A 144,179-nucleotide genomic window follows, 5' to 3' on the forward strand; every position below is an offset into this window, starting at 1 on the left:
GGAGGCATGCTAACGTATGGGTACAAAGCAGCAGACAAGAGTGTTTGTTTGTGGAGGACTCACTTACTTTGGGGCATGAATGGTATTGTAAACACACACAGATTAGTAACTCACACTCTCTTTGCAGCATTGAACTGCTCCTGTTACCGGACCTGAGAGTGCGCCGGCAGGAGGCCAGCACTCACCCCAGAGATAAGTCTCTCTTTGGCTTGCATTTGACTCATTTGGTACAATGTGCATGATGAACATGTTTTGTCTGATTGAGTATATGTTATTGTCAATAGTTGTTTTTTTTCCATTTTACCTACTTTCCCTTGACAATCCTACTCCCCTCTCCTGCCACTCTTTCTGGTTATCCTGAATACCAATGCCTGTCCGAACAACATATCCCTGACCCTCCTTCACCGCCGGGGTCTCAGAGGCCTGTGTAAATTTGACCTTGCAGGCGCCCAGACCACGGAGGGGGTGGTTGGTTTGTGCCACTCCTGCAGCTGGACACCGGAGCTGTGACACTACCCATCAGTTGTTGCATCATCATTGTATATTATGTACCGAACATGGTACCCATCCTGTTGGAGCATTGTTGAACTGTGCTACTTTGGTTGTTCTATCATTGTGCTTGGACATGGGCTTGGACATTTTCTTCTACTTCAAGTCATCTACTGGAGACTCTTGCAGGGTTTTATGGTGCCTACAGGCTTTTTCCCTGGTTTGTGGGTTTGGCACCTTGGAGTTCTCTGCGATTTGGTATTTTTACCAGTCAAGGTGGCCTCTGAGGGGGCTGGACCCTATTTACACACAAGGTGGAACATGGAAACCAAGGGGTAGGGTGATACTGTAGCCAGGTAGACTTAAAGGAAGAAGGCTACATACCCCAGACATAGTTGTTCAGTAGGTCATGGTGATGTGTAAATGAGGGAGGGCCTTTTGTTGTTGGACAGTGGCTTGGGCTACAGTGTTGTGGGCAATCTGACATTGTAATTGTGGGGTACTATGTACATGATGTGTTCTGCTGGTCAATGCCTGTTCCTGTGTTGTCTTTTACTTTTCAGGTGTCAGGGGATTGGTGTGGTTTGACATGCTGGGGTGTACACATGGGCAATGTTCACATGTGATGTGTACAGGACACTGAGGGTCACTTGATTTCACATGCATGTATTGAGTGCATGTCCCTACTAACACACACAGTTGCACAATGTTCCACCACATGTACAACCACCCTTCCATGGCCACAGGTGCACACAGATTGCCTTCTGGGGCCCGCTGTGTTCCTGCAGCGCATGATCTATGACCATTTGGGGATCCTGTACATGGGTCAATTGGTTATTTATTTAATTAGTCCTTTTCATGTGATGCTCAAGGTGTATCTGCAACACAATGGCTGCTCACTGTGCTGTGTGCTGAGCAGGAGACACACAGGGGTGGGAGTTTAGGTGAAAAATGCGGCCACAAGCTGGGTCAGAGCTGCCTTGCCACATGCCCTATCCCCTCCAATGGTCAGCGCCTGTGCCTGTAGTTGGGGATGTGGGGGCACCACCATGTCCACTGGTACACCCTGCCGTGTTGCAACATTGTGCAGGACACATGCTGCCACAATGATCCTGCACACTACTGGGGGTGCATATAGTAGCTGTTCGCCAGAGTGGTCAAGGGAACGGAAGCGTGACTTGAGCATTCCGAATGTGCGCTCCACTATGCCCCTGGTTGCAATATGGGCAGCATTGTATCTTACCTGGGGTGGTGTGGTGGGGTTCCGGATTGGCGTCATCATGTGGTTGCTCAGAGTGTAGGCACTGTCCCCTGGGGAGGTGATAATGGTTGTGATTATTGGGGTTTGTGTATTTGTCTGTGTGTGACATGCATGCATGTGCACAGGCATTTGTACTCACCTAGGAGCCATGTGTCACCATGCTGCCCAGCTTCCATGGCCCGGCTCAGGGCAGAGATTCTGTATATGAAACTGTCATGGGTGGAGCCAGGGTAGTTTGCATAGACCGAGGTGATGATTCCCTGTGCATCGCATACGACCTGCACATTGATGGAATGCCAGTGCTTGCGGTTTCGATAGATGTGCTCAGTGGCCCTAGGTAGACGTAGGGCCACATGGGTGCAATCTATGGCACTGAGCACTTGGGGAAGTGTGCCACCCTGTAAAAGTCCTGGACCATGGCCTGCCTTTCTGCGGGTGTTCTGGGCATGTATATGTGCCTGCAGACTGAGGGGCGCACAGTCATGATTGCCAACACATGGTGTAGGCAGAGTGACTGCGTGGCCTGTGAGACCCCCCCCACTATGGCAGTTGTCCGCTGAAATTACCCAGTGGCCAGAAAATGCAGGACATTGAGCTCCTTCTCCAAGGGGCTCAATGCTTGGGAGCACAGGGTGGGGGATGTAAGGTCATCTTCCCACTCCCTGACCAGGTCTAGGATGACACAAGGCGGAAACCTATACCTGCCATAGACCTGGTCATCAGGCATCCCAAAAAGGCTAGTCCGGGGGAAAAAATGCAGGCTCTGGCTATTCTCCTCCTCCTCCTGCGGTGTCCAACGATCAGTGCTGCGACAAATGGGGCATTCATCGTAGCTGTATCTACGTGTTTGTTGTTTGCGCACACTTTTATATTGTGCACGGGGACGCTTCCGCTTGCCTTCATGTGTTGGACGTTTTGATGCCTATGCGTGTCTTTTAGCATGCGTGGGTTTCCCGTATTTGATTCCAGTAATACGTGTTGTTCGCGTGCGTGTGGGCGTTCTGTGTATTTCGCTGCAGTACTTCCCCAGTTACACCTTCTTTTTCACACGTTGTTCCCCATTCCGTGTGTTACGCACCGTGTCCCGCCCCCTTTTTGGTGTGTGCACCGATGTTGTGTGCTTTCCCTGTGCGCGTTGTGCACGGCGTTCGGGATGTTGCAATGACGTGTGCGCCCGTGTGCGCCGCGCACAGGTTTGGCGCACATCCAGGGGCAAACACGCGCAGGCCCTTCCTTGAATCACACGCGTGCGCTTGCTTTTTCACGCTTGCGCCAGCTTGCGCCAAGATTTTCGGTGCACATTTGTTCCATGAATCGCCACCTAAGAGTCTTCTTTGGTTTCCCATTTACATATCTAGAAAACAGCAAAAAATAGTACTCACATACTTCTCTAAGAACTGAAAGATTTGTATTCGCCAATCCTAAATAACTCCTTCCATTAGTAACTATTTATGCTGGCTTACCTTCCTCATAGATGATCCACCGGGTCTTGATAAACTCCTGTTTCCTGTGTTTGCTTCAACCCAGGTACCATTTTTGACTCCCTCTTATAGGTATATTCCATCCTCATAGAAAAGGGACTCTGTTTCATCTCCCCTTCAACCTATATCCTTTGCCCAAAATGGTGAGCCCATCTTGGAATTCTTTTGTTTGTACTGTCACGGTTTATTACACGGCACACGTAAGCCAGGGAACTCCTTCCCCTGCAATGAATGTTGCGCAAAATAAAACACTTTTTATTTCTTTAGTATGCTACGGATTCTTTTTGAGTAGGCCTCCAACCCATCTCACACCCAACCTCCACAAACACCCCATGTCACAATGGACTAAGAACCATCCGGTGTGTATCAATAAGATATTCATTCATTTATTAATGTATTGTCAAAAGGAAAATCAACCAATTACCACAGCCACCAATGTTGAAGCAACACAAAATGCAATAATCTCTACAAAGCAACCAGGTTAAGATATACTGTCTCAGTTAATTCCTTTTTTTAATGGCAGAACAGAAAAATAACAATTTACCACACTATGATAGCACTAGCATTAAGCCCTCCCCCTGCAACACTCAAACCCCAAACATAAATCGGACTTGATTCCTTTGAATGGAAGGCAGTTGCAGGGAGTAATAATACGAGGGGAAAATCGGTTTTGGTGTGGTGCCCACAGAAACAAGAGGAAGAGCCAGCAAAGCAGGGGAAAATCCATTTAAAAAATGTAAAAAGGAAGAATGTTTTTTTAATTATTTCTCACAACTGCTAGGGGAAAGAGATGGAAAACAGGGAATTTAATTGCTTATGTTTGGAAAGACAGGCAGAGCTTTTAGGGAATACTAAGCAGCACATAAGGAGAACATCAGTTTTTAGAATGTGCAACACATGAGCAATGGAAAGGGAATGCAAATGAAAAATCGTTTTTACTGAGGCTGCAATGGCTGGCAAGCTCTGAGCAATGGGAAACTCACAATAGGAGCATTGTTTTTTAGTTAAGATGACAGGTAAATAGCAGGTAGGCTGTAGGCAAAAGAACAGCTCACACAGGGAAAATCGGTGTTTAGTTAAAATGACAAGTAAATAACAGGTAGGCCCTCGGGAAAGGAATAGCTTACAAAAGGAAAATCGGTTTTAGGATTAGGATGGCAGAGCAAAGGGAATGACAGTGGCATATGGCATTTGTTTAGCAGTGCACAATTTAAACACAGGGACAAATTTGTTTCTCAGATTACCATGGGGTTATTTCTTGTGGGCAACACTTTATAACTATAAAAATTAACAAAAATGTGGGGAAAAGATTGGGGTTTCGAATTCCACTAATCCCGATCCCATGGAATTCAATGGGGGAATTAATTGATTTACTTACAAAAATACTAAGGATTTACACTGACAAATGAAGGGTTGCTCAATGGGAAATTGCTAATATGCACTGGCAAACAAGAGATTCTTCAAGGGGGAGAGGACTGAAATGCACTGGCAATTGGGGTTTTCCATTGGGAATTTTCAATGGGGAAATATTGGATGCACTGCTACAAGAATGAAGGGCTTATGCAATTTAGGGTTGGGGCTATTGGTACTTACATAGCAAGCCTTTGTTTAAGATTCAGGAAAACCAGCTACAGGGGTCTGGTCACTCCACTCTCAAAGATAGTAAGTTTCAGCAGCCTTTTTTCCGTCCTCCTTTCCCTGTCTTCCCTGGTGTTTGTGTGTCCTGAGTCCTAGTACAGTCTCCCTTATATAGCAGAAATGACATCACAAATTTTGCAATGTAGGGGAAGTACCCTGCAATAATCCCTGCTGCTAGGATTGGACAGATACACTCTCTCTGCCCCCAGTCAGGATCTGTCTTTTCCCATTCATCAATATCCTTTGTTCTCCTTTCAACATTTTGGCAAAATTAGTAATGTATCACAACTTCATAATTGTGCTAGCCACTGCGATATGAAACATATTTTCTGTTTTAGCTGATCTTGGGGAATTAGATAAGCCGACCGCCAAATCTGTACAATGTAGCATGGCCATGTGTCACATTTTTGTTGTTTTCATAAAATGTACAACAGTTATGAATATGTATGTTATCAAGCATATTCCTAATTTCATTTTCCAACTTTTCACCCCCTCTCCTTTTTGTAACATGTTCAGATCAGACAGGAAACTAGTCTGACTGGTCATTACAGTTCCCATAGTCACAGGTAGATGCATTTTATACCCCCAAACTGCCTGGAAATTACATGAAAAAGGGTGTACAAATGAAATCAATCCACATTATGGTTGTGGCGCAAAAGGCCTAAAATGAAATAGTATTTTAAATGAATGGCGAATGTTCCTGTGTAACAAAGGTTAGGGCTGCTCCATCCCACAGAGCCATCTGTCCCCATGGGCCAGCCTGGGACCAGAGGGTTTATGAGTCTCGTTGAAGTTAGTGTGTGCTCTTTTGAAGTGGGTGTAACAAGGAATCACACCTTTTAGTCATGCTCCAGCCAAGGATGGCTTTTTCTTGAAGTCCCTGCTTTCCAAGTCAGCAAGTCTGGAGCATACAGTTTAGCAGCACCAAATTAGATGGGAGATGTGACATCCAGCTGGAAGTGGAGTTTTCCTTTGTGAAGTTTTTGCCCTCAGCCAGAACAGGTTTTTCCTGAAGACTAAGGGCCTCATTGTGAGTTTGGAGGCAGCAATGCCCTTAATAGGGTCAGGGTCCGTGGTCCCTGAATGGGGAAATACCGGGCCATTCTGACTTTGGAGGGCCCGGTATTTCCCCATTCAGGGAACCCAGACCCGGACCATCCCCATTCCCAAAGGGCTCAATGGGAATGGGGAGCTTGCTAACAACGGGCCCATTAATAATGGGCCTGTTCTTAGCATGCTGGTCCCTTCCGCCGGCGCCCACAAAGGACGTCTGGTCTGACCAGACGTCGAGAGCCGGTCCCGCAAGGGAACCTCGTAATGAGGCGGTACGGGGTTAAGGGCACAGCACCTTTACCGGTGCCATTAACCCCTTACCGCCTCACTTGTAATGAGGCCCTAAGTGTCTCTTCACCTGTCACTGGAAATTTGGTAGGTAAAACATAATATACATTGCTTTGGTCATCCCACAGATCATGTTTTGCTTTCCTGACATTTTTCTGTGAGCAGTGATATCTTTTCCGTTGAGGCTTTGTTTTTTACAGCTGTTTTTATTTGCAAACCCATGTGCAGGCTGTTTTTGCTTTCAATGTTGAATAATCCTGTTTTCCATCTTACAAGATTCTTTGATTCCTCTTTCTTTTGTTAATCAAACAGCTGCTTGTCCATTGATAATGATAGGTAGGCCCCTTTCTACATGGCTCTTTAACTTTACATGAAACAAAAGCAAACCCAGGCTATTTTTGTTGCAGTGTTTAAATGCCAGCCATTCATGTGAAAATAAAAGCAAAGTCAGGCTGTTTTTGTTGCAGCGTTAAAATGCCTGCCATTCAGGTGAAAGGGAATTCTCTTTGTTACCTTTAAATGCACCCCACATGTCCATCCATTGTCCATCCATGACTCTTTGTTGGGGAAGAGCAAGGCAGATTGGGGTTTCCTTGGGCATAATTTTCCTTCTTCTGGGAGTGGGCACTCCAGCCTCCCCTTCCATCTTTGGGTTGGAGGGTGTGGTACAGCAACCCCTTTCTTCCTTCCCTTCTCAGTCCCTGGGGTTCCATTGTGCTCTGCTATCAACTCCAGGGTGGAATTTAAGGAGGTTAGTTCTCCCGGAGAGTTGTGTGCCAACCTCGAAGTCAACACTTACGTTCTCACAAAACTTGCCACAGCCGAATTTGAAATTAAAAAATTCTTCTTTATTGTTTACAAATGTTAAAAAGTCCATGTGGAAACCTCCAGCCCTCAAATCCCAAATCCCACGACGATGCCATAAATATGTATATTGATATTTGCTTCTGATTTTTCATCCTTCCTTTTCATTCTTCAGATGGTTCCTCTGCTTGACTTCCATTTGGCTCATTAATCAGTCGCAAAGCGTCTCTGGGATGACAACTTTTCAACTGATTGATGTGGACCCATTTTTCTTCTGTCAGTTCTCCTTTAGGGATGCGGATCTTATGGGCGACAGGTGAGATTTTATCTACTATTTCAAAGCCGCTGAGCAAGGAGGGGAGGGATTTCCTCTCATTGGTCTGGTTCCTTTGAAAATTGTGGTCTTTAAATGGTAGTGGGTTTTCATCCCCTCTGCCGATTTTTTCAGATTTCGTTGTGAGCGTACACAAAAGCATGCTGAATGTGTTTTAGCAAATTCTCAATATATTCATGTGTCACGGACGCGTTGATCAGGGTCTGCTCTTGAGTTCTGTAGAGCAGATGCTGAGGTAGCACAATTTTTTCATCCAGTCATTAGCTCAAATGGAGAAATGTTTGTCGCAGCAAATGGTGTAGAATAGATGGCTATCAGGACAAGCGGTAGTCGGATGTCCCAACTGGGCCCAGATCCACCACAAAAGTCTTTAGGATGCTCACAGTCATTTTATTGTACCTCTCAACTCCCCCACTAGAGGCTAGGTGGTAGGCAATGTGGTGTTTTCTCTTTACCCAAAGTATCTCCTACATCTTTGTCATCACCTTGCTGGTGAAGTGATTTCCTCGGTCTGACTCAATCTTTGGGGAAGGCCGATACACGAGAAGATATGATTGATCATCAGGGCAGCTGCTGTTTCTGCCTTGCAATTTGGGGCCAGGAAACATTCCACCACTTGGTAAACAAGCATGTCACAGTCAACATGTACTTGTTTCCTCTAGAGGAGTGAATCGCGGGCCGGATGAAACCTACTTGCAAATCTGACCAAGGCAATGTCATCCCCCTTTTCTGTAGGAGAGGTTGGTGTGTGATGGAACTTGGCTTTTTGATTATCAGATTCTTACCAAACATTTGACCACAGCTGCATCATTCTCTCCAAATGCCGCTAGTTGGAATCCAATCCTTTCTCTCGAACAGAACAACAAGGGTCTTTGCACCTGCAGTGTCTGCTGATCCAGTACCTATCTACTGTGGAGTCCCTCAGGGTTCTTGTGTTCCTCCCATGCTTTACAACATTTTCACAAAGCTCCTTTTTGATCATCTTGATAGCTTGGATGTCACCTACACAAATTATGCAGATGACACCCAAGTCCTCATTATGCTAACAGGCTGCTATGACAAAGACTCAAAAATGTTAATGAAATCTACCTCGAAATTCAGGTGTGGATGGCCGCCCAGCGCCTTTGTTTAAATGACAACAAGACTGAGCTTCTGATCATTGGATCTCAAGCTCGTCTAAACACACTTGATACATAATACAAGACTTTCAACATTGATGGGAACATCATTAAAGTTGCCAAGGAGGTCAAAACTCTAGGCGTATACTTAAACTCCACTCTCTCGCTCAAACAAAAAGTCAATACTACAGCTTCAACTACAGCATACACCAAAAAACTAATCAATGCCTGCAAACCTTACTTGTCTACCAACAGCTGCCTTATGCTCACCAGGGCATTGATTTTATCTAAGCTGGAATACTGCAAAACATTATTCTTAGGCTCTACTGAACGCAATCAGAATAAATTACAAGTTCTTCAGAACAATGCTCTCAGATCTGCTTTAAATATCCCATGCTCTAAACGCATCTCTGCCACTAGACGGGATACACACTGCCGACCAGTGATGTGTCAGAATCTCGCTGTGCACGCTAGTCATCACGCATAAATGCCTTTGAAACACAGACCCTAAATATTTGGCTGAAAAATTCACCAGGAACCAACTTTCCAGACACACAAGATCCTTCTACTCACACTGTCTCAACATCCCTAATTACAAACTGAAAACTGCACGTGGGTCCAACTTCCCAGTGCTAGCTGCAAAGTGCTGGAACTCCCTCCCTACAGCCATCAGGGCTGAACCTTCTTTTTGGAACTTTAGATCTAAAGTGAAAGCTTGGCTCCTTGCCCAGCAACATTAAACTTAACTCTTACCGCTTCCACCACTTATATTCGCCACCTACTCTTCCTCTGCTGTGCTGATCTTACTACTTTTATTTATAAGGCCTGTGTTAGGCTAGTGTGTGTGTTTCCAAGTCTGGCTTTTGTCCTAATACTGTGGTATCCCCCGTTATGTAGGTTGGTTGACTATTTTGTAACCATTGTTGATCATTACGTATCTGGGATCTACGGCCAACTGTGACCAATTTGAAACCCATGTCAACAATCCATTTGTCAACTGTCTCTATGTGTATGTACTTGTAAAAAATACTGATGCTTAAGTGTCCAGATACGTCAGGGTTAGGTGCACTCTACAAAAAATACACTAAACTAAACTAAACAAAACACCCCTTCAAGTATTGTTCAAGGTCCTCGCCCATGTGTAGCCAGTATGCAACTGCTCACAATATTTCCAAAGTTCTATGAAACCCCCATGACCGGCTGTGGCCGTGTCATGGGTGTGACTTAACATCAGGCTTCGGAATGAGGTAGGTACCACCCACTGGTCAAATCCAGAGATGGATCTCCGTATCAACAAACCGTTTTGGATTCAGAACATTTTGGAAAACTTCATCAACACCTGGAGATCCTCTATCCCGATGCAATTGGATTCGGTCAGAGGAACATTCCCGGGGTCTTCAATGTGTTGATGAAATTCCCAAATAATCGGATCCCCTTTTTGTGCCATAATTAAATCAGCATCTGGGGTTTCCGTACTCCACTGGGCAGTTGAGAGTTCATTTTGGGCAAGTGTTTGGGACCTGGTGACAGCAGCGACCTGGATTTCCCCCAACAGGGACTCAATCTCTATGAGATCCCTGTGGAAGGCTCTGGTTTTGGCCAACTGGTCAGCCAAGTAATTCCCAGTTTTGTCTGGTCCCTCTATTCTGGAATGACCCATGATTTTTTTCCAGTAGATGCTCATCTCCTTAGCGGTGACCAGACAATCAATGGCTTGTATTCGTTTCCCATGTTTGAGTGGTTTGCTGTTTGCACAAAGCATGCCTCAGCTTTTCCAATTTATAAGGTGCGCCACGAACCCATTCCGTGCATAATATGAATCAGTAATTATGGCCAGTTCGTGGAGCTGGTGTTGCACGGCAGTGAGGATGGCTTAATGTACTGCCATCAATTCGGCCACACGACTGTTTCAGGGACCGATCTTGTACCCAGCATAGGACTCCGGGCATCATTCACACAGGCATTCCAATGCCAGCCACTAGTTCTTTTTCCCCATTGTTGGCAACATGGTTTGAGCACCCATACACATAAACTGTGAGTACCCCCTGGCATGTGTCTTCCTCAGTGACTTTGTGCGTGGAAGTAAGGTATGCCTACATGTTGTCTTTGATTTTTAGACTTTCGCCCTCAAGACAGTTTTCTTAAGCACAATCATGCAATTCAGCCAAACCTTACGCGAGGGGACTCTTCTTGTTTTGGCCATATCTGACCTCCTCAGGACAGCCTTGCATGGATAGAATCCAGGAAGTAATTCTGGAATTACTCACATTCCCTGCCCCGATTCAGTCACTTTGGAGATCTTGCAAAGGCTGGTAAGAAGTCTCGACAATGATATGCTCCCCCTGGATGAACGGGAGGTAATTTTTCATTGCCAACATCGTTGCCAGGTGTGCCTTTCACAATTGTTGCATTTTTCTTCTACTGAGGACAAATTCTTATTCGCATACGAGATGACTTTGTTGACCTTGTCATGCTTCTGGTATAATACCGCTGTTAAGCAAGCATTTGAGAAGCCTGTCTCCAAGAAGAACTACTTGTTTTTGATGGGATAAACCAAACAAGGTGATTGTGAAAGGCTTCTCTTGAGTAGTTGTTTTACTTCCTTGGCTTGCTCTGGATCCCACTCCCACTTGACCCCGGCCTTTAGTAAATGGACCACGGGTCTTGTGACCTCTGTGTAGTCCTCTATGAACTTTCTACTATAATCGGTAAGTCCAAGAAAGCTTCTTAGTTCACGCAGAGTCGTGGGGTGTTTTAATTTTAATAAGGCTTCCAATTTTTGGCCTGAGGACTGAGACCCTCAGGGGTGAATTCATGCCCTAGGAAGTTCACGTGGGTCTTACACCACTGCACCTTCTGGAAGGACAGTTTTGCTCCCACCTCCTTCAACTGGGTTAGAACATAGCATATTTCAGCTATGTGTACCTCCACAGTTGAGCTTTTATTAGATAATCAACTACATAGGCCAGGTTGCCCCTTTCACCCAAGTCGGGCATGGCCTTGTGCAAAAAGATGTTAAATTCTTTGCCAGAGTTTATGTATCCAAAGGGGGTTCGGTCCACGTGTACTGCTGTCCCCGAAGGTAAAGGCTAGCTTGTACTGGTCTTCCCTACTCTCAGGTACTGTCCAGTAACCATTGGTCAGGTCAATGGTGGTATACACCTTTGACCCTTGGATCTGGGGCAGTCCCTGATTGATGTAGGGAAGAGGCCATTGGTACATGTCTGTGCAAAGCCTCCATTGGCCAATGGGTTTTAGTATCCCCAGCACTGTTATTAAAGTTGCAGTGGACTGGACGAATTATACCACAGGTTTCTAAGTTCTTTATTATCTCTGTGAGTGACTCCATAGATGCAAGGGGCAACTGGTTTTGCTTCACGAATACGGGGGCCATCCCAGGGTCTGTTGGTATGTAGGTGGAGTGTATCTCGGTGCAACCACAGTCATACATGTCCACTGCAAAAATCTCTTGAAAATCTAAAAACACCTGTTCCTACTTCTGCTTTTGCTCCTCAGTCTCACAGGCATCAGCGAGGTTGATTTGTTCCTGAACCATCTGCCTGAAGCCTGGAAATACCTCTTGTTTTGCCATTTCTGCGGTATCCTGCAGTTCTGTGGAGAGATCCCTTGTTATGGTGATGGCCCGGACATGAGGTTTCAAGGATGGGAGGCAGTCACTGTTGACTTGAAATACCACCTCATCTTTCCTGATGTCGCAGTTTACCTCTTCCCCCCCATAAGGGCAGGAAGAGGACACCAATAAGTTTCCCCCTTGCAGGGTGAAAATCTTTTCAGGAGGTATGTCGTCATCACAGAGGTAACAATCATTTGGAATCTGTCCCGTGATCTCATTTCCTAAGTCAATGGAAAAATGCTGGGCATCAACCGCCATTCCAATAAAGGTGACTGCACCCAGAGTGATACCCCTAGAGTCGCTGTTATCCACCAATATTCAAATGATGTTGTGTTCTAAGTCAACTAGTAGTGTCGGGTTCAAATACAAACCTTGCTGTTGAAGGTGATAGTAAAAATATATATAAGCATCTGGGTTTTGGAGGTTCTGTCCTTGCTTAATTTATAGGGGAACAGTGATTGTCGGACCAGTCCTGCGATGGTGACCTCTTCACCATTTGAACTTCAACTGCATACAGCAGAAATTGGGATGACCGAAATGCTTTCTCAGGATTGTCAAAGCCCATGGGTGTATCCCCCCAGTTGAGACCAGACTTTTTAATTAATTAGGTCTAAATTAATTGCAAATCGATTGAGAATGTCACTGCCTAAGTAAAATGCAAAGGGGACATCTCTCACAACCCAACAATCATGATCTATGCCTTTGTCACCAATGGACATATTTAGCATGCACCTGCTAGGCAGGAGATGTTTGGAATTTGGAATTTCCCGGCCCACTTCCAGGCTCATCAATCAACCTAAATGTGGGAATGGTCTGATCTTTGGGAGTTTCCTGAATAACACTTCGCTGATGAAGCTATTTCCGTTATTCAGGCATACTTTGGCGAGAACCGGGCTCCCCCTCTCATTTACCTGAAAGGGGAGAAACAGCTCTGAGCTGGTGTTTCATCATCTTTTGTCATGGGATTTAGGTTCTCTTCAAATTCTGGATCAGTAAACAATGTCAGGGTATTTCCCTTGAGTGTGGAATGCCACTTGAAACTGGAAGGAAGGTTGATTTTCAAAAATGGAGAATGGTTCCCATCACCAGTATGTTCTCCTACCGAGATGACAGTGATGTAGGGACCTGATTGTTCCTAAAGTGGAATTCGATTTAGTCAGACCCTATTGAATCTTATGGCATGTGCCATTTAGACTTATGTAGTTTGTGCTCTGTTTTAGTTTTATTGGCCGGTTAGTCTGTGTCCAGAGGACCTTGATCACACGATCGATCAGGGGAGACAACCTCCAGAGGAGGTAATTCCTTTGGAGACAAGGTGTGCCCTCTGGAGTGACGACTATTACCGGGTATTTCACCCTATGTCACCCAATTTTTATCTCCAGATCTGCAGTCCCCTCGATGGAAATGTCATTTCCATCAAAGTTTTGGAGTTGTCCAGGAAGAGGCGTGAGGGAAATTTGGTGACTCTCTCCCCTTCCGGAATTAATTTGGTCGAAGGCCTTTTTGGACAGAAGGGTAGCTTGGGAACCATTATCCACCCGCGTGAAAAATGCACCTTTGCCCTGGACTTTGACGGAGGCATAAAACCTGCCTTCTCTCTCCTCAAGCGGACAAAGGAAATTAGCATTTCGGGCCAATCTGACAGTTTATTTCTTTATTTTTAACTCCAACACTGTGATCTTGGGGCGTTTTCTGTGTCGAAGTCCAGAAATCTGTAAAAAACATTTGTCACCCAGATATTTGTGGGATTTGGGAATCCCCTTTTTCCCCCTGATTTTTTGCTGTCCCCCTTTTCCTGGAGACACTCACTGGAACCGGTTTGGGGGATAATCCCTCATTGAGTGCAGAGTCATCTGGGTGACATGTTTCGGGTTCAGAAATTGGTGGTTCTATGTCAGTCCCCACAATTACCCAGTCTAAGTCAGAGTCTTTTGGACCCATTTTTCCTTGGGAGGAATCCCCCCATCTCTGAAAGATAAAATGTTCTTCCCTGAATCCTCCGGGGATTCTTCCCTTTCAAACTGGATGAGGCAGACTTCCTCCATGAAATGGGTTTTCTTTGTCCCTTGGCTTCTCCAACTTACCTTCTGTTCCTTAGGTTGCAGCTTTTTGGGGATCGGAGATTTAGGTTCAGGTTCAGAGGTTTCTAAGAGTTTTTCACAAGCGATAAAGGAAGCTTCTTCTTGGGCTTTGCATCTCCATTCCCCCCGGGCCTCCTCCTCTGGAACCTGTTGGTTGTCAGGGTTTTCCCCCCATCATTGCTCTGAGATACCAAACCCTGGGTTTGAGCTATTTTGGGCAGCCATGTTCATTTGAGGGCTCTGTTGAGTCCTCAACATGCGACTCAAGTCTTGGGTCAGACTTTGGACCTGGCGCTCCAGTTGGGACATCCTCTCTGGTTGGTAGGAGGGTCTAGAGTCATTCCTTTGCTGCTCTTGGGAAGGGTAGCTGTCCCTTCCCCCAGAGTAGATCGGGTATCGAGGGTTTCCCTGGTAGCCCTCCATACTTGGTCTCCCTTCTCCCTGATATGGGGGTCTAGAATCCTGAATGCGGGGAGAGAGAGAGGAGGATTATTCTGAAGGCTAGTCTTTGGAGGGTACCTGGGGACGAAACTTAAATTGGAGGATGGAATATTTTTTTCTTCCAGAGGGAAGTTCTTTGGGACGGTACTTGCCTGATTGGACCTTCCCTCTTGTGCCAGGGGAGATCATATATAACCCAAGATGGGTTATGTAGGTGGCAGGTGACGCATTTGTGGGATACCCTGCCTGGCTACCACCTGCTTGGGACTGATCATAGGGTCTCCTCTGCCTCTCATTTGGTTTATTAGAGGGAGGAGTATTTTTAGGCCCCCCATTTCTAGGTCCAAAATGGGGGTATTCTTCACCTCTGCCACCTTGGCAGTAGCGGGGTTGTTGGATGGTTAGGGATTTTTTTGAGTATTTTTGCTTTCGACTGGCTTGCACTTCATAGATCCGGGTAGCTTGTTCTATTACCCAATCCAGGGTCCTTTGATTGTGGAAGTCCCAAACCAGTTGTGCCATCATGTACTTAGGGAGGGCATGAAAATAAGTATTGATAACCTCCCTACTATTTGTGCGCACCCGTTTAGAGGTCTGGGCAAATGCCTGCTTTAATTTTTGCACAAACTCCCTAGGTGCCTGATCCTCTCCGCATTGCAGGTTGTAGGCCGTCTTGCGAGCCTCACGAGGGTTCCTGTGCACAGCGAAGTGCTTCTAGATGGCCGTCTTTAAGTACTCCATCTTGAATTACTTTGATCCTCCAGCCCTGCGAAGAAGCTGGAGTATTCTGGGGAGAATGTCCACTTGACAAACCCCATGGAATTATGGCAATTTTTTATGCCAAATGACATCATCATCTGGTCATACAGCTCCAGATGCTCCCACACTGGGAACTTGGCATTTATGTGGTAGGGAGTCATGAAGCTTCTGATGGCTTTTGTTTGCAGAATTGGGTCTTTTACAAGAATTATCTTTTGTTTGGCAGCCTTCTTTTTCCATTGCACCTGAGTCCATTCGTCCTCAGACTTGCTGCTACGATGTACTCCCTTATTCTTTGAGACTGGGAGTCACTCCCAGAATGATGGGGTCTAGTCTCTTCTCCCCTGCTGTACTGTGGGCACTCTAGGTCACTTCCCTTGGGCTCCCCCTTTCGCACAGGGGAGTACTCATCTTGCTCCTCCTTTCTTCCGGTTGTGGTGGAGAACTCCCCCCACCTCCCTGAATGGGTGCAGGTTTTCCAGATGCTCTTTTGAGGCCTGAACTCTGATTCTTTATTATCTGCAAAGTGGACCAGATGGTCCCTTTGTAACCTGTGTTTCTGCCGGTCTAACTTCCTGATTTTCTTATCATAGGAGTCCTCCTGGTCAGATGTATTTGCCAAAATATTTTTAAACCTAATTAATTATGCATGCCCATAATATCTGCTAAGGACTGCCCTTTCCAACCCAGTTGTACTGGGCCTAATTGAGTCCAGCTGCCTCATGGTTCCCGGTATTTGTGAACTGGTAGATTTGACATTTGCAGCGCCTTGCGCACATAATGTGTGATTTGGCTTGAGGCCCATGGTAAAGAGGGCATCCCACCGTGGTCAGGGGTTGCCCATCCGTATCCTAACTGTTCTGGGTTTCTCAAGGCCTGATTGAGTCTAGCTATTTCCTTCTTCAATCGCTCTGCTTTATCGTTCTCAGCCCATATCTCTTGGTGGTAGAGAGAGGCCTGTGGTTTGAGCTCTGCTACCAGAGCTTTATTAGCTTCTATGACCTTGCTTTGTGCCATTACTTGGCCATGGAGTCCCTTGTTCTCCTCAAAAAGGGCCTCATTTTCTTTCTGTGAATCTTGTATTATCTGGGAATACTCAGACCTCTTCCAATGTAGGAGACTAATCTCCTCACTATGTGCACCTTTGGTCTGTGTGGTCTGCTCTAGATCAAATTCCAATTGTCTCACATGTCCCATTAATTTCTCATGTTCTACCCTCATGTCAGTCAGTTCCTGGAAACATGACTTGCTTTTCTCCAGGTCTGTCTTTAATTGGCACACTTCCTGACAGAGGGCATCTTTTTCCTGACACAACGAGCTATACTGTTCACTGAGGTGATCTCTCTGCTGTTTCATAGCGCTCAACTTCTGGCGTTCAAATTCCGCTTGGGAATGGACCTCCTTTATGATCCACTGGTTATTCTCCTCTTCCAATTGCTTAATCTGATTTCGAAATGCGCACATGTCCTGTAAGCAGGCCCTAGTGCGCACCACTTGGTGACTCAATTTTAATAAACTCTCTCTCAGGTTCTCAACCCTTTCTTGACATTTCTCTCTCAGTGCAGCAAATTGGCACACTCTGAATTCATTTGTTGCTGTGCCGCTAACTCATCCTTTAGCTGCTGAATGATGTCTCCTAATTTTAACTTCAAATTCTGGCTATAGCACTTTCTCCTCTACCTGCCTTATCTCTTTCTGGACTTGCTCCAATAACACAGATTGATTTTTCACAGAGGCTACACTCTCCTGGTATCTTTCTTCAATGATCAACATATGGAAGTACATATAAGCAGTGAGCTGGACCATTTTAATTTTCTCATCTCTAGTGGCCTGCGTCATATAAAAATCTGTAAGGGCTTGATGTAACAGGCGACTATCCTGCCACACATCCATATTTATAGAGGTCACTGGTTGCCAGGCTTCATGTTCTTGTTCGGCCCATTCACCTTTAATTAACAATTTGGATAGAAGGTGCTTCCTAGCCATGTTAATTTCTAGGATGCTTATTGTGAAATGTATTAAGCACCTGATGGGTTCTTTATGCCAGAGCAAGATCTCAATCATGCTTCTGCAATTTGTATTCACACTAGATTTTATTTACACACACTGCCTTGAACTCCGGGTGCAAGTTTGGATGGCGCCTTCACAATGCAACCCAGCTTTCTAACCACCAACTGTAACAATGCCTTCAATGGCTAGTCTGCTAGTCTAGGAGCCCCCACTTTGTCACAGTTTATTACACAGCACACGCAAGCCAGGGAACTCCTTCCCGTGCAATGATTGTGGCACACAATAAAACACTTTTTATTTCTTTAGTATACTATGGATTCTTTTTGAGTAGGCCTCCAACCCATCTTGCACCCAACCTCTGCAAACACCCCATGTCACAATGGACTAGGAACCAGGCCGGTGTGTATCAATAAGATATTTATTAATGTATACATTTTTTGTAGAAAGGAAAATCAACCAATTACCACAGCCACCAATGTTGGGGCAACACAAAATGCAATAATCTCTTCAAAACAACCGGGTTAAGATATTCTGTCCCAGTTAATTCCTTATTTTAATGGCAGAACAGAAAAAGGACCATTTACCACACAATGATAGCACTAGTGTTAAGCACTCTCCCTGCAACATTCAACCCCCAAACATAAATTGGAATTGATTCCTTTGAAAGGAAGGCAGTGGCAGGGAGTAAGAATACAAGGGTAAAATCAGTTTTGGTGTTGTGCACACAGAAACAAGATAAGGAGTCAGCAAAGCAGGGGAAAATCTGTTTTTGGAGCACCAATGGAAGAATTTGTTTTAAATTATTTCTCACAACTGCTAGGGGAAAGAGATGGAAAAAGCGGAATTTGCTTGCTTATGTTTAGAAAGACACGAAGAGCCTTTATGGAATACTACTCAGCACACAAGGAGAAAATTGTTTTTAGAATATGCAACACATGAGCAATGGAAAGGAAATGCAAATGAAAAATTGTTTTTACTGAGGCTGCAATGACTGGCAAGCTTTGAGCAATGGGAAACTCACAATAGTAAAATCGTTTTTTAGTTAAAATGACAGGTAAATAACAGGTAGGCTCTGAGCAAAGGAACAGCTCACAAAAGGAAAATTGGTTTTAGGATTAGGATGGCAGAACAAAGGGAATGACAGTGGCAAATGGAATTCGTTTAGCAGCACACAATTTAAGCACAGGGACACATTTGTTTCTCAGATCACCATGGGGTTAATTCATTTGGGCAACACTTTATAGCTATACAAATTTACATAAACACTGGGAAAAAGATTGCTGGTTTCGAATTCCACCAATCACAATCCCGTGGAATTCAATGGGGGAATTAATTGATTTACTCACAAAAATACTAAGGATTTACAAAGACAAATGAGGGGTTTTTCAATGGGGATTTGCTAATATGTACGGGCAAAAAAGAGATTCTTCTAGGGGGAGATTACTGAAATGCACTGTGGTTTTCAATGGAGAATTTTCATAGGTGAAATATTGGATGCACTGCTAAAAGAATTAAGGGCTGATGCTATTTAGGGCTGGAGTTACTGCTACTTACATAGCAAGCCTTTGTTTAAGATTCAGGAATGCCAGCTGCATCTCAGGACACTCTGAGAAGATAGCACACGGGTCTGGTCTGGTCACTCCATTCCCAAAGATGGTAAGTTTCAGCAGCCTTCTCTCTGTCCTCCTTTTTCTGTCTTCCCCAGTTTTTGTGTGTCCTGAGTCCTAGTACAGTCCCCCTTATGTAGCAGAAATGGCATCACTAATTTTACAATCTAGTGGGGAAGTACCCTGCAATAATCCCTGCTGCTAGGATTGCACAGTTACCCTCTCTCTCTCCACCCCAGGTCACGATTGGTTTAATTGGTTTAGGGGTTTGGGGCAACATCTGTCTTTTCCCATTGTCAACATCCTTTGTTCTCCTTTCAACTTTTTGGCAAAAACTAGTTATGTATCACAACTTCATAATTGTGCTAGCCACTGCCATACGAAACATATTTTCTGTTTATGCTGATCCTGGGGGATTAGAAAAGCTGACCACCTAATCTGTACGATGTAGCATGGTCATGTGTCACATTTTTGTTGGTTTTATAAAATGTACAACAGTTATGAACATGTATGTTATAAAGCATATGCCTAATTTCATTTTCCAACTTTTTACCCACTCTCCCATTTGTAACATGTTTAGATCAGCCAGAAACCTAGTCTAACTGGCCAATTCATTTCCCAGAGTCACAGGTAGATGCATGTTATACCCCCAAACTACCTGGAAATTGCATGGAAAATGGTGTACAAATGAAATCAATCCACATTATGATTGTGGCGCAAAAGGCCTACAATGAAATAGTCTTTTAAATTAATGGTGAGTGTTCCGGCACAGCAAAGGGGAGGGCTGTTCCATCCCACACAGCCATCTGTCCCCCTGGGCCAGCTTGGGATCTAAGGTTTTATGAGTCACTTTGAAGTTAGTGTATGCTCTTTTTGAAGTGGGTGAAACAAGCATTCACACCTTTTAGTCATGCTCCCAACAAGAATGGCTTTCTCTTGAAGTCCCTGCTTTCCTAGTCAGCAAGTCTGGAGCATACTGTTTAGCAGCACCAAATTTTACTGTGGGGTCAATAGATGGGAGATATGACATCCAGCTGGAAGTGGAGTTTTCCTTTGTGAAGTTTTTGCCTTCAGCCAGAACAAGTTTTTCGTGAAGACTCAGGACCCGATTCATGGAATATATTTGCGGAAAATCAGGATCTTGTGCGTGAAATTGTGCGCAAACGCCCGTTCGCCAATTCATGGAACACAATGCGTGGGGCTTACCTGGGACTTGTGAGGAATCCGCGCTGGTCCAACACATAAATGCAACAACACGAACACCCTGTGCGAGAACCTAAGCAAAGGGACATCTGGGTCTGTGCAACCACCTAAAAAGGGGGCGGACCATGTGGAATGGGGAACAATAAGCGAAAATGTGGCCGTTACGAGGAAGGTTACACAGTTAATCAGTCGCAATGCCCGTATGCACGCAAAGAAATTATATTAATGGATTCAAACAGGGATCTACGGCATGCAAAATAGTACTCGCAAATCTCAAAACAGCTATGCCACATGATAGCAGGTGTAAACATCAACATGCACACAAAGAAATGCATAAAAAGCATGCACGGTCAACAAACGCATGTATACTGCCATGTTGAATGTACTGTTTGTTGCAGCAGTGATCGTGGGACACTCCAGGAGTAGGAGGTTTGCCACCCAAGGATACATTTTGGGATGCCTGACGATCAGGTCTATGCCAGGTATAGGTTTCCCCCTCATATCATCTTATACCTGGTCACAGAGTGGGAAGATGACCTTACATCACCCACCCTGTGCTTCTAAGCACTGAGTCCCTTGCAAAAGATGCTCATTGTACTGCATTTTCTGGCCACTGGGTTATTCCAGCGGACCACTGCTAGGGTTGGGGGCATTTCACAGGCCACACAGTCATGCTGCCTACACCAGGTCTAGGCAATAATGACTGCACGCCCCTCAGTCCGCCGGCACATCTATATGCCCAGAACACCTGCTGAAAGGCAGGGCGTGGTCCAGAATTTTTATGAGGTGGCACACTTCCCTAAAGTGCTTGCTGCCATTAATTGCTCTACGTCCACCTAGGGCAACAGAGCATGTATATCGCAACCGGAAACACTGGCACTCCATCAATGTTCAGGTTGTATGTGATGCCAAGGGCGTCATTACTTATATCAATGCAAATTATCCTGGCTCCACCCATTATAGTCATATATTCAGAATGTCACCTCTACACCGGCCCTGGAAGCTGGGAGGCCTGGCAACACATGGCTCAATGGTGAATATTTGTAATGGCCCTGCACATGCATGCATGTTCGACTCAGACAAATAGACACCAATGACAAACATTCTCACCTCTCATGGGGACAATGCCTACCCTCTGAGCACCTACATGATGACACCAATACGGAACCCCACCACACCTGCCCATGTAAGATACAACACTGCCCATATTGCAACTAGGACCATAGTGGAGCACACATTTGCAGTGCTCAAGTCACGTTTCCGCTCCCTTGACCAATGTGGTGGTGAGTTGCTATATACACCACCAGTCGTGTGCAGGATCATTATGGCAGCATGTGTCCTGCACAATGTTGCAACACGGCGTGGCATACCGGTGGACATGGTGGTGCCCCCACATCCACACCCACAGGCACACTGCTTGTGTATGGCTGGGCAAAGGGCACATGGAGAGGCTGCCTGTACCCAGCTTTTGGCTACTTTTTTCATCTAAACTCCATCCCCTGTGGAGTGCGCACGACCATGCCACATTCCTGGTGCCATTCAATGATGACAATGGGCCAATCCACAGTGCCCACCAAACCACCCTGAGCATGTGCCCCTGGATGTGCAAAATTGTGTGTATTCCTCACAACTTAAAATACATTCCCCTCTTACCAACACAAGTAACACAATGACATCACTATTAACATGCCGAACCTTCAATTAACTCACATCTGTGTCACTCAACCCATCCCATATGTCATGTAAAATGATCATTATACTGTGTCATGGTATGGCACGTCATGCACATGTAGATTCAGAAATGCCTGATACACAAGGCAAGTGACTAAAAGAGTTCAAGGATGGGTGGAACAAGGGGTGAAAAATAGTACTCGTACAGAGCCCTAGGATCACACAAACTATAATAGTCACTCCAGACCGGCTCTGTGCATGTCATACAATCAACAGTGGTGGCAACAGTGATTGTGTTTGATGATGAAGCTACACTTTCATCAAGTGCATGAATGTGCCACCATGCAGGGAGCGAGGACAGGGTGGAACACAAAGATGCTGTACAGGCATGGTGCAATCAGAAGGAGCAAGTGCACAGATGTTTACGGGGGCATGGTATTTGGAGGGTGGGGACAAGCTCAGGTGTGGTCCAAGTGCGTCCATTCAGTGGAGGCTGGGGTAAGTGCAGATAGATGCAACTCTCTTGGGTCATTTGCCAAGTGCAGTGATGATGACACTAGTTCAGGTCCCGGAGGTAAGTGCACAAAACATTGCTGGGGGTGACAGGGGCCTGTGCGACCCCAATGCACATCAAGCAGCCAGTCATCAAGCTGCAAGAAAAAAGTATGTTGAAGTTCCATTTCTGTCCCTGCCCAAATTAGAAGAATGTCATCAATATACTGACACCATTTGATGACACAATGCTTTTTGTTATAGGTAAATGTCTCTTCCAGGAATCAGATGGCTACCGCTTTCTGTTGTAGATATATTGTATCATTAAACATAAAAAATTGGTTTTCAGTATTAGGTTTGTTAGGTCTAACAGCATAGATTTTTCCCAAAAATATGTTGCAGATTTTTTATTATAAAAGTATTCAATTGCTTGAAACACAGATTCATGTTCTATTGAAGTATGTAATGCTACCACATCTAATGTGTCCAAACAGTAAAAATCTTTCCATTCCATTTCTTGTAATTGTTGCAAGATATGCATACTGTCTCTTGTATAAGAATTTAAATTCTTTTCTGCAGTCATGCTCCACTTGTAGTCTCTGGGGAGACTGTGGATATTATATCAGTCATAAGCATACAGCAGCCTGGCTATAGGTCATGCTCCTGGTTGCTGTGAGTATGGGTAGATTTCCACAGGGAGGTCGGTAGTCTATGGCCTGTGGGTAGTACCAAGAGAGAACAGTTAACAATGGTTATGCGCCCAGTTTTGGAGGTTGCATTTCTTCAGCCATGCCAAGTAATCACAGAGCACGACCCAAGCCATGAGTATGTGTCCAGTGAAAGAGACATGTTTGCAGGGCAAAGCCATTCCTAGGTACTCATGGGGTGTGATAACATCAATGGTCACATCATATGTGATGTCATCCGTAATATCTTATGCGACCTCATGAGCAGTGCATGGCTGAGGGCAAGTTATGGTTTATGGTTGCATGGGTAACCATAATTGTCCAATTTGAGTCATTTTTAGGTTTTATGTTGTAACCATAATGTCCAATTAATTAAGTTTTATTTCTGGGAATGAGTGTGTTGTTTTAAAACAAATTGTATCACCGTACCAGAGAAGCATATCGTCCATTAACCAAGTTTTCTAGTGAATATTTGAAGGCATTTGCTGGGACAGAGTTAGGCCTATAAAGCAGGGGGAGATTTGGGAATGTCCGAATGTGATCCTCACTGAGCTCACTGGTGCACCAGCATCACAACCTCCTACCTGAGATACACCAAGTGGTTTACACAATCAATCATTTAAGCATTTAGGGCCTCATTACATGGTATGCAGTAAACCATGGTGCCATTAGCACCATGGTTGCCGCCGGTACCATACTGGTACCACCATGGAGAAAAGGGGAATTACCACCCCATTACAAGGTTGGAGTGGCGGTAATTCCCCCTTTCTCCATGGCCCTTCCCCATTCCCATTTTTGCCCCATAGGGCTCAATGGGAATGGGGAAGAGGCTAATTACGGTACCGCAAATTGCAGTACCGTAATTAGCACTAAGGTCCCTTTGCGGGTCCCAACTTTAACGGCTGGTCTACACCAGCTGTTAAGGTCGGGTCCCGCAAAGGGACCTCATAGTAAGGCAGTAAGGGTTTACCGCTACCGGTGCCCTTACGGGTACCGGTAAACCCGTACCGCATACCGTGTAATGAGGCCCTTAGTCTGGAAACTGAGCACTCAGGCTATAGGCTATTGATAGGTCTGCAAAATCACTGTATTGCACATTCATGCAATTTCAACAAAGAGGGTCTTATCAAGTAAGTCTAAAAAATGTAACTTTACTCACTTACTCACTTTCTTGAACTGCAGATTATAAAAGACATTAGGATCATTTTATTTTTAAACCTAAATACGACGGGGGGGCATACTTCAGTATGAATTTACATGCAAAAGGACCCCTCTGTGCAATTTTGAACTTTTCCACAACGTCGACTAAAAGCAAAGATTAAATTAAGGCTCAATCGGCTTTACACTTGACTTTCGAACTTTTTACTAAAAAGTGAAAATGCTTCCTGCAATTAATTATTGAAGAGGTATTCATAGTGTATTCCTATGGAATCCTCCTGATTTTATCATGTGAATTTATCAGGTAGATTCCATTGGAAGGCATTGCAACACCAGCAGCCTGAAACTACATGCTGGCGGCAAGTCAGCCATATTTAATAGGCAAATCAGAAACAGCAGGCGAACATGTAAACACCTTCCCACTCCCTGACTGCAGCTGACAAATTGGTAATGCCACTTTTACCTAATTGTGCCTGATCTTTGAGGCCGGCAACATAACCCACAATCTTTATAAAGCGGAATGTATGCATGTATGTATGTGTGTGTATGTTTGTCCGGCTATACAAATATATACTGTTGAACCCACTGCGACAACATTTTGCATGGATTCCTCATTTGTCTGGGGCAAGATCGTAGTCTAAGTTCGGCTGCAAAAAATTCACTCTGTAGACACCCTCATTTACAGATGCTCACCCCGATTCACTAGAGTAGGTACTAGAAGTTTGCAACATTTTGAAAAGTGTCTGAAGCAAATTATTTGTTGTGTTAGTTATTCCTTTTAAATGTGTCACTACTGTTTACAGTTCAAAAGTGTTTATTGAAGTATTTTTAAAGGGAATTAAAAAAAAAGATTTTTTTTTATCATGCCACTCCAAATATGGGAAATAGCAAGGTTACAGTTTAGAGAGCACAATCATTCAATCTTTCTTGGCCATTTTCTCAAATGTGTTGAAGCCATTGTGTGACTGAAACATGCTACACAAAACACGAACATCACTTGGAAAAGCTCCATCTGATGCAAAGCGAAAATCAATATCAAGAGCTTCTGAAACACAACAAACAGCACCACGACTTGCCGACCCGAGGACAAGAGGACCTTTCTCCAGGGCAAATGAGATGCCAGAGCAAACTGAAGCAAGACTTGCTGACACGAGGACAAGAGCAACATCCTCCAGGGCTCATGAGACACCACTCAATCAGGACATGGGCAACGCCAGGTACCCCAGCTAGTGGAATATAAAATCCAAACTGAGCAAGGTAAGGTACAAGATGTGGCAGAATAACAGACCACATGACACAAAGTAAAGTTTTGAACAGTCTTCAATGAACACCAGGAGGTGGTTGGGAGAAAGACATATGAAACGTAGGGTTTTATCTATAACAGAATAAGGATTTCCTACATGGGCTTTGCCAAAATGAACAGTGTCCGGATGAGATAAACAAATTAAGTGCTTGGGTCATTTTTATCATGGGGATAGTGGTCTTAACCAGGTCTTCTAAGTAAAGCACAGTCTTGGCTTCCAGCCACTTCTTTACTAAATTCACATTCCCAGGGATATAGCGTCCAACCATTTTTTGACTAAAACCCACAGCTTTAGTGATACATCACATATTTGCTTCTACTCTGAGGTCAGAGTCCCAGGGATATAGCACCCAGCCACTTCTTGACTTAGCTCACAGTCCAAGGGATATAGTGGCCAGCAAGATTTTGACTCAGACCCACACCTTTAGTGATACATCACTTATTTGCTTCTACTCTGAGCTCAGATTCCTGAGACTATAGCACCCACCCATTTTTTGACTCAGCTCACAGTCCCGAGGCTATAACACCCAGCCACTTCTTGACTCAAACCCACAGCTTTAGCAATGCATCACCTATTTTCCTCTTCTCTGAATGCAGAGTCCTGGGGCCATAGCATCCAGCCACATCTTGACTCAGCTCACATTCCTGGGGACATAGCACCCTCCTACTTCCTGACTCGGCTCACAGTCCCGAGGATATAACACCCAGCCACTTCTTGACTCAAACCCACAGCTTTAGCAATGCATCACCTATTTGCCTCTTCTCTGAGTTCAGAGTCCTGGGGCCATAGCATCCAGCCACTTCTTGACTCCACTCACAGTCCCGAGGATATAACCCCCAGCCACTTCTTCACTCAAATCTGCAGCTTTAGTGATGCATCACATATTTGCCTCTACTCTGAGCTCCCAGTCCCGGGGACATAGCATCCAGCCACTTCTTCACTCCGCTCACAGTCCCGGGGATATAGCACCAAGCCACCTCTTGACTCATACACAAAGCTTTAGTGATACAGCACCTAGATGCTTTTACTCTGAGCTCAGATTCCTGGGGATATACCACCCACCCACTTCTTGTCTTAGCTCATAGTCCCGAGGATATAACACCCAGCCACTTCTTGATTCCACTCACAGTCCCGAGGATATAACACCCAGCCACTTCTTGACTCCACTCACAGTCCCGAGGATATAACACCCAGCCACTTCTTGACTCAAACCTGCAACTTTAGTGATGCATCACATATTTGCCTCTACTCTGAGCTCAGAGTCCCGGGGACATAGCATCCAGCCGCTTCTTCACTCCGCTCACAGTCCCGGGGATATAGCACCCAGCCACCTCTTGAATCTTACACACAGCTTTAGTGATACAGCACCTAGATGCGTCTACTCTGAGCTCAGATTCCTGGGGATATACCACCCACCCACTTCTTGTCTCAGCTCATAGTCCCGAGGATATAACATCCAGCCACTTCTTGACTCAAACCCGTAGCTTTAGAAATGCATCACCTATTTGCCTCTACTCTGAGTTCAGAGTCCTGGGGACATAGCATCCAGCCACTTCTTGACTCAGCTCACAGTCCAGGGGATATAGCACCTAGCCACCTCTTGACTCATAAACACAGCTTTAGTGATACAGCACCTAGATGCTTCTACTCTGAGCTCAGATTCCCGGGGGTGTACCACCCACCCACTTCTGGTCTCAGCTCACAGTCCTGAGGATATAACATCCAGACACTTTTTGACTCAGATCCTCATTACAGGGTTTGCGCCCTGCTCACTCACTGTACTTGACACCAGAAGGCTAGAGTTGTGCACACTGCTCCCTGATCAGGAGTTAAAGCGTCCTAGTTCATTTGAAGGCATATGATGACCTTCACACCCTCAAGGATTATCTTGCATTTTTTCACTCATATTTATAAGAGATATAGTGCCCTACGTATTACAAGGGATACAGTGCCTTTCACACCATCCAGCAATTATTTGTCTCACTTGGGCAGGGCTCTGCACCATGCAGCGCTCCAGATGTTTTGGACTACAACTCCCATGACCTCTGACCATTGAGTATTCTGGCTAGGGCTGATAACAGTTGTAAAACAAGACACCCAGGGAGCCAAAGGTTTCAGATTCCCAACTAGGAATTAAACAGATCCGCTCCCATGTTTTGCTGCAGCCACAAGGTCAGCCTCCCCATGGTCCTAAAGACCTTCACAACCCTTCCCCTCCCATGTCTGGTATCATGCTCTGGCAGTGCTCTAGTTGTCTGAAGCTCCAGGTGTCTGGCTCGTTCCTTATAAAGGCTCAGCTAGCTCCTCTCCTGCTGTATGTCCTGGTGTGCCCTCAGCTATGTTTGACCCTCCTGCTGCTCTCCTAACAAGACTTGTATAAGTCATTCCTCTAAAGGCTCTTTCGTGAATTTGTGTGACTGATTATTTTGGAGCTTACAGTGCATGAGCTCTCACTTTAGTCTCAGGCCCTGCATATGGCACGTGTGTTGCTTCCCAAGCTTTTGAAAGGTTTGGTGGCCATTATTTGCATCTGGTGGAAGCCGGCTCCATGTCCCTTTGCAGTGCCCATCGGTAGTCGCTTGCTTCTGCTCCCGGTGGTCCTTGGTCCCCTTTCGGGATGTCTTTCCTGCCTCGCTCTCTATGTTGCGTGTAAGAAATGAACCGGTGATCACAGATGTGCCGGTCCATGAGCAAGGAATTGCAAGAGCCTGCTGCCACTATATTCTTTTAGACTTTGCCATGCTGCCACACAGGGTCCTGTGACAATCTTGCAATGGCGGTCCACAGGGATTAGAGATCATGTACCCACAATATTACAAAGGTTTGTAACTCATCATCAACTCAGCTTTCTGACTCTGCTTGCTCTGAGGCCATGTCGCTCAGATCAGTAAATGCCCTGAGTTGAGAAGGGGGGGGGGACTCCACAGTTTTTACCCTTTCCCACCTTGGAGGGCTCTGGCAATGCCCTTGTAGGCTGGCTTTAATGGGCTACAGAGTTCCTTCCTGGTCCAGAGATGGAGTCTCAACCCTGACATCACAAGGAGTATATCACGCCTGCACCCAGTTTAAGCTACGGTGTCTACTCATTCTTACCATGACCGCTGAGTTGGAGACAAATCTTCATAGCAGTCCACATTTAGTGTTTCAGGTATCCCCAGTGACCGAGCATGGTATTGTTTCAAGAACAGACTGAGCTTGTAGTCTAGAGACTGAGCGCAGAACTGTTTTAAGGGGAGCTGGGTGCCACTAGTTGCTATAGTGCTTACAATCTTCAAATTCTTGACAGTGTGCAGGCAAAAGGGCTTTTTTCAGTATAAGGTCAGTTTACATGTCATGACTGGCTCTCACAAGACCAGGCTGTAGGCCAGGTGCTATAATGAGACCCTTCTATACAATGCGTATTGTTACGTGCTACAAAGGGCATGCCATTCATAATGGACTCTCACAATACTCTTACTCTGGGGGGTGCCATGAGACAGCATTTTTTCCCAAAGCAGGCAAGGAGATATCTCTGGATCAGGGTGGCTTTTTGTAGGAGAAGCAGCATCCAGCAAAAAGAGGCTGTTATCGATTTTGCAGCAGTAGCGTTTCTTTACACAGATGTACTCCAGCCTCTAAAGTCAGTGTTCCAGCAATACAGCATTGCAAAATGCAGTGTTCACCACCTCCAGCGAAATAGAGGCAAGCAGCTCAAGGCTACTCTGGAAGTTGACCAGTATAAAATGGGCCTCATTTCGAGTGCTAGAGGTGGCATTTCAGCATGGGAGACTTCCAATTACCTTGGAACTTCAGTCTAGAATGGGCCTCCTTTCGAGTGCTAGAGGTGGCATTTCAGCATGGGAGACTTCCAATTACCTTGGAACTTCAGTCTAGAATGGGCCTCCTTTCGAGTGCTAGAGGTGGCATTTCAGCATGGGAGACTTCCAATTACCTTGGAACTTCAGTCTAGAATGGGCCTCCTTTCGAGTGCTAGAGGTGGCATTTCAGCATGGGAGACTTCCAATTACCTCGGAACTTCAGTCTAGAATGGGCGTCATTTTAAGTGCTAGAGGTGGCACTTCAGCAAGGGAGACTTCCTATTACCTTGGAACTTCATTCTAGAATGGGCCTCATACCTTGGAACTTCAGTCTAGAATGGGCCTCCTTTCGAGTGCTAGAGGTGGCATTTCAGCATGGGAGACTTCCAATTACCTCGGAACTTCAGTCTAGAATGGGCGTCATTTTAAGTGCTAGAGGTGGCACTTCAGCAAGGGAGACTTCCTATTACCTTGGAACTTCATTCTAGAATGGGCCTCATACCTTGGAACTTCAGTCTAGAATGGGCCTCATTTCGAGTGCTAGAGGTGGCACTTCAGTAAGGGAGACTTCCAATGACCTTGAAACTTCTCTGACAGGAAAAATGTTTTGAAATGGGGGATTTCCCAAAGTAAAAGAAAACAGTGAACTATCACCTCTCATTTAGGCTCTACTGCAGCTGAAGATAATTCTCAGATTAACATTTCCCAACAAAGAGTGGCTCACCTTTGCGCTCATGAAGCAGCAGAAGTAGATGATTCCTAGAAGAGGGCGCAACCCCTCGCTGCTGTAGCTGGTGAGAGCTGACACCTGAGGGGTTCTCTCAACAGAGACCTCTGCCACTACTATGGGTGGCAATTCCTTTCTGTTCATGCATTTAGTTCACAACGACAATGTGTCTTTTCCGAGACATTCATTGTGAACCAATGTACACTGTCAGACCAGTCTTGGAGTGTGGCATTTTAAGATAGGGATGCTGCAAAATTCCAAAGATCATTTTAGTTCTGTTTATAATCAACACCACGAGCCCACTGGGGGGGTTTGGCATTCGAGCAGTTCACAATCCGAAGCCTAGGGGTAGATGTATATATTCTAACTGCAGGGTCAATATGCGCACATGAAGGACTGAAATTAAGTTACATTACTAGAACATAATGCAGACACTAACCAGCAGTGCCAGCAACTCATCTAAACTACTAAACAATAACATCCACGAGAACATGGCTGAGGTTTAATCCTACATCACACAAATAGTATTCCATCCTGAGACCAACGGCACCTCCATTCCTCAGTTTTCCGTATGGCAATCTGCAAGTCGCGTCATCGGTCCATCCATGGACTGGCCAAAGCAAGGGGCATATTTACAAAAGGCTGGATGTAACTTTATATGTTGTGCATCATGTCCAGCATGACAACCAAAGCCATCTAGATCATTGTAAGGACCCGGGCATGGGCACATTCGCACATCTCGGGTCAGGCGTCTTCTCTCTGCATAGCTAGGTATGGCCTTCCATGATTTAAGTTGTGAATTGTTAATATACTTACTGCTCTAAATGTATCCCATTACTGAAGTACTTAAACATTGCTACCTTTAATTCCTCCTCCTATATGCACATTTCAAGTACTTTCTTTAGAATACACGCGAAGTTATCAATGATAATTTGAGATTTAAATTAACTAAATGTTAATTGCAGTCATCATAGTTGTGAAAAGTGTCCATGTACGATACGATTTGAGATACTGAAGATGCACAACCTTCCCTGGTGTAATATAGTAATTGATTCATTTTAAAATAATAACTTGTCCCCAACATTGGGGCACCTGTCAAGCCCAGTGCCCATGAATGTTCCTATGAAACACTTGTGTACAGGCACGTTATAAAGTACATATGTTATCATAAATGTAATCGTACTGGGATGAAAAAAAGGTTCCATGTGTTCATATCCCCACAAACATATTGCGAAACAAAAATATTGCCATATTTTTGCGGCGATATTGACCCATGGACCCTGCGGGGGACACCCCCGCAACCCCTGCATTATTTTAAAAAGTGCGGGGGACAACCCCGTAACCCCTGCTCCCACAAAATATCCTCCCCAAAAATATCGCCTATGGCGAGACAAACGGCCATATGTATGCCGGTATTTTTGGTGGGATATTGTGTAGGGATACCAAAAAAAATCATATGAAAGATGGGACATTTAGAAGTTTAGAAGGAGGCATTTAGTGATCAGATAAAACAAAATTGGTTATGCCTACTCAATGGTCCATCACTAACATGAGGGAACCCTCAATGTCAGAAAAATACAATAATTTGCATAGTTCTTGTGTATTTATTTCAACTTATTTTATGGTCAAAAAATCATTACTCAAGATTTCTACATAAAATTCTGTATTCATAATATATACTAACATTGACTAAACATGTCTAATGCACCGTACCCAATGAAGCCAACAGAGAAACGTTGTCTACAAAGGAAAATAATTGGACATGACCGCTTAGTGTTAGAGACATGTGAGACCACTAATGGGTCGACAGTATCCCAGTTTTTTTTTTTTAAATCAAATAAAACTAAAACAAAAAAGTATGCCATACAGAACATCTCATCCGCACATGTTTCAATCCCTTCAACAGGTATGGGACCTTCTTCAGGGTCGGAGATTTGTAGTGGCAGCAGTCCGTGTGGGTATTTGCGTGGGTACAGACAGCTGAAATAAGTGTGTTGACAGGCAATTGTGTTGTATGCACAGGAGCAAGACACAGTTAGCATTATCATTCATTTTTATAGTGAGAACTCGGGAGAAACTGGGCACTGTGCAGGTCTTAGAGCAAACCGCTAGGAGTCAGAATTTGACAAGTCATCAAGAAAACGCTAGTAATAGAGGACACCGAAGTGTTGACTCCACCATTAGCCTGTAATGAAGTGAAGTATAGGAACTCTACAAATGATGGGTGGAGTCACAGACCTTACTGTTTGTGAGGTCCAAACCTGTAGAGGTAACAATGGAGTGGTAGCAACCCTTGGCTGTCATGTGAAAGATTCATATTCAGCAGAGGGACCAGAAGAGTGGGTTCACTGAACCGTATCCCCTTAAAGGGCTTTAGTGCTTCGCTGGTCCATTCTTATTGCAGTTATTACTTTTAATCACAATCAATTAGGGCCCTGAAATGGCCCTTTGCTTGATCATGTCTGCTTGGTTTTAAGATCTCTTGTGAAATCATTCACTGGAATGTCACTTTAAAATCTCAATGATCATATTGCTGGTGATATTTTACCACAGGAAACCCATTTAAATGAGCAGGTAGACTGAAATGCTGAAATGAGCACAGTGCAAAAGAGTTAAACTAGTTTACTTAGAAATCAGGGACCTTTTTGACCTGTCAGAGCATGTGCCTATCGCAACTGATCACAATTTTCCCAAGGGCAAATCCACCTGTGGCCACGGGGAACTGAATTGCAAAGCCTCCATGATGTAATCAGTGAAGTAACATGTCAGTGGCCAGTGATGAACATTTGCAAAGAATCCAACATGTGCCCTTTGCAATTTGTTACCACTCCACTTTGTAGAACATTACAAAAATGAAAAATGAATAAACCAAGGGCCTTAATTCCCATGTGTGAGATCCTAGAAGTGAACAATAATGTAGGAAGGTGGACAGGTGATTCTTATGGCACGATTGAGTGGACAGGTCTTCAATTGCTTAGAGAATGTAGGGGAAAAGCAGGTAAACCAGCGCTGAAAAACAATAGAGCAAAACATCTTTATCAAAATGTATGCATACGGGTTGCATGTGGGCTTGTCAGAAATCCAGGAAGACACAATTGAACTTTCTTGAAATGCTGTCATTATTTCTCAATTTAATGTTTTTCACTTTATTGTCCTCAGAAGGGTGAAGGTCTGAGTGGGCTCTGCCTAGGTTTGAAACTTTGAAGTGCGGGCTTGCCCGATGTCAAAGGCAAGCCCTTAACTTATGAGCTCTCCTTGACCAGGAGGAAAACATTGCTAAGAGATAATTCACTTCTGTCAGATTTGGATTTTTCTTTTGGGCAGATAATAAGGCAAAAGTGACATAGGCAATGATTGATTGTTAAAACATACTGGGCCTCATTACGACCCAGGCGGTAGGTTACCGCCTGAGCCGTGACTTTACCACCATGGCGTAAACTACGTTTACGCCATGGTGGTTGGCGGATTTACCGCCCCATTCCAACCTTGGCGGGGCGGTAAATCCCCATTTTCCCATTTTCCCTTCCCCATTCCCATTTTGCCCCATAGGGCATAATGGGAGTGGGGAAGGCGTTAATTACGCCACCGTAAATTACGGTGGCGTAATTAACATCAAGGTCCCTTAGCGCCATGGATTTTAACACCTGCTAAAAGCAGGTGTTAAAACCTCCATGGCGCTAAGGGACCTCGGAATCAGGCGGTAAGGGTCGGCACTGTTTACGCCGCCGTAAAACCCTTACCGCCTGAGTCGTAATGAGGCCCACTATGTCCAAACATACCTTTGCTTAATTCTTTTAGATAGGGAATGTGGAGGAGCGGTGTTAAGAGTATGCAGACATTGTTACTTTTGTCTTAAAGTGCTGCTCTCTTATTTTACAAGATACATTTTTTTCTCAAATAGTTATGTTCCTCCATGCTCAGATAGGATTATTAAGCCTCAGAGAGTTTGCTTTTCCATCTGTTTACCCATATCTCATTATTGACTGTCCCCAGTTGGTTTCTCAATGTTGTTTGAGTTCCCAGTCTTTTTCAGTTTCAGATACTTACAGCAGTTCTCCCAGGCACTAGGACCCTTTTGAACTTCTCAATATACCCCTCCCATGATCTAGGCATCGTTCAAGCTCCTCAATGCCTGTCTAGCTCTCAGCGCTTTCTTGAACCTCTCAACACCCCTTTCATGTTCTAGGCACCTGACAGATTCTCAAAACCCCACTTAGGCTCTAAGCACTTTCCAATTTAAAAATGCCCTTCCTATGTTCTTGAACTCTTTCAGACTTTCCATAGTTCGATCAGGCTGTAGAAACTTTCTAAAACAGCTCAGGTCCTTCTTCCAACGTCAGAACATGCGAATGAGACAATGATGTAATACAAAATGTGGGGGTCCCTCCAAGCCATGCTGAGCCCCACTCACACCCCAACCTCCTCAACAGAGGCTACATCACACTCCGGGCCAGTCGGGACAACAATGCATGCGTGATGCCCATGGTGATCATGCTGCTGCAGGGGGACGCTGTGCACTGCACTAGGTGAAATATGTAAGTATGATTTTAATCAAAATTGCAAAGGAGTGCCTGAGCCCCTCTACTGAGAACGAACATCGGTCAAATGCCCTGTTCTATGGAATTTGTTCCACTCAGGAGGGTCTACAACCAGAAGAGTACCAGCTTCACCTCACTGAGGAAGCCCAACAAGGCCAAAACACATGTCTGGGGTTGTTGATGGTACTCTTGTTCACAGGAGAATTGCCTAGCATTTTGGTGCTGGACTGCCCTTGTGGGTGGGACCAGACTGATATGCAAATTGTTATTTTTCCTCTGTGAAGGGTACAGTGAGCTAAAACGTGGTTGTAGACCCTCCTAGGTGCAAAAAATTCCATAGAACAGGGTATTTGACCCATGTTTGTTCTCAGTAGAGGGGCTTCCACACGCCTTTGTAATTTTGTAAACCTTGGGGTGTCACCCTAAGTAACCCAGGGTAATCCAGACGTGGACCCCTTGCTCACTGTGCCTTAGAGAGGTTCAGCTACTCCTCAGTGAGGAGGCCCAACAAGGCCGAAACATGTGTCTGGGATGCTGATGTTATTCTTGCTCAGAGGAGAATTGCCATAGCATTTCGGTGCTGGACTGCCCCTGTGGGTGGGACAGACTGATATAAAATGGGTATTTCTACTCTGTGAAGGGTGCAGTGACCTACAAAGTGGTTGCAGACCATCCTAAGTGGAAGACATTCCATAGAACAGGGTATTTGTCCCATGTTTGTTCTCAGTAGAGGGGCTTCCACACTCCTTTGTAAATTTGTAAAACTTAGGGATTCACCCTAAGGAACCAAGGGTAATCAAGACGTACCCTTTGCTCGCTGTTCCTTAGAGAGGCTCAGCTTCACCTCACAGAGGAGGCCCAACAAGGCCGAAAGACGTGTCTGAGGTTGCTGATGGTACTTCTTCAGAGTAGAATTGCCTAGCATTTCGGTGCTGGACTGCCCTTATGGGTGGGACTACACTGATATGCAAATGGTTATTTCTCCTCTGTGTAGGGTACAGTGAGCTAAAACGTGGTTGTAGACCCTTCTGAGTGGTTGAAATTCTATAGAACAGGGTATTTGACCCATGTTCGTTTACAGTAAAGAGGCTTCCACACTCCTTTGTAATGGTTTTAATCAAAGATACAATTCTTCCCCTTTTGAGAAAAACAAAGGGTGGTGCCAAGCCCCTGGTACCCAAATGTACCAGCCACGAGTGGCGGCTGGTGAATGTTTTAATTGGAGGGATGTAAATATTTGCCACAAATATGCAAGAGCAACCGAGCGTAGCGATGAAGCCTGACCTCATCAAGAGAGGTTTGGGAAGTTCTTCCCTGAAGAAACGTTTTGAACAATGGGTCAAAATGGTGCACTGAAAACACATTTTCTGTAAAAAAAAAACTGGGCGAAAAGCCAGACAGTTTGCAATCAGTTTTGTAGGGTAACTCATGAAAAAACCTAAGGGGTTCAAGTGCCCAACAGTGCACAGGAGCATTTCCCAAAGCATTTTCATGATGATTTTCCCCACAATATATGCAAGTATAAAAACATTTCCATGCTGGCTACACCAACGTATGTCAGTATTTCCTTACCAGAACATACTCATGTTTGCTTTGCGCATAATGCCAGTATTTATGCTATGAGAAAACATGTCCAAACTGGGTTTGCTAATATGTGGCATGACCCCCTCGTAAGAACATACTCCTGTTGGAGTATCATGGTTGCTTTATCATAGATTCCTAGTAAAAAGTGTGATACATGCCACAGTAAGAAATGGCTAAACTGCCTGCACCAAAATGCCAGTCTAGCCAAATATAAGCACTTATCATGCTTGTCTTTTCAGAGACGCCCATTAATAAAAAGTAAAGCTGCAGTAAGAAATAGCTTTACTCCCTGCACCAAAATGCCATTCTAGCCATGTAATAACACTTATCATGCTTGCTTTATCGTAGATTCCTAGTAAAAAGTGTGATACATGCCACAGTAAGAAATGGCTAAACTGCCTGCACCAAAATGCCAGTCTAGCCATGTAATAACACTTATCATGCTTGTTTTATCATAGATGTCTAGAACAAAATGTGATGCCAGAGTAAGAAAAGGTTAGACTGGTTGTCCAGCAATACCCGTTTAGCTATGTTAAAACACTTATCATGCTTTCCTTATCGTAGATGCTAAGCAAAAAATATCACCCGCATTTTTATTTTATTTTTATATATTTTTAAACCTTTATCTTGTGTTTATCACTTATTTGTCCTATTGTTCTTTCAGTTAGTGTTGTTTATATTTTGTTTTATATATTTATCACTTTTGTACAGGGCTTTGTCTCCTCATTAGAGGATGAAGTGTGTTACATTACATTTTTAAATAAATAACAACTCAGTAGGCAAGACCGTTAAATTCAACAGGCGAGAAATATTGGATCATTTAGTTTAAATACCCTTTTTAGAATGTTAGTCTTTCCGAAATTGGACAAGATATGTGGATTGTACATAAAATTCAATGTGACTGTATATGTGAACCAGAGTTGTGTCACTCATGATGACTGTAAAGTCTCTTACATTTCTGCAATAACGTGAAATCAAATACATCTTTCATTGATTAATTGACCGATCGAGTAACAAACAGCATTCATAAAGAACCGTCACGTGCACGGCATGATCATAGCAGAGAAATAAAACAGAGCTGGGGGCTATCAGCCTCCACCAATTCAGGTGGTGGAGAATATTCTGGGGAAAAAAACAACCGCGTCTGGAGCCAATGGTGTGATTCTCCTGTGCCTGCTGATCAGTGGTACAAAGGGCTGCGCCCCATGGATCACCGCACATCTGCGGAGTGTCGCTATGTTCTCTCCAAAATGCACGATAGACCATGCATGCGGTGGAGGAGCAATAGACGGTTAAATTGCTCCACCTGCTCCCACCTCTGCACACCACTGCACGGGAATGGCCATTCGCGAGGATCAATGCACAGGAGAATGTGTGGGAATTGCCCGGGGTGGGCACAAGACGCATGCAACTACTGCAAATGTCTGGTGATTTCCTCAGAGCATAATCACCCCGTACCTTTGTGTACTGTGGCCCCTCTGCACCACAGTGCTGCCGGTTCACCACAGATGCAGGGGACAAAGTAGAAGGCCTTCTTCTACGCTTTTTACGCATCAGTGCTATAATGCTATCAGCGGAGCCCAGGAAGAGGCGCAGTGAGTCTTTGCTAACGTAGCAAGAGGGAAAAAGGTATAACAGATGGCCCTTATCGGTTGTCAATATCTATGAAACACGAATTATATCAGCAAGGAGTCCGAGAACATATAAATCGATCAAATGGTCCTTCTCACACCTGAACTATTTAACTCTGCATTACGGGTAGAGCATGTTCTGAAAGCCTTTGATGGATTTTCGCAAATTGCTGCTAAAGGCTTAGCCTTTTTACAGCAGTTTACAGTAGGAAAAACATGTAATGCTGTCATAGCCTGCAGTCACGCCAAGCTCCGCAGTTGCCACGCTGTAAAAACACAGCCACATTGGCTGCAGCCCCCCGGAGGTGCAAGCGACGATAAAAGGCTTTTCTGGAGTCTGACACACGCTGAATGAAATGGCACTTGGCATCCAGACAGACAATATGGGTAGTGGTTAAAAAGCCAGGTGGGAAAAATTATGCTTCGCATTAGGTGCCAGAAATAAAGCACACCACAGCTGCTGAGTGCACAGACTCGCTAGTTCTGAGGCGGTTCTTCTTGATAAACAAAGCTGGGTGTTTAGCCTTCGGACATGGGATGGTAGCACTCTCTCTGCCTGGGCAATGTGTCATACTTTGTTTACTAGCTGAACCTGTCTGGGGACAGTATAAACGCTTTTTAACATAACATAAGGTGAATGACCAAATTATCGCTTGTTAATCACCAACCTCTACAGTGCCGGATTATCCATTAGGCCACCTTGGTACAGGCCTGAGTCCTTTTAGGCCACGTGCAACAACGGATCCAAATAAAGTGGTGCAGGAAATTAAAACAGCTTAAGAAGGGGAGGAAGGACAGCTCAGGGGCAACGCGTTTGCCTTGGAAGGAAGACAATACAGTGTAACACAGGTTCGAATCCCGTGCTTAGAAAACACTCGATTTAGAAGAGTCCTAATTTTGATGAACTGATTGAATATTGTATAAGGTTATATTCATTCCTTGTTACGCTTACATCATTTTTTCTTTTCTCACTATTGGGTATAACAAATATTTTTCTCTTCTCCTTTTAAAAAAACTCTGCTAAATCAAGTTTCAGAATTTTTAGAATTGTTATTTGTTAATTGGATTTTCTTTTTTCTCTGGTTTTTCCTTTGAAGTTTTATCATGAATTGATCTATTTTCTTAGTTGTATTTCTTATTGTCTAAAATTGTAAAGGTTTGATTAAACCAAATGCAATAATAAATAAATAAATAAATGAAGCACGTTCTAAATGAAAAGTTATAATTATAATTTGCGAAGGGGGGGCACATTTTGCCTGGCTAGGGGCCTCCATTTTGCCTGGCTAGGGGCCTCCATTTTGCCTAGCTAGGGGCCTCCACAGAGTTTAATCCGGTACTGAACCTTTAGAGGTCGCACTCCAGACGTGTGCTCAACAGCATGTCTCAGTCTGGGCAGCCGATTAGTTTAGCAATGCAGGATGCACTACTATTGTTTGAAATTAGTATAACCAAGTTGCCTTAACAGGGCATCTACCAAAAGCACTCATTCAGGATTCAGGAGGACGACTGGCAGGGCAGGCTGAAGATGTGTCAAGGCTTGTGGGTGCCCCCACATTTCAACACAATGTTTGGGGCCCCTTGCTAACGGCTGAGGAAATTAGTCTGAGGCACTCATATGGTGTTTAAATTGTAATGAGACAAAAGAATGCATCCAAGGGTTAATACCTTCATATTATCATGGGACAGTCAGTCAGCTGAGTGCCGAAACACTAATTACAACTGAAAAGCTATTAATCATTCTTTTTCATCAAGGTACTAATATAGATGAAACCAGAGTGAAAAGGCAACAAGGTGATAAGAACGTTGCTGGATACTGCAAGAGAGGTGATAGCCTGAGGGTGCCAGCAAAGGCAACCTCTAATGTGTGTGCTGCAAAGTGTACATATACTGTCCTGAATTAAAGAAGTATGTTACTGTGACCTAAGACTACCAACATGGGAGGAGCTGCTGGGGCTCCAGCGAGCCTTGGTCCCCTTTTTCCACTGAAAAAGAGGAAAGACCTGATGCTGTCCCTGATGGCTGGTATTAGAGATGGGTAAAAACAAATCAAGAGCATAAATAGCAGAGCAATAGCAATCAGAGCAGAAGAAAAGACAAGTAGGGCATACAACGTGTACTACCACTAAGCATGCTCAAACTTCCCAAAAAGTAGTGTAGGAACCCACAAACTTTCATTTCAAGATTTGAGTAAGTGTAAGGTGGTTTTGTGAAAATTGTGACTATCGCTGCAAACCTCGCCCCTGAAGGGGAGTTTGATACGGTTGTAGAGATTAAAGGGGAATACAGCATCAAAAAGGTAAGTCGGAAGTACTTTGAAGATTCCAATAGACAAGTCTTATAGCTCAGGCGGTTAATATGCATACTATAAACATTTGTGTGCGGCCAGCAGATCACAGGTACGAATGCAGGCAAGGGAGGACTCAGCCTATTACCCTTCTGATATTACTTATAAAAATATCATATGTGTATCTAGTGCTTCATGCCGGTTTCTTCCCACACTAAGCACTGTAATAATATAGCCTTGCTCAGGCCATAAATTGGGGACATCTATAAGGCTATTAGCACATACTGGTAAATAGCAATACAGATTTCAGAGTAGTTGTTGTAAAGTAGAAAACTTTGACAAATTCTACCATCCGCACAGCAGGTGTCCACTCACCTGGGCTTTTTAAATATTTTGTATAAGAAATGGAATGATGGGAGGCCACCTCGGAAAATGTGTGGGGCTAATCCACATGCTCACTGCACAGCAAATGCATAGGCAAGTGTACTCTGGGGGGACACAGCCTACAGACGCCGTCCTCCCTATCACATTTAGCTGGAATGTGACATCCAGGTGTACATGAAAGCATTTCAGGAGGGGGAAAGCAACACCTTCTTCCTGCCATGGCCAGCCTAATTAAATATCAAAGGCTCCATGGATCCGCCCTGTCCATTGTAGTTATGTGTGGTGGCAGCGTATACTGATGAGAGTTAATTGAAGCAGGCCTGAAAAGAGACCTGGTCACAGAACTAACAAAGGGCAGGAAACCCCAACACCTTTTTGATATGCAATGTGCCAGCTTGAAGCTAGCTCCCACCCCTATGTATTATTAATGGCATATCTGGGACAACTGTTTACAGTAGGGAACCCCTGCAAAGGTACCTCCTTTCAGAGGGAAGAAGTATATGATTTGATGGAGACTGAAAGTCTGTTCTCACCAAAAACTTCAAGTGAGACCTGCACTTTGATAAGGAGCCACAGAGAGCTCAATTAACCAGAGAGACACTTTAATCCATGACAGGAAGATGGGTGGGACTTGAAAGCACTCTGGTTATGACCTCACGCTTAACAGAATGTTGTTGGTGGGGAGTCAGGATTGGTTCATTAAGGTAGGCTTAGCCTGAACCAATCACTGGTGTCCCTTTGGCTTTAAAAGAGGGATGTGCCCATCTTTGGCAGATCATCCGATGACTTCGAAAGGAATAAGAAGAAGGACTCATTTGGACCATGGCTGAAGGTACAGTCTGCCTTACAGCTTCCGCCAGTGAAGTGAGGCCAGGATTTCCAAAAGGGAAACAAGACTCCTCCCCTAAACATCTCCTAGGGAACAGAGGGAGATACCAATCTCGGAGGACCCATCCAGCAGCTGGAGAACCGGTACCCAGCTAGCACACAGCGTGCCCTGCTAGGTTCTTCCAGTAAGCTTCCTAGGTGGGAAGTGCCAAAGAGTCTCTGACCAAAGGACAAGGCCATTGCCTGCAAACACTCTCCTCAGCTTTGGGTCATCTGGTCTTAAAGGATGACACATGCCTAGCGAAGAAGCTAGGAGCAGAGCCACAAGCACCAAACAGCATCCATCATTTAAGGACATTTTCGAGGCAGCCGAACCCTTGCGCCATGACCGGCTGCACCACTGACTGTTGTCACATTGGAGTCACTAAAGCCAGCCATGACCCTCGCCCAGCGTTCCACATCTGTCAACCAGCAAAGAGAAAACGATTCTTGACCCAGAGCCGCCGTATAGGCCAGCCTGCAGCCATCCGTCCATCCTTGCTTGCAAACTGCCTGCGGCCTGATAACCGCAGCTGTCTCCCATCATGAACTCTGTTGCAGGAGCTGCAAAGCATCCTGGAACCGACTCGACACTGTCAACCATCGAGATCATCTCAAGCACCAGGTACATTGTGGATCTGTCTGCCTGGTCCTTCTTCGAAGGCCCCTAGTTACATTTACAACCCCTTGCTCTTATGGTGCTGAAACCAAATAACCTTGAACTGTTAAGACTGATTGCTTTACCGACTAACCTCCTTTCAGTACCTGGAGTGCATCCCTTTCCTTCGTGAAACTGTCTGTCTTCTGTGTTCCTTTACAGGGTGGGTTGTATTTTGTAGTGTGTTATAACTGTCTGTTGTAAAAAACAATAAAGTAGATATCTGTATACAACCATGACTGGACAGTCCCTTTTATCATTAGGTAACAATTGTATTTTTGCTGTGTTGCAAGTAACCAACGATCCACAACCTTGCATAGATAAGCCTGCCGTTCCATCCATGTTACCAAAGTTGGACAAGGAGGTTTATGAATGACTTGTGTTTCCAATCTGTTCAGATCCCTTCTGGTGTACTAGAAGTGTGGGGCTGATTGATGGTTTAGAAACCGATATTCATCCCTGGACCACTGGTGCCTCGGAAGTTGATTTGTCACATTGGTGGCAGCGGTCGGATCAGTTGGAGCCTTGTGATGTATCCCTGAGCCAGTGATGACAGGGAGCAGGAACCAGGCTGACTCAGGTTAGTGTAAAAGGAAACAGGCTTTATTCCTCTTGGTTACATAGCATAGTCATAAGAAGTAGGAGAGTAGGTGATAAGCCTCTGCCCTGGTTCACAGTCATACCAGGATACCACACCTTGCACACAGCTTAGTCACCCAAAGATAAAAGTACTGTTGCAGACAATGTTTAGTCACTGCTAGGTATTAGTTATAGTCATGGATATTGACATGGAGACTTTAAAAGACATGACCAAGGATGTCCTGTGCGTCTTATGTCAAGAGAAGGAGCTTCCCCAAAGCACTAACGTTAATAAACCTGAGTTGCTGACCAGCCTCCAAGCTTGGGTAGAAGCAAGGACGGTTGGGGAGAAGACCCCAGGGAATGGGCTAGGCCCTGTGAACCCGAAGGTAAGAGACCTTCCAGAGGGGGAACGGAACGAGGACGACCGCATGAGCAGTGTTTCTCGCCTATCATCCCCCGGGGACAAGTGTGGTTTCTCAACACTCGAGAGTGTCAGTGAGGTCAGGGGCTAGTGTGGCTTCCTGCAGGTCCCAGACCTCAGCACCGTCTCTATGTGGCCCAGTAATTGTTCTGCCTATTAATGAGGTAGCGGCTAGAAAGCTCCTGCTCGAGGAGAGGAAACTAGCGCTAAAGGAACAGAAACAGTGAGACACGGTCACCATAGATCTGCGCAATATGGTGCTTGAAGATAAGAAGGACGACAACAGATCGACCTCTAGCGAAAGCGGTAGTAGTGGCTCATTCCAGAGGTCCCAGGATAAGCCCCAATGGCACATCCCCAAAGACTTAGTGCATGTTTATGAACTGGGGAAGGATATTTTCGACTGGTTTGAAGCACTCGTGCTTCCTTTCCAGCTACAGTGTGTAGATGAGGTACTATGGGGTGCAGCCCTGTTAAGTCGCTTACCAACAGCAGGGACTGATGCAATTCTTCTGTTAACTCCTGAGGAAAGGCCCATTTATGAGCATGAAGGCAACCCTCCTGAGGAAGTTCTGTAAAACCCGAGAAGAGTATCTCAAGAGCTTCAGAGAGCTTGGAAAGAAAAGTGGGCAGACGTTTGAAGCATTCACACACTTGCTGAAATATCTGAGTGGGTGGGTGACTGGTAGCAAAGTTGACACATTTAAAGGGATGTACAATTTGATTACGTGTGAGCATGTATTGAAAGATTGTGAGGTTGACATACAACAGCATCTTGTGGACAAGACTGTCACACACACTAGGGAGCTTGCAAAGGCTTCCGACAGGTTTGTGAGTACGCGAGTCCATAAAAAGGCTCAGGCAAGCACACCCTAACCGGAAGAGATATCGGCGGACAAAAAAGTAAACAAGGATGGGAAGGACAAAGGTCCAACCCAATCCTATTCGATGTCAGGTCCCCAAAAGAACGAAGGGAAATCCCAAAACTCTAGTTTAGCTGTGCACAACAAAAAGAAGAGTGCAGGCCCCCCCTAACAATGGGACACCTGCGTTCTCGCCAAACAAAGGTTGTTTTGTGTGTAAGGAGCATGGCCATAGGAAAGGGGACCCTGCTTGCAAGGGCTTACCCAAGCAAGCAATAGTGAATGTTGGACTCTTGGAAGAGGCCATCATTAGTGTGGGCCTCTTAGAGGAGGACATCCCACTAGTCCAGGGAGTGGACAAATGTGGATTGGTTACACTGAGTGGGAACAGTTCCGGGTCTTCACAAGAGATCCCAGTTCCCAATAATACTCAACTCTATCTAGAACATGTGTATATCAATGGATACAAAACTCCTGTGGTTCGAGACAGGGCAGCTAGCATCACTGCTGTCACCCGGCAGTGGGTACAGCCAGGCCAGCATATTTATGGGCCTGCTTGTAGCATCAGTGGGTTTGACAGAAAGAGTAAGTGTCCCTTGGCGAACGTAGAGTTCAGCTGGCAAGGTGAGAAGACCCAGCACCATGTAGCGGTGAAAGACTCCATCCCTGTCCCATGTCTGTTGGGTAAGGATCTTCATGATCCAGAAATAGTTGCAGGCTAACCGATCGAAAGCCAAAGAGATCACCAGATTGAACACTCTCAGAGCCTTAGGGCCTGGATTGCTTCCAGAGGGTTTTGGAAGGACTGGCGTGGCCAGTCAGTTCCACAGACTACTGAGTTACCTATTTCTGCGGAGAAGGCCTAGTTGCCACTGAGGACCCTACCTTGGTAGCAGGGGACTAATTGACTTCAGGAACCTGAGGTGGAGGACCAGGGGGGCACAGATCTGAAGGGCCTGCCCAAGCTGGATGAGTTTGCATCCGCTGGGGACCCAGGACAGAATGACTTCTTCAAAGCCCAGAAAGAGTATCCCACTATGGCGAGTCTCTGGAAGCAGTCAGAGGAGCAGGCTAAGGGCGAGGTCCCTGGACTTTTCAAAGTGTACTGGGAGGATGGACTCCTGTACAGTGAGCCAAAAGACTGTGAGGGCGAGGGCACCAAGAGGATGGTGATGTCCCAATGCCACAGAAAGTTCCTTTTGGATTTGGCTCAACAAATTATTTTAGCGGGTCACTTAGGAGTGATAAGACATCAAACCGTCTGTCTGCACACTTTTACTGGCTGCAGTTTGACATGAAGGTTAAAGAATTTGTCCAGTCCTGCCCGACTTGTCAAGCTTCTGGCAAGTCAGGTGGTGCCATGAAGGCCCCCTTAATTCCACTACCCGTGGCTGTGCAGCCTTTTGAGAGAATAGGTATGGACATTTTGGGTCCTTTTGATCCTCAAACAACCTCAGGGAACAGGTACATCCTGGTGGTGGTAGACCATGCCACAAGGTACCGTGAGGCTGTCCCTCTGATGAGCATCAAAGCCCCTGTGGTTGCGAAGGCTCTGATTGTGATATTCTCCCATGTTGGATTCCCCAAGGAAGTCGTTTTTGACAGGGGATCAAACTTCATGTCAGCGTATATGAAGGCTATGTGGGAAGAATGCAGAGTCACCTACTGGTTTTCTGCATACTTCCATCCACAAACCAATGGGCTTGTTTAGTGGTTCAACAAGACCCTGAAAGGCATGATAGTTGGCTTGGAAGAGCACCTGAGGAGAAAATGGGATATTCCCCTGCCATGTCTTCTCTTCGCCTACATGGACGTGCCACAGAAAGGAGTAGAGTTTATCCCCTTTGAGCTTCTGTTTGGACATCTGTATGAGGTCCCTTCAGTCTAGTGAAAGAGCGATGGGAAAGCAAACCCTCATCCCCTACACAAGATGTGGTGGACTTTTTTCTCAGCCTTCGGTCTAGAATGGCAAAGTACATGGAACAGTTGACAAAGAACCTAAAGGCCAGTCACGAGCTGATGAAGCATCGGCACGACCAGAAGGCCACCGTGACAGCCTTTTCTCCAGGCCAGTGTGTGTGTATTATGGAGCTTGTCAACCCAAGTGCCCTTTAGGACAAGTGGGCTGGGCCTTACAGTGTGCTGGAAAAGCTCAGTCAAGTGAATTATCTAATTGACGTGAAAGTACCTAAACAAATGTGCAGGGTCTTTCACATCAACCGGCTAAAACCCCCATTATAGCTGGGATGACTTGGTCATGGCATTAGTGATAGACAGAGAGACTAAGGAGGAGACCAATCCTCTCTCACACCTCTTGCACCCTGTAGCCACAGATGGGTCAGTTTAAGGTCTCAACCTTGCAACAGACCTATCAGAACAGCATCTGACAGACTGTCGCTGTTTACTGGAACAGTTTGCCGGTCTGTTTTCTCTGAATCCAGGTCAGGCAGATTAGTGCACCCATGATATGGACACTGGAGACAGTAAGCTGGTGAAGAGTAGGATTCACCCGATGTTCGATAAGGCCAGGGACACCATCAAGGAAGACGTTTCCAAGATGTTGTCCCTAGGAGTGATAGAGCCATCCCACTGTCCCTGGGCCAGCCCAGTGGTACTGGTCTCTAAAATGTGATGGGAAGACAGATGTTTGCTTTTGTGTGGACTACAGGGGGCTCAATACTGTCATAAAGACAGATGCTCACCCCATTCCTCTGGCAGATGAGCTCATTGACAAGCTCAGCGATGCAAATTACATGAGTACCTCTGACCTCACGGCAGGGTATTGGCAGGTCGGATTCACAGATGGAGTGAGAGAGAGGTTGGCATTCTCAACCTTGAAAGAACATTATCAGTTCACTGTGATTCCCTTCGGATTGAAGAATGCCCCTACCACTTTTAAGCGGTTGGTTAAGCAGGTTTTGTCGGATCTGGAAATCTTCAGTGTCACCTACTTAGATGACATTGCTGTCCCTAGCCACACCAGGGATGATCACTTATCCCACCTGAAACAATTGCTTCAGGCGCTGCAGAATGCAGGTTTGACTATCAAGGTCACGAAGTGCCAGATAACGTAGGGCATAGTGACTTACCTAGGCCATCTGGTCAGTGGAGATAAGAAACTACCTCTCAAAGCAAAGGTACAGGATGTGAAGGATCTGGACATGCCCACACCACAGATGCAGGTGAAAGCCTTTTTGGTCTCACCGGATACTACCGCTCGTTCATCATAGGGTATGGGATCATTGGTATGCCCCTGAATGAAGTAACTTCCAAGAAGATGCTGAAGAAGGTAACTTGGACCCCCGCCTGTCAAAGCTCCTTTCAGGATTTAAAGGATTTATTGTGCAGGGCTCCAGTGCTGAAAGTGCCATACACAGTGGTCAGGAGTTCATTATCCAAACAGACGTCTGTGATTTTGGGATTGGAGCAGTGTTCCCGCAGCTGAACTCTGAAGGGATAGAGCAACCTGTCGCCGAAATTAGCGGGCAGTTGACAAAAAAGAAAAGGACCTGCGCTGTCATAGAAAATGAGGCATACATGGTCATGTGGGCCGTAAAGAAGCAGAAATCCTACATCTTTGGTTCTCACTTTATGATCCAGACAGACCACCGGCCTCTGCGATGGTTAATGGCCATACAACGGGAGAACCCTATGCTTCTGCGTTGTGCCATATCCCTACAGGGATTAGATATGGACATCCAGCACAAGCCAGGCTCCCAGCATGGAAATACAGATGCCTTAGCTGCTACTTTCGCCTTGATGATGAACCAGACCTTCAGTAGGGTGGTGGTTCACATTTTGAGGCTGGGGGGCATGTGAGGAATTTGACAGTCCACACGGTGGGTGTGCACTCGCCTGGGCTTTTTTGATATTTTAAAAAAAATGGAATGATGGGAGATCAACCTCGGAAAATGTGTCACACATTCAATCCACTCATATTTTCCTTTTATCGCTGCACAACAAATACATAGTCAAGTGTACTCTGTGGGGGCACAGCTTACAGGTGCAGGCCTCCCTGTCACATTTAGCTGGAATGTGACAGCTAGGAGTGCATGAAAGCTTCTCAGGAAAGGGAAAGGCACCACCTTCCTCCTGCCATGGCCAGCCTAATTAAATATCTAAAGCTCATGAACCCGTCGTGCCCATTGTAGCTCTGCGTGGTGGCAAAGCATACTGTTGAGAGTTAATTGAAACAGGCTTGCGAAGAGGCCTGGTCACAGAACTAACAGAGGGCAGGAAACCCCAACACCTTTTTGATATGCAATGTGTCAGCTTGAGGCTAGCTCCCACCCCTCTGTATGAAAAGCAGTGAATGGCATGTTTGGGACAACTGTTTACAGTAGGCAAACTCTGCAAGGAGACCCCCTTTCAGAGGGAAGAAGTATGTGATTTGATGGAGACAGAAAGTCTGCTCTCGCCACAACCTTCAAGGGAGACCTGCACTTTGATCAGGAGCCACAGAGAGCTCAATTCACCAAAAAGACACTTTGATCCAAAACACGATATGATGGGTGGGACTTAGTAGTACATATCGTAACCCCTTACCTTTCCTGTAGCAAAGCACTCTGGTTATGACCTCACACATAACAGAAGATTGTTGGTGGGGACCCAGGATTGGTTCATTAAGGTAGGCTTAGCCTGCGCCAATCACTGGGACCCATTTGGCTTTAAAGAGGGTTGAGCCCCTTTTTGTGGCAGATCATCTGACGACTTTGAAAGGAGTAAGAAGAAGGACTCATTTGGACCCTGGCTGAAGGTTCAATCTGCCTCAGAGCTTCCTCCAGCGCTTCCGCCAGTGAAGGCAGGCCAGGATTTCCAGGAGGGAAGCAAGATCGTTCCCCTAAACATCTCCCAAGGAACAGCGGGAGATACCGAACTCAGAGGGCCCATCCAGAAGCTCCAGGACCGGTACCCAGCCAGCAATCAGCGTGCCCTGCTAGGTTCTGCCAGCAACTTTTCCTAGGTGGGAAGAGCCAAAGAGACAAGGCTGTTGCCTGCAAACACTCTCCTCAGCCTTGGGCCGTCCACCTTAAAGGGAGAAACATGCCCAGTGAAGAAGCTAGGAGGAGTGCCACAACAAGCATCAACCAGCATCCATTTTATAAGGATATTTTCAAGGCAGCCGAGCATTGGAACCATGACCGGCTGCACCACTGACTGTTGTTACACTGCAACACTAAAGCTATCCGAGACGCCTCAACCAGCATTCCAGATCCGCCAACCAGCACAGTGACGATTTTTGACCCTGAGTCACCATGTAGGCCAGCCTGCAACCGTCCATCGAGCCTCGCTTGCCGAACTGCCTGCCGCCTGATACCCGCAGCTGTCTCCCATCTTGAACTCTGTCGCAGGAGCGGCAAAGCGTCCTGGAACCGACTTCATGCTGTTGAGCATTAAAATCATCTCAAGCACCAGGCACATTGTGGTTCTCTGCCCCCCCTAGTCCTTCTCCAACGGTCGCTAGTGACATTTACAACCCCTTACTCCCTATGTGCTGATACCAAATAACCTTGAACAGTTAAGACTGGTTGCTTTCCCACCTACCCTGCTGTCAGTATTCAGAGTACATCCCTTTCCTTTGTGAAACTGTCTGTCCTCTGTGTTCCTTTACAGAAAGGATTGTATTTTGTAGTGTGCTAGAACTGTCTGTTGTAATAATAATAAAGTAGATATACATAAACAACCTTGACTAATCAGTCCCTTTTACCATTGGGTAATAATTGTATTTTCGCTGTGTTGCAACTAACCAACGATCCACGACCTTGCAGAGATAAGCCTGTAGTTCCGCCCACTTTACCAAAATTAAACAAGGAGGTTTATAAATTACTTCTGTTTCCAATCTGTTTGGATCCCCTCTGGTTTACTAGTGGTGTGGGGCTGATTGATGGTTAAGAAACTGATATTCATCCCTGGACCACTGGTGCCCCGGAAGTTGATTCGTCACAGAAACGTTGTTCAATAGCAAGTAAAATAAATACTCAAACCATGTCAGTAACTTAAATGTGCTTTCATTTTGTAGTATTTAAAAAACAATGTGGTCTTCATAAGTTCACCATTTTAATTGAAAACTTGGTTAAACTGGAAAGGTTGTGACATTAGCATGCATTAGGTGTATCACATGTGTTTATCTTTGGGTTAATACGATGTTACTGTGAAAAAATTGATTCTTGCAGGGAGAGATTGTCTTGCTAAACAAAATCTTACCTGCAAATATTCTGAATGCAGTTAATACCAGTAGTTATTGACTGTGCTCCCAATATTTTGATTGGTTGAGCGGAGGTCAGTGATGACTTCCATGTGCTAATAGATGTCATTACATACATTAAACGTAATTAATTCATCAACCTTGGAAGGATGAAAAGCTGAGCGGCCCTGTATAGTATTAAAATCCACAGAAACAGGGCTTCTTGGCCTTCTCACATATGGCCACGGAAAATGCGAGAGCTCTGCAATTGCCTTCCTAAAAAGCTAACGCGTATGCACGAATAAGCGCTGGGCTCGGCTGGAAACAGCCACCGCTTCACCAAACCGCAGGTGTCTGTCAGAGAGGGCTGCCACCACTTTTTTGGGAGACCAGTGCCCCTGAAAGCTTTCCAGACAGCCGATTTTGCAGACGCCGATACCGGGGGAAGTGAAGCGAGTGAAGTGAGGTGAAGCGAAGCAGGAGCCGGCTCGGTACGGGACACGGGACACGGCACAACATCTATCCAGTCCCCTTATTAGAGAAACGTGGGAGCGAGGCAACGCGAGGTAACGCGCTTGCCCCTGATGATTGGCACATCAGGAAGGTGAGGTGAGATTGGGATTCTTGCACACCGCTTGGTACACTCGTGAATGGCCACCACATCATTCTGGGGTATGCCCACTCTGCAATCAAGCTGATGAAACTTGAACTCTTTTTACGCTGATATGCCCAAGTTTACTCAAGCTTAGACTAAGAACTCCTTATATTCCCTATTAACTGAGTGTCTCTCTCCCGCCAGAAGAGTTGGCAGCAGAGTTGAGTAGCTGCAGTCTGTGGCAGTCCGTGGGCAGGACGAGCAGCTAGGCTACTATGATTCGAAAACCTCCGCGGGACCAGGACCGAGAGGAAGATCGGCGCTGGATGCGGAGCACTAGTGTATCTAATAACAGACCTGACTCAACCAGGCCCTCCTCACCCCGATTGGTCTCGGGGTTGCCCCCCCTGATTCTATCTCTCACCAAGGAGCCCAAAGCACCGAAAGATGTACGCATCCCAGGGAAAATAAACTGCAGGCTCTTATCTGCGGATACTTCTATGGCCCGGGGGTCCCCCTCTCCTCCCCATCAGACCTCCCCCGATCCAGCAACCTCGAGTAGGGCTGATTATATCACCCCGAGGAGCTCGACAAACCCCGAGCAGGAAGCTACATCGAGAGACATTATGAACCCAGAAAAGGTCATGCCTTCAAAACAAGCACAACCCTCGGCGGCACAAACTCCCGGCTCGTCCCCAGTGCAGCCCGCCGAAGGGCGGACTGCGAGGGTTATGCCTGCCGGTTCGAGTTGTCCGGCCAGGTTGACGAACAAACTGTCTCAAGACTATGGGCTGGAGCCCTCAAATCATCTGTCACTTACCGTGTCCGCCTCGCCATCTATGGGTGCTCGAGACCCAACACCGGACGAAGCAGAGCTCCCGGTCGACCTCCCGACCTTGGCCCTCGCCGTCACACAAGCGGCGCAGGAAGGAGTGGTGAGACTGGGAACGTCAACGGAACAGAGGCGGACGGCGGTTATGTTCCACGCCTCCGAGGACGCGGCTCCGCCCCCAGGCGAACGCGGAGCCAAGAGGGGCTCGGAAAAAAAATAAACTGGAAACGTCAGAAAGGACAAAGCCACGAGCCTCATTTTTGGAATCAAGCGTCCAAACAGACGGCGATATCGAAGAACTGGAGACCATGGAGTCTTCTACCTCGCTTTCTGCAACTTCGCCTCCAAAGAAAAAAAAAAATTGCAAATCTAGACCTGGGTTTAAGGCGACACACTCAGCAGTGTTAAAAAAATCAAAATCCACCCAGCAAAACACCCAGAACAATAAAAAAAAAAAGAAAAAAAAACATCCACCTTGAAGTCCTTGTCTAAAACAGTGCTATGTAATTCCCTGAAGGAATACTTTGTCAGCCAAGGGAAAAGAAAATATGATGTCTTACAAGAACTCACGGACGCTGAGATACTTGAAGTTACCTTTGAGCATTCTACAGCTCAAACCCAAAATACGTCAGTCCTAATAGGCTTCAACCAGCCTAATAAAACAAATAGTTCGCCTCCTTTGCCGTGCGAAGGAGAGGTTAATAAGACATTTTCGTCACGAACAACCCCACCAGTCCTGGAAATGCCAACAACTCCGAAGAAGTCCATGGACCATATAAAGTGCAAAAACTCTGAGGACCGACACTCAGAATTTACCTAGACTGTCTCCTTTGTCATTGCCTTTCCCGACTCCACTGTTGCTGCTGCAACCCCTTTCGCCTAACAAGGGCCAAGCAGAGAGAGCAAGCGCCCCTCTAGCTGAAAATGATCCTTTCTCCGCGTCCCCTAATCAGGGCAAAGCAACGGGAAACCTGTCAAGCTCTCCCATAAGCTTCCCTCCACAATCAGCGAACTTATCTCCAATTGACAAGGATTTAAGTTGGAGAGAAAGGGAGAAGAGACGGGAGCAAAATCCGACCCCCACCCTGACACCGCCCGAGCTACACCAAGAAGAAACAGCAACTTAGGAGACCTTAATCAAGATGAAACTCAGAAAGAATCACCTCCCAAGCGATTAGACATAACAACTCTCATGTCCGCGATCACCATCGCTTTAGCCCCGTTTGGCAAGCTATACGAGGCAATAAGTGACTCTCTAAAAGACCAAACAACCTTGCTCGCAATGACCCACACGAAACTGATTTATCTGGAAGGGTATATCGCAGCAAAAGAAAAGTTAGACTCCGAACTTTTCAACAAGATTCTTCTCATGTCTTCTAGACCGCCCTCTACACCGAAGCTGTCAAAGCAGAGACCCATCGAGATCAGAGACTCAACCGATCAAGGATCCCAAACAGAAACTGCCTTCCTATTTGGGCAACAGCTGACATCTAATCAACAAGTGCTGGGAAACAAGTCGTCTTCAACCAACTCATCTGCTCCTCAAAACAAACAAAAAAAAAGCCAGCTCTTGCCTGTTCTCCCGGCCACATCCACCATACCTTTGATGGAAAAAGGACAACCAAAAGGACAACCAGCAAAATTGGAGGAATTCAGGAACCATTCGAAAACCAGGGAAGAGGTACCAACGCCCTCAAACAGGGTCGATCCAGCAAAGGCGCCGCTGCAGTCCGACAAAGACATAGAATCCCGTACACAAAGAGACTCACAGCCCATGTTGATCCAAACGGGCCCTTGAGTCAGGCCAAAAACAAAAGCCCACATCGCAGAGACCTATATCATCGGATGCTCAACAGACGGTAATTTCTATCCCGGTAAATCCATGTAAGTCCCCAATTACAATGGAAGACTTCTTGAGAGATGATAACTTTATGAATTTAACTACCCATTCATCACCGTCTAACACAGCAGATCCACAGAACTGGCACTTTGAAAAAACAAAAAAAGCCTACCAAAGGCATTATGCCTAAATCCCCACTCTCAAAAAAACGCAGGCGTCAGAGTGGACTTCGGGAGGAAGAGTCACAAGTTAACTCCCTTAGAATTCCGAGAGGCCCACAAGAAATGAGAAACCGTCCATCTTCAACAAAAGACCATCACAAAGAGGCGGAAGTAAGGGACTTCGACTACCAGAATCCAAGAAGCAGAAGAAGTCCGGACAGCTCAAGAAGACGGAATAAACCAAACAGTCCTAACAGACAAAAATTCTCTTCACGAGTCCACAGACGACAGCAAAACTTTCCTCCGACTATTATATTCAAGATCGAACAGATCCCACAAAATTCAGAAGCAATAACATTAAACAGAGGAACAGTTTTAAAAATTCTGAAACACTCCAAAAACCTAATACACTTGACTACGTCAGATCTAACGCTAGTGGAACCTTACCACAAAGACCGCAGAGCCAAGGCATTCCTCCATGTCAAAGTGCATGCGGTAAAGAGAGGTTCAACCGACGACTTTAGCGACCTCCGAAAATGCGGGTATACCATCATAGAATGGTCCAGCTCAGCGGAAAAGGATCATAACCACGCGACGAAGACGGAGTACGCCAAAAATCAGTCTGCAAAAAAACCAAACTGGAATTCTCGCGACCCTGTCAAATCTACAAGCCAACAGACTGCTCCTTCACATGACTCAGCCAAAGAGGGCTTAGGCACAAAAAGAAAAGAAAGCCATACCTCATCGGCGATAGAAAGAGAAGAATGCACCACAAGCCATACTTCAAAAGGCCTACCTAAACCCCCAAAAAACTTCAAGAGCGCCACTACAAACGAAGAGACGAGCTCACAGTCACCCTCACAATCATCAAATATTTCGTCCTCATTTGCTCCCATAAAACAATTATTAGCGTGGCTGCCCAAAGCACCAAAGTCCTCAGCGAAAAAATAGCAACCAACCCAGGTGAGCCTGCCAACCAGAGACACAATGCAACTCTCACTTTTAGCAGCTTCACACCACACAAAGTCTAAAGTTTGCTCTGATATCACAATGATGTCCTGGAATACAAGAGGATTCAATCACCTTACCAGACCAGGCGAAGTGAACGTCGCCGAATACGACATCATTACACTTCAAGAAACATGGCTCCTTGACAAACCTGGAATCGATGGTTTTTCCGTCATGGTCGCGGCAGCTAGTAAGGGTCGGCTGGGTCGCCCGTCCTCTGGACTTTTGGTGGCAGTTCGGAACAGAACCGGTCTCACAATTAAGAAGCGTCTGGCCGCAAGTCAAAACCACCTAGTGGTGCTTGTGGAATGGGCTTCCCCTTCTGAAGCCAGGTCAGAGAAACATAAAATTGGAAAAGAAAACCAAAAGGAGACCAAACTGCTGGCCATAATCACCACGTACTGGAACCCACAGTCCATCACCGATGAGAAATTCCTCAATATCATCGAAACAGAGATTGACGGAATCCTATCATCATACGAAGAAGCACAAATCATAATAAGTGGCGACCTGAATGCGACCTGTCCAAAAAAGGGACAAAAAACCATCAACCTGAGAGAAAAAACCAAGGCCGTGTCCCGTGGGGAAAATGGCAGACACCTATGAATACCAGAAACCTCCACAACATTGAGGAAGCTCTCCTACCAGAAAATCCCATTCCGTCCTGGGAAAGAGGTGCACAAAAGGGGACTATAGATTATATCTACACATCTGAGGCCATGCTAGCACGGTTGGGTTCATTTGAAACATTGCGAACAACTGAGAGCGATCACAACATCTTGAAAATCAGCTGGCCATCGGAGAACAGCACAAGAATGCTCCTGTCTGAAGTCCCAGAACCCACTGCCCAAGGAAACCGACTCAGACTCACGAGTGAAAGGATTAGAGAACTGACGAGAAATTACGAACGGCAGGAATACAGAGAATCTGGAGGTACAATTTATGTAGCAGACTACCAACCGCTGCTGATTCCATATTACTCAAAAGCACAGAAAAAAAGGAAGGCTGCAACAAACCCGCTGCACGAGTACAACTTAGATCTAGTACTCAAAAGGCGAGAACTCAGGAAACTGAAGAGACAAGCTGCAAATTTAGAAACGAGCGACACAGATAAAATCTGCTTGCTAGAGCAAAAAAACTACAAATCCTGGCTAAGATTCCACCGATCAGCTTTATACCAGAAAGACGCCGAAGAAATGCTAAAGAAACTAGCAGACAAAAATTCCAGAGCTTTTTGGCAACTGATAAAAAAGAACGACAACAAGACGTCGTCCTCGACATCAAACTGTGTCGCAGAGGCTGCCTGGATAGCTCACTTCTCGTCCACTTTCAAACTTCCCGAGGGAATTGCTCCCAAAACAGTTGCACCATTAGACCTTACTCCTTGGGCAGACTTCTCTGATATTGAAGACATTACGGCAGCAATAAAAAGGCTAAAACCATCAAGAGGTCCGGGTCCCGACGGAATCACAAACATCGACTTCAAAAACCACCCGTCTGAATGGGCGACCTTTATTAGTCAAGTCTTCCAAAACTGTACCTTGTCCAGATCAATCCCAGTCTCTTGGTCTACCTCAGTTGTTTCCCCCATTTACAAGAAAGGTGACAGGTCGGCTCCGGCAAACTACCGCCCAATCGCTTTGTTGGATACCATTGGAAAGATCTATGGCTCGCTCATACAAAGGAACTTTCAAACCTGGGCTAAATCGGCCGAATGCAACGACCCTTTTCAAGCGGGCTTCATGAAAAACTGCGGAACCCAAGTCAACATTCTGATCCTCAGCATCTTGAAGAGCAAACTTATGGAAGGCCCTGGAAGAGTCTTCTTAGCCTTCATAGACCTGACCCAGGCCTTTGACCAAGTCGACAGAGAGTTACTATGGTCCAAACTGTCTGCCTGGAACTGCCTGGGGTCCCTACTGGAGCCCATCAAAGCTCTCCATACAAAAACCTCCATAAGAGTTAAACTGAACCATCAAGGTCTACTCTCTGAAGTCATTCCAACATTCAGAGGGGTTAAGCAGGGATGCCCCCTTGCGCCTGCTTTGTTCATCTCTTTTTTGGGGGACTATAAAGAAAGCGCAAACCAAACAAGATCGTTCCCTCCAAAAATCGGCCAAACGCCTCTAGCTCGACTTCTTTATGCCGATGATATAATCCTCCTCGACCAGACAGAAATTGGTCTACAAAGACAAATAGACAATCTGGCTTCCTACATATCCACAAACAACCTGGAGATTAATAAGGAAAAGACGAAAATTCTGATACTGGAAAAACCATCCGGGAAGAGGCAAAAAAAGAAGCCGATCTGGCACATTGAAAAAGCTGCATTAGAGGTCGTAAAACACTTTAAATATCTTGGTGTGATGATGGATAGCTCCAAATCAGAAGTCGCAGCGCAAAAGCATCTGTGGGAAAAAACTCGTAAACTGACAACACAGGCACGTATCATCGACAGAAAGTATGGACGGTTTTCTCTGTTACCGGTCCTGAAATTTTACAAAGGAAAGGTGGTCCCCTGCCTGGTCTACGGAGGAGAAGCACAACCCACTCTCCCCACTGCGATATGGGCCAAACTGGAGGGATACTTCTGGCGGAAGGTCCTCCAATTACCGGATTCAACACCAATTGCAGGCATTAGACGCGAACTAGGCCTCCGATCTTTGAAAGCAGAAAAAGAGGCAGGAGAAATGTCACTCTTCAGGAAAATACTCATGCAGGAATCCCCCCCACTTTACAACTTGATAAATAGTGAAATGCTCAACGGTACGTGCAGGATGCTGACCACATGGACATTTAAACAAAGAGCCACCCTGAACAACATCGCCTGCTCAGAAGAGACACTGATCGGCAACCCTACCAAAGTGAAAAAGAAAATGGACCAAGAAGACTGGATTGAAACCCACACTACGGCTGAAAAAAACAAACTTCTAAACCACCTGTCCCCTCAACCTAAAAAACTGGATGCCACGCTCGAAATATTCAAAAGATTTCCAGACAAAGCTCTACGTTCAACCCTATTTAGGGCAAGGTGGAACTTACTCCCAACCAACGAAATCCGGGCGATAAGGGGCCTTTCTGCCACAAATCAATGTCGCTTGTGCAAAAGCGAATCTGAAAAGGAGTCAGTGAAACACCTTCTCTTAAAATGCCCAAAGACCACCAAATGGAGAAAAGCTTTTCTTGGCCCCCTACTTGGACCTTTCTCCCAATACGACGAAGAAGTGTGGTGGGCCCGCTTAATGAGTGGGTCAAGAACTTCGTGGTCCATAGCAACGACAAAAATTTTAAAAGCTGCACTGGATGAATGCACAAAAAACGACATAAAACGTCTACACTGAAACTGAAACTAAAGTACATAGAAGTAAAGAGAATGAAGTAAACCACTTTGCAAAATCATAAAATTGATAAAAGCAAAAAAAAAAAATTAAAATCCACTGGGTGGCAGGATATCTGTGGCAGCCATAGGTTCTTAATAATAAACAACTCCATCTTAAGTACAACAGAATTCATGATTGAACTTATGATGTTGGCCTTTCGGAGGAAACACTCTTTATAGTGAATGCTTGTTTAAAAATAAAGTTGTGTTTGGGATTAATTTGCACCAAATATGTTTTTACTGGTTCCTTATTTTCTCTCTTTATACAATGGCCCCATTAATGAAGAAATTACAGACTTAAAACAAAAATGTGTAATTGTTCCAACTGTTGTTCAGCATCTACATGAAGCCATTAGCAGATCTTGTCCAGTCACTTGGCTTGATGTTCAGTATGTATGCTAACGATACCCAGGTGGCCCTCTGTTCGGGTACCCTCTGGGTGATGTGGCAGACCACTTCAAGGCATTCCTGGTGCAAGCTGGTGGATGTAGGAACTCAAACCGATGGAAGTTTAATGCCCAAAACTCCGACAGTTTACTTTGTAGCAACTTGACACCTAAAGTGCAGAGGAGTGTATCCCTGCTAAGTAACTTTGACTCAGTAAGAATCGCGCAGACATAGGGGGCATGGAGGGGAAGGGCGAGGGCGTAATAACAATCCTGCAGCTCTCGGGCCTTGACCTCATCTAGCTCAGGAGGGTAGAAATCTGGGAGTTACGGCTTGATTCACCTTTATCAAGGCACAGCGGGATTAGTCTGATTTCCAGGTCATGCTATGTCCAACTTCCTACCCTGAGGCAGCACTGGGATTGTGTCGCCTTCCTTCAGAAAGCTTGTGTGCTCAATGCACTTGTCTCTCGTCTCCTTGACTTTTGCAAAGCTTGCAGTCAAACTAAATGCTGCAGCTGCAGCTGCACTGCTGCTTCACTCGAGTCTCGGGGACCATATGTGCTCGGCTCTTAGGACGCCGCAGTGGTCGCCAGTGGATAAGCCTGTCCAGTTCGAGGCCTGCTGCCTAGTGCATACATATCAGACTCCTCTCCAACACGTGATCACCATCCTTTGGCCTGCTGAGGGCCCCAAAAGCAAATTAACTTGGGGCGGTCGCTCTTTTTCTGTTCAACACCCAAACTGTGGAATTCATTGTTAGGAGCCATTTGCCTTGCTACGAATCAGCGTGAGTTTAGGCGTACATTAAAGACATCCCTAGTCCCACATAGGTTCTGAGTAATGAGGTAGGTAGCTTATGATTTCTATGGGCTTTATTTACTGTGCTAATGCAACTTTATTAAAATGCATACGCACCATACAAATCAAACTATCATACCAAACATGGACTGTGTGTTTCAATAAATAACGAATAATAAAAAGGCTCCAGCTTCCAACATCTAGCACCCAAAAACTGTAATGCCCTTCCCAAAGCACTCAGAAATGAAACATCCTACACAGTCTTCCATAAAGCACTGAAAGCCAAACTCTTCAATTAAGTATGCTATGCAGACTTACCAAGCACCCGTCTGTAATGTTAAACAGCTCCGGCGCTCCCAGGTAATGTCAATAACTTATCACCATTGACTGTCTCTGTTACTGGCCCCGGCTGCGCTATAACCTTGGACCCGTCTTGGTATCTTGTTCCACTCTAACCAAGGAACCTGTACTGTCCTCTCTCCTGACGTCATTATTGGCTGGATTGTCATCTAGCTGTACCCACCTGCAACTAAGTGAGCATACTGTAACACCGCCACGAGGCCTAAGGGCCGCTGTGTGCTTTCTAAATTTAAATAAATAAAAATAAATAAATAAACAAGTTCTTCAGCTGCAGTCCACCATATTCAATGGGTCATGTATATCTGCCATGCTTTTCTATGGAAGGTTATTGCCGCATTGCCTTGCTTCTAGGTGCTGTAATGATAGTTGTTATTACCCACTTTAATGCTGCTTCATACATGGACTTTAGAAGGATGACTTTCTTAATCACCCCTGCCAGGATTCAGACCTGTGACTTTAGGTTGCACAAAGAATTCTATGGCAAGCATGTAAGAATTTAGGAGAGAGACAGAGAGTGGGGATGAGAGAGAGGAGGGGAGCGAGAGACAGAAAGACGGACAGAGAGAGGGGTAGAGACAGAGAAACAGACATGGAGAGAGAGAGTGTGAGAGAGAGAACAGGAGAGAAAGTTGGAGAGAGGACAAGAGAGAAAGAGGACGAGAGAGAGAACGGGAAAGAGGAACAGAAACAGAGAGAAAGAGAAGAGAGAGAGGACGAGAGAGAAAGAGAGAGAGAGAGAGATGGGTTAGAAGATTGTCCATTTATTGCCAATAATAGCTTTTTGTAGGAATGGCACTTCTTGCTCATAGAGACGCTGGTATATAAACACGGACACTGAAAAGCTTGAAACAGCCCTTTAAGGTCAGTACTGATTAAGTGTCCACCGCACAGACGTTTTCTCTCACAATACGGGCGGAAAAAAGGGGGGTTCCCACAGCAAGCTATCCTTTAATGTAGCACTCTACGTTGTAGACTAAACATGAGCCCAGGCAAGATATTCATAACATCTAAATCAATATATGTAAAAGATGAAACGGTCAGGTATAACAAAAATCTTGCTCAAGATGTATACAAAAAACTGTTCTGAAATAAGTCACCTATAGGTTACTAACATCACTGTTTCTTATGTTTAGTTGGACACATTCATGTAGTGATAGGACGCCACTACTGAATGACCAGATTATACCTTTGTGGTGATAAATTGTGTTTTATGTTTCTGTGTTTTGAATTGTTCTTGTGACCAAGAGGTCCTCTTTTTTAACAATTGGTTCTGTATTTAATAAATTGTGTTAGATTTTTGTTATACCGGACCGTTTCATCTTTTACATATGTTGATTTAGATGTTATGAATATCTTGACTGGTTTCATGTTTAATCTACAACGTACATCATGTTTAAAGGGTAGCTTGCTGTGGAAACCCCCCTTTTTCTGCCCATGTTATATGATCCTCTCCCAGCAAGCTCTCTATATAAAAGAGAGGACACCAAAAATTATGCTCGCTGAGTATTTAAAATAAAATCCTCTCACAATACTACTTCTTTACTCCCTGCCACTTAAACTTGCGCATGGGCCTTTGTGGCGGGCGTGCCACACAAACCCACCCCTTCCAGCCAGTTCTCTTGCCAACAGAGCTGTTTTTTAATAAAAAAATGGCTGCCCCAAAACTCTGCCCTACAGCGATGTGAATTTGTTCACATGGACAATTCGAATATAGAAAATTAATTTTATTTTCATTCACACCCACGCTGTGCTTGACTTGGCATTCACATACGATTTGCTGCCATTCCCTTCACGCGAGACCTCTCGCCACCTCTTAAAATTGTCGCCGTGCTATAGATGGCAGAATAAAAACGCTGCATTAAGTAGTTGATATTTTCTGTGGGAGAATGAATGCCATCTTTGCGCCGCCCAGCAACCGTGCAAAGCATGTTGTAGGGCTGTTCACTCGGGTATCAAATTATTCAGTGCTGATGGTTGGGGTATGGTTGGGGGTATCAGCAGGGGGGTCAGTAGAGGGCATGGTGGCAGTGTGGGGGGTGCGGGGGGATGGTCAAACCTCTGAACGTGCATTGCCTGAGGGGAATCACTCTTTTGCAATGACGTGTGTGATCAGGACTTTGGGGGAAGTCAGCATTACCCAAATATGGAGATCATTACGATACTTAAGTGTAATGTGAGGGGAATGGGCCAAGCTAGCAAGAGGACAGAAATATTAGGGTCACTAAAAAGACACATATAGCATTTTTACAGTATACACATTAACTATTACAGACTTGAAGAAAATCAGTGACTTAAGGGGCGAGGGTCCTGGCACCCACTTATCTTCATACTCCAGGGGAGTCCTAACATGGATAGCAATGGGGCGGTGCCTTTTCAGATATCCAAAGTCAGGATGGGAAAAGGATGGAGATTGATCCTCCGGGGCACTCTGGAGGGGAAGATGTATGCCTAGTGAACTCATATGCCCTGAACCTTGATGTGGACCAATACTTTCCAGCAGTGGTATGATTGATGGGTGGACATTGCTATAGAGAGATGAAATGGGGCAGAATTGTCTGCGTAATCCACAACTAGACAGAGTGGGACCCACTACAACACACAAGGTGTTATCCTCAAAGTCACTGAATCAGTGTGGCTGGACCTCAACCTAATTGACCTATGGCAGGAGCAAGGAAGGTGAGGGGGGATACTTGTTTTATTCGCATACATTCCCACATAGATTATATTTTAGTCAACAGGGATCAATTTCACAAATGTAAGGATGCTACTTACATGAGTAGGACACTATCTGACCATGCCCCACTGAAGGTCACTATGACATGGGGGAGGAAACGAGGAGGCTTAGAGCAGAGGCACTAAAGGATGATCTCTACAGAGAGGAATCAGGTAGAACGATTGCAGAAAACTGTGAATTTAATGAACCCTCAATGGACAACTTCGAAATAATCTGGGAGGCATTCAAGGTTACCATACGGGGGAAATGTCTGGCTGCCAACCACAGGATTAGACCTTAGCTTTGAGATAATGTGACCAACTCAGAGACTGTGGTAATGCACTTGGAGGGTGAACTGGCAAAGGAATCTGGGTGTGGGTCAGAACTACTATGGGAACAAGCTCTCCGGGTCCAAGCAAAGGAGTGGTTGGGGGAGCACGATTACACCCAAAATGTCAAGAAGATACACAGAGAAGGTGACAAAGCAGGCAGACTTCTAGCTTGGCTTCTACATAGGAAGGAACCGAGAGATGCAATTGCCCAGATCTTTTCTGGTAGAGGCGAGCTAGTCACAACACAAGAGGGTTTTAATAGGGTGTTCTATAACTACTATTTCAAGTTATATAAAAGCAGGGGTCAGACAGATGTGGAAGACATGAGGGATGTATTAGATCAGGTGAGATTAAGGAAGCTGAGTGCTACTGTTGCAGAAGAAATGGAGAGGCCAATTACAGAAGGAGAAGATCAGGGTAACCATTGACTTCTAAGGGTCAGAGAAAATGCCAGTGGGGGAAGGCCTCCCATCAGAATCCTACTCAACCTACTCTACTCTATTGGTTCCTAAACCGAAAAGACTCTATGGCTCTGCCTTCCAGACAGGACTTTTGCCAGAATCCCAAACAGAAGCGATAATAATGGTACTTAAAACCCAAAAAGGACTCAAGACGATGTGGATCATACTGCTCGAATTCAATACTGACTCTAGACATGAAAATCTTGGGCAAGGTGATAGCTAATAGATTACTGAAACAGACCTCACACTTTCATGTGGGGGAGGAACACCACTGTGAACTTTAAACGACTTCAACACATCATCGAAAGTGTGGAACACGAAGAGGTACGCACAGTCAAAGCCTTTGACTTGATGGAATTGGGCTGGATCTTCCAGGTACTAATGAAAGTCGAATTGGTCCAAACATGCTGCAGTGGATTCACCTGATATATAACACTGTGCCAGCGCAGCGGGGTAGAGTGGCTTGTGATCTACTATGGAGTACCTCTACTAGTTTCATTGCCGGAGGCGGAGCACTGTGAATGCCCGCTGGAGCAAAGCCTCATAAGCCCCGGAGACAGCAGAGTGGGGTTGAGTGGCTCGTGGTCTTCCGTGTTCCTCCGGTGTGGCCGGTAAACCGGCTTGTTGCCGGAATTGATCAAACTTTTCTCGCACTTTCGTACGAATAAGAAACTAAGAATTGCACGGTTGAGCTTTGATTTAACTGGGTTGCTTTTTGAGCTGCTGCACTCAGGGAAAACATGCCTGGTGTAACCTGAAAGTATCCCCTCAGAAGTAAGGACTGCCTTGTTCATACACACTTCAGTGCAGTCTCTCGTAATCAGAAGAGGAAACATTGTAAGAAAATATCTAGTGCTCCTGATCCCATCATTATTGGAGCTGCAGTGTCATTGTAAAGTGGGATCAAAAATAATTGTTCTGTCAGAGGAAAGATCACTGCTTTCCTTAAAGCTACCTCAAAATAATCTATCAGAACATTACGTCTGTTGAACCCTCTACTTCTACAGCCTTGCCTGTTCCTACGACTTCTGCTAACATTTCATTGGATGCATTGAAGGCATGCGTCCCCAGCCAGCACGTTCCTCCCCACAATGAGAGACAATGAAGGACTCTCCCAAATCGGGAATAAGGCCAAGACAGAGTGCGGGTGAGCTTAAATGGGAGTTTATCAATGAGAATACGGCATGCAAAGAACTCTGCAAACTCCGAGAGCACTCTGTCTGACAATCGCAAAGACAGGCGTATATATTTACAAAAAACGTCATAAGAACCTACACACTATAGGGGGCACAAGTTCAATGGGATTGGGTGGCGACGACTAACTATAGGTGCTGCTGCGATGTGGTTGGCCGTGGCTGGAGAACGTCACTGGTCAGCCTCGTGGGTTGGGCTGGGCCTGGCAGGTTGGCAGAGTTCATCCGGGCGGTGTTGTTGTGCCATCGCGGCCAGTGTCAGAGATGAATGTCTTTTCCTGACTTATTTGCCCTAGGCCATGCACACCGCAGTCATTCAGTCATTTCAATATTATCTTCTTTAGTAAATCTTCCAATAGGTTATTCTACAGGTTAATGCAACACAGGAGGAATGTACCTTGTGAGGGGTCTGGCATGGTTACCAGAGTCCTGTTGACCGGGGCCATAGGTCGAGGTGCTAAGCTTCAGGGCCTGGGACGGGCGGTACAGGTCTTTCGGTCTTGTTAGAAGTTGTTATGGATGTGCCGCTGTGTGTTGTCAAAGTGTTGGGTGTCCTGATTGCACAGGGCCATAGGTCTAAGATGATCCGGTGGGTTATGGGGTTTACGAGAGGGCGCCTTTGGAAGTGGGTGTTCAGGCAGAGGTTTACTGCTGTGCTGTAAATAATGCAGGTGGCGGGCCGTGGCCATGGGTGCAGCAGAGGGGGCTACAAATCTTTGAAGCGGCTCCAGTCTGGTTGGGGGAGGCGGAGTAGCGCAGCGCGGGTCTCTGCTCTCATGTCTTGGCAGCCTTCGCAGGGTGGGAGGGGGAATGGCCTTGCATGCATTTCACAAAGGTATCTCCCTCGTGTGTTGCCGATTTTAGGTAAAAACATCACAAACATTTGAACACTCTATAATACTTATTCAAATCATTTTGAAACATGCATTTAAACTTTGCTGGATGTGTCTCGATTATACCCAGTCTGAGCACCTTATTCGTACACTATGTTTTAACAACTACAGCATTTAGTTATATGCATATACATTTGCAGTAAGTGAGGTAGTATTGGGGGTTGGTGGAGTACATAGAAAGTAACTCGCCACTGTACGTGGCGGAGGTGGCACGTGAGGGGCTTAGACATACACGTGTGACGAGTGCATTCTCGCACACTCTTCACATGTGCCCGTGGTATGGTTACATTCGTTTTCTTGTGTACCCTAGCAGCATCAGTTCAGTTGTGGCGCGGGACCGCGGGTCGTGGGGCTTTCGATGATACTTATGAAGAATAATCCCCCGGAAATGCTTTTATCATTTGCACACCACTGCAGGGGTGTGGGTCCTTCATGGCTGGTGTCATGTACGATAATTACACAATTTCACAGGTTTCTTTAGTGAGAGTGGTTGTATGGAGAGGATACATGTGTTAAAAGTGGTTTCTTACATTCATATTTGGGTACCTGTCTGCTTTCAGCAGATGACCATTCTACAGATCTTCCCATCGCCCAGGCCTTGCTGACCGGGTCATTGTGGGAGCAGTGATACACTGCGGAAGGTGAACTGTTACAATGTTAATGTATTACGCTAGATCATGCCCGTCTTGTTCGTGGGAACGGGCTTGCAGCAGATCTACCATGGTGCTGCGGAGACAGGGAGGACTGAAACTATCTGAAGGTGGGGGCCGCGCTACAGCGCGCTGAGCTCACACCATCTCTAGCAGACAAAAAATGGTTTCTGAGGCCTAGCTAAATTTAATAGGTGCGGGCAACGTCTTCAGCAGGTGAGCCATCCACCACCTGGGCCCTGGTGGTAAGGAGGGGACGCCCGATGAGCCATGGCCCTCACCTGGGGTGGAGATGCAGGCCAGGGGGGGTCCCTTGGACCACCCCTCCCCTACATTTCCCCCCTTTCGTTACTTAAGTAACGAATACTTTAAGTCCTCCAACCTCCTACATTCTTCTTCATCCATCACTGCCTCATCCCATGCAGGTGTGCCTTTTATGGGCATCCATGCTCTGCACACCCCTCATAAGCTTTCCCCTCTTCTGGCATACTCATCTGGGGTGCAAGTCAGGTAGATACATCCGCCATCTCCCGCCAAATCCACCCACACCTCCTGGTACCATTCTAATACACGGGGCTCTCTAATGGTGGTGTGCCATGCTTTATCTATGATATCTTTGTCGTGATAGATAGGCACTAGCTGATATCTTGGTGTGTCATCTGCTCCTGTTTGCACCTGCACTTCCTGCATGTTTTGTATTGTCCCACGAGTGTTGCCCATTGTCACCATCATCATTGCACCATTAGGTACTGCGTTAGCACAACATCGAAGGCCCACCTGGCACAGGCAAAAAATTAAAAGGAGGAACACCACAGCTGGCATCAAAAATTTCACAGTTGTTCCAAGCCATGAGGGGACCCAGGAGAAGAAGTTATCGAACCATGTACTGTCTTCTGCTCCACCTTCCATTTTCATTTTTTCTCCTAGGTTGTGGACTGCCTCGATCACATGGGACAGGGAGCCATTTTCTGCGTCTTCAGAAGGTACGAAAGTGCAGCAGGCACTTCCTATTTTTCGGCAAACACCTCCATCCATTGCCGTCAACAGGTCCAGGACATACCTGTTTTGCATAGTCATCAGTCGTAAAGCCCTTAGTTCCACTTTGATTACATTAAACCCTTCTTCAGTGTCGTTCGCCAGCTGAATCAGTTCCCAGCGTGTTATCTGGAGCCATTTTGCATTTGCTCTTGCTTGGACACTTGAGACCAGTGAGGCAAAGAATGTTTCTGCTGAGCTGAATAATCGATATTTATCTGGGATCTGGGCCAATAGTTCTGATGATTCCTTTGATATGTAGTTTGATGCACGTCTGTTACGGGTAAGCACTTCTCCCTTGCTTCCGGAAGATAGGACGTACATTTGCGACTCCGCAGTTGGCTGGGCTGCACTCTGTTGCGGGCGTTCCTGTGTCTTTTTGCTCCCGTCGATGTGGCTCTCCGGTATTACCATTAGGGCTGAGTGTAGAGTGGCCATTGAGCAGCTGCCACTCCATGACGGGGGGAGGTGTAGGTATGCCTGGTTGCCGCATACCCAGTACGTGTCCATGAGGGCCGCTGTCCCTTTTCTCAGATCTGGGATGGTGAGGGTCTTGTTACAGCTCTTGTTTGTTCCCATGGAGGTCTTCCCCTCTCCTTTAAAACATAGTTCATAGTCTATTTCGCTCTGTAGTTTGAAGGGTTTTTCAATGGCGGTTACCCAAGTTAGTTTTGAAATGTGTTCTTTCCATACTGGTGTGCATGTTTCTTCTATCCACTGCAATTTCTCTGGTGCCACACCTCTCAGTGCTTCCGCCTTGCACATTACTTTTTCATCCTTCCACTTGTTATCAGAAAAAAGTGTCCCTTGTATTGCAAAAAATGGTTCTTTCAAACATATCACCCCTGCCGTCTTTGGATAGCACGTTTTCTCGTTCTGCAGCATTTGAAAAGTAACTTCATGTGCCTGGAAGGTGTTCTTAATCCTGCATAACGTGAGATGAAGGAGACATTGGGCATCTATAATTGGCAACTCTTTGGGTAGCAATACTTTGGGTGTACCTGAAGCGTGAGGAATGAGGGAGCAGACATAGCAGCTCTCATTTGTTGTTTGTTTAGCTGTGGCACTCATATCCGCATACCATTTATTTGTTTGGTGGGGGTGTCGTGGGTCTTCCATCTTATCTAAACCTAGCCCATAGTACTCATCATACTTTCTCCTCCCTGCTTCCCTCCTCCGTCTGTTGTTCTTGTTCCTCGTGTACTTCCCAACTCCCTTGTATTGCTAGCAGCTTTTCTTTTTCGTCCCTGACGTTATCTTGCAGGTCATTTTTTAGGGTAGGGGCAGGTTGGCTGGTGGGGGTGTTATACAACCATGATATGGCAGACGGGCTTCGGTCATTTAAACTGCGAGCATTATACCTATACATCACTGGTGGAGATACTGTGTTGTTTTGCGTTCCACCCTGTGGCTCTTTCTTTTCTGATATGACAACATTTGATGGTGTGGTGCGATATCCCCATACAAGTTTAGCTCCGTCCCATACCAGAAAATCACCTTCCCTTACAGTGACACTTGCAGTTACATTGGTCCTAGTGGTGCTGTTAATCCCAGTGCTGTTAATCCCTCCCCCCTCGTTCATCTCGATAGAGATGAACGCTATAAACCAATATGTAATCAGACCAAACATTAGCATAAAAAACATCGTAATGCATACAGATAATCCGCACTCATACGAATATCTACATCTCTCATTTAATAATTCTCTCATTCTACTAATTCTGTCCCTTGCAAGCTGCCTGTTAGATGCCATGGTAGTTCCTGTTTGAGATATAAAAGTGCATTAAGTGCATGCATGTAAACGTTCTGTTGGCACCGTGAGTGCCAATATATATTGACGGGGAATGGGAGCGGGTAGGGTTGCGGGGAAGGGTATTCACAGACAAGGGTGTAAACATGTCATAATTCGATCACCTCATTAAGTACATATACGTCCAAACAAACAAAAACCTTTTTTTTTTTTTTTTTTCTTCTTCCCCAGTGGTGTATAAGAAGAGAATGCGGCAATACTTCATCAGTCACTTTCTCATTCACGTGCATAGCTGACGCACAAACACAAGCTAACATTCAGACATTCTGTTCAGCTCAATCGGTTGCTGTTGTCTGTGCCTCCTCATCTGCCTCCTCTTGCACATTATTATAAGCTCTTCGCACATCTGTCAAGTGTATCCAGTACCTTAAGCCCTTCACTTTTACAGCTGTGGGCGTGCAGAACACTACCTCGTATGGGCCGTGGAACCGTGGTGCATTCCATCGACGCACAAAGCTCCTGACATAAACTAGTTCGCCCGGCATTAGCTGTAGCTGCTGCTCAGGCTCTGTGACAGACCCTGTTATGTTTCCCTCCTCTCTAGTGAAGGGTGGGGAGAGCTGCTTTGATATTACGCGCGCTGCCCTTGTTAATTTTTTCAAATAGTCCGTGAATTCTTCTCCCAATATCGCGGCGCTCCTGTGTGCATCTGAGTGTTCGCGTAGTGGGGAGTGTGCTGTGTGCATTCGTCTCCCAGTCACGATTTCGTGCGGGGACAAATGGTGATCTTTGCTTGGCTGATTTCTCAGTTCAAATAGCGCAAGGGGCAGACAGTATATCCAATTTTTCTTCAATGAAAAGCATAGTTTCGATAACCTGCCCTTTAACAGTCCGTTCATCCTTTCCACTACGCCATTGCTTTGAGGGTGATAAATCGAACACAATTTATGTTTTATTCCCAATAATGTAGTGACTTCCTTGAAAAGTTCATTCACAAAATGAGTGCCGTTGTCTGAGCGAATCACGTCACAAATTCCCCAGCGCGGGAACACTTCCCTTACTAGGAACTTGGCGGCGCTTTTAGCATCAGGTCGCGCACACGGTCCAGCTTCCACCAACCTTGAGAATGGGCACACAACCACGATCATGTACCGTGCGCCGTTACACCTTTCCCCCATGTCTGCGTAATCAATGTGCAGTTCTCTGAATGGGCCAGTGGGTTTAGGAATTGTTCCTCGGAGTGTGCGTAGTGTCATTCCTGAATTGTAGATCTGACATGTTGTGCATTCCATTGCTAATCGAGATACGTGCTCCTGGAGACAGGGCACGAACCATTCTTCCTGTATTTCTGCTGCAATGTGCTGTTTGGTATTATGTGCGGGGAAGTGTAGTTGTTGAAACGCAATTTCTAGTAACTGGATGGGCATCACCACTTTCCCTGCGTTATTTTGCCGCCATAGCAAGTCTGTTCCCGACCTGCTGCACCCTCGCTTAGTCCACATCAATTTTTCGTCTGCGCTAGCTCCTTCCTGCAATTCTAGTATTTGTGATATGGGCATCATGTTGTACCCTTCTGGGGGCTCTTCGGTTGTCTTATGCCACAGCATTTACTCACCTGCGTCATATTTCTGAAAATAGGAAGCCTCCTTGGCGGCGGCGTCCGCTGCCGCGTTCCCCAAAGACACAACGTCTGTGTTGGATGTATGTGCTTGGCACTTTACTATTGCTACTGCAGTAGGGTTTTGTAGGGCCTCAATTAACTCTTTCAACAACTCTGCATGCTGTACTGGTGTTCCGTCTGCCCGTCGAAACCCCCTACGCCCCCATATTGCTAGTCCTCCATGTACTGTCGTTGTCATGTAAGCTGAGTCTGTATATATTGTCACTGCGCAACCTTTTGCTGCATGTAGCGCTTCTATGAGCGCAATTAGTTCTGCTGCTTGTGCGGAGTAGTGTGATGAGAGGCGGTACTGCACTAGTGTTTCATACTCACCGTCTTCTAGCCTCACTACCGCCATGCCGACATGTTTTTCTCCCGTGTCCACGTCAATAGATGCAGACCCATCCACGAAGTACACTTCCCCCTCGCTCAGAGCATTCTCACACACCACTGTGTCCTCCCCTCTTTCTCCTGTGTAGGTCGCACAATCGTGGTCCTGCATGTCCTCTAGTGTGCATGCTTCTGTAATGAATGTGGCGGGGTTCACTGTCTTGCATCTTACCACATGGATGTTTGGCGCTAGACAATATAATCTCGTAGGCTGTCGCCCGCTGTGTTGTCAGTGTGCTTTTTGACCTCTCAAGTATTGCAAATAATGAATGTTCCACAAACAATGTCACAGGACAACCCATTACTATTGTGGCACTTTTCTCAATCGCGAACGCGGCTGCAGAGAGTGATTGCTCGCACGCGAAATTACCTTGCATCACGGCATCCAAAGTACCACTATAGTAAGCCAATGGCTTGTGTCCTAGGGATGTCTTTTGTGTCAGTACAGCTGTCATGAGTGTTCCCTTGCAGTGTGAGAATAGGTAAAATTTGCGTCCATAATCAGGGTTTGCTAGCACTGGAGCGCTTGAAATTAGCTCTTTTAATGATTGAAATGATGTACTCATTTCTTCTGACCATTCTATTTTTTTGTTCTCCTGTTGTGCTTCCTTGAGTGCTTGTAGGAGGGGTCTCGTGTATGCTGCATAGTCTAATATCCATGCGCGGCAATAATTGCACATCCCCAAGAATTTCTGCATGTCTTTCACTGTTGCGGGTTCTCCTACTGATCTTATTGCTTCTACCCTGTCGGGAATTATTCTTTTTCCATCTTTTGATATGAGCTGTCCCAGGTATAAGACCTCAGTCAGGCAGTACTGTAGCCTCTCCCTGTCTACCTTGTACCCCTTGTTGGCCAGTAAAGTCAGGAGCGTTGTTGAATCTTTTCTACATGTTGCTTCGTCTTGTGCACATACTAATAAATCGTCTACATACTGAATAATCGTACTCTCAACTGATAGGTTTCCCAAGTCTTCATGCAATATGCGGTTGAATATGCTCGGGCTCTCACAGTATCCCTGTGGTAGTCTGCAGTGTTCATATCTCTTACCCCCCAGTGTGAATGCTGTAAGGTTCTACTCTCTTCAGCCAGGGGTATTGAGAAAAACGCGTTTTTCAAGTCTACTACTGTGAAATGTGATGCCACTTTCGGGATGCTGCATAGTATTGATGCAGGGTTCGGGACTAGAGGGAACTCCTTCTGAATTACGTCATTTAGGGGGCGTACGTCCTGTATCATCCTCCAAGACCCTCCTTTCGCCTTTTTGATTGGATAGATACATGTGTTACATGGGGAGTTTGAAGGCACTATTATCCCTTGTGCTAGTAATGCATTTATTGTCTCTTTTATCCCTTCTTCAGCTTCGTGGGACAATGGATACTGTTTAACTCGGGGTAAAATTGCTTCTTGCTTTAGTTTTATTACCACAGGTTGGACTCCGTGCAACAGCCCGACATCATGGGGGCCTGCTGTCCACAAATTATGTGGTACGAGCCTCATGTCGTCGTCAAAAAACGACGGTGGTGCTCCCACCACTGCCATCAATTGGACGGGTGTTTCCCTGGCTTGGATCAAAATGTCACAGGGCATCGCTATTTCCATTACTATCTCACCATCCCCTTCTGTGTCTGAAAAGAGATCCTCATCTGTTATCTCTCGTAGGGCGATGTTGGAATTCGTACACAGCACTGCACGCCACTCGCATCCCTCCCTATCCACTCCAATTGCAGCAATCCTTTTCGCTGACACCTGTACAGCATGCAAGTCTAATGATACCACTGATCCTGGTGCTGTGTCGGGACACACTATGGGGCGGAAGAGGAACTCCGCTGGGATCCTCCAGTCCATTCTTCTTAGTTCTGGAATTATGTGGGCCAAAGTTTTTAGCCCTTCAATAAACATTTCCTCATTTTCCGGCAGCCCTCGTACCTCCTGTGTGGTTGTGTAAGCTTGCACTACCAACATCGCACGCAAGGGGCATATCCCGGGTGTAGAACACACTATTCCTCTCGCGGTAAATGATATGGTCATGTTAAGTTTACTCAGGAGATCCCTCCCTAACAAATTTATTGGTGAGTGTTCATAATACAGTAAGGGTGCCTTTACAGTTTTACCCCCCACTGTTACATCCAATGCTTCTGTGTAAGGAACTTCAATTACAGCCCCAGAGAACCCCTGCGTCTCTAACTTCCGGTTAGATAATGGGAACCGGCCCACTCTGATACATGATTTTTCCGCTCCCGAATCAACCATGAATATGAACTGCTTGTCTCCTATCTGCGCCCCTACCAATGGTTCCTCTGCTGCATTGTAGGTTGTAGACAGAACTGGACACGCAAGTGTTCTCTGTGGGCTGTCCTATGCGGGGTGTCTCATTGCTCCGCCCTGGTTAAAGACACTTCCTGAAACCACTGACATGCCGTTGTAAGGTGCTGGTACGGGGGCCCCGTTTGCTGTTGTCGCGAAGGGGTTGCCTGGCGCATACTGCATATTGTCATTGTTTTGGGGGTGGTTCTGTGTTCTATACTGGTGCCCCTGTTGCTGCTCAGCATCACCTCGGCCTGGGTTTCTCAGCTGTTGTTGTCCCGACGGAAGACCATATGGGCTCCCCGGGTGAGGGTGGCCATACTGTTCTACCTCTTGGAACCCACTGTTGGGTCTAGCTCTGCACTCCCTAGAGTAATGCCCCCACCGTCCGCAGTTCCAGCAACTCCCTTGTGCGCCTCTAGGGCCCTGCCATCCATTTCCTCCCATTCCCCCATACCCTTGTCCACCTCCTCTTCGGCCCCTGTACCCACCTCGTCCCCCTCGAGGGGTCCACTCTTGCCACTGCGGACCTCCGCCTTGCTCCTGTTCACTCCACTGCCGCGGTCCTGCTCCAACCCAATTAGTTGCCACCCTTCCTTGTATTGCTATCAGCCCCTCCTCCTCGTCGTCTCCCTCCCTGCTGTGTGGGAGCGCGGCTACTGCTGCTGCAACCTTCACCAACTTTGTCTGTACTAACTTTGCCTCGTCTGCCAATCTTTTCTGCGCCATCTCCTTCTCCCTCTCTTTTATTCGCTTACAATGGTGTACTATTATGCTCTGAATCTCAGGCCATCCCTTTGCTTCAATACCTGCTATTTTGTCGAGCGCCTTTTGCACTTCTTTGGGGAGCCCTCTTTTTATAATGAAGTAAAATAAAGATGTCGATTGATACCAGGGCGTGCCCGTTTCTGCTCTCCACATCTCTTGGACCCGGAAAATGTAATCCATAGCCTCCTCCCCGTCATTCATTGTACACTGCATTACTGACTGTAAGTCTGGCGTATCTGGAAACGTTTCTCGCAAGGCATCCCACACCCTTGCACGCACTGTGTTAAAGGAGGCCCCATCATGGCGGTCGCAGTCTAATGTTACTCCCGGGAAACCGGCCTTGACCCATACTCTCTCAGCCTGATCCCCCACTGCTGATACAAGCAAGCTCTTCACATCTCCTATTGCTAGGGGTACCCCAGCAGTGTGTTTCTCAAAGGAGTATATCCACTTATTTGCCCCTCCTGATAACGGGGGCAATAGCTTTAATAAATTGGCTTTATCCATCTATGCCCATGGGATATAGTTAGGCCTCCCTCCTCCCCTGTGTATCAACGGGAGCTGTAGTCTTCCTTTTACCGTTCATCCGGACCCGTTTTGGCTGCTGAGGTCCCCAGTGATGCCATTTTCCCCACTCTGTTCCTTAATCGCCCCGTCCACTCATCATCCAGGGTTCTCATTGAACATGTACCATCCCCCCCTTCGCTTCCCCCTCCCATTGCCATGCTCAACCTGTCGCTTTCTTCTAACTCGTCCCTTATATCACATATTAATTCCTCTCTATCCCCCATTGGCCTTTCTTCATTGTCGATATCTCCCTCTCATGTCCCTATTTCTATTATTCGTGTCGGTTCTTCTTCAATTCTGAACAGTATCTCACCTTTTTTCCACCCCTCTTCAGGTTTTCTATTCTCACCTGGCGCTCTAGGCGTGCGCCCTGATCGAGCCGCATTAAGTGCTGTTTGCTCGCACATGTCTTTTATCCTCGAGAGCTCATCTTTTGCTATACATTCATAGCTGTTTTACACATTCACAACATCAACTTGTCGTCTGACACATGCGAGGTGCACACACCTCTTGGTAACACTCTATTCACAATTCACGCCGTCCTCCCTTTCCTCCCTAGCCGGCTGTCCCTGTCCGTCTTACTTGGATCTATGGATGCGCATATATATATATATATATAAGTCTGCTCTTCCCTTTTCTAGTAGGATTCTTACTTTCTCCTTAAGTTTGTGTTGATCTCACTTTTTATTTTCCCCCTAACCCTAAAGAAAAAGAAAAGAAAGAAGTAATAGCGGTCACTAATATATTCGCAGTGCCCCGCTTTGCTGAGCACTTTTATCTTATATTCCACTTCTTCATATATTCCCAGTACTAGTCAAGATAGCACTATGCGGCGCTGCCTTCCACCCCCTTTCGGAGCTAGGTTCCCGTCACTTTTATCTCGTATTCACCTCTTAATCCTAATGGCCATATGCAAAGAAAAAGCAAGGAAAATTTTAGGATGATCCTTAGTAGATCTGCGTACCCCCTCTTCGTTCCCTGTCCTACACTTCTTCCCCCACTCCCTTTACAATCGCTCGCACTCAGTACTCACGTGCCCGTCTTGAACCGATAGTCTCCGAAACTGGGTCCGTCCAGGCAGTGTCGCCGTCAGCTCAACAGTCAGCCCCGGCTCCGGCGAGCGGTACTCAAAGGGGATTTTTCAACCGGGATCCCGTACCCTCTCTCTTTTGAGTGCGCACTTCTTAGTGTACCGGTCGCCGTTGGCGGGCAGCCTCCCGGAGCCGGCTCACCGTGCGTATCCCTTTTCGACCGGAGATTCTCGTGCCAAAAGGGGACGGTAATGTTAGGTCCGGAAATAATAATAATAATCACGCTTTCGGGGTCACCACTGAAGGCATGCGTCCCCAGCCAGCACGATCCTCCCCACAATGAGAGACAATGAAGGACTCTCCCAAATCGGGAATAAGGCCAAGACAGAGTGCGGGTGAGCTTAAATGGAAGTTATCAATGAGAATACGGCATGAAAAGAACTCTGCAAACTCCGAGAGCGCTCTGTCTGACAATCGCAAAGACAGGCGTATATATTTACAAAAAACGTCATAAGAACCTACACACTATAGGGGGCACAAGTTCAATGGGATTGGGTGGCGACGACTAACTATAGGTGCTGCTGCGATGTGGTTGGCTGTGGCTGGAGAACGTCACTGGTCAGCCTCGTGGGTTGGGCTGGGCCTGGCAGGTTGGCAGAGTTCATCCGGGCGGTGTTGTTGTGCCATCGCGGCCAGTGTCAGAGATGAATGTCTTTTCCTGATTTATTTGCCCTAGGCCATGCACACCGCAGTCATTCAGTCATTTCAATATTATCTTCTTTAGTAAATCTTCCAATAGGTTATTCTACAGGTTAATGCAACACAGGAGGAATGTACCTTGTGAGGGGTCTGGCGGTAATACGTCAGGACATGGTTACCAGAGTCCTGTTGACCGGGGCCATAGGTCGAGGTGCTAAGCTTCAGGGCCTGGGACGGGCGGTACAGGTCTTTCAGTCTTGTTAGAAGTTGTTATGGATGTGCCGCTGTGTGTTGTCAAAGTGTTGGGTGTCCTGATTGCACAGGGCCATAGGTCTAAGATGATCCGGTGGGTTATGGGGTTTACGAGAGGGCGCCTTTGGAAGTGGGTGTTCAGGCAGAGGTTTACTGCTGTGCTGTAAATAATGCAGGTGGCGGGCCGTGGCCTTGGGTGCTGCAGAGGGGGCTACAAATCTTTGAAGCGGCTCCAGTCTGGTTGGGGGAGGCGGAGTAGCGCAGCGCGGGCCTCTGCTCTCATGTCTTGGCAGCCTTCGCAGGGTGGGAGGGGGAATGGCCTTGCATGCATTTCACAAAGGTATCTCCCTCGTGTGTTGCCGATTTTAGGTAAAAACATCACAAACATTTGAACACTCTATAAAACTTATTCAAATCATTTTGAAACATGCCTTTAAACTTTGCTGGATGTGTCTCGATTATACCCAGTCTGAGCACCTTATTCGTACACTATGTTTTAACAACTACAGTATTTAGTTATATGCATATACATTTGCAGTAAGTGAGGTAGTATTGGGGGTTGGTGGAGTACATAGAAAGTAACTCGCCACTGTACGTGGCGGAGGTGGCACGTGAGGGGCTTAGACATACACGTGTGACGAGTGCATTCTCGCACACTCTTCACATGTGCCCGTGGTATGGTTACATTCGTTTTCTTGTGTACCCTAGCAGCATCAGTTCAGTTGTGGCGCGGGACCGCGGGGCGTGGGGCTTTCGATGATACTTATGAAGAATAATCCCCCGGAAATGCTTTTATCATTTGCACACCACTGCAGGGGTGTGGGTCCTTCACGGCTGGTGTCATGTACGATAATTACACAATTTCACAGGTTTCTTTAGTGAGAGTGGTTGTATGGAGAGGATACATGTGCTAAAAGTGGTTTCTTACATTCATATTTGGGTACCTGTCTGCTTTCAGCAGATGACCATTCTACAGATCTTCCCATCGCCCAGGCCTTGCTGACCGGGTCATTGTGGGAGCAGTGATACACTGCGGAAGGTGAACTGTTACAATGTTAATGTATTACGCTAGATCATGCCCGTCTTGTTCGTGGGAACGGGCTTGCAGCGGATCTACCATGGTGCTGCGGAGACAGGGAGGACTGAAACTATTTGAAGGTGGGGGCCGCGCTACAGCGCGCTGAGCTCACACCATCTCTAGCAGACAAAAAATGGTTTCTGAGGCCTAGCTAAATTTAATACGTGCGGGCAACGTCTTCAGCAGGTGAGCCATCCACCACCTGGGCCCTGGTGGTAAGGAGGGGACGCCCGATGAGCCATGGCCCTCACCTGGGGTGGAGATGCAGGCCAGGGGGGGGTCCCTTGGACCACCCCTCCCCTACAGCATCGTGTGATAACCCAATTGAAAATAACTGTTGAATTTGGTCCTCTGCTTGCAGAGTACAGCAATCGCGGATCGTGGTGTGCCCTCTCATTTCATTGAACCTATGAATTTACCATCTCTGAGCCTCTCTAAAACACCTCACTTGACACAGATCACGCCAAATGCCCAAAATACATCTTCAAGACACAGAGCCTCATTGTAAGGTTGCCGGTTCGGGAACTATGGTACTGGTAAGCATGCTGGTACCGCAGTTCCCGGACTGGCAAACTACAAGTTCTGCTCGCGGGTGCCATTGCGGCCGCCAGGTCTGACCCACGAGCAGAGCATATCGGATGCAATGTCACCCTTTATAACAATGCCGGTGCATCCGGCTTCACCATTCCCATTGAGCCCTATGGGGCTCAATGGGAATGGGGAAGAATATTTTCCGGCGCCCAGGAATGGGCAATTACCGAGTCTGACAAGGCCGTAATGACCCGGTAAATGTCCATTCCTGGGCGCCAGAAGAAAATACCGGCATCAGCTACCGCCAGCCTCGTAATGAGGCCCAATGTCTTCTTTCCCCGGAAGTCTCCTTTAGTGACACTAATGCCAATTCTGAATCACTTACTATACTTAAGGCATTATTTTCTTTGTGCAATATGCTCTACAAGTACCAACAAATAATCTCTCGTGGCTTTACGGAATTAATAGATGTAGTTCCATCTTCCTATTATCATTCGTTGTCAGAAAAGGAACCAATTACAACTGATTTGATTGAAACATCTGTTACTTCAATAGTTGTTATACATGATATCAATTCTAATGTAGAAAATCAGATCATTGTAGGGAAACTAAGTAGTGACCCACATAAATCTCGATCACGGAAAAAGAACAAGGGTCCTACACAAAAACCTGGTTCCTCTTCTAAATGTATAAATAAGTCAATTAAAAACCCAGTGGGTAACTCAAGCTTTAGGTCTGTCCTTTCCAAAACACTCACGATGTCAGGAAACAGATAAAGCTTTCGACATTGTGCCAATTGAATCATCACCTGGAAGAAAACAGGAAAGATTGCCAATATTAGAATGGAAAAGAGCACTAAAAAAATCAAGAATAGAAAGCAATTAGCCATGGAAGATTTGTACATTTCTGAAAGTGATTCAGGATTGACAGTTGATGAGGGCTGCATTCCAATAGCAAAGGCTATTTTGACCTGTAACAAGGACCATCATGAAGTTTATCATATGACAACACAGCTAACCTGCCCCACATTGTCAAATAACACTAACTCAGACCCCATTCAACATGGGAAAACATTTTCCTCCATTATTTCATCATTGGATTGGGTATATGTTAAATCCAAAAGTATGCACATTTTTTGATTTGTATGCCACATCGCATAGCCCATGTTTAAAATGTGCTAATGTGGTTGAACTGCTCCATCAAGTCAATGGGCCTCATTACGACCATGCCGGTCCAGTAACAACGGTTCTGGTAAGCCTACCGGCACCGTTGATACCAGAATGGCATAGAACAAAGTAGGGTAGTACGGATGCCATCCCGCCCACAGAGTTTCACGGAAGCACTGGCACCGTTATTAACGGTGCCAGTGCTTCCGTGGTCCACATTTCCCATTGAGTCCTATGGGACTCCAATGGGGATTAACATTTACTGGCGCCTGCCTTCCCGGAACGCCAGGGTCATAATCCCCCACTGATTCCGGCAAGCCAGGCGTCAGTAAATATTGCAAGTCCGGCAGCAACCCACCGGTAGCACCGGCAGGGTTACTGCTGGACTTGTAATGAGGCCCAATGCCTTAGCTTGTATCTCCTCACAGCATCTGGCAGTGGTAGAATTACTAGTGACCCTTTGGGACCAGTGGGCCATGATTCATCTTGTTTCGCCAATTCTGAGTTAATCATGGCCCAAGCTTCCAAGTTTCAGCAGATGGGATACGAGTTCACTAAATACACAGAACAAGTGGACAAACCAAAGGTGCAAAAGCACGTATTGAATAACATTGTGGATAGCACTGCTAGGGAACATTTGACCGAAGACACATTTAGGACTACTGCCTCTAAGATGTATGAATCATTACGATTAAAATCTTTACCCAGTCTTGTCAAATGACCCATCCTCAACCTCATTCTGTTATGGAAGAGGTTGAGTGACTGGAGGACGTAACATCTCAACTAACACTTTTTTCATGCAATACACAAGGATGTGGTTCCTTTACGAAACATACAGAGGGTGCAAATTATCTTTTAACTGCTGCTTTTTTTCTTTTACAGTGAACCTGGATGACAAGTGTGTTTTATATTGATGGCTTTTCTTGTTTTCAGCTTCTTGTGCAAAAAATATATGTCTGGATGCCCCTATGGGGGACATTAAGTAGGTGCAGCATCTCATCTTAGGGCTACTGTGTTCTTAAATCATGTTACATGTAAACATATGTTAGCGGTTTGTGCGCATCAGGCCTTAAACAAGGCATTTACTTTTTTTCTAATTATCAATGTATATAACCCACCTAGTAATATTCACTGTGAAGAGATAATTGAGCACATAGACCATCTCATTGAAAAATGGTTACAAGAGCATGAAAACGGTCCTTTTTATGTTATAGGAGATCTGAATTATCATAGACCCAAACAAAGGACGTCTAATAGCGAAATGCTAAAGGACTACTATCTGGTCAGAAATGACCATGAAATATGGTCCATATTTTGCGATGAGGGGGAACACAAAAGAAAATGTGGGGGGTGGTTAAGATGTACCCACCTTCACCAGCTCTTACAATTGGGGGTGACTGATGATGGTATTTGTAACTATACCTGCTCTAATGGGAACTCGTCTTCTTGGATCGATTTTGTATTAACAAATGTAGGGGCCTTTCCTTATATTACAGCCTTTAGCTTGATCACAAACACCTTGAGTGACATGTAATAGTGGACTTCTCTCTTTACAGTGAACCATCTCCATCTCCTATTCCTCTAAATGGATTGTATGTAATAAACAATGCAGGTAATAGGTTAACGTGGTCTGAAACAAACATTACTAAATTTAATAATTCCACTTTGAGAATATTGGTCAATAATGACCTTCCAAACCTTAAGTAATGAAACCAATTCAATCTGATTGTTAATACTCAATTTGACTATCAATTAGCGCTGCAAAACAAACGAAGTCCTAGAAGATTACATCATCCCCAGAACAAATTGTATGACTCAGCTGTGGTTTTGAAAAGGAGGGAACTACGGCTAAATATTCGACAAATAAGGTGTTCTGGAGGGCCCTTTGACCCCCCTTTGCTCTGCTGGGCTCGGCTGGGCTCTGCTGGGATCTGTTGGGCTCTGGCATCTCAGCACTCAGAAAAAATACTCTCATAGCATACCATGAGACAGAGGCAGGCTTTTCAAGGGACATCAGGTTTATTCAGGCCGACACACAGCATACACCTTGGACATCACAGGAGCTCTGCACATTTCACTGAAGTCAGTCCTTCTTTTATACAGTGCTACAGAGGTGAGCTAATGGTTTAGTCATAAAGACAACCCCTTTCTATCTCTGATTTGTTGACTCATATGTCCTGAACAATGAGCTGTTCATATTTCTGCTAGTGATAGGCCAACCTCTATACCACTCAACGGATTGCTTTGGCACGCACACCTGGTTAAACTGCTCCAAGCCACGCTGAGCCCCGCTCCCTTGCCCTTTATTTCAACTTTCAACTTTCATACAAAACCAGACTCTCCATAGACATCCCACATCTGGCAACTAGTCATTCTGTTCTTAAACTTGAATTTGAGATATATTTTGGGACTCGCCACTGGATTTCTTGTTCCAGCGATCCTTATTTGGGCAGCAGCTGCGTTCCTTTGCTAATAAAACTAGATAACCGTGTCCTTGGCTGTCTGCTCCCAGACCTTATCTGATTACACAGGGTACACTGTGAAAGATTAGAGTTATGATTCATGGAAAGTCCCATTCACCGGCTACTTGGCTGTCCTTGAACTATAAGAGATAATTGCTCTCCATCTCAACACAGGGTTACAACAATTTCATTAAATACTCAAATTGTCTATTAAGGGATTTGTTCTTTTAAAGAACAAGAGACTTGACACAGAGATTGTGGATTGCCCTATTTCTATTCATATCTTAACACCTAATCTGTTTTAATTCTAGTTTTATAATATATATATATATACTTTATCATGAACTTCTTACTAAGCCATTCATTATTCAACAATTTTGGCACATTCTAACCTTATAAATATGACTCGTTAAACAGTGCTCATTCTTTGAGGCACTAGGATTTCCGTTTTCTGCATATTTGGAGTCAGTAATCACCTCACCAAGCTTTTCTATGCCGGGTTTAAGTGAGGGGGGTCTGTCTGTGCTGCATTCAGTTTAAGGGATGGTGGTTAGACTTCCTCTTCACTGGAAATACACTAGCAACTGTTTGAAAAAGCAAACCCTAATTAAGAAAATAAACATGAAATATAAAAATTGGATTAGGCAGCACAAAGGCCCAATAGCAGCTGCACATTGGCAAACAATGTATAGTGCCTTGAGGGGAAATGACTCGACATTCTGGTACATTTTTCATGCACGTAATAATACCCAGTTGGTGAAACACGAAATAAACCCCATATAATATATTTTAGATTAATACTAGCAGGCACAGATCACTGCTCCCAGTAACAATTATTTGGATGCTCAAGATAAATTGTTTGTTAAATGTACAGAGCTGGATATGGAATTGAACATAAATAGATCAAAGGCATCCAGAGCACCTGGCCCAGGTAGATTGCCTAATGTAATATTTAAAAAGACCCAAAAAAGTGGGCAGTGATACTCATGGTTATCTTCTCTGAAATAGTCAAATCTGGTATATTACTGATAAGTTGGAACCGTTCAATATTAATACCTGTTTATAAGAAAGGTTCACGCAAGGATCCAGCAAATTACCAACTGCTTGCTATGAACGACGCTAGCGCATAGAATAATTCTCAGTTACTCTTGGATTTGAGAAAATAATATCTTTAAGAACCAACAGTTAGCCTTTAGGAAAGGTTGTGGCACCATTACTAGCGTGTGGTCATTAAATTACTTGATTCGGAAAACTCTAATTGATAACTCAAATACCTTATTTGTATGTTTCATTGACTATATGAAAGCCTTTGATACTGTGAACCATCCCATTCTGTGGGGAAAATGGGAAAATGGCTCTACACCCCCAAATCCTGTATTTTGTAAAAGCATTATATAGCAATACAGAGTTTCAAGGTCAGAATTAACCAGGACAGAAGAAAAAATGAATTGATTGAAGTTAATCATGGACTTAAACAAGGCTGCACTTTGGCACCTGTATTGTGTAATGTATACATGGCTGATCTGGCCTCTGCCATGGAAAACTGCTGTAATAATCTGCCCTGCATCAGCTCACAGTGCAATCTTGTCTGTCTCATGCGGATGATGTCGTGGTATTGGACCAAATGTCTCTTGGACTGCAGCATAGCCTTCAAGCTTTGAATCAGTTCTCCATTCTTAATGGATTAACTATTAATTTAGATAACACCAAGATTATGACCTTCAAGAAATCTAGGAAAAACATAAAACGATATAATTGGACCATCCAAAAGATTCCTATTGAGGAGGTTACCAATTAGTGGTATCTTGGAATATTGATTAATAATACACTAAACATTGATTTAATTGCTGATTCAATTGTCACCAGGACTATGACAAAAATCAAGGCTGTTTGTTCATTTATTTACAAAAGTGGGTGTTTGTCCATTGAGGGCTTAACACGTATCTATTGTTCTTGTATTGTTCCTAGCATCTTATATGGTCTGGAGATCTTCGCTGCAGGAGAGACCAAATGGCTAAAAATCCTTGAAGGGAAACTATGGAGAAGTGCGCTTGACCTCCCTAATGGGGTGCTGGTGGTGGCGATTTCTAGTGAACTAGGTTTAATATCCTTGCAAACTTGTAAGATGATCTCAAATTACTTCCATTTTGTTGAAATGTGTGGAGATTGTCACAACCATAACTATTTATTCTTATTTGTATAGCCAATTGGATATGAAGACACCTTCTATGGCACTTAGACCATGGATGGTGGAGAGTTTAGACTAATACTGGTTGTGACACTCTAGAATACGAAAATCCCCCCCTAATGGAAAGGAAAATTAAGAAAGAAGTGGCAATATGGGACAGAAATATGAGATTCTTCAAGCTATCTACTTTAATTGCTTATACTGAATACTCAATGCAATCCTTTCCTTGCATTTATATCAAAAACACCCAAAATTCAAAGGTCAGGTGGTTCATTATGCAGCTTATATTTAACCTATTACCAACACTAGCTAGTAGAGGTTCTTGGTTTCACATAGCTGTGGAGGAACGATTATGCAGGTTGAGACATCTAGGCATCTATTGACAAATTGTAAAATGCTTAATGATTTGTATCTGAAGGGGTACAGCAGATTCGATTATGATTTGTATTTCATCCACTCTGATCAATTCTGGAGTAACATCTATGCCTGTCACAATCTTGAGATGAATTTTACCATTTTTTATATATGGCAAGAAATTTTAAAACAATTATATCAGCTTTTCGTTCTTAAAACTAACAAAATGGAAAACATGTTTTTATGTATGGTGTATTTAGGATATCAATGAAATTTCTGTATTGTGGTAAAGGTTTTAATTCACCAAACAACACTAATAAATAAAATAAAAATAAAAAATAACACTGCGTTAGCGAGTGCCAAAACCGGCAAAGAGATATCACCTAGGAGAAAACTGTGAAGGTGCACCCGGCAAAGGTGTCCGCTGTCTCCAATATTGTTTGCTATGTCGATGGAACCCCGATCTAATATTTTCAGGGACCAATTTAGGAATGCAGGAATCACACTGAATGGCCAGACACATGTGATTTGTTCTTACATGCGGATAACGCTCTTCTGTACGTGCATAATCCGGGCTTGCATATCCCATACATGTTAAACCTGCTGGAATGTATAGGTACCCTATCTGGCTAAAGGATCCACACATAAAAGTTGGTAATCTTCCCTTTGGAGACCCTTAAGGGACAGTTATGTAGGCACCTGCTCGATGTTGGCATACAATGGGAAACAGACTCTTTCAGACACCTGGGCATACAGGTCCACCACATGATGGCAGACACCTTTCAGTATAATGTGGGTAGGCCAATAACAGGTCTAGGCAAAAGTATTGCATTTTGGAAGAAGCTACCGCTATCTCTAATGGTCAAAATAGCATCTGCAAAATGGTGGTACTGCCTAGGTTGATAAACCTGTTTACTAGTATTCCATACATTATTAGACCCCCATTTTTCAAACTGCTTGACAGCAAGTTGTCAGAGATCCTATGGGCTGGGGGAAGGTTCAAGGTGTCCCTAAAAACACTTTGGAGAATGTACCAGGAGGGCATTCCCACACTTCAGACTTTGAATTGTATTTGTTGGCTTCTCAATTACAACACGCGGCCAACTGGGATATCAGTGATTTTGGGGCAGATGGTTAATTACTGTGGAAGCCCCTGCAACATCATACAGGTCTGGAATTACGATGCAGAGTCGCAGGACGATGCCAGACCTCCTTCATCACACGAATGGTCCAGCAGGTATGGCAGAGAACGCAAAACACATTGAAACTAGGTTTGGGTAATATTCTGCCCATGCCTCTAAGAGGTGATCCTAAGATAGCGGACATTATAGGGGATATTGGAGCAGCAAGGTGTGCTCAAGTAGGGATCCAGATGTTAGGAGACTCATTTGAAGGGGGAAATTGCTACCCTTTACAGAATGGTCATGCAAATTTCAGATGTCTGAAAGACAGTTCCTAATTTTTGTACGGTTTGTTAGAACACTAGTGAAAAAAATGAGCTCCATACTCAAGGAACCCCAGATCAGTACAGGTCTTCAATCTATACTGAACATAGGGACCAAAAGACATGCGAGAACACGACTATACGTAGCACTACAGGAAAGTATCAAGTTAATCCAATTAAAGGTAAATGAAAAATGAGAAAGGAACATGGAGGAGACAATCGATGAAATGTTGTGGAATAAGATCTGCTTGCAAGTCAGTAAGGTATAAAAGACATGCTTGTTTTAACTTAATTCAATTCAATATCCTGCGCTGAGTATACATTTCCCCCCACGGAACCGACATAGGATAATTTAAGATAACACAGACACATGCCCGAGATGTGGGAGGGATTCTGCTGGGATTTGGCATATGGTCTGGCAGTGCCCGGTGTTAGGTCTTTTTTGGCAGAGGGTACTGGACAGAGTGAATGGGTTACTGAGCAGGCAGCTGGAATACACCACCACAATCTGTTTGTTGGGCGTTCTCGCAGCGGGGCAAAAGAAGGTAGCATACAAAAAAGATAGCCTCCCTCCTTTTGGTGCTGGTGTGACACTGTACGCCGTTTCCTGGAAGTGAACCAAGGGGCCTTTACTAAGTCATTGGGCACATGACCTACTGAAATCGGGACGGCTGAAAAAGCAATTGTACACTAACAAAAAACAAGCGACGAATCAGACTCCCAGGAAATGGAGTGGGGTCCTCTCCTCACTGACTTACAAACATCCCTGGATGACTTACCCCCCTGAAGGAATGAAAATGCAATCAGTGTTCGTAGACTACACACCAGACATGGCGGGACATGGGATCGTTCAAGATATTTATCTGTATACGTTATCGCATTCAACGGAACTAATAAAAAATTAAAGATGGCTTAATCATGGATCAAGGCGTATCCAGTCTTTTAATCGAAAAATGTTTCATCTAAACATTTTCCATTGAATATTTCCTAATGAGAAAATGTTCATCGAATGCATTTTTGTGTGGGGTAAGTGGTTAATTTTGTTTGCAAAATGTTTGGGGTGGGTTTTTAAAGTTTCCGAAACAGGGAGTTTTAGGGCACCCCCCATAAAAATGTATTTTTTAAAAATGCATTCGATGAACATTTTTTTGTTACAAAATATTTGATGGAAAATGTTTAGATGAAACATTTTCGATGAAAAGACATGGAACCATTTCAATGTTGGAATAACTGATTTCAGAGCAGTAATGATGTCATTTTCTTGTTATGGGTCAAAAGTGATGCCACACTACCTTCTAATTGATTAAATATTTACAGGCTTTAATACAGATATTGCTGTCTTCCATGTATTATTACACGGCCCATGGTAGTGGCCGTGTAGTTATGGTTAAGTTGCGAAACCCATAGAAGAGCACTTTTTGGGCAGCTTATAACTTCGCTCCCCCTCGACAAATCCACACCAAACTTTGCAAAAAAAAGTATATTGCCGACTCTGAATTCTTTTGCCGAGTATGTTGAGGTTTGGTCCAGGGGGGACTAAGTTATAGGGGGGGTCCCAACATTTCTTTTTTTCCCATAGACTGAACGGGGAAAAAACTTTGCTCACGCCTACTGCCCAAACAGCTGGGCGGATTTTCACCAAATTTGCGGTAGGAGCAGCAGCTTGGTCCCAATAGCGTGCTTTTGTAAATTTGGTGAAAATCTGTCCAGTCATTTTTTTTAAATGACCAAAAAGTAAGTCACAAAAAATTAGTTAATCGGCTTGCGTCATGTCCGCGGACATGCAACGTGTTCGCTGATTGGATGGTGAAGAGCGTGAAGTGCGTCAGATTTGTGGCAACGCCCACCATCTTGGATTCACGGACAGCGGCCTTTGTCCGCGGACATCGCAGTAAAAACATATAAAAAAAACACAACATTGCACTTGTCAGACTTATCAAATAATCTCTGGTGAGGTGAGGGGTGATGAGGATGAGATGGGACATGGCTGCAAGAAGCAAACAAAATTGGTGTTTTTGCCGCAAAAGTCAGCGAACAGTTCGGTTGTTGTAAAGTTCGCGAACAGCACAGCATTACAGGGTTGGTGAAATGCAGTTCTTGGATGGCTTATAACTTTGGCGCCACTTAATGGAACTGCATGAAAGTTTGCATGTGTATTTCTGTCCTGATTCTGAGTGAGTATGCAAAGGTTCGTGTGATTCTGTCATGAGGGGGCAAAATTAGAGGGGGGTCACAAAATAATGTAAAGGCTTACAAATGAGGTGCTATTTGACGAATCTACACTTAATTTGGGAAACTGATAATAAATTTAGAAATTAATGTTTTTGCGAAGTTTGGTGGGATTTTGTGAAGAGGGGGCAGAATTAGAGGGGGGTCCCAAAATAATGTGAAGGCTTATAAATGAGGTGCCATTTGACGAATCTACACTTCATTTGGCAAACTGATAATAGATCTAGATATACATGTTTTTGCGAAGTTTGGTGGGATTCTGTCAAGAGGGAGAAAAATTCGAGGGGGGGGTCCAAAACTATTTAAAGGCTTAAAAATGCAGTGCCATTTGACAAATCTAAACAAAGGTTTGCAAAAAGATTATAGATCTAGATACAGATGTTTTCGTAAAGTCTGAATGGATTTTGTCAAGTGGGGGCTAGGTTATATGACGATTGTATGTGCATACATTTGACACTTTAAAAAAAATAAAACATGGGTGGATTTCCAGCAAACTTGCGGAAGGAGAATTGGCAAGGACTTACAAGCATGGTTTTGCAAATGTGCCAGTGTTTTATTATTTGACAAATGTCATAATGTAGCTACAAAAAATAGCGGTATACCTTTAATGACTGAGGGGTAGCCTGTGGCAATGGGCAGTGGCCAGATTGTCCAGGTCATTTGTTAAGGGCATGATCCGGACAATCTGGCTACTGGCCATGACCACAAGGGACAAAACATAGGATTAAAGTGGCCATGTCCACATGGGACTGGCTTTGTGGTAAAGTTATTCAAAATTAGGATAGATCTGAAAGGGAAGAAAAATGTCCATGGAAAGTGAAGAGGGGCCCTATATGGAACCCTCGCCTTCCCTTTCCATAGTGGCCATCTTGGAAAAGGATTTTCCTTCCTACGCCGCCGGCGTCCCGGTGCAGGAAGAAAAATCCTTTTTTAGCACTCCAGGTTCCCGCTTTGGGAACCTAGGGTGCTAATGTCCTTCATCCCCCATTTCAGTGGCTGGAATGGGGGGGATAATGGTCCAGAGACCTTGTCATCCACCCTCGCTTCGCTTGGCCTGATAACTTGGGCTGCTGGGTCGGTATTCACCATACCAGTACCTGGAACGGAGGATGAACACCACAATATTCCCATTAGCATAACACAAAATGCAAATGGAAATGTTGGAAAATCTTATTGAGTCTATGTACTTTACTGAGAAATATAAAGTAGATGGAGTCTATACATGCTTTTTTTAGTTCTATTTTTTAACTGTGAAAGGTGGTTCCTAAAGTAATATATCTTTTGTTGTTTTTGGATGTATTTTATTTTGGCAGGAGAGGTGAGAACGAAAGGTGGGAAGGGAAATGAGGGTAATGAGGGAAGAGGAACCAAACACTAATATGGAGGGGTAGGTGAACAAGGGAAAATGTTGCACGTGTGTTATTTCTAAGGTAGGGGGCAGTGTTTCTCATGCTCCTTGATTACAGCAGTGGTGGTGGCTCTTGGGGCGGAGGGATGGCATTAGCTGATGCCATTTTAAGATAAATATCAGTTTTGCTAAAAGTATGTACTGTGTACTAGATTGTTAATGGACAATGGGCCTCATTACGAGGTGGGCGGTAAGGGATTACCGGCACCGGTAAGGCCACCGGTGCCGGTAATCCCTTACCGCCCTACTACGAGTTCCCTTTTTGGGTCCTCCCTTAACGCCTGGTTTTTCCAGGCGTTAAGGACGTGACTCGCAAAGGGACATTGTAGCTAATAACGGTACCGCAATTTGCGGTACCGTTATTAGCACCTTCCCCATTCCCATTGAGCCCTATGGGGGCTCAAATGGGAATGGGGAAAGGCCCTGTGAATGGAGAATTACCGCCCCACCAACCTTGGAATGGGGCGGTAATAGCTCCATTCACCAGGGCGGAGTCGGTAAGGGTTTGGAGGCAGCCATGGCGCTATTAGCGCCATGGTTACCTCCAAACTCCTAATGAAGCCCAATGAGTAGGAATAGGTGTTGGAGCTGTGCAAGGGAAATGTTGAAGTTGAAAGTTCCTAGATCAGTAGAAAATGCAATTCTGAACTGTCCGTGAAGCAGAGATCTTATTGTGAAGTGCGGATGGGTTCTCGGACACGTCATCATGCCGCACGCCAGCGTATGGTCATGTGGCACTGTCCGGAAGATCCGCTATGAAGTCAGATGTTCGTAGACGTCTACGAATGCAAAACTAGTTGAATTAGTTGCAAAAAGTGTATAGAAGGGTTAAAAATGATTCCAGAAGGTGGGAAATGGCAGAGTTTTAAGGTAACACTTTTTAAATAGGACACAAATATTGCTATATTGGGTAAGTATGATATTAGTAAGTTGTAGGAAAATAGCATGCACTGGTAAAAACCCATATAATTCACCGAAAAAACTTTGTTAAAGGGGTGTTATGGTTAAGTTGCACTAATAAAAACCTATGAAATTCAATGATGAAACTTTCTTAAAGGGAAGTTATGGTTAAGTTGCACTAATAAAAAACTATAAAATTCAATGAAAAAACTTTGTCAAAGGGACGTTATGGTTTCAAGTAAAACTGAAAAAAACCCAGAAATTCACCAGCAGAGATCTTATTGTGAAGTGCAGATGGGTTCTCAGACACGTCATCATCACGCGCGCCATCCTATAGTCATCTGGCTCTGTCCGGAAGGTCCGCTTTGAAGTCAGATGTTCGTAGATGTCTACGGATGCAAAACTATTGGAAATAGTTGCAAAAAGTGTATGGAAGTGTTAAAAATGATTCCAGAAGGTGGTAAATGGCAGTTTTAAGGTGACACTGTAAATTGGACACAAACATTGCTATATTGGGTAAGTATGATATTAGTAATTTCTAGGAAAATAACATGCACTGGTAAAAACCTATGAAATTCACTGAACAAACTTTGTTAAAGGGGCATTATGGTTAGGTTGGACTAATAAAAACCTATGAAATTCAATTAAAAAACTTTGTTGAAGGGATGTTATGGTTAAGTTGCACTAATAAAAACCTATGAAATTCAATGAAAAAACTTTGTTAAGGGGACGTTATGGTTAAGTTGCACTAATAAAAACCTTTGAAATTCACTGAAAAAACGTTTTTAAAGGGACGTTATGGTTATGTTGGACTAATGAAAACGTATGCAATTCAAAGAAAAAACTTTGTTAAAGGGACGGTATGTTTCACGTAAAATCGAAAAACCCCAGAAATTCGCCAGTTATGGTAAGCTAAACAACCATAACTCACGCCACCACCGTGCACTGCTAAGACTTCACCCAGGACATTAAAGATGACATCATAAATGTCATTGATGACATCACTGATGACATCCCATATTTGGGCCACTTGTTTTTGACATATATAGGCCAGGTGGTTTTGTTCACTGGCAATCAGAATAATTAAATTGAAAAAGGTGCTATATATCTAAACGTTAACCTTGTCATATGTTCTTTAAGTACTTTCCTTAGGGTTTGGTCTCAGCTCATGGTGCACATACATGGGGAAATGAGCAGGCCTCAAACACACAATTCATTTGTATACATGAAGATAAACTTTAATGTCATTAACATTTTCTGATTATGCAGTTTCTTTCTCCTTTACTTTAGTTTCCCTGTATGTGCCTCTGATTTGTATGCATTGTGGTTCTTCATATGTATTGTTTGTACCAGCACAAGTGCTGTAAGTCTTGAATTGTTAGCTAGTTATTACATGTTTAACATTACTGAAAACTCTGATACGGTAGCATTCATTATTGTACCATCCAAAATTACAAGATTATAAATAGTGTACTTCTATGGTGCATGCTGCAGTCATTGCCTATGTTTATATATGATTGGGTTTCTGTATTAACGACAACACTCCAATGCAATGATATTAGATGAGTATATTCTTTAATAGATTAAGTAGTTCATGATAGGTCTCCCGATCACCCCTGGCATCTTGTTACCAACAATATAAACACAACTCCTTGTAGGGACTTTTCATCAAAATGTATTTCACATGTGATGTCATCAGTGATGTCATCAATGACATTTGGGATGTCATCTTTGATGTCCTGGGTGTTAGTCCTAGCAGTGCACGGTGGTGGTGTGAGTTATGGTTGTTTAGCTTACCATAACTGGCGAATTTCTGTTTTTTTTTATTTTACTTGAAACATAGCATCCCTTTAACAAAGTTTTCCTTGAATTTCATAGGTTTTTATTAGTCCAACATAACCATAACGTCCCTTTAACAAAGTTTTTTCAGTGAATATTATTGTAAATGGAGCAACACGTACAGTCTGCAAACCACGATTGAGGCTTTTTCTAAAAAGTGTACTAAAAACAAAATCACTTCTACAGACTAACAATGTTAGCAGATAAGGCACAGGAAGAGAAACACATCACAGACTTTGGTAATTGGAGAAGCTGGGATTCAAGCCAAGTCTACAATTTGGGCCCTTTGCTCTTGAATGACTCCATATTTTCTCAGCTCTGGTTTGTAACAATATACAATAAACCAATCTGACAAATATACAAATTCTCATAGAAATACATTAAGCAAAGAACCATAATTTACCTTTTTCCCCATTCAGAATGAAAGTGTTCAAGTTTTGGAATGCTAACTAATGTAAGGCTAATAATTTTGCACTTGGTTCTGCAATTTAATTTTAAGCCTTACACTACCAATCTGCAGCTCATAAATGTGCACAATATACACAATTGGCCTCATTACAAGTTTTGCAGTGCAGGAAAAGTGCCATGAAAATTGCCGTAATTCTGTGACTGACACTTTAACTGCACCATAAAACTACAAGTTTGCCGGTGGGGGGTCACTGATTTACCTCCAAACAAGAGCTGGAGGTAAATCTGGCCCACACTGGCAGAAAACTGCTGGTAATACTGGCAATCCCCTCCATGAAATGAGGATTTACCACCCTTTCTGGCAATTCTGGGATATCAGGCGGCGGAAACGGTAGGTCAGTTTACCAGTATCCCACCAGAATTACCAGCGGGATACCAGCAAACTTATAATGAGGCCCAATATGTAGAAAATGTGAAAAAGGATGCGGACCCGTTAAAACCATTCTGCCATTTTACGAGGTCCCCTCGCGGGACCCGGTAAGCACGCCTGGTAAAACCAGGCGTGCTTACCGGGTCCCGCGAGGGGAAGAGGGAGCAAACAACGGGCCACTCGTAATCGGCCCGTTGTTTGCTCCCTCTCCCATTCCCATTCAGCCCTATGGGGGCTGAAATGGGAATGGGAAAGGTCCGTCCGGGTTCTTGGTGGGAGGTAATTCCTCATTCAGGGAACCCGGACCCGGACACGATTTCGGCGGCAGCCATGCCGCCAATAGCGGCATGGCTACCGCTGAGGTCGTAATGAGGCCCTTTATCTTGATATTGAATCTTGAAACACAAAATTAGAAACCACTATCAGTCTCCACAGCCAGGTGGCGAGGGCAGGAGCCCCCACCCTCCCCAGCTTCTGAGGATCAGCACATCGAAGAACCTGCTCTGCGGCATCGGGCTACGAGCAACTGCTCCAATAGACGACATCGCCTTCAATCGTGCGAGATATCTTGTTGATGCCCTATTACCTGATTGATACCCCGGACAAGATCCTATATCGCCCAGCTACTTCCTTATTTTCACTCAGAAGCAGCCCGGGTTGCGCGCCTGCATCCGTGCCGACATTAAGAGAAAACAAAATGTAGGGTGCGATGCGGTGCCATAGCGAGGCTCGGCATCTTGGTTGCTAAGCAACCATGTCTACATAGACCCCGACATCCGCCGCCAGGCGGAAGAGCCGGCCACTTTCAAAGGGCATTCTAAGGCCCTGTTTGCCCCTGTTCGCTGCTGAACGGCACACAGCGATTTATTTGTCCAGACATTAACATATGAATATGTATCTGCTGCAAATACCTATCTTATGTAATTACTACCTGCCTCCACTATACATGTGACCAATAATAATTGCACATTGCCACAAGTTCGACATCTCTGCCTTGCTGTACTGCCATGCCCATATCTCCATACTCTGCATCCGGCCCCTAATTGCCCACGCAATTTATTAAACCATGCCAAATTACCCATTTGCTGTACTAATGCCACTAGTTTGCCTGACCATCATCCGATTCCTGCACCCGTATGCCATCAGTAGAACACTATGAACCCTCTTACATACGACTACTGATTGCTTACTTGTCTTCCATTGCCCCTGCCGAGTAATATTAATGCCCATTGATACACCCTGTTTGCACACCCGCATCAATACCCACGCACTGCGGCCTATGCATGCAACTCTCGTGCACCCTGTTGCCAACAAAGCCACTCTATGCTTTCATGACCGATTACTCTAGCTGCAATACCCAACTATATTACTGTATGCTCACTGTTTGTACTCTGAATGCCAGCCATAGCTCCGCTATCACTGTTTGACATTCCTGTGTCCTTGAAATTACTTACTGCCTATTGCTAGCTACTGTGTGCCCTCTCGAATTAGCCCACTGCTAGACTTGTGCGCCCTCCTGAAACAGCCTACTGCCATGCTCTGAGTTGCTCTCATACCTCAGCCTACATGGGACTAGCCTACCCTCACTTATACGCCCCTTGCCTAGACAATCCCTTGCCTAGGCTGAGTTGAACTGCTTTGCCTTCCACTCCCACCCACCTACTACGATGTGCCTTAACAAGATGCAGGTGGCCTCTCTGCTGTGCCTTACAATTCCAATTATTGCTTTAATTATGTCCTCCTCTAAATATGCACCTTGTCTCACTGTGGACAGAAACAACAGACTTCGAGCTAGATTACCCCGCCTCTAGGTCTTTAACCCCCAATATAAACCTACCTCACCGTACCCTAAGCCATGTCCCAACCTAACTATACCTTGCAACAATACTACTCAGCCTAAACTCATTCCAATAAAAATCCAAAACACACCCAACGTAACCATATTATCTGGTGCCTTGATCAATGCCAGGTCCTTAGCGCCCCATGCCACTGAAATAGCTGACACCTTATCCTCCGACAACCTTGACCTCCTCGCAGTCACCGAATCATGGCTGTACGAAGTAGCAGGCCCAGCACTCTCTCAAGCTATTCCTGAAAATGATCAATTAATCAGAATGGACAGACCTAACAGCAAAGGAGGCGGTTTGCCCATTATAGCAAAAACCAACCTCGCTCTAAGACTACTAGCCCAATCTCCCCTCAAATCATGCAAACTGCTCATAGCCAAATTGCCTATCTCTAACTGCCACGCCTTAACCTTCGACCTAATATATAGGCCACCTGGCCCCATTGGGACCTTCGAGGAGGATCTATCCAGCCTTTTACCCAACAACACAAAAGATTCCTCACAAATTCTATTACTAGGCAACCTGAATTTAGGATTTAATGACCCTGATGACAAACCAGCCCAATCCATAGCCACAATGCCAGCTGAACATGGCCTAAAACAAAAGGTTCCCACCCCCACCCACAACAAAGGAAGGACTCTGGACTGCCTCGCTACCTTGAACTTTGACACCACTATCACCAAAATGACCCCTCAACATTGGACAGACCACTACCTTATCGACTTTACATTAACTCTTGATTAACAAATTACCAAAGAGAAAATTATGGCACCACCTCTGCCACTAGAGCAAAAAAAAACATAACTCCAGACAAACTCCTGCCTTTGCTACTACCTACTATCAATGCTCTTCCCAATGACCTGCATCCCGAGCTCCTGGTAGAAAGCTACGATAATGCTATGAAAAAAGCACTAGGTACTATTACCCCTCTAAAACTTCAAAAAAGTAATCAACAAGCACACCTAAACGCCTGGTTTACCCCACACTTAAAAGAATTAAGGATGCAAAAAAGGAAACTAGAATCTAAATGGTGCCATACCCCATCTGAAGAAAAGAAACTGAAACTCTTTGCCAATAATTACAAAAAAGAAATCCTACTCACAAAAAAAACCTCTTTATTGAAAGAATCTGCAACGCAAGCTCCAAAACCAGGGAATTATTTGCTATCCTAAGGGAACTGGAATCCCCCGTACCCACACCTGACAACATAGCCAAAGACCAACAATGGTGCACCTGCATCCAAAACGCCCTAGCAAACAAAATGAAAACTCTCCAAACAAAAGTTTCCTTAAAAAAAGACTCCCCAACTCCCAATGAGACACCACTCATCACCATCCCTATCACAACTAACTGTATGGTGAAAGGGTGCACACGTAATTTTATGGGTGGCTGCCTGGGTGTGCCTGTATGGTGAAAGGGTGCACACTTAAATGTATGGATGGCTGCCTGGGTGTGCCAGTATGGTGAAAGAATGCACACTTAAATGTATGAATGGCTGGGTGTGCGTGTGTGTATATGGTGAATGGTGTGTGTGCTTGCGTTCAGGGGCGCAACAAAACCTACATTTCAGGGGCTAACCCTTCAAATGTTGGGAGGGGTGCCAACTTCATGGGCGGTGGGGGAGGGGCAAACTTATTTGTTTGGGTCATCTAATTTCTTTATGCATTTTTATGAGACTATTCTAGTGCAGCTTCAATGTTACAAGCAGATAACTCTCTCCTTTAAGGTTTAAAGCACCCACTTATGGACTGCTGTGAGAATGAGTGGTCTCCTGTTCCCTCTCTGCCCTTCCAATTACTCCCCTGGCATGCACGTATTAAACCCACATCACGATTTCAATTGTCTAAAAAATGTGGCATTTGAATGCAGGTACTAACAGTGAATTGCTTTATGTTAGTCATTGGTGGGTTCTTGTTAACAGAGAAACCCAGGTGCCGTTTAACATCTGTGTCCTTTTCTGTCTGGCAACTGCTCTGAAGGTCAGCCAGGTCGGGTCAACATAGCCCAACATTTCAGTGGGGGGGGGTGCTGAATCCCAGTCAACTCAATGGTGTTGCACCAATACTTGTGTTTAATGTCTGGATTACTTATTGGTAATCTTCATTACTCCTAGCCCTATTCTTCCTCGTCCCAGTGTGTATGAGACAGTACTTGTGTATAAGGCACTCTGCCTCATACACAAGTACTGGGATGAGGTAGAGGTACACGGAAGTAATGCTTGATTTAGCTACCTGTAATCTTCATTACTCCTAGTCCCACTCTTCCTCATCCCAGTACTTACCTATGAGACAAGGAGCCTCAACCGTAAGCCCTGGGGCAAGGAAGAGGGACCTGGAGGTAATTCTGGGCCAAGGAGCTGATTTTGGAGGTTGGGGTGGGAGGGAGAGGGGATGTGTATGGGGGGCAGGATTATACGACAAATTATAATGGCTGTCCATGTGCAGGCTAAGCAGACATGATATGTGGTATTAGTGGCTAGAAAGGCATTTTGGGGCAGCCAGTCTAGTCATTCCTCAGTTTGGTATGACTTTTTTTAATGGGGCATTTATGATAAAGCAGTCCTGCTAAGTGAATTACCTGGCTAGACTGCCATTTGGGTGTTGCCAGTCAGCCGTTTCTTACTACAGCATTTTATATTTTTCTGGGCCTCTGTGATCAAATGATATGATATAAGTCATTTATAACACACCTGCACACAAGTGTTTCTAGGTGCGACAAGACAAGGGATGGAAGATAGAGGGAGGACAAGAGAAACGATCTTACTAGGCCTTGTGTCATTCAGATCGTGCAAGTGCGATAACGAGAAGCGCAAGGGGAAAGGGACGGGGAACTGCAGGGGAGAGGGGAGGGGAAAAACCGTGCAGCAATGCTCTGAGTAAGTGCTGTCAGGGCAGCACACCTCTGGTTAGTGCAAGGAGAATAAGGGACTGTAGGGTTACAGTTACAGCCCCTAAGTGCATGGTAGGACCAGAGGCAGTGCAAGGGTGACTGATCAAGAAAGAGTCTCGACTTAGTGAGACTCTGAGGGTAGCCAAGCAACCAGTCGGTACAGCAGACAGGTAGGTCAGGTAGGCCAGCAGGGGAGGGAGAGAGATAAAGCAGAGGAGAAGAGGAAAGTTTTGAGCTGCTTCCAGAACTTCAGGTGGTCTGCTAAAGCTTGAGAGGGGCAGGGAGGCTATTACAGAGGGCGGCACCTGTAGAGCAGAGAGATCTACTCCCATCTCTCTTCCTGGAGAAGCGTCTAACCCTTAGAGAGTTGTAGGTAGCTGAGCGAAGGGCTTGAGAAGGAAGATATTTTGGAAGAAAGCATTGGATGTAGTGCGGGCCCCGGGCCCAGAAAGCCTTGTGGACAATGCAAAGGGTCTTGAACTTGATACTTGCAGCAACTGGGAGCCAGTGGAGAGATTTCAGGGCTGGAGAGATGCGATCCCTGTGCTTGAAGCCAAGGATACTCTTGCAGTCCTTTTCTGGATTAGCTGCAGGGGCTGGATAGTAGAGAAAGGCAGATTGAGAAAGAGGCTGTTGCAGTAGTCCAGCCTAGAGAGAACAAGGGCTCTGCAGACAGTGAGCTTCTGGGGGAAAGTGAGAAAGGGAAGAGTCCCTCTGAGGAGGAGCAGCTGGTAGTGGGACTTCTTGGCAACGTCTGAGATGTGAGGAGAGAAAGAGAGTGGAGTCAAAGATGACACCAGTGTTGTTTGCCTCACAGGAAGGCGAAGGAAGAGGGCCCAAGGCGGGCGGCCAGAATGAGAGAGGGAAAGCAGGGGCAGGAGTCCAAATGAGAAGGATCTCCATTTTACTGACATTAAGGCAGAGATAGTTGGAGGCACACCAATCCTGAATCGCGGATAGACAGTCGGGAATGAGCGAGAGATGAGGAGTCCGAGGGGAGCCTGAAGGAAAGCAGAGTGTCATCCGCCTAACACTGAAAGTTAGAGGAGAATGTAGAGATCAGGTGGGTCAAAGGGGCAACTTAGAGGTTGAAAAACCAGAGTGAGAGGATGGAGCGGGGAGAAAGGGACCAAGTTGGACCTGGGAGGGGCAGTCCAAGAGGAAGGAGGTCAGCCACTCAAGGGCCTGATCAGTGATGCACAGGTTCTCATGGAGTCGATTGATCAGGATTGATCAGCATGGCATGGTTGACCGTGTCTAAAGCACAGGAAAGATCAAGGAGGATGAGGACAGAAGGAATGCTGGAATCAAGGATAGAGAGCAGAACTTCACAGGTGTTCAGGACAGCAGTTTCCGTGTCTCTGGCACTGAAGCCAGACTGATTGTCATGGAGACAACCAACAGATTCCATGTGGAGAGTAAGCTGGGAGATGGCCAGCTTTTTCAACAGTTTGCCCAGGAAAGGGGTGATGGAGATTGGGCGATAGTTTGCCGGGCAGGCAGGATTGGCAGAAAGCTTCTTGAGGAGTGGGTGCATAAGGGAGTGCTTAACGGGAGAGGGTAAAGAGTGATTACAGAAATCGGTCAAGGCTGGAGCGAGGGTGTCAATATGGTTCTTGATGGTTCTGGTGGAGCAGGAGAGCACCTGTTTGGATGACACTTTCATAGATCGGACTTGTCTAGAAACCTCGTCAGGTGTTGTCAGAGAGAAAGAGGAGAAAGGAGGAAGAGAGGTAGAGATGGCCAAAGGGGGACTGAGAGAGGAAGAGGGAGAGGAAGAGGAGATGGAGGACGGGATGTCCTGAGTTTTAGCGTAGAAGTGAGATGACAGAGCCATACAGAGGGCCTGGGAGGGAACAGGAGATGTAAAGACCTCAACAGGATTGACCAGTTATTTTCAGATTTTAAAGAGTTTGGTTGTGTTGTTAGAGGCCATAGAGACACAGGCTTGAACGTGTGTTCTATTCTTGACGAGTGTTATTGCTTCGACTGCCATTTTGGTGCAACCAGTCTAGATATGTCTAAATGTGGCCTGGCAAGCTTTACTATATTGTTATTACATGTCAACACTGGTCTACCTTGTGCAGCCAGTTGGACATGTTTTCCTTGTGGCATGGCATTTTTAATAGCAAAGCTTTAATGTTCCTGTGCTCTGTTGGTGACTTGCATCTATTGGATTGGTGTTACCTTACAAAACAATTGCAAAAACTCTGGCTTTTTAGCCAATTTTTCTCAGACAGTGTGCTGTATGTCATATTAAAACACATATGTATATCTTTCTCCTAGTGCAGTGTGCGGCATATCCGTTCAGCAGCACATTTGTGCGTATTCGCAGGTGTGATAATCAAGGCCGGGCCAGAGTGCGGCGCAACCCTTGATTTGTTGCTGAGTTGGGGGGCCCCCTCAGCATGGCTCGCAGGGGGGCCCCCACATCTTGTGTTACGCCACTGGTCTTGGGTCCTACCTCTCCTCAAGAAGCAAATTCTAGACCCCGCTATTCCCACTATCTACAGGCCTATCAACACGGTACCATTCCTTCTCAAGATAATAGACAGAGTAACATACCTACAAATCCAGCACTATCTTGAAAGCAATCAACTCCTAGGTACCCGCCAATCAGGATTCAGACCACAGCACAGCACAGAGACAGCCTTAATTGATCTCAAAGTACAGATTGACAAACTCAATGACAAGGGAAACACTGCTATGCTACTCCTCCTTGATCTGTTGGCGGCCTTTGATCTGGTGGATCACACAGTCCTGTGTGAACACCTGGCATTGGCTGTCTACTTTTCAAACGAGGCCATAATCTGGATCCAGTCATTCTTGGATAACCGCACAATGAGAGTCTTCTCCACATTGGCATCTGCAGCCCCCATCAAAATAGCTTGTGGTGTATCCCAAGGTTCTTGCGTCTCGCCAACTCTGTACAATATCTTTACCAAGCCCCTATTTGACAAATTGGACAGACTGATTGTGTCACCTACACAAATTACGCAGATGACACTCAGATCCTCATTCCCATTTCGGGCAATTTCTACTCTGATACGGCCTTGGTAAACAAAATATATCTCATCATTCAGACATGGATGGCCATGCATGGCCTATGCCTGAATGATGATAAAACTGAAATCCTGCTCCTCGGATCCTTTGCCAACCTAAAAAAACTCAGCCCCAACTACTCTGCATTTAATATTGATGGCAATATAATCACAGTTGCCAAAGCAGTGAAAACACTAGGTTTTCACCTTCACTCGGCCCTAACACTAAAGAAACAAGTCAACTCCCTATCATCCTCTACGGCTTATACGCGCAAGCTCATCAGGGCAAGTAGAACTTTCCTCGCCCAAGCCAGATGCATCATCATTGCCAATGCCCTAATACTCGCCAAACTTGACTATTGCAATGCTTTGTATTTGGGAGCCAACAAATACATCATTGACAAAATTCAAACATTGCAAAACAATGCCCTCATAACTGCCCTCAACTTACCCTCTAAAGAGCACATCTCTAACAAAAGAAGAGAATACAAATGACTCAAAATCTGTGACAGAATCTCACTGAAGACAGCATCACTTACCTTTAAATGTCTTAACAACGCAGCCCCCCCTCCACGTGGCAGCAAGAATAGTGAGAAAAACATCGACTCGTCCCACCAGAACTGCCAATTCCTACTGCCTACAGATACCTAAATTTAGACTGAAAAAAACAAGCGGCAGCAGCTTCCCAGTTAAGGCAGCCCAATACTAGAATGCTCTCCCACTCGACATCAGAACAGACCAGTCCTACTACAGTTTTAGACGGAATATTTTCACATGGCTACATTCTAATGACCCCCAAGATTAACCATGCATCAATTAACACCTATCAATCTGACTGTATATATGTATATTTTTTAACTGATTTAGCGTGATGTAATGCTTCATATTCATATTGTGCCTTGTAACTAGGTTTTTAAGCAATCATGTTTTCCTGCTCTCTGTAGATCCTAGTTACCTTTGGGTTTGGGGCGCCATACAAAATCAATAAACAAACAAACAAACAAACAACAAACAAACTACAGTGTGGTACTCCTCTTCGGATAAACACAAACTAAGAAACCACTGCCCTGTGGTAATGTCCTTTGAATTTTGGATGAACACAAGTTTAGAAACCACTATGGTGTGGTGGTGCCCTTTGGATTACACGTGTTTCAGCACTGTGTGTGCCTTTTTCAAATCAGGGCAAATTCAAACATACCAAGAACAAATAAAACAGAATGATGGTCTCGTTTCCCATCTTCATTGACTGTCATGTTCAAAAGATCAAAGGGTTTAAACCACTCCTGTAAAGTGCTACTCGTATCTCCTCACGTCGTCCGTCATTCAATGCAATGTTTTGAAATGGAGCTTCATTTAACATAAGGTTACAAGAGCAAAAATATTTGACCTCTACTGAAACTTAAAATTAAAATAAAAATAATATTTCTTTCTTTATAGAGCGCCATCACCAGCCCATTGCATTGGTCTGAAATAAGATTTAACGAGCTCAGTATTGATCGCAGTATAGTTCACCTTGCATCAACAAAAGGATATTTTCCGTAATCCATGCCCAATCTGATAGGGCATCAGACACCCCTAGAGGAATTACACGCCAAGCCCTTTTTGGCGACCCATTGATAAATAGTGGCCAGACATCAGGCCATCTTTATGTGGCAGGTCAACTTGGTAGCCCCTGCTTGGAAACACCCACATATCTTAGCACTCTTCCAGTTAGTCTGAGATGCACTGCTGCTGATAAAGTTGTATAGAAGATAGGATATGCAAGCCAATTGTTGTGTTTAAGCATCTACAGCTCTAGATGGAAATTATGGTTTGCTACTGTCCTAAGACCCACATAATGCAAGGACCTAGAGTTTTAGGCCAATCAATACTAATATAACTTTTTTCCAACTTCCCAAAAAAGAGGAACATCTTTACTGTATTTGCTGGAACATCGCATGTACTTCCACAAGTATGTGTGATGGGCAAAGCCATGTATGGGTAGATATTGGCGATATCTTGGCCTTTCAATGGACATGGCACGTATTGCCGTTAAATAATGATGGACTCACTACATTTGAGTTCTTCGTCATTAAGGGTAAACTGGATTGTCCCTCAGGGGTCTGATGCCATTGGTGTCAAATAGGTTAGCAAGGACATTCACTAAACAAGATGTGGGCTTTAAGGATATTGTAATATTTAAGGACACTGGTCCCATTTTATGTAAATGTATCTTGATCGATTTCATTAATGCCCCCCCCCCAAGTCTGTCGATAAAACTGAATGTGGTAACCTAAATATTTTGGCATCTCTTTCAGCCAGAGGACGATGGGTTTCATTACACGGTTTAATTACTGCCAAACTTGCAGGGACGTCATTTCACCAAAATGCCAGTGGTAGCAGAAGTGGCATCACACGACCCTTGACCTCTGATGACCCCACAGGAAGTGATGTCATTTGACCCAACACTGAAGTGATATCGCGGGAAGCGATGGAACACGACCTTTCACCCCTTGACAAAACAAGAAGTGGCATCACATAGCATTGTTCCCAAGTACACCACGAAAAATATGGTACGATATCACTATAATTTGATATACATTTCATACAAGAATGGATCGCCATATGTATTGTTAAAATCAGTGTGTATAGGCCCATATTACCAAATTATGGTGAATGCCAGGAGACGTCCATGGCCAAATGATAATGATGTATTATATTATATAGCACTTACACTTAAGCGCTATTTAGAGAAAAAAATATACATAAAATATCACCCAACTTGTGTTGGTACTCATTTATCGACCTTAGAAGGATGAAAGGCTGAGTTGAAGTGTTTAAGAACAGACTAAATCAGTGACTCACCCCTTGAAGTGTGCCTGAAATAAACCTTTAATGAGTCTAGGAATTATTGTATAGAATTCCAGAAAGACAAATTATTTGGCATTCCTATTCTTTCTTGTTTAGGGTCACTGCTGAAAGTTTTAGACTTGTGAAACCCTTGTTCATTTTTTTAAGAGGCCTGAACAAGAAAGCCAGCCAGTCCAGAATCAAAGAGCCATATGGTGCTGGCTACTGCCCAGGAGCATGCATAGGGGTAGCAAGGGAGACCACAGGGGTAGCAAGGGAGAGCTCAGGGGTCGCAAGGGAGATCACAGAGGTAGCAAGGGAGACCTCAGGGGTCGCAGTTGCGAACCCTGACAACCTCTAAATGACGTCCCTGCAAACTCGTTTACTCCATCTGGCGGAATTACAGCCAGATTACGAGTAGGGCAACAAGGGAGCTAGTACTTACTTTTGGTGTCCATAGGACGTCCTGAGGATTTTTCAGGATTTACATAAGCGATAATTCCACTGCAGTAAATCCTCCATCATTTGCAGATAAAGCGGAGGACTTCCCCGCAGCTAAATGTTGGTGGTAACTCCTCCACTTCACTAACGATCTCAGAATTTGGCAGTGTGGTAAAAGTGGTGATGCATCTGTTACCACCATAAAAAGTAGCAGTAACAAATTTGCCGTCACTTCTTTTTACAGCATCACCAAATGTCAGTTCATTCAGTGTATTCCTCTGATGGGTGACTTTTTAAAATCAAAATGGATAAGTAGATGCCGGGAGATAGACTTTTAGAAATCACTATGATAATTATTCAAACAACACTCAACCCCCTTCAGAAAATCTCTATACCCAAAACCCAGCACAATGTGTATTACTAAACGACAGCTTTATGTATTTGAATATCCTAGAACCGAACCCCTCTAAGGTGGAATGACAGGGACCTGAGTCCATGTCCCCTGTTTACTAATTGGCAGAGAAAGCTGAAAAGGATGGTAGTAATGTCAGTGGTGATAAGGACATATATGGGTTCTCATTTGGAATCTCTGTGTAGTTTGTTACCCTTAGAAGATGAAAGTCAACTATTCAATTTGGATACAAACACAATAAAAATGGAGTATTAAAAGAGAAGGACTTACATGATGGAATTCTCCCTCTGGTATGTCGGGAGGGAGGGATGATTTTGCCATAAAATTTAAAAAGAGAGAGATGCTTTACAAAATGCCCAACAGCACATCAGCAGAAGCATCTACCAGTACTTTTTTCATCATGTTTGTTTCCTACAGAGAGGTCTTCCTTTGTTTTTTGTGGCAATACATTTAGGGCCCGATTAATGGCATTTTTTGCGTGGTACAAAGTGACTTTGCACTGCCAACAAACACCCTCATTCACAGAGTGGTGCAAAGTGTATTTTTCCAGTTCCAAGTGACTTTGCACGGGTGCAAATTCACTTTGCACTGCAAAAATACACTTTGCACTGCTCTGTGAATCAGGGTGTTTGTTGGCAGTGCAAAGTCACTTTGCACCACGCTAAAAATGCCATGACTCAGACCCCTACTCTATTTTAAATATTCTGTACAATTTACCTTTAATCTCCCTCTAGCATTTTCTCTGCAACTCAGGTTGAAGCCTTATCATTGCTGTTGCAGCGCGCAAATCCTAAATGTGTGCCAATGCAACCGTTATAATATCTTGCCTAGTAGCCACAGAGGCATTTCAGATTTGTATGAAAATAAATAAACATTATGGCGCTCATTTTCATCCTATGCGTAAATTGTCCTGAGGGGGGCGTTTCCATTTGCACTTATGTGCAAACAGGTCCCCTCCAGGCCATTTTCATCATTTGCACCGGGGAGTTCAGATGAGAAGTGTACATAGACAGCGGAAGCCGCTTTACACTTCTCTATTTGCACTACGGAGAGCAAATAGAGTAAACGCCGCCTGCCATGTACCCAGGCCAGGGAGCTTTACAATGATTTCCTATGGGCCTGGGAAATCATCGCTTTCACGCCAGCAAGAAAAATCTCATGCTGGCGTATAAACCATGTTGTTTTTAAAGGTGAAGGGCAAACGGGAGGCGGAAATGTATCTCACGTGCCGCCCCTGCCCTCTGCCTTCAAAAAGAATGAAAATCCCTGAGAGCGTGAATGGAGGCACAAAGTCAGGCGTAATGTTACGCCTGTCTTCAGTCCCTCCTTTTACGCTCTGGGGACTCCAAAATGAGCCCCCATGTGCTTAATGAAAAGAAAAGTGTATAGTACACATAGGGGGTTGACTACATTTCCACCTTTCGTGCAATAGACTCCCCTTTGTCCAATGTTCGTCTTTTGCACTATGAAGTGAAAATAAAAATTATTTAAAGCAGGCAACATCGTCTTAGCACTTTTTTTTGCAATAGTCAGTTCAAAAGGTTTAAATGCTTCCTGCAATTCACCCTTGCAGGAGGCATTTACAATGAGTTCATCTGAAAACGCCTGCTTTTAGCAGGTGCTCAAAACAGGCAGATTCCATAGGAATTCAATACGATTCTGTTGGGTCATTTCAGGTGAAGCAGGCTAACCTGAAATCCAGTCCCGGGCTCCAGCTCTCCCTGAAAAAATCCCCAGGAATGCCAAAAGGGGTGTAAACCTGACGTAATCTGCTTCTAATCGTGGGTAACACTTCTTTTAAATAGGGAGATGTTCCTTGACGATCCAAGAGTCATTTAATAAAGGCTCTTTGTGATGATTGTATGTTGTATTGAAATACGTGTGCCTATGTATCATGTTGTGTTTTTTTTATTGAAAACATGGCGATTGTTCTAATTGATATGTTGATTTGTGACTATATGGATCCAATCCAAATTGAGTGACTTAAACTCTCAATGGTAGAAGAATGTTGTATTGCAGCGACAAATTGAACACATGCAGGAGTCTCATAGTGTTGAGCCAGAAAAACAGTTAGATAAACAATGCAGGCACTAAAAAAGGCTAAGCAGCATCTCCTCAAAATCAAAGGTCTAACATAAAAAATCAAGAGAAACCCAAATGAGGTTTAATTCAGATTCACAAATATTCTATTATCAATGTAGAGGCAGGCACTCAAAAGCACAAAGAAAGAACACTGGATTGAAGGAGATGCCCTGACATTGACATGGGACAGCTGTCAACCACTGTGACTCGCTCACACATCGGTAGCTGCCTTTCAGTAGCAAGGCAACTCGATTGTGCTCTCTCATAAATGCAAGTCCTTCTGAGGACTAGATAAAGGGAGCTTTGTTTAGAGCACAGACAGGTGTGGGTGTCATGGTTAGACAGACCCCTGGAGTCAGGAAGCTATTCAGAGCTAGAGGCGGCAGCACCTAAACACACTCGAACATGAAGGTGCAGGTGTCATCTTTTTCCCCTTAAGGTTGGCCTTCCTTGGTATGTAAGAATATGCAGAAGAAAGCAACCTGTGGGTCAGTGGCAGGAGATGGGTCCACCTACTCGGACAGCATAACTGAGCTCACTTTTCGATCAGGGTCGGAATTTGGAGAATGTTGCACCAAGTATATCTACCCATGAAAATATAGGTCGTCCACCGCGAGTGATGGTGAGGCGTATACTCCTGAATACCCCGGCCGGAATGCAAAAGAAACCCACAGTTCAAATGCATGCAATACATAGGGGGTCATTCCGAGTTTGGAGACAGCCATGATGCTATTAGCACTATGGCTGCCTCCAAAATTGGTCCGGGTCCGGGTTCCTTGAATGGGGATTTACCGGGTCATTCCAACCTAGGAGGACCCTGTAAGTCTCCATTCAAAAAACCAATCCCCATTCCCATTTGAGCCCCCATAGGGCTCAATGGGAATGGGGAGGGAACAAATAACGGGCCTGCTAATTGCGGGCCCGTTATTTGCTCCCTGGTCCCTTAGCGGCTCCCGCTAAGGGCAGCTGGTAAAACCAGACGCCCTTAGAGGGATCCGCTAAGGGACCTCGTAATAGGGCGGTAGGGGGTTAACAGCACCGGCATCCTTACCGGTGCCGTTAACCCCCCCACCGCCAGATTCGGAATGACCCACATAGATACCAAAGGCAGTCAATGGTCCTCATTATAAGATGTGCAGAATGGGTTTAATGGCACCGGCACCACTCCGCACTATTATGAGGTTACCTCGCGGGACCCGCTGTGGACGTCTGGTTTATCCAGACGTCCACAGCGGGTCCCACGAGGGAACCAGAGAGCTAACAAAGGGCCCATTATGAGTAGGCCCTTTGTTAGCTCCCTCCCCATTCCCATTGAGCCCTATGGGGGCTCAAATGGGAATGGAGAAGGACCGGGCCCGGGTTCCCTGAAGGAGGAATTACCGGGCCTTCCATACTCGGAATGGCCCGGTAATTCCCCATTCAGGGAACCCGGACCCGGACATGATTTTGGAGGCAAAAGTCGTAATGAGACCCAATGAATGGTAAATAAAGAGTTTCACACAAACTCTTTCATTAAAACCCCACTTTGGGCTACCATTTATAACAGTGGGCCTCATTACGACCCTGGCGGTATGGAGTGAACGGTGCCGTAAAAGGTGCTGGTGCCGTTCACTCCGTACCGCCGCATTACGAGTTCCCCTCGTGGGACACGGTAAGCCCGCCTGGGAAAACCAGGCGGGCTTACCGGGTCCCGCGAGGGGAAGAGGGAGCAAACAACGGGCCATCTCGTGATGGCCCGTTGTTTGCTCGCTCTCCTATTCCCATTCAGCCCTATGGGGGCTGAAATGGGAATGGGGAAGGACCGTGTCCGGGTCCTTGGAGGGAGGAATTACCGGGCCTTCCAAACTCGGAATGGCCCGGTAAGTCCTCATTCCGAGGATCCGGACCCCGACGCGATTTCGGCGGCAGCCATACCTCTGTTAAGCGACTTCAATTCAGCAATCCCACTAAGTCAGTGCCTCGCCTGGGACGCCCAAGGGAAGCCCTTATTTATATATTTTTATGACAAGTTATACTCTGGATGATAAACCCTTATATAACGCCCCTCTCTTAGAATCCCCCTGACCCCACTGAGCCAAGAAGTAGGTTTGTTTTCCAAATTGAAAAGGTTTATTTGAAAAATTAAACAATAGATATATATGACACTTTTATAATAAATTAATATTTGATATCACACTTAGACATATGACAGTGATCAACAATGGATGATGTTATACTAGCACACTGGTTTAATTACTTAGGAGTCGTATAGAGGATAAGGTAGCTGAGAGTGCTTTATACGGTACAAGGAAATGCAAGGTGGAAAAGAAGCAACACAGGGATAAACTTGATATGATTTCAGCAAAAGATAATAGAATCACTTTTTCTCTGACAATTCACTCCCCCCCATGCAATGTAAGGAGATGGAAGTAACACACACAGTCTTCAGGAATATAATCACAGTACAATACGAATTCAGTTCCCCCCTAGCAAGCTTAGAGAAACCGGGATGATTTTAAACACAGGCAAAGTACTTTAAAGGTGGTATGCAAAGAAGGGAAAAATATGCTAAAAATGATTTTAATTCCCTCTAGATGTTCAGGGTGAGTGAGAGATACTTTAAATCAGTTCAGGCCAGCCCTATCAATGATTCAGGGATGGTTACCAGGTTGAAAACAGAATTCCGTAATGGAAGCAAAAGACAAATGTTTTTACACATGGCTGGAATGAAGCAAAACGTCAAATCGGGGCAATTTAGCGACGTGCGTCGAGCGCAATTACGGAGGAAGTATAAGGAGTAGCAAGTCGGCTTAGAGCTTGATGGAAGCTTTAAAATAAAAGTTAAATCTTGCTTCTATCATAAACGGTTCAAGAGATACAGACGATTTTGTGAAGGAAGATTCTCAAAATAAAAGTAAAGCTCAGAATGACAGATGACAATTTTGCAGCTTTGAATCAACAGGAGGGACACAATTTCTATGATGCAGTTCTTAATAGGTTAAAATAGTTTGAATTAGATTATTTTAAACTAAGAGATTGGTTTTGCACAGTTCTGGCTGAGTACTCACACTATATTTTGGACGGGAATGCGACTTCGTCACGGATCGGGTCAGGATTGGCTGCGGTTCTCTCGCCACTGGCTACTGGTTCTGCACACAGCGATCTGGGTCAGCTCTGCGGTTCTGCTATCGGCACTTCTTTCTGGGTCTGCTATCGGTTCTGGCAAAAGTTCTTGGCAAAGAATTCAACAGCTCGCCCGGCTGTAGAATAGTTTGGTTGGATTGCTGGATTCTGAAGGCCTGATGAAAAAGGATTTAGCTGGTGGTCCAGGCCTCTCTGCTTTAAGTTCTAAGTTCTGGTCTCTGGAGATTGATGGATTTGAAGTCTGGAGTCTCCCGGCAAAGCGTCCCGCAAGAAAGTGGAAAGTGAATGTCCCTACCTGGGTTCCAGTGGCTCTTTTGAAAATGAGTGTGGATGCTAACTTTCTTTGCCCAACCCACTCACGATTTGATAGGTCAAGGATTTCTCTTTAACCTGATTTGAGAAGGGAGCAGTGAGTCAGAGTGAGTCATCTTTATGGCATACAGAAAGAACACTCCCCTTTGCTTTTACCTTAGAAAATCATTTTCATAACTAAACACATTTCCCAGATACACAAGTGGTTGACATTACATGTACAGATTGCAGATGACTTAATGTACATTCTTGTTCAACTCTGATCTTCCTAAGAGCTTGCATTCAAAAATGACAACTTATTTTCATTTTTAGTTGGTCTACCAATATCGGACGTTTACCAAAAATGGCACAAATGTACACCGCCTTTCTACACATATTCCAGTAAATTTTAATTTTTCTAGCGTGAACCCCATGTCTGCAATCTCCATAATTCATGGGGTTTTGCCTCAGAACATGGTACAGAGTTCTAACACCTCTTAAAATGTGCACAGAAAAATCACAAGAATGATGATATTATTTATAGTCCGCACTATGAATTATCCATCTTTTTAAAATTATGTTCTGGCCCCAAAGGGGTGTGGTTTTCCAAAGCACATGGTGGAATTTCTGGTTTATCCACTTCCCCCAAGCTCAGCTTGCTCACAGAGGCACTTCTCCTCCGACTTCTCCCAAGAGGAAGCTATTTTACGACCCCCCCAATATAACATTTGCCTGAGCCCAAGACAGTGCTTTGTTCAGTTTCCTGCAGTCCCCAGGTGCTCCTCCCCTAATCCAATCAGAGAGGTGTCATCTCCCTTTGGCAAGGGCAGGAGAATGCAGGCCAGGCCTGGGAAGAGTGGCTGAGCAAGTTTCAACTCCTGTCGGGGGTAGTTGCCAGGCAGAATTCAATCTCTTCAAGCCATGCTTCAGCCAAATGTCACTTTTATTCCCAGTTTTTCTTCATTCAAAACAAACTTACAATTTTTACACATGCAGCTAGAACGCTGATTACAAGTTCAAAACTATGACATTTAACAGTTGCAAACTATGTGACACTCAACAGTAGGTCACTCATTTATTTTAAACATTTCGATTTTAGTGGCTTTAAGTCCAATTTCACTTTAGCTGCTGACATCCACAGCTCAGCCAGTTTCATTATGAACATTATTTTGGGCTTTTTCTCTTTCCAGATTTTGTATGCACACAAGTCTACCTTCTGCCAAATGTCTGCTGGTGTTCATTGAGATTTTTGAATATCTTGCATTGTTTAAAATAGGCATTTTTAGCTTGCATTTCAGAGAAACAAAGGTGATTTCAAAGCGCTTTTTGAGCCCCTGGCACTGCTGTTTTTCCTTTGGCACACATGTCACTCATGGCACTCCTGGCCCCTCACGCTCGCACTGGTGGGTGGCAGGTCAGGGGAACATTTTGGTGTGCGCCAAAACTGCGCGGTTTTCCTGGATTCTGGCGCAATGTGGGCTTTTTCGGCCATCTTGGATTTTCTAAGCTCACAGCACCAAATGTTGCAGCATAATAGTCCAAACGTGGGTCAGGACACCCAACACCGCCAATAGCGGCATGGTTACCGCCAAACTCGTAATGAGGGCCAGTATGAAATAACTACATTCTGGCCCAACTCTGGGGTGTTGTGGGTATAACAAGCCCAACTGTAAAACTGGAATCACAATAAATGAAGTATACATATCATTACAACTGCATATATAAGATGTAGTTATTAAATATTATGTAACAGTCAGTACCTACGTTGCTTGTAAATGTCCAACACTGAGTGGGTATAGAATAGGGTGCACAATTGTAAAACAATCCAAATGCATTCATAGTGCAATTCTCTTATGATACCAGCACCCCCTCTTCTTTTCCACCCAAAATACCAGTACTTTGCAGTCTTCTCACAATTTTATTTGGTTAAAGTACCTTGAAAGCCATCCATGCACAGTTCTACACTGGGAATCTTGACTTAAAAATACCCTTTAAAATGTTTCTAAACACACTCTACTCGTAAAATTCAATGATAACTAGAGGGTAGCTGCAGGCTACCAAAGGAAAAATAAAAAGACACAAAGAAAACCCAAGGATGCCCCAAAAATAAACAAGAAAGGTAAGGAGAATTAGGCGTCACTCCTCAATACCTGCTACCTGCTGGTGGGCCGCTGCTGGTGCAGGAGGCTGCCACTGGGGGTGCTGGAGGCAGCTGGGGCTATTCATGCAGCTTTTGTCTTCCAATGAAGGATTCTTCTTCGGGGGTCGACATTCAGATTTCATGACCAGGAGCTAAAAGTAGCTCCTGGGTATCGGGCATCACCCAATGGGGATCGGGCATCACCCAATAGGCAGGCGCTACCCCTAGGGAACCAGGAGACATCTCATTTACGTGAGATGAAAGCTTTAACATTGTGTCCATTGTATGCCATGCTAGAGGTCCTTATAATCATTACCAGATACAGAAAATTAATCCCACATAGGCTTGTTTGTAAGGCACCAGTTTGCCTCAAGAGCCAAAAGTAGCTCCTGGTAGATATTGGTATCAAGCTATCAATGCTCTCCTGGGTTAGATGCAGGAGCTAAATAGCTCCCAACTCCCATCATTTTCGAACCCTGTTCTTTCTTCTTCTGTCGTGGAGAATGCCTTGGCCTGTAGGGAGTAGAAATTCTGCAGTGGAACTGGTGCAAGGTCCCCATCAGCTGATGTAAGGTCTCTGAGGTGAGACCTTTTCTCGCTTGCAGTATGGACTGCTCCTGGTCCATGGCTGACCTCTGGGTAGGAAAAGGTAAGAAGGGCTAGGATAGCCTTGCAGCTGTTTTCTTCTTCTAAACTGGTTAAAGCTGGAGGTGGGCTTTGGAAGGGTCCAGTCAAAGTCAGGCTATGGGGCAGACTTCATTTATTTGCTGAAGAGAGCAGAGCTCTGGTAGCCTTCCAAGCCCGGGGCAGGAAACCCATGGAAGGGGTAGGAAGCAGAAATGGGCACAGAGAACAATGCCTGACTTGTGTGGCAGCAGAAGTCAAAGTTCATAGCTGGTCATTTTATTTGGTCGTTTTGTTCAGGTAGCACTAGTTTACTGCAAGTGCAAAAATACAGAATGCAAAAATATGTGGGGTGTGGGTAAGGATAATTAATCATGTAAGGGAGGTATGGAGGGCGTGTGCAGGGGTCTCCGCCCCATATAATTTCTCTAATCGGGAAAAAAAGTCTGCATTGTTGCTGTCGGTATTTTTTACTCGCAATAATCACACATATCCGTTTTTTCACAGACCTACTTAGTTTTCTGTCAATGTTCACCTCTGGTGTCCCTTCCAATTTTGTTATAATAAGCCAGCGGCATGCTGACATAAGTGCTTTGTGAGCTCCACCACAGGCTAAGGAGCTGCACCGACAGAGGGGGGGTTGCTTTCACTGCCAAAGGTCTATGGGGAAATAGGGGCAGCAATGCAGCTTCTTTCATTAAAGTGGCGGCTATTCCCCTTCGTTCTTTGGTTTCGGTGCATTTTGGTGGTGTAACCACCAAAATATTGCCAAAACATTTCTACTGTAAATTACACTGTAAAGGGGCGTTCGGGAGCAGTGTATGGCATTGCACTTGACAATGAAATGGCCAAAGCACCAGCTGGGCCTTCACCCCCTCGCTCGCGTCTGGCGGCCTACTACTGTTGTTGTGGAAGGTGTGCACACTCTGCGGATGGAGCAAAATGAGTGCACTTAACTATATGCCCATTATATTTTGATTTGAATGTACCAATGCTTTTTGAAAAGTAGAATTTCTGATGAACTTTTTCCGCGCTGAGTGATCTGAAGCTGCAGCCATTTGCAGCCTGGCATTGCTGCCGGAATCCCCAGCGCGTGCATGACGTGCTCTTACCTGGGTGAGCATGGACGCTGCGGGCGTAGCCCATGGCATATTCTGCATAGTGTGTCATATCGTTTGGGAGCTTTGTGTGAATTAAGTATGCCAGCTAGATGGGGGAGGGAGTTAGATGTTGTTAAGCTGGGGACTCTGTACCTCAGGAGCTCACAGCGCTTGTTTCGTTATTACTTGTAGTAACGAAGTGGTGGCTTGCTGATTGGCCGCTGCCCACAATACTCATTCATTATATTGGCTGCTTACTACTTGTTGGGGGTTTGTCCTGACCCCCAGTGATACCCGTAAGCCCCCCAGCCCGCACAGACTCACACACACACGTCTGTGCTGCTCGGGGTTCCCGGTCGCACTGCCGCGGCCGGGAACGCCCCGTCTATTTATACTGCACGCGCCGATGTGCAACGTCACACCACCGCATGCGCGTCCCTTCAAGGGACAGCGCCACACTCCTCCTTTTTTGGGAGGACAACAAAAATACTTTAATAACACACTGCAAATCAGAGAACTATAATAACACAACACTTGAAAAACAGTTTCCCCACACACCCCTTTATTGGCATCCACCCGGGTCCCCTTACTCAACGATTCCCGGACTCAGGTCGATCCGACAAGTGTCCCAGCACGTAATCGCTGAGGAGAGTGGGTTTCCCTCGCCCAACCCTCCCCGGCGTGGAATTTGGGGGCCGCAACTCAACTCCCACCACCACAACACAGTCCTGACACACACCCAGGCTAAATGAAATGTCCAACCTGGGGGCGAAGATGATGATGGCAGAGTATCCTCTCCACAGACTGCCTCATGCAAAGACACAGCAGCTGGTCATGATGATGAACAGGATGAAGAGAAATGGAAGGTCCACAGCTGCAGCAGTCTTCACTGATGATGAAGAGGGTGAAGAAGAAGAACTCTCCAGCCTGATGATGAAGGGGATGATGAAGTAACCAAAACCCCGGCTGCAGCAACACCTTGTGGGCACAGATGTTCCAAAAATTGAGCTAAGCAAAAGATTTGGGCTATGCAGGCCCAGCCATTGTAGCCCTCCTCCTCGCTTACACTCGACGTAGGAGACCCAAAATTCGAAAAGAAATCAAAAATCGGGCATGGGCATGCAGGTATAAATAACTGCTAGCAGTTTGTCCAACAATTTGGCCTGGATGCCACTCACCGCCCAAACCGGAGCTCAGTGAAGTTCCACGGCCGAAATCCAAAATGGCCGCCAGCCGCTTGGGTGAGGCACGGTGTACGGCATGAAATGAACTCTCATCAAGATTCCGCTTCAGGGAAAAAATTGAAGATTCAATCACTGCCGGGCCCAGGCATCATCTCCCACTCGACGCCACTGTTGGGGGTTTGTCCTGACCCCCAGCGATACCCGTAAGCCCCCCAGCCCACACAGACTCACACACACACGTCTCTGCTGCTCGGACTTCCCGGTCGCACTGCCGCGGCCGGGAACGCCCCGTTTATTTATACTGCACGTGGCGGCATGCAACGTCACGCCGCTGCGTGCGCGTCCCTTCAAGGGGCAGCGCCACACTACGGTCCCACCTCTCGATTCTGGCCCAGGCAGAGTGCCTGCGAGTGCTGTTAAGTCGTTTAGCTGGGGCTGCAAGCCGCGAGTGCTGTGGCTGAGACTTAAACGGAATATTGTGCATCTTCATCAGAAGACCGTAAGTGTCGAAGCTGAAACTTTTTTGGTTTTTCTCTTGTTATTTGCACTTGTTGAATTCCGTTCACCACACCGATTTTTCCATTGGCAGCAGGGCCGTGCACACGTGTCCTTCTGCAGCCGCCCCGTTCCAGGTGAGTGGCCCGCTCTCGCCTCTCCATTTTGCTCCCCTCACCCCTCTTGTTTCTTTACTTATTTTTGCTCGCTCTGCAGCCCCTCTTGTACCCTCCATCTTGCTCTTTCCCCTCTGCTTCCTTTACTTTTTTGCTTGTTCTGAAGCCCTTCTTGCTCTTTCCCCTCTGCTTTCTTTACTTTTTTGCTTGTTCTGAAGCCCTTCTTGCTCTTTCCCTTCTGCTTTCTTTACTTTCGTTGCTCGTTCTGCAGCCCCTCTTGCTCTTCCCCCTCTGATTTCTTTACTTTTGCTTCTAGCTCTGAGGCCCCTCTTGCTCTTAACCCACTGCTTTCTTCACTTTTTGCGCATTCTGCAGTCCCTCTTGCTCTTTCCCCTCTGATTTCCACCCCAATCCCTCCCATGGCTTTTCTCCCTCCCCCATCTGCCCCGTCTGATTGGCTTGCAAACGCCTAGTTTTCTGTGTGGTTTGGGTTCTGAACGGCATTTCCATTGGCAGCAAGCCTGTGCATGCGAGTCCTATTGCAGCTGCCCCCTTCCAGGTGAGTGCCCCCCTCTTGCCTCTCCATTTTGCTCTCCTCTCCCCTCTGCTTTCTTTACGTTTTTGCTCGTTCTGCAGCCCCTCTTCCTGGTTCCCACCCCACGCCCTCTCTCTCTATCCCACCCACTCTACCTCCATTCCCTACACCCACTCTCTACCCCACCCTACCCTCACTCTCTCTACCCCCACCCACCGAACCCGCAATCTCTCTACCCTCCACCCACCCAACCTCCACTCTCTCTACCTTCACCCACACAGTCCCCACTCTCTCTAACCCCCACCCACCCAGTCCCCACTCTCTAACCCCCACCAACCCAATCCCCACTCTCTCTACCCCCAACCAATCTCCACTCTCTCTACCCACCCACCCTAACCCCACTCTCTCTCTACACCCACCCTACCATCACTCTCTCTACCCCACGCTCCCTACCCCACTCTCTCTACCCCCACCCACCCTACCCCACTCTCACTACCCCACCCATCAACCCTACTCCACCCAACTCTCTTTAAATACCATCTCTCTCTACCCCCACCCCACCTATCCTACCAACTTCCTCTACCCCCACCAACCCCCACTCTCACCCATGTTCACTCGTACTTCTACTTGCACATCATCAATGGCACCCTCCATCATTGGCTTCCTCCATTGCTCTAGTCCCCTTCTCAATCTATTGCACATCTGCATCCCTTATCACATCCTGCTTTGAAAATGTGCACTCTCCTCCTTGCACCCTGGTGCTTATAAATGCAAGATGCAAAGAACTAGAATAAACGCCAAAACTGTTGGCATTGCCAATGCTTGTTTCTTTTGTTTCATGCTGGCATGGCGAGGAGGCCCGAGCATACACAGCTCTCCCCTGCAGATGTGCAAGGGTCTCACTTGTTTGTGCTGTTTTCCTTCTGGAACGTGCAGTGCAGAGGTGTTGCACAGCAGAGGGGCCAGCTGGCATGGGCGGCATTCTCCCAGGTTGTCAGGAGCGCTACAGGGAACCATTTGCTCTCCCCGTCAGGCGCACTCTGGCTACGAGGAACCCTGGGGCATAAGGCAGAGCCCTTCTTCTTTCTGTTGTAGGAAGCAGGGTGCTGGAGGCGTGTGGGACCCCCGGTGGAGATGAGCCACCAATGATGTCTCATCTTGCTTAATTTTGGCGGCAGGGCCGCAGGCGCGCGTTCCAGCTGCAATCTGCTGGGTCACAGCGGTTCTATGCGGTGTATAAAGCTGCAGTGGCTCAACGCGCGCCTCCCTGGAGCACGCACGCGCCACAGAGAATCGGGCCGCCCCAAGGGCCTTTCTGGGCTATTTATCTGTGAGCTGCTTCCTTCTTTGGGGGCAGGAGCAAGGGTGTCCCGCAGCAGGCGTCACGCCACCTTCTTGGTGAGTTGGCAAACTCGTCATGCCCACGTGGTCAGGATGGCAGTGGGGCCAGGGACAACGGTGAGTATACATAAGCCAGAAGCAGCCCTGCCACACCCTGTTACAATACCCAAAGCAGCAATCCCTTAACAGCTCCACTCAGCTTCTCTCTCCACCCCAAACGCCCATGTCTTTGGTTGTAGCTGCAGCCAGCTGGCTCAGCGTGTGGACTCTCCCCAGAAGGGTGACAGCATATATAATATGAAGATAGGTTATTTATAAAGTGCTAAAGTGCTTAATAACCAGTGGTTTCTACGCGCGGATCCGGGGATCGAACCTGCGTTGCTCCATCTCTCTTGCTTCCAAGGTGAGCACGTTGCCCCTGAGCTACCGTGACACAATTTACCTCAAGTAGAAATCCAATGTCCCCCTGCTAGGACACACCGAAGACAGGTGACAGCTAAAACGATGGCTGCATTTACATATGTTTTTTCCTTCACAGATAAGCAATACTTTACACAAACAGCTAATGTATACATCACAGCGTAAACAGCATCAGATACAACTGTATGTTTTACATACGTTGGATGCTTTAATTTCTTTTTTAAAGTGCTTTTCATTCTGATGTTACGCTGGTGTCGCCAATATTACTGACTGCGGGGTCTATTAGGTGTAAGAATGTGAACTCATTGGATTAAACAAAGGTCTGCAATATTGCTGTGCTGTGTCAATCGCTTCTTTTTTTTAAATGTATTTTGATCGTTTTTATTGGAAGTTGTGATATTGCATTACTCTGAAAAAAAGGTAGGATTTCTGATTAAAGATTTGTGAGAGAGAGCACCTGTGGTGTCGTCACTGCACCCCTGTCACGTGGGCAGGCCCCAGTGGTGGGAGGAAGGGGATTAGTAGAAGGACCGGAAAGGTCGGCAGTTCGAGGCTGGCAGTTATTGAATAAAGACGTGTTGCACCCCAGCTCTGTGTCTGCTCCTCTTTGCATGGCTGAAAGAGTGATTGACATTGCAGAGTGAGGCGGTCCACGCTGCAAGATACTACATTGGCGACGAAGCAGACACGCGTTTTCCCACCGTGCCTGCCATCTCGGGTCCACCGCGCTCGTGGCATGCTGTCTGGCACCACTGGAGACGCGGGACCCACCCTGTCGAGGACACCCGAAGAAGTGGGTTGGAGTGAGAAGGCTCCACCACCGGAACGATTCCCCTGCGCAGGCTCCAACACGCACGTCTTTCCGCGGGTGGAGCAGCTACAGCAGCTCCCCGCGTAGCATTCATCCAGGTGGTGGAGAGACAACCTCTCCCACCAATGGCAATGACGCAGCAGGGCCTAGCCTGCGCGCATCGGAACACCTGCAGGTGGAGCAGCGGCTCCCTGCTCACATCCTCCGGGCGGTTGAGGAGCACTGGCCTCCCACCAACGGCAACGAAGGAAGAAGCAACTCCATACAAGCGGTGGAGCTGTGGCCCTCCCGCTCCAACGCGAGAAAAATATGGGTAAGCTCACGCACCCTGCCACAAAAATAAAAATAAATAATCTCACAGGCTAAACGCCACGTGGCGCAGCGCCCTCTCTTGAAGCATCAGCATCATCCCACGGGGAAAGTCCGCGTCTCGAACTCAAGGCCTCACAGGGCCACTAACACGCGACGCAGCGCCCTCCTGGCATTGCAAGACCAACGCACACGGGGCCAGGGAATTCAGATTCCCACACCACTGAAGGCCTCCAAGCATGCCTTCCAGATCAAGGCCTCAAGGCCCACCAACCGGCACTGCGTCCCCCTGGCGCTCAAGTACTACTACGCATGGGATAATAAGCCTCACGAACCACCAGCAAATCGCGCAGCGCCCCCATCCGACACCAGGGCCACACTACGCCAGGAACAAGGAGAACAATTAGCAACAGCCCATGAGCGGCTCAAAAGGAGAATCACTAACAGTCCCAGTGAGTCTAGCCAGACCAGAGCACAGAAAAATGACAGATAGCCTCCTAACCCAATTGCCAGCAAATTTCGACCTCACTGACACCAGCACCCTCAGATCACGATGGAAAAGATGGCTGAGGGATTTTGAAGTGTGCCTAAAAGCGGATGGACCACTAGAGGATGAACAGAAACTCAACCCCCTAAACCATGCAGTGGGATCAAACGTGCGAGACATCCTAGACGAAATACCGGAAACCAACATAGACACCTACACCAAACTGAAGACAACGCTCACGGAATACTTCACGCCCCACACAAATGTGGACTATGAGCGACATGTGTTCCACACCACTAAACAGAACAAAGGGGAAACCACAGACACATTTGTCATGAGACTGCGAGCGAAATTGAAACACTGTGATTTCAACAATTACTCCAACTAAGAGGCCCTGGGGTGGCAAATCATAGTGGGGTGCGAGAGCGCTAACTTCCGGAAACGACTGCTGCAGCAGCCACGTAATTTAGATGAAATCTTATGTCTGGCGCGATCGGACGCTGCCCTCGCGACGCAAATAGAAGGACTAGATGAAATAAAAATCACGCATGGGAAGCACGAAAGCCTCAACAAATTAGAAGGGACGGCAAGAAACAACAGTGATCCTTTCTGTTACCGGTGTGGACACGAGTACCCTCACGAAGGAATGTGCCCCGCAATGGGAGAGACATGCTCCGCCTGTGGAGGTGAAAACCACTATAAGGCTGTATGTTTGATCTTCCGCAGCAAGATGAGAGGGGCAGGAAGAAGTGGGAAGCCCACAACAGAAATGGAGCAAAACCCGCCCACACACTACCACAGGATAGCGCATCAAGCCCACGATCAAGGGCGTCACAAACACTACGACGAACAATAGGAAAGAAGACAAGACAAAAGGGACTGGAGGGAGAGCAAGACCACCCCATCCAAGACAAGGAGAAGACCCAGGAGATACGTACGATGCCTCACAGAACAGTCACAATCTGACAGCGTGTCAAGCGCATCATCGGAAGAAAGAGCCCGCAGACTGGAAAAACACCAAGGAACACCGCGGAAAAAGGGATATCTCTATGCTCTCGGAAACAGCACGGCAAAAGAACACAGCCCAATACTCAGGATACATGTCAATCAAACTGCTGCCGAGTTTATGATAGACACGGAGGCAACAGTGAACGTCATCAGTGAGGAAGTCTATGAAAGCATACCAAACGCCCCTCGCCTGCAACCAGCACGAGCCCTCATCTATCCATACGGTTCGAAGACCCCCCCTGGCATGTAAGGGATTCTTCATGGCATCATGCTGATACAAGGAACATGAAAAAAACATCCCCATGCATGTGCTAGAGGCCGCCACCGAGAGCGGATGCATACTAAGTTATCAGGCAGCCATAGAGATGGGACTCATTCACATACTATATCGCCTCATGGTACACAAATACTTAGACCCGACGGCAAGCATTGACCAAGTTTTCCCATCACTATTCAAAGGCCTTGGCAAATTGAAGGACAAACAAATCAAGCTCCACATCAACACCAGCGTCCCACCGGTAGCACAACACTATAGGGGAATCCCCATCAACATTCAAAAGCAAGTTGAAAATGAACTGACCAAACTACTTGAGGCCAACATCATTGAGCCAGCAGAAGGCCCCATACCATGGGTCTCCCCCATCGTACCGGTGCCCAAAAGAGACTCCCCCAACATCCGAATATGTGTAGACATGAGGAGACCAAACGAGGCCATCCTGAGGGAACGGCATCAAGCCCCTCGAATAACCGACATGGTGCATCTCTTAAATGGGGCGACAGTATTTTCCAAGCTGGACCTAAACAAGGGTTACCACCAATTGGAACTCTGCAAGAGCTCCCGCTACATAGCAACATTCGCCACCCACCTAGGACTATTTCGTTACAAACGGCTACGTTTTGGGGTATCTTCCGCGGCAGAAATGTTTCAAGCAGAAATCCACAATGTCATCAAACACGCTTGAACTATAGCGACGACATCTTGGTTTTCGGCCAGACTCAAGAGCAACACAATGATACGCTAATGAGAGTATGCATGGCCTTGGAAGAAGCCCAGTTCACCCTAAACAAGGAAAAATGTGAGTTCCGCAAAAGGACACTTCGATTCTTTGGACACATATTCTCTGAGAAGGGCATGACAACAGACCCAGAGAAAGTGAGCGCACTCCGAGAAGCTGAGCCACCCACCACCACCTCAGACCTTAGATCCTTCTTGGGACTTGCAAGTTACTGCACAAGATACATACAAGACTTTGCGTCCATCAGTGAACCCCTCAGAGCCCTCACCAAGCTCAACACAGAATTTGTCTGGTCACCTAAATGCCAAGAGGCATTTCAGACCATCAAAGACCGCATCTCTGATGCCCAAAACATGGCATATTTTGACCCGAAAAAAACCACGGAACTCATTGTTGACGCCAGTCTAGTCGGCCTAGGTGCCATTCTCACGCAACTAGATGACAGAGAGGGGAGCGGAAAACACATAGTATCCTACGCCAGTCGAAGCCTCTCCAAGACTGAGCAAGCCTACTCCCAGGCAGAGAAGGAAGGTTTAGCAGTAGTCTGGGCCTGCAAACACTTTCACCTGTTTCTGTATGGAAAACCTTTCGTAGTAGTAACTGATCACCAGGCCCTCATCTTCATATATGGCAACCCTCAGGCAAAAATGCCACCAAGAATAGCCAGATGGGCACTTCGACTACAAGACTACCAATTTACCATCACGCACAGACCAGGGAAAGAGCAAAACCCTGCTGATTTTCTCTCTCGTCATCCAAGAGAAAAATGCGGACCAGAACCATCCATAGCTGACCAATACATAAGATATGTCATCCACAGCAGCACTCCACAAGGGCTTGACATGGATCAGATAACTCGTGAATCCAATACAGACCAAGGGATACAAACCATATTAAGATGCCTAGAAACAGGGCGATGGAAGCACGCAAAACAGATCCGGGAAACAATGAATGATGGCGCGAAACAGGACATCACATGCTTTCTGGCCATGAAAGAAGAACTCGCAAAGTCAGAAGAAGGGCTGCTGTTAAAGGGCACCAAGCTCGTAATTCCGTGAAGCCTGCGACAGAAAGTGCTAGAACTAGCCCACGAAGGACACTGAGTTATTGTGTCTACAAAAAGGATGCTAAAACAAAAACTATGGCTCCCACAACTAGACACCTCAGTGGAAGAGCTACTGCAGAACTGCCCTACATGTGCAATCGTAAAGCCACACACATCACCTGAACCATTGAGCATGACAGCACTGCCCGAAGGAACATGGGAGGAAATAGCTGTCGACCATTTTGGGCCCATGGAAGGGGGAGAGTACATATTGGTGGCAGTGGACGAATACTCAAGATACCCCGACCTGCAGATAGTCCCGTCCACATCAGCGCATCACACCATCCCTAGATCGGATGTTCGCAACCTACGGAATACCTAAGGTGGTGAAGTCCGACAATGGACCTCCGTTCACTGGACAAGACTTCCAAAGATTCTCAGAATATATGGGTTTTCGTCACAGGAAAGTGACACCACTGTGGCCACAGGCGAATGGAACAGTAGAAAGATTCATGAGCAACATTAAACGCACAACACAAATTGCACGCATCACAGGAGAACCTATCGAAAAACTACTATACCAACTCATACGAGACAACCGAAACACACCACATAGCACCACTGGGAAAACACCATCAGAGGTGATGTTTGGGCGAACAATTAGAACACGGCTACCACATGTAGCCACTGATGAAGACCAATATGAGAATGACACTGAAATGAGGAGAAAAGACACGCTCATGAAATAGAACATGAAAAGGGCTGCTGACGCCACCCGCAGGGCCAAGGAAAATGACCTGGCGCCAGGAGACCTGGTAGTGGTCCACCAGCCTCAACATCGCAAAAATATAGCTCCATTCAGTGAAGAACCACTCATCATCAAGAAGAAGGGATCACTCATCACCGCAGAAGGGGACCGCAGGTCCATAACAAGAAACTCATCCCATTTCAGACGAATGCCTGGTGTCCCATCCTCCGGTGACACAAACATGAATGACACTCTCTCTCAATGGGATGCTCCATACGAAGGAGACAGAGAAGACTCCGAAGGCGACACAGCACCAGAAACATGGACGGATCCAGCGGCAAGGGTGGACTGTCGACCCCAGAGAACGCGGAAGAAACTCCACCGCCTCATTGAAGAAATGAACTAACTCCACCGCCTCATTGAAGAAATGAACTAAGGGCAGGACTAAATGTTTAGTAACGGGAGGGTGTGGTGTCGTCACTGCACCCCTGTCACGTGGGGAGGCCCCAGTGGTGGGAGGAAGGGGAGGAGTAGAAGGACCAGAAAGGCTGGCAGTTCGAGGCTGGCAGTTATTGAATAAAGACGTGTTGCACCCCAGCTCTGTGTCTGCTCCTCTTTGCCTGGTTGAAAGAGTGATTGACATTGCAGCGTGAGGCGGTCCACGCTGCAAGATACTGCAGCACCCTATTTAATTCAACATAAGCAACGTGTATAACATTCACTTTTTATATATTACGCGCAATTAAGTGTTTAACCAATTTAAAGTGTGCATGTATCATTATTTTGCATGAAATTGTGAGTGTGCACAGATACAATATGTTTATTCCGACAAGGACCATCATTTCCTGGTGACCCCTAATTATTTATGGGTAACTTAAGACATTTTCTAGAGCGTGGCAACAGATGGATGCACGCGCTGAGAAAAGTTTAGCGTATCCCCAGCCCGCTTCTATAATGACATTTGATCTCAGTTCACTGATTTAGTCATTCATGCAGCTTTCCGGCTAGTGGCTGCATCAAAGCACAGCAAGTGGCCTCCATGTGCAGCGAGAACATTTTCTAAAATTGGATCAAGTAACTTACATGGAAAAGTAGGTGCTCTTTGTGAAGAAATTACTCGAGTTTGGCCCCTGTTTTAGCACAAGATCTAGCAGGAACCAAATTAGCACATGCAAGCATTCACACTTGTATGCAGCCACACATTTGGTTTCTGCACAGCGTAGCGCACCCCCATTCACGTACAAACACCCAGGCGCATACACCCTCACGCACCCAAAGGGTTACAACGCCACCATGGAACATCTTCCTCAGAGAACATCCCTCAGTGGGAAGCATCCCGTCACTTCTAAAAGTACTCGCAGGTGCACACAACCCTTCCTTGTTCACGACAACACACCCTCTACCAGATATATAATGTACCCATAATGGTGATGGAAGCAAATTAAAGTAAATTAAAGGTTGGACTACTGCAACACCTTGTATGCAGCCCACTCACCTATCAAATCAAAAGTAGACAAAACGTCCAGAATGCCTCTGCTAGGCTCATCTTCGCTCAAGGAAGGGCCCACCAATGAAACATTGGCTTCCGGTTTAAGCCTTTATCTCCTTCAAGATCCTCTACTTTGTGTACACATTCCTAGAAGGTTCTGCACCATACTACCTTTACAAAACGACCTCACGATACCAGCCCAACAGGGTCGTGTCCTCTGCAAAGGCTAAACCGACTCCCAACCATGGCATCCAAGAGCAGAGGGAGTAGACTCTTCTCAACAGTCTCTCCCCACATCCGCAATGGCACCCCGAAGACATAAGACTTGCCCCCGCCTGGTGTATTTCAGAGCATATCTCCAGACCTATCTGTTTTAATAAGGCCCCAGGAAGAACAGCCACACAAATTTGCCAACAGAGCCTAGAAGCAATTAGGGTAGGCAGCAGATGTTCGTCAAATACATCGAGTTTAAATCTAGAAACCTTGACATAAGATCCTGTTTGTATCAAACCTGTTACTTTGGACTTATTCTCACGGAATTCATGGATTTCCGAATTTAGAATTTGCTCTGAAGCCTCCATGTGGGATTTGAGCACACTGGGCATATGTTATGTTCAAGGAGAAAAAAAGGGGCTAGATCGTCTACTCCGCCAATGTACACACATAAAAGTAACAGAGGTAATCAGCTTCCTCAGGTCGGGGGCAATCCTCTTCCTAGGGCCCAAATACTTCCAACCTGCACCCATCAACATGACAGGTTCCACACCTACGGCTTCTGCTATCTCACAGCGATCGCTCCAACGCCTCTTGTTCATTGCAGAGCCCTGCGCAGTGAGGCCAACACAAATGGCAGAAGGGCACTGTGTATGACCACGTACCATACCTTCTCCACAGTGTTGGATTCCATTACACATGGATCCATTATCCGAAGCGAACAAAGTCGCTTTCATTAAATGTCCAATTGAAGATTTAGGTTTGCCTTTAGCTCAGTCTTAGTATAAATGCTTGCTAGCTCGCAACAATCATGACATCTGCCGCACCATAGCAGCTACGCAATCACTGCCAATGGCGAGGCCCATAGATTTGGCTAAATAGCTTAAGTTTGCCCAGCTGAAAGTATTCAGGCAGACCCAAGAAGCCACTCTTTCTAATTCGAATTCCAGATGTATGGCACAGGCCTGGGTACGTTTGGAAACTCCTCCCTGCCACCCCTAGCCCCCAGCAATAGTTCTTAAGAACCTATTCTTTGGATCACCAGGTATTTTGTGCCCAACTCACAAAGCTCGTTTCCAGCTGCAAATCATTTTGTGGATGGAAAAAGCTCAGGTTGTGTCTCACAAAACAATCAACAGGCTTTTTGTGGCCAGTCGGCGGGACCCCGCGTGCATCTGCAACTTGATGTAAAGGAGGGAAGAGCACCTACATACACAACACTTTTCCATATGCACGGTGGGTGTAAACGGAGAAGGGGCAGTGGCCCAGAAGCGCAAATCAGGGCCACACCTGCAAACATAGATGGAGCAACCTGATTCGAGAAAGGTGAGATTATACTGGATCAATATGTCTCTGTCCCACCTGGCCCAATTCATATTTGGAACGTTGCCAAATCAACAGCAACACACGTTTACATGAAAGTGGTTCAATTCCCTCCAACGTTTGATGCTTGTAACTTGTTCTCTTTAGTTTAACATTTATCATGTAAACTTTCCCTGCATGTACTTGTGCTTGATGATTTGCTTTATTTCCATTCAAAATGTGAAAATGCAAATGGCCTCTCAGGGGAGTTGCTAGGTCTGGAAAAGACCCGGGGCTATGCTGATGTCAGAAATGCTGGGACTGGGGGCTAACTAGCCTTTTGGCTGTTGCTCCTGAGATTCTATCCAGGGCTACAACCAAAAGACCAGGGGCTATAGCCCCAGTAGCCCCACCCTAGCAACGCCTCTGGGCCTCTGGTACATATGGGATTATTTGGGAATTATCTTGCATACGAAACGTGCATAGGACAGCAGGCGCAATTTCCCCATGCCACATTTTGCACGCAGCAAAACTTCCCTTTATTTATTATATTTTTTTTTTATTGGTTAAAAATCTATTCAACCTTTAACATTACCAATCAATGAAAGTAAAATTAAATAAAAATACAACCAGTTACACTAGGCAAAAACAAAAACAGGAAAAGTAAAAATAAAACAGAGAAAAACATTAAAACACGTATTAAGCTTCAGTCTCCAAAGCTATTGAGCTCATGAAACTTAAGTGCCAAGAGCGAGGGATATCGTCCTTGGGATTACCTCCTCATTGCCAAGGACGAGATACCTCGTCCTTGGCACCTAAGGGGTTAATGAAACAGAAAACATTAGAAGGCATTGAATGGCGAAATACCAAAATCACCAAAAAAGGCCTTGGCACTGGGAGGGAAAACCCATGGCAGTTAAAAGGTTAACAATAGAGGTCGTGGATCCTGACAAGCGGTAGTTAGTTCCTCAAGGAATCTACTGACAATACAGAGGAATCTTTCACATATTTATGGAAAGCCCTTTCTCTAAAATGCATCAAATATTGGCAGTATAGGAGCAAGTGTCTGACCGCTTCTCTCTGCTTCTTATCATGACAGAACTTTCAAAATGCAGACTCTTCATTTAGGAGTCCAAACCTCCACAACATCTCCTTAGTGTGACACAAGTTTAGACGGCATCTCAAAAAACTAGAGCAGGATGTCTCACTGGACTAAATTGATAAATACAGTGCTAAGGTGCCTGGCGTTTTGTGATCTGTTTTAAGATGGCAACACTTTTCTTTGTAAATGTGGCCCTGTGTCTCAGAATAATTTGTGGAACAATGTAAGGGACCGAACAACTGCTGAGCACCAGATTGTGTACAAGTTTTTGCAAATGTTTTGAAATTGCATTCTTCTGGTATGCCCAAAGACCATCCCAATATGGCCTAAAGATTTCTAAGCTCTAAAACATTTACAAGATGTTAAAAAAAAAAGTGGGACCTTTTCGTTTCTGACAAACTAACGTTTAGGAAAGTGCCATAAAATCATTTCTGGCTTAATGAATGAATCTTTTGCAATGAGCTCAATACCAGACAACAGTACGGACCGGGATTCGAACCTGTGTTGTTCTGTCTTGCTTCCAAGACAAACGCGTTGCACCTCAGCTATCTTTAGACAACCCTTTGTTGTAAAGCCCTTGGGGGAAATGATCTACCAGGGCTGTTTCATTGGCACACAGCAAAGTCTGGTACCTGGTGCCACTTAGAATCTACTTTGCAAGGTACTTGTACAAGTCAGTAACAGTAAAACACGAATGATATCCGAATATTCAATTTTTTAGTATTTCTCACTCTTCTGGGCTTCGTTACCTCAACACAAAATCATTAACGAATCTGGTATTTCCCAGGCAATATTACTGCATAAGGTAAGATTGCACCCCCCATGAGATTCCTAATGGGCAATAACTACAGAGTCCATGTTACTCTACATTATGCAGATCCTTCTGGTTACCACATGTGGTAACAGGGTTTGAGCTTGGCAGTGTTTCTGGAGGAATTACTGCCCAAAACGCAATGAACCCCAGCCTGGACACAAGTAGTGTGTTAACAGTAAGATGCACAATATTTCCGAATATCGCATAGTTTTACCACTCCACGCTTTTGCCGGATTCATTACCGAAACCCTGCAAAAACGCCGGCCGGTGATCATGCTTAAACTCGTAATGTGGCCCACAGCAACAGGCGAGGCAACACCCCCTCCATCTTCAGATTATTAGCATTAAACGGTTTCGTGCCCAGGCCCTGGTCAATTACTGTGAGCCAATTGGATCAGTTGCAGAAGCCCATTAAGAACAGTGGCAACATTTGGCAACATCCATAAGGGCATTTTTGCAGGAGAACAATCAAAAGATTAGCAGTCACTGTGCTGGGTGATGGTATCATCTGTAATTTACTGTGCTGCAAAGTTGCAAGTCTGCCACAGCAGGCTCTTTAGAAAAAGAAGAAATTGCTATTATTGGGCACGTTCACCGGCCTGTGCTGCTAGCTCATGTCAAGCTGCAGACCATTAGCAATGCTCTGTGCACATCGGCGAAGCACCCTACTGGCACTGGAGCAGCTTACCCAAAGCACCGTGAAGCTCCTTGCAGAATTTCAATGCACTCAGATTTATAGATATTGATTCGTCCAAGTTATAGCGGCTTTGCTTTCTGTGCCCTGTGCATGGAGGAATGAAGCTGACAGCAATTATCATCCACATTGAGTAAGCAGCCCTCGCCTGTGGGCCGGGAGAAGCAGCAGAGATCAACCGAGAAGCCGGCGGCAAAGAAATAAAAATAAAATTACACGCCAAAAAGACACCGTGCATTAAATATAACCTGCACGCTGCCCAGATGCCACAAAAATCCCAACCAGGGAGTCATTTGGGGGAAGGGGGAGCTTTGAATGTTCAGTTTCTACATAAAATTGCTGCTGGGGGTAACCAGTTTCTGTATGCTCCAAATGCTAGCTTGTGTTCATTTTGACCTGCAGCAGTCAGTTCAGCAATGAGGTCAGATATCCCACGAGTTAGCAGGTAAGGATCCGAAGCAGTAGTTTGTTGTGGTGGCAGAGGCAGAGCAAGGGTTACAATACACCAATTCCCAGCCATTAAGTGACCGACATTATTAAATGGGCAGATTAGCCAATTCCATGTTCCTGGAAGTGGGCCTTGGTCTAGCGTTTGCTTACAGCATATGGGATTGTGATCAGAACATGAAGCTTTTCATTGTGATGAAGACGTGCATACATCCTTGCATAGCTCTTATGTAAAGAGGTCTTGTACAGCACAACTTTACAGCACAACTTTTTGCAGCCTCGTTACACTGGGTTCTGTAAGAGAGGGTGAGGTTAAGTGGCAAGATGAGCTACTAGAAGCAGAGGCGTTGCTAGGCCGGGGGACTGAGGGGGTTATAGCCCCGGTTCTTTTGGTTGTAGCCCCGGATAGAAGCTCAGGTGCTACAACCAAAATGCTAGCTAGCCCAGAGTCCCACCTGTCCAGACATTAGATTAGACCCTTATCTTTTCCAGACTTAGCAACACCGTTGACCAGAAGTTCTGATGAGCCCAGACCAGATAGCCCTTGCACCATGTGCCACTATGTTTCTAGGTGAGGGCACTTGGTGTATGTGTTTCCAGAAGGGAACCTGATGTCTACGCATGCAGCTCAGTTTGCTACTTACTAGACTTGTTCTGAGAGCGAGAATGGGTCAAGGGTTGCAGGAGGGCTCTGTGTGACAAACTGGTTGGATAGCTGCAGAGTTCGGACAGTGTTAGGGGATAGAGGAGAGGGGCGCTACCAGTTGTTTGCCAACTGAGAGTGGTTAACTACTGTGTTTATTGTAAGGTGGAAAGTTAACTGGCTAGTGAGGGGCACAAACAATCAAGATGGCACATAGTAGGCATAATACAGCATTAAAAGTCATTCGCTCGCGGGGAAGGGCGCTCAGCTAATCAGATGTCCAGAAACAAGGGTGAGAACACACAGTGTACGCTCGTGTTTTCCCAGACACGAAGGCCCTTCCCCGGGTCCTGCCATCTTGATTGTGGGGAGGCAACAGCGAGTTCTCCCAGTTACTTCCCTAAACCCCAACCCCAAATACTCCCAGAAACTTCCCACACCCTTCCCGCACACCCTTCCCACTTACCTGCTTGACTGAAGTTTTTGCTCCAGTCGCAATGCCCCATCCACGTCAGCCACCGTAGAAATAAAAAAGAGACGTAGTCCTTTTTCTGTTAACTATAGTGGGGACCATCTTGGTTTTGTTCTTCTTTTTCATGGGAGATTGGGCTCACACAATTCCCATGGAGCTCATCACCCGCAAAAAGGCAAACACCACGTACGTAGCCCGTGAGTGAACAGCAATCACTCCCTTGTTGGTGGTGTGTACATGGTCGGTAACAGCCCTAAGCCCTCGCCAAGGACGTTGCTTCACTCATGCCTGCCTAGGCTTGGGCTGGCATCTGTTAACGGCCATATAACCCCACCACATGGAGGTGATTGCTACATGAAAAGAGGTAACAAAGGATAACATGGTCTTCTTCCCACTTTCGTACGACTTGTCTCGCAGTCAGCTTCCATTTTCATGATCTACCTTGCCAATGGAGAACACTGTGTGTGTATGTTACAGTCTGAGTCAGTGTCTCTCGCTCTCTCCTGCTCATAGATACATTGTACAATGTGTGAAACATGCATTAGGAATGACATTTGAGGGGAAGTGACTGGCTAGGGACTCCGCTCATTACCCTAAGTTAGGAGATCTTAAGTAGTCTAGGGGGCATGAACCTTTTGCTCGAGAGGATGAGCTGCCGGTACATGAAAACCACAAGTGCTGTGCCCAGTGGAGCCTGCTAGGATATTTAGGGGACACCCATCTGGTAAAGAACAGCATTAGTCAGACGACAAGGGCATAATCCCTGGTCTTTTCTCCCAGAAGTGGTCACCAGTATGTCCAACATGCATCAAACCCCTCTCACATGACACACACCAAGCCATTAGCCAAAATTAACCATCCGCAACGACTCAAATGGTGTTGAGACAGCTCAGTTACTTAGGTTTTAGAAGGTTGCCAGCAACCTGCAAGAGGTTCTTCCTGGGGAATTCAATAAAATGAGGAATAGAAAAGGCTGAGGTGCAAGTCGATAGTGAGTTCCCGAGGCATCAACAGGTAAAGAATCGTGTGGGTCCTCTACTCATGCATCGAGATGTCAGAATGGACAGGAGGTAGGCATCTGTAGAGTGCAGCGCCCTCATGGGTAAATATCAGTACATTTTGCATTGTAAGTACGGTGGGGGCAGGGCTTTAAAATGCTAATGGCAAGGCAATGTAGGTTTCTCATTTAGGTGGAGACAGTAATCTGTAGGACATGCTAGGAGGAGCTTCAGCTCTCTCGCAGCACTCATATAGCAGCATGTGGAGGGACACTTGTGTCACCTAGCTGATCTACGATGTATGAAGAGTGCATCGTGGTGAAACCTCAGTTTTAGGGTCAGCCATTTTGTAGAAGCTATTGCAACGGTGTAAACTGAGATAGTTTAGGAATGATGGCTTTAGACCTTCCTTTGCCTCCATGCTGCTGGACACATTGATGGTTTTTCTGCTTTTGTGCTGCGCTGCAGAAATGTATGGTTAAAGACAATGCGGCCTCATTATCATTTTGTTGGATTTTTCCTTAAGAAAACCGCTGGAGGAAAATCATCACTACTACCGGCGGTATTCCTGAAAAATCTGCACAGTTCAGTTTATTACTGGTACAGTGGTAATCGTTTTGGTATTGCTGGAACACCGCCATTGGTATTCTAGCTATTTCATTTCCTATACATATATACATTTTGCTGTACATTCCCACCATCATATTGATAGAGGAAATGGACAATGCATATAGTTATACATAGCACAACTCTACATTTTATTTAAATGTACAAAGGTGCCATTTCTGGCCATTTCACAGCTTAATTGTAAGATGCATCTCAGTCACAGCCCAACCCAGAATTGTGGATTTCACTTTCAAAAGCTCCCACAAAGCCCTGCCTCATCCACCTAAGAACATTGTGGTATAATTTATTACACTTAATCTTTGAGGCGAGAACAATTATTCACAATTGATGTCGCCATGCCAGACATAAAAGACACACCAGCCTGAAGCATGCAGGATGTCAGTGGTGGATATTATGTGATTTGCAACACTGTTGTCTGTTAAGCCACGCCTACTCAGTCTCTCTATGTAGTGGACATCTAAAAGAAATCACATTTAGGTGATAACTAATTTGTGACAGATAAGGAAACTAAGGTGCAGTGGTGCATAGTGATCTGACAGAAGTGGGGAAGCTGGAATTTTAGCCCTGATTTCTAGTTCCACGGTTTATAACGCAGGCAGTAGACTACATATCCCCACAACATTAGCTGTATATCAGCATTGGGGTCTTTCCAAGGCACACTAGTGCTATGTGTAAAATAAAGCTGACTTGCAAAGCACCAAACATGGTACATCAGCCCTGCAAAACCTTTAAGAAATCTATATAGAAACGTGTTCGGTGAAGAAACAAGTAGGATGCCCTCTGAAAGATAAAAGGTGCATGACAGAGAATCTGTCTGTGCATAATGGATGCAAGGCAATCCAGCAGAGGGCCAGGATTGGAAAATATGCAGCCATTCTCCCTGGTCCAATATCAAATGCAAAGAAGAGAGACAACTCTATATATCACCATTAGCAGACAATGCTGATTTAGCATGAGAACTCATTTGAGAAGTTAACAAACTTGGTGGAAAAGATATACTTCCACATAGCATCTGTTGCCTGATTAGTGTGGTATGTTCAGATACATGCAACAGCATATGTACCTAAACATGTAAGGCAATGATCGCACCATATTGTAGCGGTTTGTGTGTGTGTGTGTGTGTGTGTGTTTGATGATAAATCCTTCTGCGGTCATCAAAACTACTATCATGTCAAGTGGACACCACTAGACCATGGTTATCAAAGGGATGCCCTTTAGCCCTTACCAACCTTGGCTTTCCATGGTGAACCATGACCAAAATCATTGACAAAACCATGGTCATCCGTGGGCTTTGTCATAGTAAAACCATGGTCAACCATGGGCTTTGTCAGTGGTTGTCCATAGTAAAACCATGGTCATCCATGCCATAGTAAAACCATGGTCAACCATGGGCTTTGCCAGTGGTTGTCCATAGTAAAACCATGGTCATCCATGCCTAGTAAAACCATGGTCATCCATGCCATAGTAAAACCATGGTCAACCATGGTCTTTGTCAGTGGTTGTCCATAGTAAAACCATGGTCAACCATGGGCTTTGTCAGTGGTTGTCCATAGTAAAACCATGGTCATCCATGCCATAGTAAAACCATGGTCAACCATGGGCTTTTCCAGTGGTTGTCCATAGTAAAACCATGGACAGCCGTGGTTTGCCAATGAAATTAAAAATCCGGATGTACAGCCGAATAGATCTACAACGAGAGGGCTACACACAGAGCTTCAAGTACTGCTGAGTGCCCTCATTATAAGTCTGATACCTGCCACCCAACCAAGGCAGTGAACAGCAGTTTGTATTCTAGGGCTTGTAGTTTAGCTGTTGACATAGGTTTGGGCATTCAAATCATGAAATGTAAAATGCTATTGGCTAAAAAGGCACAGACGAACCAATCAGCTCCGTACTTACATGGTCGTGGTGAAGCAGAGACATATATCCTATTCTCATCTTATTCCTGGCTTGTGTGTTTCATTGCATTCTTCGACAGTGCCGAATGCTTGTTCCAGTAAAAGTAACTCTAGGTACCAGACTGCAAAGAAAAAAGAAAACCTGGACGGCTCGCACATGGCATTGGCCAACCCCACTTGTCTGTAGCATTTGCACATGAACGTGCTAACTACAGTTAAAGATAACACTATATGGTGTGCGGCAGATTGACATATTTATTTATTGGATTGTATTGGCCCGGCGCTTTACGCGACAGGCGGCGCAGAGCACCTAGAGATCTAAAGCAAAGATCTAACTATGCATCCTGTGCTGTGCCTTGCTCTGTATTGTGGCACCAGTACGAGTGCTTTCCATTGGTGATTGTGGAGCTGCAAGTGACACAATGCAAGAAAGGGAGGTGGGCCTTACTGCATGCAACGCCGGGAAATTTCAGGAACATTTGGAATTCTGCACATGAAAGGGTCAGCAAAAATGAACGTACCCCCTACAACGCATCTCCTGCCAGCTGGGCAGCCCTGATCTGATCATTGAGTTACTATAGTTCACAGCTCCAAGGAAAGCCACAGAATTATAATGTAAATGAGGCGGTCAGCCATGACAGCTCTGGTTCCCCAAAACACTGCCAGACCTACAAAACTTCTTTTAATCTGACAATTCTGTAAACATATGTTGCCAGGGGGCAGAATACCCATTAGCACCCTGGGCAGCACCGTAAACCAATGAAATTGCTCGGAATGTGGGCTGTATTAACCAAGGAATGCCGGGGCTCCGAGCATTTTTATTGGTTTAGGCTGCTTCCCTTCTCTTCCCTGCTCCCCCTTCACCACTTAGCACCTGTGTAGTTTCCTACTTGGGTGCTGATGGTGTCTTTTTTTTAAAAAAAGGAAAACATAAGAAACGTATCTTTGTTGCTGCACAGCCCAGCGTCGAGCAGTGCTGCTGTCAGCGAAGTCCGTTTTCATGTTGATAAACTGAATTTATTTGCTTTAAAAAAATAAAAAAAACCTCAGGAATCCGTGTATAATGACACAGGTGCTAATGGCGATATTAACAAAGGCGGCGGGCCGACCCTGTCTGTAATGGTGCCGCCGTCTGAATTAAGGGACCTTCACTTCACTTGGACCCTTAACTTGGCCTGGAGGCCATTACTGACCAGATCGCCCGACACCTCGGTTAATATCACCTCAATATACCACAACATGAAGATAAGCTCTTGCCCTTGTATGCATTATAGCAGGAAAGGGGTGTGGTGTGCTAAATTCCTTAATCATAGCGCTACTACAATGTTTATCTTCAATTCATGTCGCACTGGGGGAACACTTTTATACTTCTTAAATGCTGCATAATGAGGAATAGTTTTTATAATATATCAAGGTTATTGATAATTGATGTGTTGTCAATGTATTGTGTTTTATGTTTTTAATTGCTTTTTCTTCTTTTGTTATACGTTCATGTACATTCATTGGATTTTTATAAACAATGTGTAAACGTGTTATTAAACCATATTCAGGCAGGAGTTACATTAAACAAATGGCAGATGACTTAGCTAGCAGAACGACTGCGTTCACACTCCATGAGTCAATGGCTGCTCCTGCGCAGTGACAGATGGGGAAAGAAGGCTATCTCCACCTATCACCGTTAAAACACGGAGAGCTTACAGCTGCTCATTAATAAAGACATTTGATTTCTTGTTGGGGATAAAGAAAATACATTGAGGGATATAGGACCTCAAGCACAGGGAGATAAAGTCATGTGCACAAGATCAAACCAATTTTATCATATGATATTGCATTCATAATGTGCCTGTGCACAATGCTGCTCACACAATGAAGCTGAGATTAGGCTGTAGAAATACTGGTTACAAATTATGCATTTTGCCACTTGACTGAATCTCCCCTTTTCCTCTCCTTGACAGTTTTTTGATTTAGTATAGCTCTTCACACTGGCATAAATTTATTACAAAGCATTACCAAATTTATAAAATAAGGAATCTGAAGTAACGGGGAAGACATTTTGCTAGGATCGCACAATTTCAGACATTTGCTTCAATGTGGATTAGGATCCTCGGCATTTGTTTGCCAAACTATTTGGCCGCGGCATTGCAACCCTTAACCTGCCTCATTGGCATCTGATGCAGGATCATCACATGACCCTCAACCCGGATGATGGAAAAGTGTGGATCTTGTGTGTGTATTATTTATTGGAAATATGAGGCTGCAGCCTCAATCAATCAAAAGAGCTTTATTTGTGATAGTTGTGAGAATATCCGTACAAGCTAAATGGTATGCAGACTATTTAACAAAATAATTTATATCAAGAGCTTTTTCACTGAATAATGTTTATTATATAATTTTTATATGAAACACATGTTGCACTTGTTGTTGTGTTAACCTGAACACTTCCAATATATTGTTTCGTTAATTTCTCTTTCTTTGTTATAAGTGTAACCTTTAACAACCAGTTGCTTTTTCATCCTCTTAGAAATTAAAAATTCCACAGGATCAGTCATTGTGACGCACTATAAAATAAGGGAGAAACATGTTTTACTTTCTGGGATATGTTTTACAACCTTGTCATTTCGTATTACCAGCACTCTACCGCTTTCAATAACGTTTTTATAGTAGTATTAATGGTTTACACTAACCTGTGTTCGTTTACAATCTTTTTTCCTCTTGTAATTGACTTGGCTTCTGCACTCCCAGTAAACACCTCACAGCCTTTCAATCGCATAGAACGTTAGTTTCCAACTGTATTTACAGTTGACAAGATTTCACTCAGATAGGGTCCTTTTCTCAGACCTCTCAATGTATTATCGAAGCAGTGTTCTTGTCGGTGAATCATTTTCGGAAGATAAACACTTTTAGTTTTATGAATCTACATTTGGTAAATAGGTTTTAGGTGAAAAAATAACATTGAAACATGCTTTCGAGATGAACGTTTCGGTGTAAAGACATGTAAGCATTAACTTGAACCTTGTACCAAAATCTTTCAATAAACAAAGAATGTTGTCACATTGATGGACTCTTCTGTTTTTGGATTGGGGGATTTCCTGGGCCCAATTCCTATTTCTTGTAATTAGGGAGATTAATAAATCCCTCGCCTGATTTCAATGCAGAAGAAGAAACAATGTTGAATTGACTTAAATTGTTATGTTTGCACGCTCAGTGACCCCATGCTATGTTTCTAAGTGGGAAACAGTTCACAGTTCTGTTTTGTGAGAAATCATTTCTTTGGTGGAAGATTTATCAGGGTAGAATCTTCCTATTTTATGTTTGATCAATGATGCTTGTGAAACCCACGATCATCATTCAAGACTTTCATATTTCTATTTTTTATTTTAAAATGATTGAGTATGAAAAAATATGGAACTTTCTGAAATATAATGTGTAAGCTCCCAACTTGTAGTGTGATCCATAATAACTAGGATCCCAATTCACACCAACCAGCTGCTCTTCATCTCAAAGAGGACATGGAGCAATCATCAGCCAGATATGTCTTGTTTGAGTGCTAAAGGTTCTTTCAGACTTGGTCACAATTAAAGGGCACAAAATAATAAACTGGGAAAAGAATATAAACGTAAATAATAATAAGGATGGGACCCCTGGGTGCCCATCGAAGATTGGGGCTCATCTTTGAACGCCTTGCTCGCTTAGAAACATACTTCTAGAACCATTCTAAATTCAGCAGTCCTTTCAACGCTCCACTGGCTGAGGGGGTGCTAGATGCATTCTGGTGGTAGGCAGAACCTCATATCTTGAAACAGTGGATTGCTTGTTTCTGGTGGCCTGACTGGAGGGGGGCTCTGCTGAAGTAGTTGGGTCTCTGGGCAGGTGGTTGGCAGCCTGAGGTCCTGCCAGTGTTCCTCACTGTGGTGCACCCGATCAACAGCGGTTCATTCCGCTGGGACAGTATCAGTTTTCTGTGGGCCATGGAGGCTAGCCAGGGCTGGCTGGGCCGTGGTGGGCTGGTTGGGACGGTGGTGCTTACTGTGCTGGGAGTACTATTGAGAAAAAGCTCTGCCCAACTGTTCTCTCTGTAAGGTAGATCAGTGTCGGCCTTGGCTGAGATGGCGAGTATCCGGACTACAGGATGTCGTCAGTACACACTGAAAGAGAGAGATGTGCAAACCAGATAAACACTAGCTCAAGATCTCTTTCGACGCTAGTGGAAGAAAGGGCAAAAAAGAAAGCCAAAAAAATCCCTGAAATCTGATCATGATAAGAGGACAGTGCTACTCTGAACAGCTCCAATCCCGTTATTAAACACATGTTTTTGCAGCTTAAAATGGGTATGAACACATTGGACACCTAAATCGACATGCTTACATGTTAAGTTGACAATTTGAAGTCGAGGTTGGACAAGCTGGGTGTAAAGCTGGATGAGGTAGAAGACAGGCTCTCCTTGGTGGTGGATTGCCCACAAATATGATCACAATGCATAAGCATCTGCAATATGCAATTGCTAGGACTGAAGACCTGGAGACCTGCTCCAGGGTGAAAAACATCTGCATAGCAGGGCTCGAATATCAATGGAGCAATGGCTGGGTTTATTGTGCAGCTCCATAAGGAAGTATTCAACCCACCATAATTCTCAGCTACACTTATAGTGGAGAGGGCTCGGTTGTCTTTTATCCCTATGCCTGCGCCTGGGGCTTCCGCCATCCTGTAATCGACAGAGTATCAAACTTCAGAGACATCAAAACAGTGCCGTGGCTGGCAAGAGAAACAGGGAATTGCAGTTTAAAGGTGACAATATACATATTTTTCCTGACGTTTATGCAGCACATTTCTTTGTCTCTCCAGAAGAGGCAAAGGATTTCATTGCATCCCTTCAACCTTCATCTCCCCCTGATGAAACACTGAGCTCTTTTTCAGGGGTGCCGGGGGCATGCGGCAGAACCTAAACATTGGTGTAGCATTTTTTGGGGGGAAAGCGATTAGTCATTCATTAATGGGAGTTTTGAATCGAGTTGCTGCTGTTGTTACTATCTGTAAGTTGCATTGCAAAAGAGAACCCAGGTGGGTCGGGTGGTTTGGTGTTTATAAAGCCACTATCTGTAAGTTGCATTGCAAAAGAGAACCCAGGTGGGTCGGGTGGTTTGGTGTTTATAAAGCCACTATCTGTAAGTTGCATTGCAAAAGAGAACCCAGGTGGGTCGGGTGGTTTGGTGTTGTAGGGAAGTATGTACGTTCGTTTTCAGACTACTTGAAGCTCAGTTTCAGTGATATTGCCTCTTATGACTCTTGGTGCCTCAATACAAGTATGGAGATAAGTGGTAAAATTGTCTGTAACAACCTTACGGCCAACTTTACCACTATGCCAAATTATGACCTACAGAAAAATCGGCAGTAATACCCCACGCCGAATTACACCCGGTGGTAATTCCTCAAAGAAATGGCAGGATTAGCACTGGGGCTAATTCCACTGGCGGAATTACCTCCAAAAATAAATTTCCGACTAAGTCCAAAATCAGGGACTTACATCCAAAAATTGGCTGTGATTCAGCAAAAAACACAGCACAGTTACCTCCACAAAAAAGGTGGGGGTAAATGCATACAGGTCCCAGAAATCAAGTCACAGATGCACCAGAACCACACAGGAGGAGCACAAATGGGACACACCTAACCCAAACAGATTACCCAACACCCTGCTGCCAGTAGCTGCTGCAAACTGGAACACACCCCCCCACTGAGATGCACATGCATGAACATGAGTGCAGGGTACAGGGTGCATAGAGGAGGAAGAGGCGGAGAAGTAGTAGTAGGAGGAGACACCATGCAATGCTAACACCTATCCCTGGGCCATGCCCCACCCAATACCTCAACTGACAAGCAGCTGAACACCCTGCACTGCCCGCACACATGAAGAGCCACAGAGGGCAACAGACCTGGGTCCTGGGTGAGTACAAGTGTCATCACACTGATTGATACTGCAGCACCAGCGGAATGCAACATGAAGGCGGGAACAATACAACAACCGTACAATGCATGGGTGGTCAAGGCACTGTACATGCAAGACCTGCTCTCCCAACCTGCACATATCAACCACTGACTGACCAGTACATGCTAGGCAATGCAATTGTATGTCTGCGATGCATGTTGCACATCATCTTTCTCAGGTGAAAGGACCCTCTGCCCTCTGAGGAGGACATGCCACCATCAGCAGACAAAAAAGACCCAATGCCCCAAGGTGCAGTGCTGACAGGCAGCGAGCAGAAGTAAGGAAGGGATGGACAGCTGGTGTGACAAAATCTGTAATGCAACCATTGATGGTCAAAATCGATGTACACATGCTGCTCACCATTGTGCATTTGCAGGTTTAGTAGGAATCACGTGCATGCAAGAAGGAACGTACAAGCATAGCTCAAAGCCAACTGCCATTTATTGCACAAATGTTTAAAGGAATGGTTCGGTGAAAAAAATGTATTGCCCCTACGGGTCAGCCATGTGGTTTTAAGCCTAAGTCGCCCGATTTTAGAAAAATTTCCTATGGACCTTACCCGAGTTTTCGTCCATTAAACGCACGTGAAAACAGGCATCAGGAAGCTGCCATTTTGTGATAATCCTATCATTTCCCCCATCGCCCTGGCTGACCTGCTTTTGCGGCACTAAATCATATCCCCCGCCCCTGAGCCTGTCATCAGCAGACGCGGACCGCCCATTTCACAACGCAAAAGCATGTCTTGTGTCAACATTCGCTGCGCTTCAGCTAATGACGTGTCGCCATGGAAATGGCAGGACGCCTCTTTCCTCAATAAGTATAAACAGACCGTTTCACAACACACAGCAGCAGATTTTCGATTCCATTCCTCTCTCTGTGTTACTTTGAGTATTCTGTGACTCGTTTCTGTGCTCTGGTCAGCTACCTTTGTTGCTTGTAACCCATGTGAACAGATACCAGTACCACCGCTATAAATTATTTTAGTTTGTTTAACACACAATGGCTACAATAATGCCCTACATGTACGAGCCCGAGTATACCGAGGAGGAACTACTGGAAAGGGAAACACGCGAAAGCAATGGGTCTTCGGACGGCAGTTGGGAGGACGATTCAACAGCTGAAGAGCCTGGACCTAGTCGCATGGACGGTGTTTCCACCTGGTGCACATGCAATCGGTGCAAGCTAATGCCAACCGAGAATGAGAACTGCTGCTGCTGTGAAAACTCGGGATGCGTGGCCTACATTTCAGAAGGCGAGCCACGACCGCAATGCATCACCGAGCTGCCAGACTTCAGGGCAGCCTGCCTCACACGGTCCGTGTTGAGGATAATGATGGTGCTTATGCACGAACTTAGCGCAACTGTTCGTCCTCGTAATCCGAGTAACAAGTAAGTATTCTGTGCTTGTCATGCCACTCCTATTTCATGGTCTTCTACTATATCCAAAATTACATATACATATCATTGTAACGCACGAAAGTCGTTCAATAGTGTGCAGTGTCTAGATAGCATTTGTCCGAACAGAATGCCATTAGTTACAAGAATTGTCATTGACAACAAACATTTATTAAACTTATCTTGGTCATTTAAAAACAGTTTGTTTCATTCCTTTTCACAGGTGGTACAGGCTGGTGGCCTATCGTTCCTTTACATGGTGGCTTCACGGGAGGCTTGGACACCGCGTTTGAAGAGTGATACCCGCCTGTGCCGTTCGTGCCATAAGAGAAACGTTCCCGAGTGACAGCGGTCAGTTCAGGGGATTTTCTCTCGCTGTGCTGCAACCTGAACTGAACAATGTGTAAAGTTTTGTATTTTTGTATCATCAAAATAAGATACAAAATAAAACATCACATATATTTTAACAACGGTTGTTTCGATTTTTTAAACAAATCAAGTGTGTCTCCATTCAAGGATGGACGTCAGACATCTGTGCTCGGAATGGGTGAAGCTCAGGTCGCTGTGAAGCGGGGTGGTCACTATCTAAGCTAACATAATATATTATCAATAATGCATGCACTAAATAACACTTGTTCAAAGTCTTTCAGTCGGTTATGTCTCTATAAAAGCCACACATATATCTATACTATCAATTAACATTGGATTATACAGGCCTTAGGTCAAGGGTCTTGACCACTATAATACACTGTTTGAAGTGTGGGTCTGTGCTCACAAGAATCTCCGGTATGTGGCATTTGTTATTGATAGGCAACGAATACTGCAGTAGGGGTCTAATGTTAGTTGGGGATCTGCTAGGTGGGCATCATGGCGTGGTCAGTGGTCTGGCACATGAAGAGAATACCTTGCAGGGACACAGGGTCAGAATGGCAGTAAGTTTCCACTGGCAAGGGTGCGTGAGCAAGGATACGTTTGTGGAGATGGATGAGCTATGTGCTTGGTTCAGGCCGGTTCACATGCAGGACCGTGATCTCAGAGAGTGATGTGTTACATTTATTAGCTGTTGCAAATACCTCTGGAGTTTTCCAGTCAGAGTGGGAATGAGGGTGTGGGCCATGTGCTCTGTGCGCTGTACTATCGCAGTGAGGCCTGGTCACCAAGATGGATGCCCCGTGTCCTGCTCAGTGTTCCCATCTACGCAAATGTCATCCAAAGTTAACATCACATAAGGGCAAGGGGCGAACCCACTACTGGAGGCACTTGGTACGAGTTTCTACTGAGAAGTAAAGGATGAGAGGTGCCTGATTGCCCCTCGCTCCCACACACTTGCCTGCACGTCCCAGGCCCATCATCCCACCCCCTCTATCAAAGGCGGTTCGCACCCGGGGATGAGCGCTGGCATGGGGGGCTGTCACGGGGGCAAACGGCCAAGGTGCCAAACAGCATGTACACTTAAAAAGGTATCCCACGCCCAGGGGCCATTGCTCACATGGCCTCCTCAGACCCCGTGTCTCCAGGCAGGCCTCCCCCGAGGCAGGCCGCACCCCTGCAATAAACATAATACCACGACATACACACGTCATTCATTCACAAACACACCCGTTTCTAATACTTTATAAACCGCTTGATATGTCGCATGAGAACATCTTTGTGCTTTGAAAGTCAACTCCTGAACCTTCTACCTGAGAAGCACTGAGATCTATGCTAATCTGCTCATCGCCGTGCTGTGACCGCTTCGAGCAAACTCGTCGGTGTGCTACCTGTGGTAATCTACCTGTTCTCCTGCAACATACTGCTCGGCCTGCTGAATCCATCTGTTTGTTGGTCAAGGTAAGGCCATGTATCCTAGTCATATTTCGGTCATTTTTACATTTCAATCTATTTGCTATTACAGTACCCAATAGAGCTGTGGTCATTGGTCTCATTGCTATTGACTTGAGTTTCAATTGTTATGCTATCAATAGATCTATTTATTTTCATCTATGTCAGTTGTCATCGAATGGCATCCTTTCTGGGTCCAGTCTATAATGTAAGCATGTTTCCTTTTCGTGCAAGACAGAACATCCAACGGACGAGTCACATGTTCAGAGTTCAGGCACATAATTTAAAAAATTTCTGTAACTTATGCAAATACCAAGCCGCACATGATGAACTGGTATGGTTCCGGCGACCAAAACAAACCTTGCATTGAGCATGGTATGGTTCATTTACTTTTTTATGACATTTGTATTCATCAAGGTTTCATAATAATCTTGATATTTAATTTTCAGAATTTTCAACAATGCCTGCCTGTTCGATTAGCGGTTGCCCTTCGAAGACCCATGCTAAATGCTAAAATTGATTGTTCCACACAATGTTTAAATCGTGTTTGTCTATTGAGATGTACATGTGTGTTCGTCCTCACGTGTGTTTTATTCTAACAATATTTTGATACACAGTAATGAAAATACTATGTTTCAGGGAGTCGATGGAGCCTCATTCTGTGCTGTCTATGCGGATACAGAAAATATAGTCGTTGCAGCGCAAGCGGAAGGGGAGACATGCGGATACGTATCGGAGCAACAGCTTGCAGATGTTGAAGGTCGAGTCAAAAAAGTTGCAAAGAAAAGAAACAAAAATAAGGTTAGTTACAAACAGTTCATAACTTTAGAATTTGTTTTGCGCTGGGGACTATTTTATGTTTTTTTCAAGTCAATTGTACTATACTTTATCTTATGTTTAAACTGAACATCCCTTTTCCAATCTATCCTCTAGTTACCCGTGGGTGTCCGAACTATAAATACACAGACAGTGAAGCGAATGAGAGATGTTGCTTGCCAGACCATTTACACTATGGAGGAACTATTAATTCAGACTCTGCGTGTTGATGCTAGAGATGCTCATGTCCAATGGCCAGAATATGAAATGAATGTGTCCGGTGAATCCAGTAAAGCTGTAAAGGACCATTGCTACAGTGTGACCGCACCACCACAAGAAGATGATACTGAAGTTATTGAAGATAGCTCTGAAGTAGTTGCAGATCAATGCACACAATCTACACACGCCAAAAAATTGCCACCCAAAAAGCTGTCGACATTGTTGTGTTCTCCCATCAATGTTGAAGTAGCAGATGTTTAAATATGATAAAGGAAAATGGGCCAACTAGACTAGAGATGACAGCTGACTATTGTTCATATCATAATAGTTTTCTGTTTATTGTACAAATGCATATGTCATACAAAAATATATACAATGTTTATGTT

The sequence above is a fragment of the Ambystoma mexicanum genome, chromosome 12, assembly GCF_040938575.1.
Source record: "Ambystoma mexicanum isolate Mex_15411 chromosome 12, UKY_AmexF1_1, whole genome shotgun sequence".
NCBI classification, from domain to species: domain Eukaryota; kingdom Metazoa; phylum Chordata; class Amphibia; order Caudata; family Ambystomatidae; genus Ambystoma; species Ambystoma mexicanum.